Here is a 144,179-nt window from a genome sequence, read left to right as displayed (position 1 = left end):
ATAATCTATTATCACTTATGATAATCGATTATCTATGGCAGTTGTGACTTAACTTTTCATATTCTTAACCTAATTCCTAAATAGGCTTCTATAAATAGAGTGGTAGGCTTTCATTAAAAAAATACAGAAGTTAGAGAAGTCTGAGTACTTGAGAACTCTCTATGGGAAAGCTTTGAAAAACCTAGTGTGGGTAGAGCGATAACTTTCATCAAGTGGGATCTTGAGTGATTGAGTGATGTTGCTGTTGCTAGGAGAAGCCAATCATCCTTTGTGTGATTCAAAGGATGTGTTCATTCCTTGTGTGATTTAAGGAAGGTGTTTTCATCCCTTGTGGATTTCAAGGGAGGTGTCTTCCTGTCTTGTGTGATTCAAGAGAGGTTTTTTCTAAACCCTAATCTTTCTTCTCATTGATTGTAAGTTTGGTTTATTTTAGTGATTGAGTTAATCTCATTTTTGAGAGATTAACAACTGGACGTAGGGTCTTTTGATCCGAACCAGTATAAATACTTTGTACAATTTTCTCTTCTCTACTCTCTTTATTTTATTGTGTTTATTAAAATAAAGGAAATACTTTTAATTGATCTTTGGTATTAAAAGGGAGAATTTTAAAAGCACAATTTTTATTAAGAACCCAATTCACCCTCCTCTTGGTTATTGTCCAAACACTTAAACATTCCGCTGCGCGATACCAACAATTGGTATCAAAGCTTGCTTTGATAGTTATTCAATTTTTTTAAAATGGTTGGACAAAATCAAACTTTTGCTGAGGGTGCGTCTATTGACAGACCTCCACTTTTTACTGGTGAAAATTATCCTTTCTGGAAAGTCAGGATGCAAATCTTTTTGGAGTCTATTGATAGAGGTATTTGGGATGCTATTTTAAATGGTCCTTTTGTTCCTACTATTACTGTTAATAATTTGCAGGAACCTAAGCCCTTTTCCCAATGGACTACGGAAGAAAATAGAAGGGCTCAATATGATGTTAGGGCCAGAAATATAATATCATCTGCACTAATTCTTGATGAATTTTATAGAATTTCAGTTTGTACAAGTGCCCAGGAAATGTGGGAGATATTACGAGTAACCCATGAAGGAACAAATGATGTTAAGCGTGCAAGGAAGAACTCATTAATTCAAGAATATGAGATGTTCCGAATGCAACAAGGCGAAACCATCTATGATGTGCAAAAGCGTTTTACGCATATCGTCAATCATCTTTCTGGGTTAGGTAAAAATTTTGATATTGATGAGTTAAATATAAAAATTCTAAAATCTTTGAACAGGACGTGGTAGCCAAAGGTTACGGCGATCACTGAATCTCAAAATCTTGCAACAATGTCCATGGCGGCTCTTTTTGGTAAATTGAGAGAGCATGAACTTGAACTCGGGCGTTTAAATGAAGAAAAGGACCAAGGAGGGAAAAGAAACATAGCTTTCAAATCTGAGATCATCAAAAGCAAAAGCCCCAAAGAAGATGATGACTCTGATGGTGAGAATATGAGTCTAATGATAAAGAAGTGCACAAAGTTTATGAAGAGCAATGGCAAAGGTCATCACAAAAGGTATAAAAACGAAAACGAAAACTTTGTTTCAAATTTCAATTGTTATGAATGTGGTGAAACAGTCACGTAAAAACGGATAGCCCAAATGCTAAAAAGGGTAAAGAGAAGAACGACAAAAAGGTTTTCAAGAAAAAGAAATGGGAGGATAACGATTCAAGTTCTTCTTCAAGTTCTCCTTCAAGCTCATCTAACTCTAATGAATCTGATGAGGAAGCAAATCTATGTTTGATTGCTGACCATGACTCTTTTGACACTGAGGTAAGCTCTTGTAGTAATGAAAATGATTATGATTCTTTGTATGGTGCATTTCAACAACTACTTCATAAATCTAGTAAGTTAGATGCTGCTCATAAAAAATTAAAATCTGATTTTAAGGATTTACAAAGTAAGTTTGAAAAATCTCTTGAGGAAGAAGAAGTCTTGAAAAATAAAATTTCAATTTTAGAAAATAAAGAGACTAAAATTATTGAATGTACATCTTGTAAAAGCTATATGTTTGATTTAAATATTCTAGAAAAACAACTTGAAGATGCATTAGAAATTAAAAATGTTAAAAATCCTAATTTTAAGAAAAATGATTTAAGTAACAACAAGCAAGCTCCTAAGAATAAGAATAAAAGAGCCCATAGGGTATGGGTAGAAAAAGGTAAGCCTTATTCTAGGAATATTAATTGTGTAACATGTTTTTATTGTATGCAAAAGGGGCACACTTCAAATAAATGTAGAATCAAACATTTTGATGTCCCTAATGGAAGATATGCTTGGATTCCTATCATAAAGTAACATGTTTTTAACCTCAAAGGACCCAAAGTAAGTTTTTGGGGACCAAAATGTTATTGTTCTCTATCTCATAGGTTATTTCAAAATCAAGAAAGTCTTTTTGGAGGTTTAAGAGCTAGTTTATTCATCAAAATTTTGGTATCCTGGTAAGATTTATGACCTTAGATGGGCTTGGGAATATTATGTTTGTCTAAAGGTGTAAAAATCATTGATTTTAGTGTTTTCCGAAAAATTCTATTGTGATAATCAATTATCTCAGGTGATAATCGATTATCAGCAAATCTGAAAATTTTTGTTCGGGGTATGAAACAATAATCGATTATCTTAAGCTCATAATCGATTATCTTGCATAATTAGATGCATATTTTCAAATTTTTTACCGTTTGAGTGAGCTTTTCGAAAATTTAGACCATAAGCAACAACTAGGTACTTCATAAATACAAATTAGTACGTTGGAGTTCATTTTGTTAATATAACATTTCCTTCTTTAAACCCATACTTTTTTTAATCTTTAGAGTCTCTCTTTCATTTAGGGGGAGTCTTTGATTAAGAAGGAGTATTTGTTCTTGAAATGTTTGTATCAAAAAGGAGAAATATTACATGTAGGAGGAGTTTCATATCTTAAAAAAAATATTTTAAGGGGAACTTAAGTTATCTGATTTAGGGGGAGTTGTCTAAAGAATTCATTTTTGATTATGATAAAAAAGGGGGATATATTTTTGCGTTATTATCTTGTGATAAGTGGTACCTATTTAAGGGGAAGATATGTGTTTATTGATATCTTATGTTTTAAAAAGGAGAGAAAAATTAATTATCTTTTATTTTGATTAACTACTCTTTTCTCTTAAGTTATTTATTAAGAACAGGAGATATCACAAGTTTTCAGTAATTTTTCATCATCATCAAAAAGCGGGAGATTGTTGACAAAAAGAAGAAGATGAACATCTTCCTCCAAAAAAGGAGTTTTGATGATGATGACTTATGAAGAAGTATAGAAGACTTGATGATGATGCATGGAAAAATGTTGAAGACTTAAAAGAATGCTTTGATTCAAGAGATACATTGAAGACTTAGGGGTTTAGTTGTTTAGGTCTTGTAATTTGTGTATGTTATTCAAAATAATTAAAATTAGTATGTCAAGAGTCGAGAAGGCAAAACCCAAGTAGTAGAGCACCAAGAGAATTTTATTTATCTGCAAAACTTACTGGAACATCGATTATTCTTAGTGATAATCGATTATCTTAGTTAAAACTGATTTTTGAGAAAAGCCTCTGGAATAATCGATTATCACGGCTGATAATCGATTATCACCTGCTGATAATAGATTATCCTGACCGATAATAGATTATCCTGACTGATAATAGATTATCACAGCGAGAAAAATGTTTTTAGAAAAGTTTCTGTGATAATCGATTATCACTTATGATAATCGATTATCTATGGCAGTTGTGACTTAACTTTTCATATTCTTAACCTAATTCCTAAATAGGCTTCTATAAATAGAGTGGTAGGCTTTCATTAAAAAAATACAGTAGTTAGAGAAGTTTGAGTACTTAAGAACTGTCTGTGGGAAAGCTTTGAAAAACCTAGTGTGGGTACAGCGATAACTTTCATCAAGTGGGATCTTGAGTGATTGAGTGCTGCTGCTGTTGCTAGGAGAAGCCAATCATCCTTTGTGTGATTCAAAGGAGGTGTTCATTCCTTGTGTGATTCAAGGAAGGTGTTTTCATCCCTTGTGGATTTCAAGGGAGGTGTCTTCATCTCTTCTGTGATTCAAGAGAGGTTTTTTGTAAACCCTAATCTTTCTTCTCATTGATTGTAAGTTTGGTTTATTTTAGTGATTGAGTTAATCTCGTTTTTGAGAGATTAACAACTGAACGTAAGGTCTTTTGATCCAAACCAGGATAAATACTTTGTGCAATTTTCTCTTCTCTACTCTCTTTATTTTATTGTGTTTATTAAAATAAAGGAAATAATTTTAATTGATCTTTGATATTAAAAGGGAGAATTTTAAAAGCACAATTTTTATTAAGAACCCAATTCACCCTCCTATTGATTATTGTCCAAACGCTTAAACATTCCGCTGCGCGATACCAACAATAAACTCCATATTTCTGTACCTGTGAGGAATAGAAATTCCCCATAATTTGACCCACCAGATGGGTTGGACTGGGTCGGCCCGACGATTCGGACGGGTCGTGCTCGACGACTTATATAGACTGAGCAGGCCCGAGACCCTGATGGGCGGAGCTAGCTTGACGACCCGAACAGGCTGAGTTGTGTTGGCCTTAAGGGCACAAGTTTTAGAAAATTCAATTTAAATTTCTTTTATAAAAAATGGATTCTAGATTTTAAACTTGATTCAAATATTTGGACTAGATTTAAATCTTGATCCAAATATTTGAATTTGGATTTTAGTAAAATCCAAACTAGTTTTGCTAAAAAAATGGATTTGGGTCAAAAATCTAATCCAATTATTTGGATCTAAAATGGATGTGGATTGGATAATTAAAAATCCAATCCATGCCCACCCTTGTTATATGTATTTGTGGGTCCCGCACAAGCAACAAAGTAATATAAATATATATAATCACAACTTGAAAGCAAAACGTTGCACACCACCATGCTAAGTCAAATTACCATTACAAACCTAAGAAACCAAAATTGTATTATGCCTTTGGTGAAAAAGAAACGTGAATAAACACACTTTTACGGACCAAGGGTTTTTCTCTAAGATAGTATAATATTGAGGAAGAAACAAAACTACACCACCCATGGAATCCAAACAATGCAACTTACATAAAGAGAAACCCACAAGGACATGACCCCACAAAACCTTAGGTATCTCCTCACACATGAACATAAGCCACCACCAGAGTTTTGGCATAAGTAAAATAAACCACTCAAAGAAGCAAGCTTCAAGAAGATTTGGAAAGACAAAAGAAATCATATGCATTCAACCCATCGTAACATTCACAGTGGTCTTTTAACCAACCAAAGAACCCACTCACCACGAGCAGCAACATGTCCCAAAGCGAAACCAACACGACACTCATTCTCGTTTTATGTTTTATACAACAATCATCAAATGTAACAAAAGATAAACCAAGTTTAGTACGTGAAGATAAACATCCAAAGGTTGGATTCATTCATCAACCAACAAGAAAACAAGAGAATAAAGTAAGGTCAAGCTCCCTTACGTGGAAATCTCGCTAAAAGTTACTCCACTAACGCTCTTCTTTGCTCTAACTTTAATCTCCACCCTTGAGACCTTCTCCAAGCCTACTTTTCGGTTAACACTTTATTTTGTCCTTAAAGTCTAAGCCTCATAATTCCCTTGACTGCCAGATTCGTAGAACTCACCTCCAACTCTTCACCTAGTCAAATTCGTCACAAAGGCAAAATAAAATATTACTTCCAACTCTTCACCTACTCAAATTCGTCACCAAGGAAAAATAAAATATTATGATTTTGCTCTAGAAAAGGTCTGAACAAACAACCACACAATTACCAAGCCAATGTACAACAAATCAACCAATTCATGTTTCATGATAATTTTTATATATTTAGGATTATTTATCATTCATCACGATCAAACATATTATTAAAAATAATACGCAATTAAAATAACACACAAATTGCATACATAGGACTCAACCCCAAGTCCCCTCATAATAATCAAATACTCTCAACCATTTAAGCTAGTACTATTCCACATCATAAATCCCAACATTAAATGTCATAAAATTTTTCACTATCCACATTTATCAAATAATTATTTATTTAATTATTTAAATTTTTCGGATCTTACAAGGTTCATATCTAGAGAGTCGACAATGGTCAAGCTCGTGAGATATAAAATTTACCTTGTCGTGATCGGAGAGCGGCATGTGCACATTATAACTATAGTTCTTGTACGACAAGAGTGATAAAGCATAATCTTGTGCAGGGTCTCAGGGTGCTAGTCAATACACCAATCCTCCGAATGTTAATTGTGTTTATGGTATGTTATATGAATGGACTGTGAAAGTTTGTATGTTTGGATGCAGATTGTATGAATTGTGTGTAGTTATCTTCTTAATTTCTAGTATATTCTATATTTAAAACTTATAAGTTTTAAATTATCTCTAGCTTACCATTTTTTTTATGTGTTGGTGTTACATACCTATGATCGTTAATTCCACGAGAGAAAAAGATAACATAGGATTTGAAGAGAAGAAACATTGAGTCGTTAAAAGGTGTTGAATGTTGGGAACAAGTTTAAAATTTCATACCTATAGTTTATGATATTATGTATATGTCACTCCTAATAGGTTTCATTTGAATATTATTTGAATGTTTAAGTTTTGGTTACCAAATGAGACTCTATTTAATATTATGAACTATATTTTATGAATTTTGCTTTGATATAATCATGTAATTTTCATCAGATAATAAGCTTTGGACTGCTATTTATGTTAGAAAGTTATATTTTATTTTATTATAATTTTTAATAAGAATTTCTTCTTCTTTTTTACATAGTTTTTTATTTCTTTTTTCAAAAGTCAATTATAATCTTTTTATAAGAGTAAAATGGTAAAAAAAATAATAGTGAAAAATAATATCTAATGAAAATAAATAAATTTTTGGTATCAAAATATCATTATCCTTATCTATAAAAACATAATTGTTATTGTGAACAAGAATTCAATAAAGATATAAATGTTAATAAGAATGGAATTTTGTTTCATAAATTACAGAATAGTATAATCATATTTAATCTCTCATCATATTTTACCGGAAAATTTATCACTCCCTTCTATGTTCTCCTTCATCAAATAATAATATTGATTTATTCCTATCACTTTTGACAAACAATTGTCGTCTTATTTTATGTTCTGGATGTCCTAATTTCACAAGGTAATGGCGCTAAAAGAAAGAGAATGAGAGACAATTATCATTTAGAACAGGTTTCTATTACAAGTAAAAGTAGAATTTTGAGTTCCACTGAATTAGTATTATTTTCTAATCTACCATTTAGATATCTTTAAGTTCATGTTAATGTTTCTAATGTTAGGTTAACGAACATGAAATAGATTTCACTCAGGTCGTCGTCCAACAAGTAACCGACGTTAGTATTGATGGACCCAAAATAAAATTAATACTAAAGTAATACCATAATAGTAAAAAATGTCAATAACATAGCCAACATGGTATTATATTTTTTACTATTATAATTAGTATTGTAACTTCTATTTAAATTATTAGTTATATTATAGTATTTTGGCACCATCTAAGACTATAAAGAATGCTTATCTAATAATAACACAAAAAAAAAAAAAACTATTTCTAGTACAATCATTATATTCATGTATAACACAAATAAAATCATTATATTCATAATACACATATAAAATAGTACAAATATTTTGTCCCTCCTACTGGACATGCGAATTTATTTTACGAAAGAAAAATAGATTGTTAAGAAAAAAATGGCTAAAAATTTATTTTGTTTATCAACCGTCATTGTGAAAGGGTTAAGATATGAAGCACAAAGGATAAGAAAGAAGGAAGAAAAAGGAAAGAAGAACTGTGTTGGGCATTATGTATAACTAGAATGTAACACGTGCAGATCATTGGACAGTGATAATAAGCTAACAGAGGACACGTGTCGTGCATGCTGCATTCGCGTGGCATGGAGCAGTGCATGGTTCTTTATCTTTCTTTGCACCAAATTAGGATCATAAACTCATCCTTTGCTTCGTCTCTTTCATCGCCTACGGCAACGCTTCATCATTTTCAACCAAAATTTCTACTTCTTCCTCTTCCTCTCTCCAACACCTCTCTTCTTACACCATTTTCTCTTTTCTTTGCCCCCGTCACCTTCTCTTATCTTCTTCACCACCCTTCTTGTAAGTGTCTATCTCATCACTTGTCTGATATATTTCTCTTTCTCTGTTATCTAAACACCCAGCAACCACTTTAAATTTTATATATTTTGATTGAATGATTGCAAGCATTGTACAGAACATAAACCTATATAGATACAGTTTTATGTGTAATAATTCAAATCTACGACAAAAAGAACAATATACAAGGTTAATTGTTCTTCTTATGGTTATGATGATTGTCGGGGATGATGATGTGGTGTTGTGTGTGACAGATGTTTATGTAACGCCTTTGTTTAATTTTGTTTCTAGAGAAAGTGAATAAAGAAGAAGAAAATGTCTGGTGTGTCTGTAGCAATGTCTCGTCCACCAGCACCAACGGGAGAACAAAGGGTGTCTTCAGGCGGCTCAAAGTATAAACGGCGATCAGAAGAGGGAGCACAAGGTGGTGGCATGATGGGTTCACTACGCATGATAGAGCTTCAACTTGTGGCCTTCATTTTGGTGTTCTCAGCAAGTGGCCTTATCCCACTCCTTGACCTAGTTTTCCCTGTACTTGCCTCTGCTTACATCGTGGCACTCTCATATTTTGCCTTTCCGACAAAGTCCTCATCATCAGCTTCATCTGGGTCGGGGACTGAGCTCTTCAGAGGGAGCAGAATGTTCCGAATGTATGTGGTTGTTGGAACCACCGTGGGGTTGTTCTTGCCTCTGGCTTATGTTCTTGGAGGGTTTGCAAGAGGGGATGAGCATGCTGTGCGTTCAGCCACCCCTCACTTGTTCTTGTTGTCCTTTCAGATATTGACTGAGAACATCATCGGAGGGTTGTCTTTGTTTTCACCACCTGTGAGAGCCATGGTTCCCATGCTCTACACAATCAGAAGGATCTTTGTGGATATTGATTGGATTCATGATGTCTGGCTCAACAAGACTTTGCCTGTCAATGCCAGGTTTCAGGTACGATGTTAATCAGAAATGGTCCTTTTGAGTGGTGATTTGGTTTCTATGATTCATTGCATGTATATGTATGAAATGAATGAGTTTCAAGTGTTGCAATTAATGCATGCAGGACTCGGCGTGGCATATGTTCGGGAAGTTTTTGGCAGTGGCCAATCTGGTTTATTTCTCGATCAATCTATTCGTGTTCTTGATTCCGTGCTTCCTTCCAAGAGCTTTTGAGAGGTATTTCGAAGATAAGGAAGAGATCTTCTCTAAGTCAGCAGAGGAAAAGCGATCTATGGTTCACAACAAATCACAATTTCCAGAAAAGAAGACAGATTAAGACCCAATTTCACTTCACTTGCAATTTTCAACACTTCAGCAATATTTTTTTTGTTTTTTTCTCTTAGAAAATGTTTATGACTGTGTATGATGGATGATATGTGTGAGCCTGGACTTCAAATCTGGCTCCTTCTTTAGATTAAGAAACTATTTGGGTTTTTTGATAGATTTTATGTATCATACATGTTAATTGTCTTAATATTTTCTAGACTCTTTTCCCCTTTGTTTAATAATATATCAATAGCCATCTTAAAATCTCGACACTTTGAATGATATCTATATTTCTTTGATATATAATGGAGTTATAGAAAAGACCCTTTTAACACTTGTTTTTTGTTGGCTGAATTGCAATAAATTCTTAGCACAAAAAGAGCACAACTATTTGGTTTCTTCAAGCTCTCCCCGCCCCCGTCTTTTTTTGTGTCATATGTTTACACATATTTAGTGTCAGTGCCCTTTGTCTTACCAAACCTCAAAGTAATAGAACAATTTTTTCAGAAATAGAACGGTTTTTTTATAAAATTAAAATTAGTCTATACATGAATTAATTTATGAGAATACTTTTTCTAAAATTTATTTTTTAATTTTACATAAATTTATTTTAATCTATAAAGAATTTAATTAGTTTCTTTTCTATTTTTCTAAACATTTGTAGAGAAATTAATCAAAAAATAGGAAAATTCAACTGAAGAATCGGATTTGGTCAGAGTTTTATGAATGTACACAGAAAATGGCACATGGTAAGAAAAATATTGCATCCGCATTTTTATGATAAATATTAGAAAATGAAATTATATATAAAAAAGTGAGAAAAAATTATAATCAAATGTATATATTGTGAAAATATCTACTAGTCATTACTCTAACCAAATGTATATATGTGAAAATGTTTACAAATCGTTATATTCTAAAATTCTGAATTTGTTTTTTATTCTCATTGTGTAGAGGTTTCCTTCCATTTTGTTTGGTAAGAAACAGTTCTTCTGTCTTGCGGGAAACAATCCGTGTATAATTGATACAATATGCGGTATGCCTCGATAGTTAAGAAGACTAACTAAATAGTCCACATTATTTTTATTTGTTTTCAAATTACATAATGTCACTAATGAATTATTATTACAAATAAAATAATGCATAAGAGTTTATCTTGTAATAATTCAAATTTATTACAAATAATGCATAAAAGTTTATCTTGTAATAATTCAAATGAAAAGTAATTTTAGTGTATACATATGTATATAAGGCAGGCAAGTGTTGTAACGTTTCATTTTAATAGATAAATCTATCTAAATAAAATATCGTACATATTACAATATTCAAAGGGGCATCAAGGGACATGAGATTTAAAGTATAAGGGGTTCGCAGCCATCCAAATATTCAATAAAAAAAAACTAAGACACACCATTGTACCCTTAACAAAACAGAAACATTCGACAGATGACCAAAAGCTTACTCATAAGCAAGGGATTACAATATAATAATAACTCTTTAACATGGGCTCAACAACGAGTTCAACAGCAAATCCTGTCAAATTAAGCTGCAGCATTCCCGTCGTCATTGCGATTACTAAGAGTTTCCACATTTGCTCACATCAATAAATTGATGATCATCGTTAAAAGAGAAAACCACATACGAGACACACAAGCAAACAAAAAGGATAAGCTAGAGTAAAAAAATTTTATCATACAATTGAACATATGAATTTAAAAGTTGAGAACACATAAATCACTCAACCATGTGATAGCAACCAACAAGACTCTACGACACATTTATCTGGATACATATAATTAGTCAGATTCATTGGATGCTTGTACTTGTGGTGGCCTCTACTGCTATGTAGAGCCCTTGCTGTAACATCCCGACTGGATATTTACGGATTTAAATATTAAAATAGAGAAATATAATTAAACTACATTTACTGAAATATCATTTCCCTAAAACACGAGAAATTTTAAAACTTTTATTACCTCAACAATAATCCAAATATCCATGATAATAAATACTATTATAATTGTCCAAAAGTCTAGTAATATCCATGTTTACAATTTATTTGAAATCATAACAACAATATAAAACCCTAAGAAAATCCTTTTCCCTAGTCTAGTCCCGCTTCGGCTCTACGCTCCACTAGAACCACCTGCAACGTCATCTGCTCTCGTGTACTACGTACACGATCATCGCCAAACACAAACAGATAGGGTGAGCTAAAGGAATATAAACATATACAACAATTTATATAACAAAACACACACATTAAAGGAACTCCATCCTTTGGTCTCATCACACATGACCACCACCATGTAATCCATGTTCTACGTCTTTGGTTGATAATCTCAAGCTATCGTTGTTATCCAACCTACAAGCCACCACTTATAGAACACATCCGGGAACACTCACTATTCTGAGCCACAACTCAAAGAATGCTCATATTACCCTCCATTCTGAGCCACAACTCTAGGAATACACCAGCATCTGACCCTTGAGATATCGCCAAAGCCTTGTAGACCACGCACCTCCAAAGCAAGCAAAACCCAATGTTTGCTTCATCAAAAATCGCCTGGCACTCCACACGAGTCACCAGGAGCAAAAGGCTTCCAAACTGGCTGGCGGGGAACACGTGCTGCCAGGCGCCAAGCACCTCTGATGCTACTATTTCTACGAGTATCGCCTGGCGGGACAACCCTTATCGCCAAGCGCTACAGGCTTCAATTCTCTACTGGTTTTGTAGCTATCGCTTGGCGGTCAAACACCACCGCCAGGCGCTACACCAGTACTTGCGCAGTACTGGTTTTTAAGCACCTAGAACAAAATAAAAATCAATCCATTCACATTTCATATATATATATATTCCCCCTTTAAATCCATTCCATTCTAACTTATGAATAACGCATGCCCAAACAAATATAAGCAACAACACTCTAACAATTTAAGCACATGATCCTATACACCAATGCAAATTAATATTGACACACATGCATTCACCAATAACCAATTATCCTCATATGACTAACCCAAAGGACCATTCAAACTGTTAGAGACTTACCACATAACCCAATCATGCTTCATTAGAAATTACTTGAAATTATCAAGAGCTTAACCATGTATTTCAAAGACTCCAAAATCAGCAGTATTGAGTAACGTATATCTCTAGCTACTGTCCTCCAAATCAAATCTCCACTGTTCAAAGTGAAGAACTACATGTTATGGACCACCTGTCAAAATTTTACCTAAATTGGACGGTTAATGAACCGAAAAATGCAGTTTTATGAAAACTGCGCAAACCAGAAAAATGGTGGTGCCTAGTGCCCAAAAATGAGGAAGGTGGCGCCTGGGGGGAGTAAACTACCGCCTGGCGGTTCCTGTTGCACGAAAAGTACGAAAAACAGCGTCTTTCATGAACAGAACACCACGTACCTCTGGTGTGGCGCCTAGCGGCCAATTGGGTGCCTCCAGGCGGTTCCTACTATTCCAATCCACTATAATTCTTCTTCCACTCGATTTATGATCCAATAGGTGGCATTCACGTGTTTATATTCACTATTCCTTCATAAGACTTCTTCATATACGAAATTCCACTAACCTTACCACTTAATCTAGTGTGACTATGAAATCCCCAATTCATCAACCCAAAAATTTATATTCATGCAATTTTCACCCAATCGAACCTTCAATTTTATATACTTCAGCAAATTCGGGCTTCCAATCATTTCCAATCATCACTTGCTAGGCGGTTTCTGGAAAATTCCAGAAACACGAAAATTACATGATATAGGCAGGTTATATACATCTAATTTTTCATACATTTCATACGATTTAACAACACGAAATAAAAGTACGGTTCCAGCTCCCCTAACCTGGATTCCTCGCTTTGAAATTGATTACTCGCATTTTGCCTTGGTTCCACAATGATTTTCTCCCTTGCCTCCACTCAACCACACGTAGCAGCCTTCCCTTTCTCTCAATTAGCACAATGTATGCTCTGTTAATCCACCCATCACAGACCTCACAAAAACTAGTCAAGAAAACTCTTTCACTTTCCCTTAATGGTCTCTTTAAACATGGCATAATGGTGGTTAATGCTGGAAAACGAATTTCTATCATTAAGAGGTGTAATTGCCTTTCAAAAGCCATTACTTCATGAGTTTTCCAGCCCCTCTTGGCTTCTAGGATTTCCTTGTCCTTTCACATTCATGCCAAAAGAAATTTTGACAAAAAGAAAGTTTAGTGTGGATTCACCAAGGTTCAAACCCATAACCATGTCAATGTCAAACCAAAGCACAACCTTTTAGCTAATTCATGTTTAATGATAATTCCTATAAATATAGGATTAAATTATCACTCATTATAATCAAGCATATTATTAAAAATAATAATAAAATAAATGGTATATAATGGCATACATGGGACTTGAACCTAAGTCCTCTCAACACACTAAGTATTCTCAACCATTTGAGCTAGTACTTTTCCACATCATAAACCTTAACATTAAATATCATAAAGGCTTCCACTAACCACATTTATTAATGAATTATTTATTTAATTAATTAATTTCATGGGTCTTACACTTGCCAATGGGTTTCACCCTATCACACACAAGGTTAGCTTTCAAACATTTAAGGCCATTATCCTGCCAAAGACTAGGGTCTTCTGCTACTCTCACCACTTGAGTCAGTACGCTCTACGTGAGACTAACTGACTCTTTAGAGCTTCAGAATGCAATCCTTACTTGAATCCTTACTTAATTATATACTGAGACACCACCATGAAACCTTACTAAGAGGTTCGTGGAATTATGTCCATTACCTGAGGCACCACCATGAGCTCTCACTACGAAGGTCATGGAACTACGTCCTTACATGAGGCACCACCATTAACTTTCACTAAGAGGATCATGGAATTACGTCCTTTCATGAGGCACACCATGAACTCTCACCAAGAGGTTCATGGAATTACGTCCTAAACCATGAGGCACCACCATGAGATCTCATCAAGAGATTCATGGAATTACGTCCTAAACCATGAGGCACCACCACCATGGTTGTAAAAATCATGACCCGAAATGTAAGATCGTACGAGTCTACGATCTTTTGCATCCTCTTTGATCCTGCTCCACTTAAAATACGCGATCTTCAAGGATCGTGTTGGATCGCCGGTGTAAATTGCAACTCGACTGGGAGCGGCGATTCCAGCGATGCGGTCCCTTCCAATCGCAACGGTGCTAATCCCTTCCAGACAGTGAGGAAAAAATGAGCAAACCTTGTGGCGACAGTGACAACTGCAGCAGCAGTGCCTTCTATCACCAGCGTTGAGTCTCACGACAACGTTGACGACGACTTTCGCATCTCGCAGCAGCAGCTTCGCATCTCATAACAGTAGCACCAGCTTCGCATCTCACAGCAGCACCACCAGTTTTACATCTCGCAGCGGCAACAGCACCAGCTTCGCATTGCAGCGACAACAGCAATAACCAGCTTCACATCGCAGCGGCAGCAGCACTTTTTAATCTAATTTTGAAAAACCCTAAATTTCTAACCTAATTTTTTAGACTTTCAAAAAGCCCAATTTTAAAAGCCCACTCAGAAGTAAAACCTGCACAGTAAAACCATAGTTGCAGGTAAAAGTAACTTTTTTTAAAAAATTTACTATCTCCCTCTCTGTTACATTAGAATCAGTGACATGATTTAAAAATAAAATGTTAGAAACTATCGCCCTCTCTATCACACATCTAACGTTAAAAAAATCAATCAGCGGGATAATAACTCATTTATTTCCTTCCTCTTATTAAATTAAAAGATCTACTCTTCAAAAAGATTTAGAAAATATTTTATTAAAATTAAAAAATTTGCTCCTTAAAAATTAAGAAAATGTTTTATCAGATTAAAAAAATTTGCTCTTAAAGATTAAAAAAATATTTTATTAGGATTAAAAAATGTGCTCCTTAAATATTTAGAAAAAATTTTATTAAGATTAAAAAATTTGCTCCTTAAAAATTAAGAAAAATATTTTATCAGATAAAAAATTTTGCTCTTTAAAGATTAAAAAAAATTATTAGGATTAAAAAAGCTGCTCCTTAAAAATTAAGAAAATGTTTTATTCAGAATAAAAAATCTGCTTCTTAAAGATTAAGAAAAAAAAAATGGGACAACTTACCTTAAAAAAACTATTAATTCTCTCCTTGCCGCCACTTTTTACAATTAAAAATCACTAATTTCCAAAATTAAAAAGTGGGATAGTGATTGTTTACTTTAAAAAACTACTAATTCTCTCCTTGCTGCCACTTTTTACAATTAAAAATCACTAGTTCCCTCATTTTGCTAAGATTAAAAAAACTACTCCTTCTTCTTTATAAATAATAGAACTACAACGACACACATGACACAGACTACTGTACTACGCAGTAAAATTACCATTTCCTCTATTCTCTCTATTTTTTTTCACTACGTGTACCCAATCGTCCATTCCCTTTCTTCCACATCATCACTACACCAATTTTTCAACTTACACTATTCATGACATCCAAACTGTAGTCCACTTTTGCATTATTAAAATGACTTCAAAATCTTCTATACCCGTGGCTCCAAAAAATGCCCCAGGAAATAAGAGTGATATAGCATGGAAGCATTGTAATTCTGTTGGTGGGGATACTAGAAAGCTACAATGCAAATACTGTTAGAAGGTAGTAACAGGGGGAGTTTATCGATTGAAGCATCACTTAGCTGGTACTCAAAAGGATGTTGGTGCTTGCAAGGATGTTACTGATGAAGTGAAGAAAGAGATATGGGAAATTGTTGTTGGTTTGCAACAAAATTTAAACAAGAAATCAAGGCTGAATATGGAGGAGGAAACAATAGAAGCTAGTGAGAAAAGAAAAAATTAGTGAAGCTTCATGTCCTACAAATATTTTTAAGAAGAGAGTAGTTGGTACACAAACTACCATTAACAACATGTTTAAGAAAGGTATGAGAGAGGAAGCTTGTCAAGCAATTACTAAATTCTTTTATAACAATGTTATACATTTCAATGTGGCAAAAAGTGAAGAATTCATTGCTATGCTTGATTTGTTTTCAAGACATGGTCTTGGATTTAAGGCTCCATCTTATCATGAGATCAAAGTTAAATATTTGAAGGAGGAAGTTCAAAATACATCCCTTGCTTTGCAAGCACATAGGGATGAATGGAAAAAAATGGGATGTCCCGAATGCATTATCGTCCCGAATTAAAAGCAGATTTGGAAGTGAAACGAGGTTTGATGGAATGTATAACTAGGATGGTCGAGGATGAGGATGAACAAACTCTCATTTATGTTCAAATTGATGATTTTAGAAAACGAGCAAAATGTTTTTGTTGTCCTTTGGCTACTAGGTCAATTAATTTAAAGACTCCAGCAGATTGGTGGGAGTCTTATGGTGATGAATATCCTGAACTCCAAAAATTTGTGATTCATGTATTATGCTTGACATGTAGCTCCTCCAGATGTGAGCGTAATTGGAGTTCCTTTGAGATGGTAAGTTAATGTTAGAATATATCACTATAATAAATTACTAGTAGTGCTCGCTTATCATATTTGTCTTTGCATTTTTTTAGGTCCATACAAAGAGAAGAAATAGGCTAAAGCAAAGCACAATGAATGATGTTGTTTTTGTTATGGCCAATTCAAAATTAGCCAAGAAGAAACAAACAAGAAACCAGCTCGAATTAACATTGATGATTGTTCATCCGATGAAGAGTGGATTATGGAAGATGAGCATGAGCAAAATGAAGCATTGGATTTGGATGAGAACTTGATTCCAATTGAAATTCAGGAAGATGAAACTTTACATAGTCAAGACTTAGATATGGCTGATTTGAATGACGAAGGAGATAGGAATGTTGGAGCTGAAGATTGTGAATTTAACTTAGAAGACTATTTGGTTTAGAAGAATCATTATTTTGTTATTCCTATATACGTAGGATATTGATTTGCACCTAGTGATGTGCTCTTTTATTTCATATATTATAAAATTTACTTATGAATTTTGAGTGACAATAAATTTGTAGGATCTTACGATCCATGTTACGATCTTCCGATTTACGATTTATATTTTCCTTTACGATTTAACGTTAGATGTGTGATAGAGAGGGAGATAGTTTTTAACGTTTTATTTTTAAATCATGTCACTGTTTCTAATGTAACAGAGTGGGAGATAGTAACTTTTTTAAAAAAAGTTACTTTTACCTGCAGCTATGGTTTTACTATGCAAGTTTTACTTTTGAGTGGGCTTTTAAAATTGGGCTTTTTGAAAGTTTAAAAAAGTAGGTTAGAAATTTTGGGTTTTTGGAAATTAGGTTAAAAAATGTTGTTGCCGCTGCGATGCGAAGTTGGTGTCGTTGCCGCTACGAGATATAAAGTTGGTGTTGCCGCTGCGAGATGCAAAGTTGGTGTTGTTGTTGCGAGATGTGAAGCTGCTGCTGCGAGATGCAAAATTCGTCGTCAACGTTGTCGTGAGACTCGACATTGTGATAGAGGGCGTTGTTGCTGCAGTTGTCACTACCACCACAAGGTCTGCTCATTTTTTCCTCACTATTTGGAAGGGATTAGCACCGTCACGATTGGAAGGGACTGCATCGCTGAAATCGCCGCTCCCAACCGAGTTGTGATTTACAACAGCGATCCAACACGATCCTTGAAGATCGCGTATTTTAAGTGGAGCGGGATCGGAGAGGATGCAAAAGATTGTAGACTCGTACGATCTTACGTTTTAGGTCGCGATTTTGACAACGATTGGGTAAGGTTCTGGAAAGAACCCATTTTCGAACCAAAACAAAAGACGGGAAAAAGAAAGGTAAAAGTTGGAACTCAACTTACTTGGAGGGAAACGCACTACCGACTTGGAGGAAAAGAGGAGTTCACTAAAACCGTAGCAGAGCTCTTTGCCTCAGTAGTGGAAGGTGAAAGGGTTCCTGTTTTCTAAGAATGGGGTAGAGTGAGAGGGATTGGGACTAGGAAAGGGTTTTAGGGCACCCTATGGACTGACCTTAGACCCAATAGTTAAGGCTAGGTCCTTAGACATTTAGAACAGGAAAAAGTGGGTCTTATAATAAGAAATAATTTAGTGTTTTCCTTATTATATCATATAATATTCAAAATTTAAAATGATTTTACTTGTAAGATTAGACCCATTTATCTTTTATTTAAAAGTTTGATAGGTTTCTTACCCATTGTGATTATTTTTTGCAAGTTCATTTCGTTAGTTCGTAATAAGTTAAATTACAGTTAATTTATTTACGAAAGCAAGGAATATTACATGTCAGGATAATAATATGGAACCGTGCCTCAAAATGGGAAAAGACATTTGAGGCTTATAAGCGAAAGACCAACTCTAATTAATAATGTGCTTTCCTTTCGTAAAAATAGTAAAAGATAGAAAGTAGATATTGGAGTACTAGTTAGTTAGTTAGTGGAGTGTGATGCGTGCATTTTACGTTATAAGGATTGAGGGGCCCGGAGGAGTGGGTGATGTTTTTGGAGGATCATCGTGTCTGATACAACATATCAGTAAACCCTGTTGAGTTTCATATTATGCACATACTCACGCATCTGAGATGAATATCTTCTATTTATTAAAATAGAGAGTTCACTATTCAAAAATGGTAACTTAGATGTAGCAGCCTATATTAACGACCAAGTTATTGCATTAATCACAAACTTTTCCCAAAACAAACGGACCATTCCAGATGACAGAAATTTATCGTTATCAACATAACTCTTGCAGACAATGGAATGGCAACTTCCAAATATTAATCTTTCGAGTTATCAAGTCCTACATTAAATAAGCCGCTCAAACTGAGTTGGTGCACATATTCGTCAACCAGTGCTTTTTCTGTCTCCTTGCCCCAACAACTATGCTCTTGAACTTCATATCGACTCAACTACAGACAAAATCTCGTTTTGCACTATCCGTAGCATTGAACATTAAACGCTTCCCTCAACCAGAATTGTTAAATAACTGTTATAGTCCAGGCTTCTGCAACACGGACATTAGGTTGGCGTACAGTCACAACAGCTGGTGCGCGTGCCCTTAAAAACCAGAGGGGGCCAAGTTCAATATCGATCTTTTGGTTTGATGGCTCAATGAGTGCATTTTTTGAGCCAGAAGCTTGTCCCAGCAGGATAATCCTCTCGATGAAAGCATCTGATGAATAACGCTTATTGCTACCTGAAGCAGGTGCCAGGTCTATGGAAGTGAGTTTCCCATTCGAGAAAATAAAACGTCTATGGATATAGGCCCCTTGCAGAAATTTAAAGCTGCTGCCATCATCAATGTAGAGTTCACCTTCAGCTGATTGGGAACTATTCAGAGCTATAACCTGTCGATAAAAAATTTATAAAAATTATGAAGAAGTAAATTAGTTGTCTACTTTAGATTACTGTCCACAGTTATCCGGACAACACAGCATTTACCGACTTGCTGTCTCAACCTCATGTACGCAATTTTTTGGTTGAAATGCAAACAAATAAGCAATCACGTTACTCAAATAGTCAATATCCACATGGTTTTTACACACGTCAGCGGAAAAATGAGATTCAGATCTTTTCTTGGATGTTATTTATACACAAGCACACATGCAATTACTCTTGCAATGCATAAAGTCATTCAGTTTATTGGTGTTATACACATCCTCATAATAGAATAAATTAGACAAAAACACAAGTGCACACATACGCATTCAACATTTTTGTTTAAATCATAGAGAAGTGAGAAAAATGAATGTTAAAATGCATTATATTTGCTTAAGATGTGCCTCAATGTTCAAAGATGGCCTGATTCCAAGTACCATGTGGGGCTAACTAGCAATCGAATGTCAAAATGAGACAACACGACTCATTTTTTGACGAACTAGAAATTTTGAAATCTGACTCAACCCACCACAAATTGGTAGGTTAAATAAGTTGACTCATTTATGCATATTTTGCTCTCCCAAATGTTTTATATGAAATATAATCAAAGTGGATTGACTCGACCCGCCTTTGTATAGTAGTATACTTGGGGTATTCACTTGTTTCACTATTACCCACAATTAAGAAGTCAAATTATAAAGATATTAAGTAAAACTCAAAATATTAACTTACATAATTGGACAAATAAATAATTCAAATACTATTGAAAAACATTCTAGTAAACAAAAGTGTCAACCTACATAATCAAAAGTAATAAATAATTATAATTGAAAAAATTATAAAAGGTTGTTGAAGATGAGTTACAAGTCAATTCACCTCCAAACCAACTTAAAATTGTTTAACCTATAAGTTAAATGAGTTGAATCTAATTTATCCCACATTAAGAAAAACTATATTTTTTTCCAATCAAGCCAACTAGAACCCGTGGTGAGCCAAGTTGGCTCATGAGTTCGAGTCCATTTTGACACCCTAACTAGCATAAACTTTGTTGTGATATATGTATATATGTATGACAGCAAAGGGTTTTGAATAGAAAGACAATAAACCACGACCTAGTAAATAACAGAAAAGGTAAGAATTATGTCTCATGAGATATATCTGACAATAAGAATATTCACAAAAGAATTACAGTAGATCAACATGAATACATACCAGAGTGTAGGGATCATTTGCCATCTGAGTGGAACTTCGCCGAAACCGGTCTTTCCTTGCAACAATGGTCCCAGCTCTTTGAAAAGCTGGAATGCTCTCCTCAGTAACCTGCAGCTTGTGTGTCACCCCTCCCTTGTACACAGTTCCAGTTCTTAGGTCATACCAGGATTCTTTTCCAGGCAAATAGACCGAAGCATGCTTAGCTCGCTGCCAGCAACAAGCCATTCTCAAACTTAAGTCAAAGATCACAAAAGTAGAACGAAATAATATGCAAAGGAAAACATATATATATATATATATATATATATATATACACACACACACACACACACACACATGTGTGTGCGTGTTGTGTGCATGTTGTGTGCGTATATATGGAAATTGATTAAATCACCTCAGTATAGATCCCTTGCACTAAAAGGCTACTCCCAACCATGAAAGCTTCGTCATTGCTAAAAGTAGCTTCATCAGATGGGAATTCCATCCACAGTGGACGAACCACAGGAACACCAGTAGTGTTAGCTTCCCTGAATAATGTGTAGAAGTATGGGAGAAGCGCATAACGAACATGTATAGCATCTTTAATCAATTCTGTATTTCGTTCTCTGCAATATCATAAAGATAATCAATTTACAATGTTGACAAACAGATACCTATACAATGCCGGCCACATATGATAGTCAAGGCACACAATAGATACCTATAGTACATATGCATGAAATTCAACTTTTATAAATTCAAACATTAATGTCACTATTAACCATGTGCATGTGGGGGAGAGATGTAGCCACATGGAAGTTATTTGTCGATTTCAGTGATCATGTGCCCCTGTGATACGAATTAGCAATTACAATATTATAATATGGACATACAGTTCAGTTCCACTTCATTTACATCTAAGATTCGCATGGTATTTCATGGGACGGTTCATCCCTTGATAGATATTAGCCTGGTTTTTAATACATCCTTCTCTTGAAAGAATGTTTCACTGGTTTTTAGAGGCGTCAGCTCTTAAAACAAAGACATGAACAGTAAAAGAACTGCTTTTTAATTGTTGGGCTGAAAGGAGTACCCAAAAAACCTGTAATATCTTAAATTTGGGGCAAAGAAATCTTGAAGTAAAGCAATTGTACCCAAACAACCACGGTTCTCGTCTTTTTGTGTCATGATGTGCATGGGCCCTAAAGAAAGGATAGTAAGCTCCTAGCTGATACCAACGAACCAACAACTCAGGCTCAGGATTCCCAAAAAATCCACCAACATCAGCACCTGCGTTATGTACAAGAGATATGAATAAGATATATGAACAAAAGGGAGAATTTTTTCTAACTCATACAAATAAATATATTGAATTGCTATGAATATGCAAAGAAAAGAATAATGAAATAAAAATACATTGTGAGAAGGGCAATACCCACCAGAGAATGACATCCCAGTAAGACCAAGGGTCAAAATCATAGGAATAGAAACTCTTAGGTGATCCCATTCGGCAGTGTTATCCCCGGTCCAAACTGCTCCATACCTTTGACTTCCAGCAAATAATGCTCTCGATAAAACAAATGGCCTGTCATTCCCATCACCACGCTTCACTAGACCATCAGCTGTTGCCATGTGGAAGTAATATCCATAGGCATTATGCAACTCTCGATGTTCCACGCCTCCGTAGTGTAAAGCATCTCTAGGCATTGTCACCTATATACAATGTGTGTAATCATATCTTCAGTTTCACTATCTCTAGGTGAGCATTGGAAATTTAAACAAACAAAAAAAACTCCTTAAGGGGCTTAATAGCACAATGAAAATGTGGATCACTTGGAACCCATAAATCCTGACTCTGCTTCACATGTCACAAAAAACTTAAATGCATATAAATAAACATCATGAGAAACGAGGATTCATAAGTACAGACATAGGATAAAAGCAATGAGAAAGACGATTACTATACAATTGCGGCACGCTCACAGTATCTCCAACATGTTTGGACAGCTCTTCCCGCTTTTTTTTCAGAACTATTAACAATTTGGGTTTGGTTTGGTTTCACTCAGACTCAGCAAATTTTGGAATCTCCCTCATATCATGAGATTATACAGTGGTAGAATCTTATCTTAGTTGGGGATTTTTATTTGTATTCATCATACTCTCCTTTTCCTCTTTCTCCCGAAGTGAACTTTTATACAACAGCCAACCTATCATTGAGCACCACAACACACTCATGGACATTAACCATGATAGCGTGACTGATATGTTGGCTGATCGTGATATTAACCTCTACTAATCTACTACATAAACGTTTTTTCTTGTGTTAAAGATAATATTTAATTTATAATAACTAGTCCTAAATTGTGATTCCTGATTATTAGAAGTCAATATTGTGCTAAATTAATACAAACCTTGCATCATTTTAGAGGCTCATGAGATCATAATGCTGCTCATTCAAAATTAGAATGTAAACAGATGATGAGAGGGAATTCCTTCAAGCACACAATTTTTATTCAACCTCAAAAAACATTGAAAATGAATACTCTAAATTCCTTATCTTAAATCTAAACAAGTGAAAAAAGAGAAATGAATGTTGGAATGAATTAGCGTACCTCTGGACCATTGAAAACAGAAGGTTCATTCATGTCGTTCCATATGTATAGAGAAGGCGTAGAACCAACATAATTCTGGTATGAGAACTTATCAGCCCACCAGGACCTAATTTCCGGGTTCAAAGTATCAGGATACGACGAGGAACCCGGCCAGCACCAACCATCAAAGTCTTTGCCACCGGAATCCTTAACATAATACCCCTTCTTCGACGCCTCTTTGTGCAAATAAAAATCATCGTCCCGCTTAATGTGAGGATCAACAATGGTAACCATGTGCCTCCCTTTATCAGCCAACTTCTTCTGCATCTCCTCAGGGTGCGGGAAAAGAGTCCTGTCCCAAGTGAAATACCTCTTCCCATTAGTGTGCTCAATGTCAAGCCACAAAACATCATAAGGAATATCCAACTCATCAAACTTAGAATCCACATGCTCAACATCCTCCTCATCACGGTAATTCCACCGGCACTGATGATAGGCAATTGAAAACATCTGGGGCATCGCCGGAGTTCCGGTGACCGCCGTGTACTGTTGCAAAACATCCTTAGGGCTTGGACCAATGAAAAAAAAGGTATCCACAACACCAGCTTCACTCATCCACAACGTGTCAATTCTGTGAGAAGGAAGCGCGATATGAGACCCTGCAGACTCGGCTTCCCAGCCAGGGGCAAGAACGTCGATTTGCATCTCCGCAGCGTTGAGCCAGAAAAACCCAGAACTACCCCTGGTTTTTCCGTGAGAAACCATGAAGGGGATTGAACCGTAGAGGCCAAAAGGAGAATCGTGGATGTACTCGAAGACATCGAGGTTGAAGAGACGGTAGGGTTCCGATTCTTCAACGTTTGGGCCTCTGGTGGGCCTTAGGGCGAGAGTGGTGGCGCGTTCAGGGATGCCATATACGAAATCGGCGCCGTAGAAAGATACGTCGAAGGAGATTGATTGGGGACCGTAGGGTCTACGGTCGGTGTGGGAGCGGAAATTTTCTTCCCAATTGTCGTCTTCGGATTTTTCTTTCAGCTGCTCGAAGTCGAAGAGACCGTGGGAGTTGAGGGAGATGACGCGTTCGCCGGAGTTATCGTCGCGGACGAAGAGTTCGAAAGGGTCGTGTCGGATGATGGCGGAGTGGCCGTCGGAGAGGTATACGGAGGAGGCGAGGCCGTTATCTTCCTCCGAAAGGCGCGGAAGCCAGAGCTTGGAGGAGGTGAATTCCGGAACGACGACGTCGGGGACCTCGAAGCGTTTCTTGGGAGGGGAGAGGGAGGGGTCTTCATCGATCTTGAGACGGAGGATGCCGTGTTGGTGAACGGAGAGAGTGAGGATCAAGGGTTTGGCTTGGGGTTCGGATTTGGGGGTGAGTTTGGCGGTGAGGTCACCGTCGGAGATGGTGACATCGGTGGCGATGAGGGAGGAGGAGCCGGGGATGCGGGATCGAGCTCGCTTGCAGAATGGGGTTTGGTGGCAGGTTCGGAATTCCTCTTTCTTCCATGAGAGAACGCAGTTTAGGTGGGAGCAGAGAAAGAGGAGAAAGAGGAAACGCAGCGTTTTGATCCTCATCTTCTCACTGGTAAGAGTGACGAGTGAGAGTAAGTTGATGCAGAAATGGTTGTGGTTGTGGCAGTTTTCTTTAGCATGTCCCTCACGCTTGTCCAGTATGATCACTTGACTTTTTCGGCTTTTACTGCATCCCTACAATTTCTTTTCGCACCCGCTCGTCTTTGAATTTTTAAAAGGATAAATATGTAATTTTCATATAAAATTAAAAGGTTTAAATACATTTTTAGTCTTCATTTTCGTAAGGTTTGTTGCGGATAGTCCTCATTTTGACATAATGTTTAAAATGGTCATCATTTTACTGAATATTTAAAATGGTCTTCATTTTCGCAATTCGTGTTTTATTTTGTCCTTTTCTGTAACGTTGTTTAAATCATTAACGGAGCATTGTACAGGTGGCACGATTTGTATTAGGGTGTGTTACGTGTAATGTACAGGTGTTATAATTAGATATTTGGGGATAAATAAGTGAGCTAGGGTTTTGGTAAGAAATGTTTGGGCAGTTGGTGAGTTTTGCAATCTTGTTCCTCCATTCCCAATTGGTGTTGCTGCAATATTCTTCTTCCTACAATCCCATTATATAGGTATATTACGGTCCCAATCTTCTTTCTTTACCTCTGGTTGTAATCGTTGGAGGCAACCGTGTTGTATCACTTCGTGCACTGTTGGTGGTTCAACGAGAAATGGATTAACCCCGATTTGTTGCTGCGGAGAGATGGCAACTTTGAGGATGGCAAGAACTCCAAAGAATATTGGTAGAAAATAGTATTGATGAAAAGGATGTCATCATCATGACACAAATGAGGCAGATTAATGATTTGGAGAAGTTGCTGAGAAGAGATTGCAATTAGTAATAGGGTTCACTTGTGTTGTTATTGTATTATTTGTACTGTTATTGTGTGTAATCTTTTAAAGTCCAATCTGTTTTGCACTATTGTTAAATGAATAAATGAATTAGTTTGATTACGATGATATTAGTCCCAACATGTTCAAAATGACATCTTAATCTAAGCATTGAAGTAAGTGATGTTGATCTAAGCTTGGAAAAAAATTAAATTGATCTAAGTCTGGAAGAACTTAAATTCATAACATTAATTCATTCTCATCAAAATGCACTACATCAATAATTGGTATGAAGTCATCAGCATTGACATTGATGAAATTCATTGCTACAATAGCATGGCAGCAAGGGATAGTAGTCAGAAGCCATTTCCTACATATAGATGCCTCATGCAAAACCTGTGCTCAGCAGTGGGTAATAGGTCCTGAATGATAGGCACTCATCCCTTCATCCCTGTGCAATGATAAGATTAATAGTACTTACAACATTAAACAAAAATTAATAAATTGAACATATATTAAACATACCTTTTTTTGGTCAGACATAAAGGTCATTGTCTCACACACGTCAATACCTCCAAGATCACCATTAAAAAATTTCAAGAACCATGTCCAAGTTTCTTTGTTTTCAACTTCCACAACAACATACGCTAAGGGCAGTAATTGATCATTAGTCTCTCTACCCACAACACTCAACAACTCACCTCCGTATTTTCCTTTTAAAAAAAACCATCATGGAAGTAATTTAGAAACCATGCAGAACATCACAACAATCGAAAGACAAACAAACCCCAAAAAAGAATTACGAAAACCCTAACCCACGAGCAAACACAACCCATAAAACCCTAAACCCATTTACCTTATTGATGATGATTAATTGGAAAATTGAAATGAAGAGCGCAACTGTAATCCAATGATGAAATGACAAGTATTAGCTGCTTCCTTTGCAAATCCGAGCTCAAGAAAGACGAAGATGAAGAAATTTCTCTAATTGCAAAATTTCCCCTAAATTGAAAAATTAACGTTGATTAGCCATATGTACACATAACACCCTAATACAAACTGTGTCACATGTACAATGTTCCGTTAATGATTTAAACGGCGTTACAGAAAAGGACCAAATAAAACACGAATTGCGAAAATGAGGACCATTTTAAACATTCGGTAAAAATAAAGACCATTTTAAACATTTTGCCAAAATTAGGACCATCTGCAACAAATACTACGAAAATGAGGACCGAAAAGATATTTAAGCCAAATTAAAATTTATTTTTGTTCAAAATTTTCACATATTTTAGTTTTTAAATTTTAAAAATAATAATTATAATCTTTTTAATCTAATTAGTTAATTTTTTTAACGTGTTAAATGCGATTCATGCATACATTTAAGTTGTTTACACCGTTTGACATATTTTTGCTTAAATATTAATGAAAAATGTGTTTGACACATAGAAGGTATGGTATGACCACTACAAGAAAAAATATTTTTAACGGAGGTTTATTTTTACATTATCCTGAGTTAAAACCTTTATTAAGTTCTTTACTCGGGGTTTTGATTTCCCCCGCTAAACCATCCCTGGAGAATGTGTTAGCCAGGGTTTTTACGAACCCCAGTAAGCACCAATCAATAACGGAGGTTTTTTATCCTCTTGTATTTAACATAGGTTTTAAAACCTTAGTTAAGTTTTGTGGGTTTAAAACCCCCAGTTAATTACCATAAATTTTGAAACCTCCGTAAAATATCGTGGATTTTGAAACCTCCATACAATACTATGGGTTTTAGAACCTCCATAAAATAACATAGGTTTCAGAACCCCCATAAAATACCATGGGTTTCAAAACCCCCTAAAATACCCTAGGCTTCAAAACCTCCATAAAATACTATAGGTTTCAAAACCTCCGTAAAGTACCATAGATTTTTAAATTATTATTATTATATTTTTTTACTCATTTATCATTTATGTATTCATATATATATATATATATATATATATATATATATATATATATATATATATTTTCAATCACAATTATTTACATTTATTCTATTTTTTTAATCTATATTTAATGAAATTATACCTAAATAGATATAAACTCATCAAATTGACAAATTATTTATAGATGACTAAATGTATATCAAAGTATAACAAATATACGAATTCAAATTCAAATTCAAGTACAATATTAGTCAGCAAAAACTATCATGAAGTACTGCAATGGTTCTCAAAACATAAAATGATTCAATTAACTTCCACATTATATTATAATCTTCAACTATCACATATGATTTTCCTCATGTCCAGAACTTGTTGTATTAGTTGGCACACTTCCTTGATCAGAAACCTACAATATAAATGTGAATCATAATTACAAATGTAAACTCTGAAAAATAAAAGAAGTTATGCAGTCTTAAACATTACCGGTGCAAGATTGAACATAGTCAACTCAGGAGACAATTGACCTTGATAATTTTGAGAAAAGAAGTTCATGATTGCATCAAGTCTTTTGTCACGTTCTTCATTTCGTTTATTTTGTTCATCCAATTGTGACTTTAATGCAGTGACCTATATTAGAACACAATCTATTATTAAAATCGTAAAAAACACATAAACATTATAAAACACTCAATCTATCAACAAAAAATATACTACATTTCTTACTCCTACTTATAGAAAACAATCCAAAGAAACACAACAACAACATTAATAGTGTCCAATAATATTCAACACAACAACATTTACAACCTTGGCATGACAATCCAAAGCACACAACATCATATTGCTACACATGACAATCCAAATCAATAACCTGATTTTGCAATTCTGAATAAGAAGGACAAGATGAGGATGTCCCAAAATGAAAATTCTTAGTATATCCAAACACACGAGAAGGGCAAGGTCCCAATCCCATTCCTCGAACACGACCACAATGTTCTTTACTTCCTAGAACATGAGCCAGTGAATCTTCAATTGATATATCTTGTGAAAGGGAAGATGTATTTGTCTCATATGCTTTAATTTTTTTCTACAAATAATACAAAATGTTATCAATGAAGGTAACATTCAATTTGATTCAGTATTTGTCTTTAGAAAACTTATACTTACTCTAATCTCTCTTGCTCCATCATTCACAAATTCCCCATTAGCGTGTTTATGTGTTGCTATCCAAACTTCTCCCCTACTAACTTTGCGACCAAGCTCTTGCTCCTATAAAACTTAAGAAAATCATGAATCATATATGATATAACAAAAATGATTGATGAATAAAGTTACCATCTCATCCTTCTTCCGTGCAATGCTCTTCGATCCACCTGTGTGAGGAACTGTTTGCTTCTTTCTATTATCCTTATTTTTTTTGGGCAATTTCCTAAGCATATATGTAGAAAATTACTAAAAATAAGTAAAGTAACACTTAAAGGAATAGAAAAGATAGTTTTTATTACCTTAGTCCTTGAATTTAAACGATAGTCAACAAAAAAAGCCCATTGGTCTCTATTCATTCCTTCTCGACACATTGTAATAATTTCATCTATATTACGTGTTCCATCATCTCTTTGTTGCCATAGTTGTTGTCTATCATCACCAAATGGATTGAACCCATCAGTAGCCAAACCAAGTCTGACATTTCGAGGGTCTGAAGCAAATTAAGGATTCATTAGATCAAAGTTCTTCCATTATTTGCCGACAGAATGGCCTCCAAGAATGTGAGTGATTAGGCACGTTTAGAAGAACTCTTTAGCGTGTTCATATTATAGGGCTTTATTTTTGTGTTGTTTGTGGTTGGGATGTAACTGTGGATTCAAATATTCAACCACAAAGATATTTGGTTCAACAAATCAAGGGCCACGATTTTCAACTAAGAAGAAATTGAATAAAAAATAAAGAAGTATTTAACAACCCCAACCAAACCTCATTTCTTCAACCAAAGAAACAAACAAAATAATCCAACTTCATCCTCATCTTCATGTACAAGTTTTCCCGTCCTTCACCATACCATCACCGTGGATCTATTTTTAAAACTAGGCCACAAAAAAATCCCAACTATTATGACCTTCTGTCAGCTACTTCACTATACAGTGGCATTTTAACCAGTCAACTCCAAGATCATTGCAGGGTTTCAAAGGCCTTTTGGTGTATGAAAATGATCATTTAGATTTTCTTTAAATTTCATAGGAGCTTTTCCTTCCATCTCAATGCACTCAATACTATTATTCTTAGTAGCAGAATTTGGCTCTATAGCTGCCATGATAGAGAATATAAAACTCTTATATCCACTTACATGTAGTGATTGTTTACCAAACTATTAATTTGCTCTTAGTCTATTTGTCAAGTATTACCAAACAATCTGTGTTTTATTCTTTCAGAGGAGAAATAATTTAATTTTAGACAGTGAATTACTTGCAATGTTTTCCCCAATCACATTTCATCTGCTAAGAGTAACCAATAATTTAAATCTAACTCACTACATCAAGCATAAGAGTGGGAAATATCAAATTTTCATTATTCACTAGCAAGAAGACTTAAAGCACAAGGTTTTAATACCTCTTTAGAAGATACAATATGCTATATGGCCTTTTAGATGCTGAACTCTTACAACGCTTCAGATATGTACAATAACATCAGATTTTATAGTTCATGTACCTGTAAAACAAAATTTACCCATATAGCTCACTTTCACTGTGAAAAAACGAGATACACAATTCATCATTGTCACATATACATGCAGACTTATGTAACAGAAGAAGGATATCTATATGTGTAATAAAATGACTTGTACTTGAACTAGTTCTACAAGATAATGGTCCACGGGATGCAAGATGTGTAACGTCCCTATTTTTTTTTAATAAACTGTATTATTTATTTTAAATAAAACACTTAGAAAATATTCTATTTTTACTAACGTTTTGTATTTTATTATGATGTAGTTTAAACATTAAAAATATATTTTATCATGATGTAATTTTTACTTATTGAAAATAACAATAAGAACAAAACAAAACAAATATAATATATATATATATATATATTAGGTAAAAATATTTTAATTAAATATGTGTGTGTAAAAAAAATATATATGAAGAATTTTCTAAAAGAGATAAATATATATATATATATATATATATATATATATTAGAAAAAAAAACTATTTTTATTAAATAGGTGTGTAAAAAAAAGAGAATATTCTAAAAGAGATAAAAAAGAAAAAAGATAAGATAAGAAGATTATGAGAAAAGATAAGAAGGAAAAGAAAAAAAAAAAGAGATAAACCTTATCTTTTAAATTAATGAAAGTCATGATGACACATGACTTGGCTTGATATATATATATATATATATATATAGATGAAGGGGAAGTTACGGTGGTGAGAAAGTGAGAAAGTGAGAAAGAAAGAAAGAAAGAAGAGAGAGAAAGAGAGAAGAAAGAGGGAGAGAGAAAGAGAAAGAGAAATAAGAGAGAGAAAGAGAAAACAGGGAAAGAAAGTTTAGAGCAAAATTCGAAGAGATCATAGTCCTCTACAAATATTATTAGTGTGCTCTTCCATCAATAAGGTAAGGGGGAGTGAGGTTAAGCTTTTATATATTAATCTTGATAAGCTCATGGGTTTTATATTAATCTTTTATTTATTTGACTCATATTATTCTATTTACTTTCATTTAACTTATTTTCATTTATCATCCTCTTATATTGATTTTATTTCATCTCCAATTATACATTGATCCTGTTTATTTATTTATTTTATTTAATCTCCAAATATGTATTGATCTTGTTTATTTATTTTATTTAATCTTTAGTTACGCAGTGATCCTATTTATTTATTTATTTTATTTATCTCCAGTTACGCACTGGTCCTATTTATTTATTTATTTTATTTATTTCCAGTTACGCACTGGTCCTATTTATTTATTTTATTTTATTTACCTCCAGTTATGCATTGATCCTATTTATTTATTTTATTTTATTTATCTCCAGTTACTGGTTCTATTTATTTATTTGATTTTATTTATCTCCAGTTACGCACTGGTCCTATTTATTCATTTTATTTTATTTATCTCCAGTTACGCACTGGTCCTGTTTATTTATTTTATTTTATCTCCAGTTATGCACTGGTCCCATTTCTTTATTTCAATAAATATATCTCCAGTTACGCACGGGTCCCGTTTAATTTATATTTTTGTTATTTTATTTATTTATAATGTTATAATCCTTAACTAATTATTTATTTAAAGTTCTTGCTTTGATTCTTATTTTATCATTATTTTATGATTAAAAAAAATGTGAAGTGAAAGTAAATATTATTTTATTCAGTGAGCTTGAATATAAGAAAATTACATGTACATTTTATTTTATTTTATGTTCTTTGTGTATAGTTTATGCAATGACATGATTTGATAGTCATCACATTTTATGACCCTTGAAAATATCCAAGAGTATGTCAGTTGAGTGAGAGTTAAGTTTGGTTTCAATAAGTTGAGATTAAACTAGTGTCAAAGTGTTTGTATTTGGAAAGTCACAGTTTGGTACACTGCGGGATGAAAGGCAGGGACCATGGTGGGGTCTAAGGAAGTTTTACCAAGTAGGTGAATATTTGGATAGTTCAGAATAGCGCACTGGACTAGGATATTCATAGGCCAAACTTGGAACTATCCGATACTTGCTCGGCATCGCCAAGGTTAGGTAGTGAGTATATATCTCTTTTGTGAGCCGATAAATGGCTAATATTCTCGAGAAAGAAATAATTATGACTGTACCATGTTTTATGAGAAATACTCAACTACCTAATCACTTCCCAAAGTAACTTTCGATGTTCAGATTGGATCATCAAAAGTGAAATATGGATCTATATGTCTGGTAAAACAAGATCAAGTTTTGTGGTTATAGGTCCAAATCTAGGCCCCCGGTGTCTGCATTGTTTGTTGAGTTTATTAAGATTGATATTTAAGGCTTATAAAGACCTCACTCCTTTCATATTTTTCTTTCATATGTACCTGTTGCATGAGCAGAAGAGGAACCTGCTCAGTGAGAGTTGTTCGGGATATTATTGGTGGATCTTCTGAAGATTGACTCATGGATAATTTCTATTAATATCTTTAGGAGATGTTAAAAATATAGAAAATCTTCTATTCTGATGTAGGACTCTTAATATTTAACAAATATATATTTTTGTAATATTTCATGAACAATTACATAGATGCAAACTACATATATGAATATGAAGTTATGTTATTATTAATGTTTTCTCAAGGAAAATCTTATGGTAAAAAAAAAAATTGATTCCATATCTTTTTATCAAATAATAATTATTTAGTATAGTAGTCGGGGCGTCACAAAATGCACTTCCACGGAATGCAGGATCAAAAGCAAACAAAGTGCATCAGGTTACAATTCATCAATTTCATTATTCGCCCCCAAGTATTACATTTTTCAATTTGTAGTGGTCTGTCATTAATGTATATGCATTGCAAGTTTGACTAATACGTAGCTTGTGTTGTCAACAAGGACTTATGTGTTTAAGTTGGTAGATTCATCTTTTTATTTAATTGAAATTCGATCTACAATGTACTTATCAACTGAATGCCCAAATCATTTTAGACAAAGCTATTTAGCCAACTTTCACTACATAATTAAATCGCTGCTGTTTTGAAATTTTTTTTAGTGTTCAACTACCTAAATGCCCCTACGTCCAACCCATGGTTTTCTTTTCTCTAGCTAATTGAATTACAGTATCAGGGTATCACTTGGTCAAATATACAGGGTTGAATATGATCCAAAACAATACCTATTGGAAAAGGAATTCACCCTTACAGTAGTTTTATAATTACTAAATGTTACTTTGATAAGTTGGCAGATTATGCGATTTTGCCAAAGTTTCATGAGTGAGATGTATCGCTACCTAGGGCATGACAAGGTAACTGAAAGCATATTATTTTTCTACATCTTTTAACTGTGCCACATCCAAGTTCTATTTCATGTATATTCTTGTGATGAATCTCTATTAGGACCTTCCATCAGAGGAAATGGGTGTTCTAGCGGAAAGATATGCAAACCTCTGAAATGAAAAGGAGAACATAAGTTAAGCACAAGTTGGAGTTTAACAGGAAAAAATCACTAGTTATTGTTACGAAAAAGGAATATGCATACAACTTTTTATAAGTAATATTAATAAGAAATTTTGAGTAAGCAATGGAAATCAATTTAAATGCTTCATAGTTGATTAGGAAGGAGGCATGGTGAACATATAGTCTAACCAATTAAATGCTACATGTGTTTTGCTGGCACCCTTATGATAGATCTCATGGCATTGAATGTTTTAGAAAATCCTTGAGAAGCATGTAAAATAAGTACTTTTGATTAGAGAAACAATATTATTAATTTATCTATACAGTATTAGATATACTCATTAAAATATGTCTAAAAGAGGAACAAATATCTTCAATTAATTGGAGAGGAATAGTTCCTAGTTTAAATGGATTGAACAAAAGCAAAGCAAGAACTTGCTTAAACACAGATATTCATAGTCATGAATCAACTTTCAGCAGTATTACCTATCATGACAGTTTTGTTGTTTCCACCAAGTGAATCCTGCAACAAGGGCCAATGACTTTGGATCAAAAGTTTCTTAGAAATTGACATTAAGAAACTAAGAATTCTTAGTTCCTACCTTATCTGGAAAGGGTAAACTCAAAAGAATGTCAACACCCAAATTTAACTATTTAATACACTAAATACTTTGAATTTTGTATTCAGTAGTTAATTCCTTGAAAGCTTGAAAACCACAAATAAGTTGGAGTCCAGAAATATTTATACAGAACATAGAATCCTTAAATGGCTAAATTTTGAAATATATATAAAGTACATATATATATATATATATATATATATATATATATATATATATATATATATATATACCTCAAGTGGCCATATTTCTTCATACTTGGATGCCATGAGCATGGCACTGATGCCTACCAATTGTAGCTCCCTCCTTGGAATACCTCAAGTTTAATATATCTGCAATGTCAGTGACTTCCTCAAGCTAGAAATAAAGGGCTGAAATGTACAAAAGTTACCAAGAGGCTTCAAACGATTTTCCCTCTAAACAAGCACACATCCACGAGCTTCCATGAATTTTAGAATTTGTTGAGGAATCAGTGGCTCAAAGCATGCGTGCAACTTCGCTTTTGTTAAACTTTGACAAGCCAAAAGAAAAGCTACTAGACCATTACCCTCCACGTGAAAAATGGATATATACTGCAAGCAGCTTGTTCTAGCCAGTGCAATGAGCCCCACATCGGTCACCGAGCAATATGATAGCTTTATCTGAAATTCAAATAAATCAATGGTAGTTAGTTCTTAAATACACAACGGAGGATTTGAAGCCATAGAACATCATGTACTAATGATAATAACTTCATAAACACTAGCATACAAAAGAAACTCCAAATGTATTGGACAAGTTAGGAATAAGAACCTACCTGTTTTAGCCTTTGAGAATGTTGAGCCAATTGAATCATTCCAGTATCATTAATTTTGCGGCACTTCTTCAGGTCTAGAGTCTCAAAGTTCCTACAACCAACAACAATATTTGAGAGACCCTGTGGTGAAATATGAGGGCACCCTCGGATTTCTAGAGTTCTCAGTTTCTGACATTTTGAAAGAAATGCTAGTGAAGAATCTGTGATGTTGCTGTTGTAAGCAATGTTAACAACCGTAAGTGAAGGACAACCAAGGTCAATTGCAATAATTCCCTCATCAGTTATTCTTGAGCTCCTCTGAAATAAAACAGAGCAAACTTTAAAGAAAAACAAAAGAAGTTGTTAAAAAGTCGTAACCATTTATCAAGAATCACAATCTTTAGATGAGATCAGAATTGTCTAATGTCTATGAGCAATCAAAACTACATCTTTTGCAGTTTACATATGCTCTATAACGAAGTTTCATGAAGCTTTTTCACTCATCTCACTTAAAAAATGAGGTAAAAGGCTGCAAATTTTCTCCGAATAATGCTTAAGTTGGATTTAAATTTAACAAAGTTGAGATACAAGAACCTGTAAAGATCAAGATGTTTGAGCTCTGAACAACTGTTAGCAATATGCTTTAGTCCTTTATCAGTTATCATCAGACATATGCCCAACTTCAGACTAGAAAGTTTGGTACATCTTGAGATCGAACAAAGCCCTACACAAATCAAGATGAATAAATCACACACAGAAGGTAAAAAACATTTTATAATGTAAATGTAAGGTAAGAAATTCAACCTATGTCATCTATTTCAGTATCTGTGACATCTAATTCTTCCAACAGTTGACACTGTCCAATAAACAAGAAACCTTCTCTGTTGATCAAGCTACAAGATTCCATTCTAAGGGATGTAAGCCGTAAACATGAATTTGTTAGGTTGGGCATAAATTCAGGTGTTATTGTACGACATCATGTTATGTCTAACTTCTCCAGGTTTTTGTTTATTTTCACAAGGAAGGAGAGATTCTCATCAGTGACTCTAACACATTTACTTAATCTCAGATGTTACTAGATTCATGGAAAGAACTTACCGATCTTGAAATGATAGTTGGAGGGGATTCATTAAGCCAGAATACATATGCACTAAAAGCCTGTGGAAGAAATCACATCATTGACACATACATTGTACTGATTTAATTTGTTATTGGAATGAGTTATATATGCAAATAAATCACACACCTGATCCATAATACAGATAGCTTTGCTGAATAGGTATATCAACCTAGGAAAATTTTTAAAATAGCGAAATACTCTCCATTACACCCTTAGAAATATGTCAAGATATGAATAAAACTAAAATATAAGTGAGAAAATATATCAAAGAAGAAGCAAAGGATATAAGAAGAACCCGAGTCCATACCCACACTTCAATGGAAGAAAATGGGGATGGCTTCTCCATAGGCTCAACATCTATCAATTTTGTCTTCAGACCTTTCCTCACACCTATAACTGTCAAACCAGTGACACAAACTGTAGTTTGCTGATGAAGGATTGACCCCAACCAAGGATGGAGGCACATGCTTAAGAAGACTAAGCATGTTTAGAAAGGAAGTTCACTAATCCTTCATCCCTTTCATTTGTGTTTGTTATTTTTGATTCCCTAAGTTGACTTAGTTGAATCAACTTTAGTTGACTTGTTGACCTTTGACTAGGTTTGACTTGTTGACTATAGTTGACTTGACTTAAGCCAACATGCTAATCTATGTTTATTTGCTTTGTAGGTTAATTAGGAGTAAGAAAGCAATGCTAGGTGGCGCATGGTGATTGGGGAGCATAAATGATGTAGAGGAGAGAGTAAAGCAAAGGCATAAAGCATAAAGTAAAAGGCATGAAGCAAGTGTACCTATGTACCTTTGGTCTCCTTTGTTTTTAGCACACTTTGACCACTTTTTGGAGACATATGAGACACATTCTTTGTCTCCTTTTGTGCTAGAACGAAATTAGTCTTGCACACACCATACTTGGCTCTTTTGTCTCTCATTTTTGTAACCTTATTTGACCTAGTTTCTAGAAGCTAGGGTTAGGTTTTTGTAGAAACATCCTTAGGTATCTTTTATCTGCTTAGAGGCCCCTAAACTCTTCTATATAAGGGGTGCTCCTAGACATGTAAAAGGGTTGAACATTTTGAAGTAAAAACACTCTTGTGTCTCAACCATTTGTGAGAGTTTCCTCCCTAGGGAGTGAATACTTTTAAGCCTTATCTTGCATAGCAAGTGGCGGCACACATCCACTTATCTCCAAGGTTGCCATGGCTTCTAGCCTAGCCTTGTAGTGGCGTGCTTCTCACATTTTTACCATTTCTTTCCATTCCATTTTATGTTTTCTTCTTCCTTTAATTGTTCTTGGTTTTCTATGGTTTATGTGCCTTCCATTTCCTTTTTGTTTTGAATCAATCCATCATCTTCTTCTCTTGAGCTTTGTGAAAGGAACCTTCACATCTAGATAGCATGCTATCTTAATGTCCAGTGGGGATTTCACTTAGCTTTCTTAATCAACTCACACCATATTCAATAATCTTAAAAAGGAACAAGATAATCCTTCATCATTAGCCATCCTCCATCTGCACAAGTTCAACAAGTCTCATCTCCCATCATGGAATCGGAACATTTAGACTCTATTTACATAAACTTCTCCATAAAAATTTATAGGTGAAAATATTAATAAGACAAAATGAATTATGTTCAAGATCAACTTGAGGTGCAACCAGTCTGACAGACAATGCGGTGCAACCATCACAATTATTAATCGAATTTGGACTGTGTCTATGCATTTCTTCAATTCACTACATAACAGAGAAAAAAATGTTAGGTCAGATTACCTGAATATTCCCAAGTAGAAGACCTATAATCTCTTCGGTTTCAGTGGACAATGCACGAGTGAGGCAACTTAACCACACTTCTTCCGACATTTTCACGCTCATTAGAGAAATTTTCGACAATTGACTCTTTCTTCTCTTCAATACTCGTAGACCCGTCGATTAGATGAAGGAGAGATGCTTGGTGATGACAGGGGAAGCAGCGGCAATAGACAGATGGTGATGGCGAAGAGACGGAGTGTTACATAGACAGGGAGGCGATTGATGAAGGATTATCTTGTTCCTTTTTAAGATTATTGAATATGGTGTGAGTTGATTAAGAAAGCTAAGTGAAATCCCCACTGGACATTAAGATAGCATGCTATCTAGATGTGAAGGTTCCTTTCACAAAGCTCAAGAGAAGAAGATGATGGATTGATTCAAACAAAAAGGAAATGGAAAGCACATAAACCATAGAAAACCAAGAACAATTAAAGGAAGAAGAAAACATAAAATGGAAAGGAAAGAAATGGTAAAAAATGTGAGAAGCACGCCACTACAAGGCTAGGCTAGAAGCCATGGCAACCTTGAAGATGAGTGGATGTGTGCCGCCACTTGCTATGCAAGATAAGGCTTAAAAGTATTCACTCCCAAGGGAGGAAACTCTCACAAATGGTTGAGACACAAGAGTGTTTTTACTTCAAAATGTTCAACCCTTTTACATGTCTAGGAGCACCCCTTATATAGAAGAGTTTAGGGGCCTCTAAGCAAATAAAAGATACCTAAGGATGTCTCTACAAAAACCTAATCCTAGCTTCTAGAAACTAGGTCAAATAAGGTTACAAAAATGAGAGACAAAAGAGCCAACTATGGTGTGCGTAAGGCTAATTTCGTTCTAGCACAAAAGGAGACAAAGAATGTGTCTCATATGTCTCCAAAAAGTGGCCAAAGTGTGCTAAAAACAAAGGAGACCAAAGGTACATAGGTACACTTGTTTTATGCCTTTTACTTTATGCTTTATGCCTTTGCTTTACTCTCTCATCCACATCATTTATGCTCCCCAATCACCATGCGCCACCTAGCATTGCTTTCTTACTCCTAATTAACCTACAAAGAAAATAAACATAGATTAGCATGTTGGCTTAAGTCAAGTCAACTATAGTCAACAAGTCAAACCTAGTCAAAGGTCAACAAGTCAACTAAAGTTGATTCAACTAAGTCAACTTAGGGAATCAAAAATAACAAACACAAATGAAAGGGATGAAGGATTAATGAACTTCCTTTCTAAACATGCTTAGTCTTCTTAAGCATGCGCCTTCATTCTTGGTTGGGGTCAATCCTTCATCAGCGATGGTGGTGATGACGGAGGCGGTGGTGGTGATGACGGAAGCGGTGATGGTGACGACAAAGGTACCGAAGAAGGCATTGAGAATTTGAAAGTCTTAGGTCAAATTTCGTAAAAGAAAACCATTAAAAATTAATTCTTTTAGCAACTTTTAAAGAAAGAAAGAAATAAATATTAGCGGTTTATTTTTCCTGCCACAATCGTGTAAGTTTGTAACGTTTCTTCTAACTACTAAAAATTAACTGCCACTAATGGATTAATTTTTTGTAGTGCTAGACTATTTTCTAGAGGTTTAGAACTAAATCTTTGTAATTTAGCAAAGGTTTTAAAAACCTATACTACTTTTTAAAAGTTTAACATTAAACCTTTGTACTTTAAGGGAGGTTTTAAAAACCTATACTATTTTTTAGAAGTTTAAAGTTAAACCTTTGTAATTTAACGGAAGTTTTGAAAACCTACACTATTTTATAGAGGTTTAACATTAAACCTTTGGAATTTAACGGAGATTTTAAAAACCTCAGTTAAGTTAATCCATTGCTAAGGTTATATTAACCATCGCTAAATAACCCCCGTTAAATGCAATTTTTTTTATAGTGTCCCTGACATGAAATCCAGAGAGACCCATGGAAGAAGGTTCAACTATGAAGATCTTCCAAAATAGATAGAAGAAGGAGCCAAACAGTTAAGAAAGTTAAACGACTTTTCATATAATTTGATTGAACTTTTGTTTCTTACAAAACAAAAGAAATTCCTATTCTTATATAAGGTTTCTAAAAACAAGCTAAAGGGGAAAACGGGTTACAACCACAACCCATAAACCTAAACATCTTTCACATTATCCCCTCAAGCTGGATGGTGGATATTCACCGATCCAAGCATGGAAACGATACATCTGAACTGAACGCGATGAGGAGACTTGGAGAAGACGTCGGTAAGTTAGTCGTCAGAGCGTATGGGCAAAAGGCGAAGAAAGTTGGCTTGAATTTTCTCGCACACAACATGGCAGTCCAAGTCAATATGTTTTGTGCGCTCATGAAAACTCAAGTTATGAGCTATGTGACGAGCAGATTTGTTGCCACAATACAAAGTGGCGGTGGTGTTGGCCTTGATGTGAATATCATCTAGGAGGTATTGTAGCCATTGCACTTCACATACAATAGCGACTAGGGCACGATACTATGCTTCAATTAAGGAGCGAGAAATGGTGCTTTGTTTTTTTTCATTTCCACGATATGAGAGGAGATTCTATGAATATGAAAAATCTCGAAGTTGACCTTCTCGTTGAAAGCTTTTATGTGGATTTGAGTATTAGCAGCAAAGAAGAAACCTTGTGAGGGGTTGGATTTAATCTACCTAAGAATGTGTTGCATAGCCCGATAGTGATAATCAGTAGGAAATTGCATAAACTGACTTAACAAATGAATGAAGAAACATAAATCAGGTCTAGTGTTTGTGAGATATATTAACTTCCTTATTAATCTGCAACATGAATTAGGATTGTGTAGAAAATTCTCTGTTTTGTATAGAGATTTTGTATCACTCAGAAAAAGGGTAGAACATGGTTTGCACCCAAGCATTCATGTTTCATCTAGGATGTCTAGAGCATATTTTCTTTGACATAGGTGAATACCCTTCTTAGATTTGGCCGCTTCAAAACCTATGAAGTATTTGAGTTTCGCTAGTTCTTGATTTGAAATTTATTATTCAGTAGAGCCTTTATTCCTTCAATCTCGATGATAGAATTTCCTGTTAAAATTATATCAACTACATATACAAGAAGTGTTGTAAAATTTGTAGACGGATTCTTAACGAAAAGGGATTGATCAGACTTAAACTGAATAAAATCAATTGAAATAAGGAAAGAATATAATTTTGCAAACCATTGACTATTAGCCTGTTTTAAGCCATATAGAGACTTAGTTAACCTGTAAACTTGTCCTTTTTTTACTGACTGTCATGTCTAGAGGTGGTATCATATAAACCTCTTCATTTAGGTCTCCTTGCAAGAATGCATTGTCCACATTCAATTGATGTAGAAACCCATCCTCAGTGGCAACAAGAGCTAGGAGTAATCTGACAATAGTAAGCTTGGCCATTGGAGAAGTGTCTAGAAAGTTTATCCTTTCAATTTTTTATGTATCATTTTGCCACTAGGTGCGCTTTGTGTCGCTATATATTGCCATCAACTCTATGTTTAATCTTGTAAACCCATTTGCCGTCAATCAAAACCTTTCCTGGTAGGAGTTGGGTTAGGTACCAAGTCTTGCTATTGTGGCTCATTCCTAATAGATAAAGACAAGGTATACCTCAATTGTTTTTCAGATAAAGAGTCATAGCAAAGTACATTAGAAATAGGATATGAGATTTTTAAGTCATTTTACATACGTAGATAGTTAGATAGGGAGAGATTGACCTGATTAATCTCATGTATGCAGTCATTCAGATATTGTGGAGCCTTTATGATTCAGGTAGATCTTCTTCTATTCTGAAGTATATAAGTTTGATTATCCTCTAGAAAACTTAGATTATTGTTGTTGGCAGTGTTGTTAGCTTCAATATCTTAGATTCCCACATTGTTATGATTACATATAAAATCATCTAAGAAGTTAAGATCATTTATTTCACTCTCATTAATCTCATTATTAGCTTCTTAGTTTTTATAAGGAAAAATCACATTTCTACTTATGAAAAATTTGCTAGTTTTTATATCAAGGACCATATAACCCTTTACACCATTTTTATAACCAAGAAACATACCCTTTTTGGCTTTCGGATCAAGTTTGTTTCTATTATTTTCAAGGGTGGAAGCAAAACAGACACAACCAAATATTTTCAGATTCAGATATGTAGGAGAATTTTCGTATAGTAATTCAAAGGGAGTCATACCACTAAGAACAGTTGTTAGAAACCTATTCATCAAATATACAACATGAGAAATAGCATAGGACCAATATGCCTTAGGAACATTAGAATGGAAAAGTAAACTTCGTGTTATTTTTAATATATGCTAATGTTTTCGCTCAACAACAAAATTCGGTTAGGGAGTTTCAACACAACCTTTTTGGTGATTGATACCATGAGAATTATATAAAGCAACATATTCAAATTATGGTTTGTTATCTAATCTAATAGTCTTGATACTTTTACTAAATTGATTTTTAACATTTAGCACAAAGTTTTCTAAAATAGTTATGGTTTCACTTTTAGCATGCATAAGAAAAATACAAATATGCCTACTATAGTCATTTACAATAGTGAGAAAATATTTGTGCCCATGAACAAAGGGTATAGAACAAGTCCTTATATATTAACATAGATGATATCAAAACAATTAGAATTAGAAGTAGTGTTATGAGGAAAAAGTAAACTTTGTTGCTTGGCATAATGGCAAATGTCACATACAATTTTAGAACCAGTTTGAATATAAGGAAAACTTTTTGCTTATTTGTTCAATAATTTTGATTCCAAGGTGCCCTAATCTATAATGCCACAAGTTTATATCACATGCTTGTAAGCAAGAACAAATTTAGGAACAAAGTCTTTGTCAAAAACAGGAAAAGAATGTAGGTAGTATAGTCCTTCATAGACATTAGCACGCTCAATCATCTTCGATGTAGAATTATCCTGAATTTGAAACATCTGAGAAGAAAAGGTCAAAGTGCAATTCAGATCTTTAGTTAAGCTTTGAACATATATCAAATTAAAAGAAAAGTCAGGTATGTAAAGGACATTGAAAATAGTATAAACTTTTGAAAATTGGATAGTCCATTGCATACGAACTCACCTAGAATTGTGTTGATGTAGCCGTAAAGGAGGCGGTACGGACTTCTACTTCTGCTTCAACTTCTTCTACTAGGGGACCCTCCCTCCCAATCAGATTTACGGTCGGTTTGGTCAAATTGGTATTAATGCTTGGAAGATTGAACGAGAGTTCCCCTTCAGGGAAGATTGTGTTCGGCCCGGTCCTTCCAAATGTATTGCTTGAGTTGGCCAGCTCTAATGAGCTCTTCTATCTTGTCCTTTAGGGTATGACACTCCTCCGTAGTATACCCAATGTTGCGATGGAACAAACAATGCTTACTTTCATCGGTGTCAGCAGGCACCGACTTCTTCCTCAAAGGCGGTAGCGTATCGACACTGAAAGCCTCATGTAAAATCTTAGCACTTGAAACACTAAGGGGATGTAGTTGTTGAATTTTTTTCCTTTCGACTGCTCGACATCTCTACTAGTCGGGGACTTTCCGAACAATTTAACATTACTTTCCTCCACTATAATGGGTTCTACTCGGACATGCTTTCGAAAGTCCTTCATGTCCTACATATGCATGAACTGAGTTGGCCATTCTCTTAGCTTGTCCATGCTCTTAAGCGGCTTCTTGTTGATCTTATCAACGAAAGAGGCAGACTTTAGGCTCGTGGTGAAGTGGTGGTAGGTATTTCGTCACTCAAATTTGTAATCCTCACGGACGTCTTGTTAAACCAGTCCATGAAACTTCTCAAGGATTCGTCTTTCCCCTACCGGACGTTGACCAGGGACAATAGGATTAGAGCAACCAGGTTGAGAAAATTATAACATCTCGGTTAGACATTACTAATTTAAATAATTAGAATAGAAAAAAGTATGAAATCGCATTTATAATAATTCATTTTCCCAAAACGCAAGAAAATTTACAACATTTATTATACCGCAATAAATCAAAATCCACAAACTATGATTGTCGATTACAAACTCCGAGTTTGGTAAGATAAATGATTATAAAACATTTAAAATCCATAAAACAAGAAAAAATCATAAAGGTTTTTCCCCAAGCTAGCCCCTTCTAAATCTATACTTCACCAGCACCACCTAGGGGTGGCAATGCGGACCGGGCCGGCCCGTTTAGGCCCGACCCGCATAAGACCTGCACAACGCGGGCTGGCCTGCCCCGCCCCGCATACTTTATGCGGGCTGAAAATACTGGCCCGCCCCGCATACTCCTTGGCCCGCTTTTTTTTTAATTTTTTTTTAATTTTTATGATAAAACTTTCAATGTTTAAAAATTGGGAAACTTTAAGAAGTTCACAAAATTAAGTAAAGACTTTGGGGAATTAGATGATAAATTGATAATTCAACATTTTCATCATATTCATACTATGACATACACAATGTATTCTTTAAATTTTAGCACATTAAAAATTACATAATACTTGTCTTTTCCAGTTATACAAGAATTTGAAACGTTAATGCAAGAGTCCATAAAAGAAGTAATTAATATACACAAGTGCAAGTTTTTTTTTTTTAATTTTATGCGGGCTTGCTGGCTAGCCCGCGCGGGCCGCGGGCTTATGTGGGCCGAGCCCCTGCGGGCTTGCGGCTGGCCCGCCCCACGTTTTTTCTGCGGGGCTACAGGTTGGGCCCGCGGGCCAGGCTCTAATTGCCATCCCTAGTACCACCTGCAACATCATCCATCTGCTCCTGTGTAACGCATTACACAATCATCCCCAAACACAAGCAAATAAGGTGAGCTCAACAAAATAAAACTGCACTACACAATATAATAAATAACCATACATTATTCCAACAGTTTTAATACTCCCAAGTCTCATCACATAGTATATTATTCTCTCATAACCAACCAGTTTCTTTTCCTACGCCCCAACGCCTCTTGGGAAGAACAATCAATAACCCTTACATGTTCACCAAAACCCAATAAAAGCATTACTTTCCTTAGGACTTACAAGCAACCACTCTTGCCTGCTCACCGAAACTCGACAAGAGCACAACCCTTACCTGTTCACCAAAATCCAATAAGGGCGTTGCTTTTCCTAAGACTCACAAGCCATAATCCTTAATCCTCGACTTCCAAATCTTCCTCTGGACGCCTCTTGATTCTACACCCTTTGGTGATTACATTGATCGATCTTTGTTGCCACGAGTGTTTACTCGCCCTTCGACTATAGGTCACCACCTAATAGTCCACACACGGGAATAAATTTGTCACGGCCACAATCCGTAACACCAAGTGGAGTTCTCCAATACGAACTACAGTTCGTATTTGTCCCAATACTACTAAACTCGTCGGATAACACCGAGGAGGGCAATCTTTTGGAACCCATCCGTACGAGCCACGATCTCGTACATTCCACTAGACTTCCAAAACCACTAGGTTACAACCTCGAGTGACCACGTGTTACCCCATTACAAGTTGCACTCGTAATTGGGCCCCCAACAAAGTATCACATCAATACCTCCTCCAAAGCTATGTAGAATCCCTCGCGTAATCCATCACTGCATCCAAAATCGCCTAGCACAACATCCACGTCGCTAAGTTAACTCGCGTTCTAGACCACCTGGCAGAACATTTTGCGCCAACTCACTGAATTTTGGTCAAAGCCCAGTTCTACAACGCACCGCCTAGCGGGATCACTTTCGTCGCCAAGCGCCAACTATCGGGTTTTACTCTAGAGTTCACTTTGTGGCCTATCTCCTGACGGTTTAAACCGTTCTGCCAGACGCCACACCAGTTACTGGTAATTTACTAGTATTTGGCACTCTATAATAGGTTCCAATGAACCTATTTACACAAGACACTCAGTTCACGCAAAACATGCATCCATGACAAGTAAATACACTTTTATATTATTAAGTTGAACTAAACTACACAATATCACATGATCATACATCAAACATAACCATATTCTTGCTTTTATACATCCCGAGAATCATAATAAATCCACATAAAACCATCAAAACAAAGTGTTATTCCCACCACATAATCCTGGATAACCAAACAATATACAAACCAAGAACATAACCATTGTCCCAAAATGTCGTACGGGCAATAAAATAGTAATAATGATAATAATAAAAAAATAACAACAATAGCAATAATAATAATAATAATAATAATAATAAACGAAACAATAAAAATAAAAATAATAATAATGAAAATAATAATAAAATAAAATGAAATAATAATAAAACAAATACTAATAAGATAAAATAGTAATATAAAATAATTATTATTATTATAATAATAATAATAATACAATAAAGCAATAATCTATAACAATATATAAAGAGGGTTCTCTCTTTTATGTCCACATTTCATAATGTCAATTCTACCATTTACAATATAATTATTTATTAAATATTTTAAAATTAACGATTACTTTTACCTATTTTTTTATAAAATTGTTTATCTTTTTTTTCTTTATTTATTCATCAACAATTAATTTTTTTATTCATTTCACTTTATTTTTAATAAATATAAATTTATTTTATATATTAACTTAATAATATTACAATATTATCATTTACTAACATACTGTCATTCATATTTAAAGAATGTGTACACACAGACGCGGTAGCGCCTGTGTATGCTAGTAATAAATAATAATTATAATAAAATCATAAATAAAATAGAACAATGATAATAAAATAATAGTAAAATAAAAAAAAAATAATAAAGATAATTATAAAATAAAATGAAATGAAATGAAAATAATAATAAAAATAAAATAATAAAAATAAAAATAGTAATAATAATAATAATATAAATAATTATTATTATTATTACTATTATAATAATAATAATAATAAAACGAAATTTTAAAAATAAAAATAAAAATAAAAATAATAAAATAAAATAAAACAATAATAATAAAACAATAATATTAATAAAATAATAATAATGATAAAATAAAGCTATAATAATAAAACAACATTATATCAATAAAATAAAACGATGATAATAATAACAATAATAATAAAATAATAATAATATTAAATTAAATAATAATACTACTAAAAATAATTATAAAATGAAATTAATAATAATAAGAAGAAGAATCAGAATAATAATAATAGTAATAGTAATAATAATAATAACGTAAAATAATAATAATTATAATAATAATAATAAGGCTTAAATACCTTTTTTGTCCTTATTTTCGTAGTGTTTGTTGCGGATGGTCCTCATTTTGACAGAATGTTTAAAATAGTCCTCATTTTTATCGAATTTTTAAAATTGTCCTCATTTTCGTGTTTTATTTGATCATTTTCTGTATCCCGTTTAAATCATTAACGGAGCATTGTACAGGTGGCACGATTTGTTTAGGATGTGTTATGTGTACTATACATACAAACCATGTCACCTGTACAATGCTTCGTTAATAATTTAAACGGAGTTACAGAAAAGGATCAAATAAAACACGAATTGCGAAAATAAGGATCATTTTAAACATTCGGTAAAAATGAGGACCATTTTAAACATTTTGTCAAAATGAGGGTCATCCGCAACAAACACTACCAAAATGAGGACCAAAAAAGTATTTAAGCCTAATAATATAAAACGAAACTTTAAAAAATAAAAATAATAATAATAAAATAAAATGAAAAATAATAACAAAATAATAATATTAATAAGATAAAATAATAATAATAAAATAAATCAATAATAATAAACAATAATAATGATAATAAAATTAACGATAAAATAAAACAATGATATATGTTAATTATTTTGTATTATGAGACTCTGATTTACAATCACATATATGTTAATTCTTCAAACCTATCATGTAATATTATCTCTAAGATCGGTTTTAAGGCTAATGTCTCTTAAATAAATTAAAGGAGTTATTTTATTTCTGTTCCGATATATGTAGTAGTTCAATAATGTATTAAGAATTAAAGTCAATGAGAGTTAAAATACACTTTTCTTCTTCTTACTTCTTTTAAGTGCTTTTTAAGAGCAAAATTATAAAAAAAAATATATCATATTTCAAAATAAACAATACCTCCATAATAATTTCATATCATGTTATCATTGTCCAAGAGATTATTTAATAATAGCATAAAAAAATAAGTTTCTAGTTTTATTTTATTCCTTTGTTTAACCTGCTTATTTTGAAAATAAGCATTTTCTACTTAGTTTGATAAACAAATATTATTTCAAAATTAATAATTATTTCAAAAAGAAATTAAGTTTAAGGAAACCTATATTTAATCTTCAAAGCCTGACCGGAAAAGAAATTTATAATTTGTTTAAAAATAGTTATATCGAATTAAAACAACTTTAGGAATTATGTTCCAACAAAATTTTTATATTTTTCCTCTAATGAGGACATTTATTAAAAATTATCGTCTTATCTCCTTTGATTTATTATTTTTGTATTCATTTATAGATTACAATTACTATATTTTTAAAAGAAATCATTTAAATTTAAAAGTAATGTTGTGCCAACGTCAATTATTTATAATTCTAAAATATAATTTATATATTTAAAAATATTTAACTATTACAAATTTAATTACAATATATTTTTATATATTTAAAAATATATATTACTATAACATTTACCGCATATTAAGCACATATCTTTTTAACCAGAACTAATCATGGAATCGGACTTTCACCAAACTTTAGCTTTATTTTGGACACTTACATTAAATGGAAGTTTTTTTCCCATGCCGCAATAGACCACAATTCAAATGAAGACAAATAATCCATTTTGCCACCCAGAAAATAAAAAGTCAACTGTAAAAAAAATGAGAAGTCAAGAATATTTCAATTATGTTTACGTGGTTTGAAAATAAAAGAAAAAGCACAACAGCTCCACTACTACTTGCACTTAACTTTATATGCGCTTAACTATTAGAAGTACAATGTTGTAAACTTATAAATTGCTGTTCAATCATAATGGTCATGATAAAAAATTACATTTACAAATTAATATATCAAAATTAAACTTCAAATAATGAGGAACCATACATACAAAATTGATCAAGCAGACAAAGCCGGGACAATTCAGAGGAAAAATACTACCTGCATGTTTGTTTCATGTTGGATAACTTTTTTGATCCGGGTCAAGTTACGAGATAGCAGCTTCTTTCTTCAACATGCAAATGAACCCGCTAAAAGCAAAACATTGGTGGGAGTGTGGGACAGCTCTATTGCAGAAAGTAAATATGTGGTTATCTTTCACCCAACATTCCGTCAAGGAGCGCAGCTTCTTCCTCCTGCGTGTAAGACAACGCAAACCACGTAAATGAAGAGTCAAACTTAACCAAAAAGAATATCACTTTGAAAGAATAAAACCACACACCACCAAGGCATTAAACTCAGTCTCTTCATCTATAGCGCTGGTGACAGCAGGATCCTCAAGCAGTTCCTGTTCACAGAAGTTGAGATTAGCAACTTCTTGTGATCTTGAAATCAGAAATTTTATTTCCCTTCCCCTAAACTTGGGCACTAATATCGATAAATATAATGTGAGTGTATTAAGCATCCCTACATATGGAATACACCAGTGCAAAGCAAATAAGGACCGTTATACTAAAAGGACAGTCTGAAGTTGTAAGGAAGTTTTAATTGTTTGCGAAAACCAAATTGCCAAATTAACTGCGACACATGGGATCTGAGAAAGGAAATAGCGACCAAACTCTCTAGCAAGCGTCAAGTGTCAACTTACATCGTCAGCAATTTGCAAAATTCCATTCTGATCCTGCAGTGAAAGGTTAAATTAATTATGTATGGCTTTTGAATATTGGTTTCACAAACAATCAGATATACTGTGGGAACCAAGAGTACTTTGATACTAAGTTCACATTGGTGTTTTGGAACAGTTTCCACTCAAATCAACTATATAATTAGTTTGATCCGAGAAAAAACGTGACTGGAAAATGAAATGTGGCAATCGTTCAACAGAGGAAATAGTTGGTTTTAAGAAGCTTCACAGGGAAGCTTACCTTCACAGCTACAAAAAGAAGTGGATCAGATGGTGTATATATCATGTAATATGCTTCTTCCTGCAGCAAATTGATGTAAATAAGCATGCCTGGTGTATACATCATGTTAGCTTTTTGATACCCATACTTTCTACATTAGGTCAGTGCCAGAGCCTAGAGGTTACTTCAGTAGAATATAAAGAAGCACTTTAACTATAGATGTATAATAAAAATAAAAGTCATAAACAATATGCATTAATAGCAGAAAGAAAAGCTAAGGTGACTAAACCGCACAACCATCCACTCACTGGCTGTAAGATGATTTATAATTTCTCACGGCTGTCAAGTGCCAACTATACTAAGGCATCAATTTGAGGGTACCACAGAAATAGTTGACAACAATATTATTGGGTGCGGCAAAGATACCATGCAACAAGTTTATCACCAACATTATCATCAAGACAACAATCAAAAATAAATATTAGTGCTATAGGAAAGTATCCCCTAATTGGCGCCTATATGTTGGCTATTAAAATTAGGAATTCATGTGAAAATTTTCTGATTTATTTTCATCATTTTCCTGAAATTAGAGACGTTAATTCATGTTAAACTCATTCAAGCTAAGAATTTCCCAAGCAATTCAGAAATATTTTATTCCTATTCGATTATTACAATATTAGAAAGAAAATCATTTGAAACATGAGATTGAAACCGTATCTCCTATTTGAGATTTAAATTTTTCTTCCCACCATATCATTTTATTTGTAACTTTTAAATAACTCTGCCTCAAATTATTTGCCACTTTCTAACATCAGGAAGGAAGTACTATTTAATTGCTTTTTCTCAATACCACCATCAAGAAATAAATACAATATGAGATGTATAGTTAGACTCCCTTCATTCCTATTACCTAATTCATTAGTAGTTAAGAAATCAGTTAGTTTACAGCAATAAATTTTCCATAAATTTATTTTTTTTCAAACTACTTATTCTTCTCTTTTCAACTCTATTCGTTCCATTCTGTGACAAACTGAGGTTTTGACACAGGTATTAGGGAATTCAATTAATATTATGAATTTGATAGAAACATCGCGTAACTTACCAATACACCCTTTACCCTAAAACTACCTACTCATTTACTTTTATTACACAATAATTCTATTACCTTATTTCTCGTTTAGGCTTAATAGGTTTTTTCTCCAAATATTTGAGGGATTTATTCAATGTTATCCCTCAATTTTTTATCCTCAATTTAGTCATCATTTTATTTAAAAGGAATCAATGTTGTATTTTTCATTAAATTAGTGTTGACACTACTTGAGAAGTGATTACATGTCAGTGACTCTGGGCTTCTCCAACACTTCAATCTCTCTGTTTTTATTTACCGCACCTCTACGGCCACTTTTGGAAAGTCAAAACAGGTGCATTGAGTAGAAGGGTGAAAGGTTAGAGAAGTCCAGAATTATTGACACCTGGTCACCTTACGGACAGTGTCAATGTCAATTTAATAGAATAGACCACATTGACTCCTTTTAAATAAAATGAGGACTGAACTTAGGGAAAAAAAATTGAGGGATCACATTAAATAAATCACCCAAATATTGGAACTAATAAACCTATTAAGCCTTCTGTTTATAAGGGGAATAATTTGATAGAAAACTATGTAACTTCCCGATAAACCCTCTATATTATAATTACTTACTCATTTACTCTTATTGCACAATAATCCTATTACCTTAGTTCTCGTTTATAATGGGATTAAACTAACTTCACATAGAGCAAGGAAATCAGTTATCTACGTCAAATTTTACTATCTAATTTTCCTAAAATATTCTTCTCATAAAAGAAAGAGTACATATTATGATAGTGTAACCAAAGGTCAAACATTAATAAAAAGTATTTTAGGGAAAGTACCACTAAATGAAATAAAGGTAGTTAACGTTTGCTTATATTTGAAAACCAAAAAAGTGTGATTTTTATGCTTATTGATGATAATTGAGATAGTACTGTAGATATTGATTAAAGACGGTCCTGAGAAAAAAAAAAAAAAACTAATGTCTCATTGATTTAGTAAAATAACAACTAAAGATAAAAAAGATTTTTCTCTCTAAAATGTCATATAGGGTGGAAGGAGGAAGCAATTATTAGTGAATACCGAAAATAAGGCAAGGTACAAACAAACTTCAACGAGAGGCATTTTTCTTTTCAACCAAGAAGCTTTATGGTGAGGCCTTTTAACAAACTAACACGTTTGTTTGTTCATCTTCATTACTATGTTCGCATTTATTATTTTCAAGTGTTAGTTAGCAAGACTCTGATTACAAAATGAGATATTTAAAGTATACAACATTCATTAAGAAAGTTAGTCAATAATATATGTGTACCAGAGAAGAATAAAAGTCTCAACATGTCAAATAGATTAAAAATGTCAAAACATCCTAATTCCAGAAAATAAAAAAATAACAGGGAAGTTTTTCTTCTGTTAAAGATAAACATATTTGTGCAATTGAAGGTAGATAAAATTACCACACTGAAGTTTACAATTTCTACACCTTCAGTAGGCAAGCTGTCTCCTTTATCGTCTGCAAAATAGGAATCATCGTCCATTAATTTTAGACATGCAATTCAAATGTTTTGCATCATGTTATCACTTTATCATTCTCGGATTATCATAAGTTGATCTTCATTCCAGCTTACTACAGTGAAGAAACAAAAGTTGGGCAATAAATTGACATCTGCCAAGATATTACCTTTTTATTTAATCTATTTGATAAGATTAAAGATGGCAATAGGGGAAATGGAAAATGGGAGTGGTGCATGTAAAGCATGTTTCTTCTCCATATCAAAATCAGAAACACAATAGTAGACAAAGTGAAAGAATGACTGTACAAGATAAGCCATAATTCTTATGGATAAAAAGGTACGTAAGAAAGACATCGTTTTACCAAACAAAAGTTCTTGACCCAACTTACACATGAAGACTGAATTCGAGACATAAACAAGTAATCTTCAAAAGCTTAAAATTGTCAGTTTTGCAATGTATTGCGAATTTAGTGTTGGTCAGACAACTGCGGAAGTAACGGGTAGATAGAACTAACAAACTGCCAATATCTAAATGCCGAGCAACTCCATTTATTATTTATGCTTGTATGCTAGAAAATTCACTTTTATATAAAGGGAAGATTAACTTCCCTGAAAACAATTAACCAAAAATTGTGATGGGTTTATGAAAGGAATACAACAAAGAGAAAGGTGTCTTTTAAACCAAAGAGAAATGTACAAACAGCAAGACCAAACTACAACATGGACGTATTTCTCACATAAATTCCAAAGTTTTAAGATTAGAGAACACATCCTTCTGAGGAATCCTATAAAGCCAGAGAGACTAAAGAGATCTTAGCAAGCACTATTATGCATAACTCAGCGCATGAAAATGTGTGTATATGGTACCACACCTATTTATGCTGTGTGCTCTCTAACAGCTGCAGTAACCGCTCCCTATGTGTTACAGATGTCAGTGCTTATTATACACCTCCACAACTGTGAATTCATCACTGTGACTATTGCACCTTATTCATCTATTAGAAGACTCTAGAACACCATTAGTTAGGCCAGGATCCCTTAGGTTTATGGGCCTTATTTCATGACCACAAGGCACCATGGCATGATAGTTAACTTTCCTTCAACCATTCTTATGCTTTTGGCCTACACTAATAGCACCCTATAAGCAAGCTATGTAGAATCTTTGTGACATTAACAGCCATGTTGTGCTAGAATATTTCTCGATTATCTAACTATAAGACATTACTATTGTCGTAAAAACAAAAAACAAAAGAATTTCTTGCCTGTATGAAAGTCAAATATGTCCTCTTCCGAATAACAAAATCCACCACGGGCCGTATAACAGTATCTAATATGGACAGACAAAAAATGTAGTGATCAAACAAAAATCTATGACATTTTGAATCAAAATAAAAGACAGACATACCCACTATTAACCAGATACAAATGTATCTTGGCAAGTGCATAAGCTGCGGCGGGCAGAATAGATTCAAGCTCCTCATCACTGACCTAAAGCACAGATAAAGTAAGAATTGGAATGAAGCATTCAAATACAAAGAAAACCTTTTCTCACCAAGCAGGGTCAGTTACATGGATGGACCAAATAAAAGGATGCCGTGGTGTTTTCTCAAAAAAAGTTCAAAACCCAATTCAATGAACTACTAATTTCATAAAGATTTGAGAAAGCTTTAGGTTAGATGTCAATTGCCTAATTTAGCCCTCACTACTACAAATTCTAATATTACATGGGAATCTTTTTGCAAATTTGTTAAAAAAATTTACAAGAAAAGGCTTTTTCCTGCTACTTTTTCTAAGAATTTTAATTGGCACGTAATTCCTTCGTGGGTAATTATTTCCTACAAAATTATAAAATTTGCAAGTATTTCCTACAAAATTTGTTGCGAAAAGTGTTTTATACAAAATATTTTGCAAAAAAAATGGTAACAATTTCCTGCAAATTTTTTTTTTCATAACAAAATTTATAAATATTTCCTACAAAAAAAATTCAAAACAAAATTGACAGGAAATATGAGTTTTTTTAGTAGTGCCTCCCCATTTATCTAGGTGTGAGACTATATATAATGTAATGGTTGGCAATAACACAGAGGCTGAGTTAGAATTGATGATTCATCAAGAAATAAAAACAAAATATATTTTCCCTTGATAACAAGCAATAAGGTTTTATTATTGAAGAAGGGCGAATATTTTAAATTAGTTCAAGAGTTTGATAAAGAGACCATATCAACATCAAAACTAATTGTTAACCTCATTTTTAAGCTTCTGTGAACAGGTGAGGAATACATAAACGAAGTGGGACACGGAATGCAGAATGGAAACTTACATCCGACCATCCATTAGGTGTGTGCTTCACTATCTGGACAGGCCTGCAGTTAAAATTCCACAATCTATAGTCAATAAATATTTAAAAGACTGGTCAACAAAATTCCAGCTTATCAGCAGAGTGATGATTAAAGGGCAGGGATTCAATATTTAGAAACCTTTAACTTACATGTCAGCAGGGCAGAGCAACAAACAGTCATCTCCTTGAGAACTCGTGAACTCTCTCCTTACAACGCATTCTAAGGAAAGGTTATTAGCCGGGTCAACCTGTCACCAAGTCATTCACAATTTGTCACACTCCCAAAACCCAAGAACGTTGGATTGCATATTCTATTAATAAGTTATGTTATTCCATATTCTTTTGAGAAATGTGAATATTTAGAATGTATAATATATATCCGTAAGCTCACATTTCTCATATTTTTGTTTGACATATAATTAGACAATAATTGTCGTTCTAGTTCTAATAATTTTTTTTAAAACTTTAACGACATATAAATAGCATTTCAACTATTGATTAATATTAACATATTAATATTATTAAAATCTTACCACTTGATGAAATAACAAAGAATTAACCCTAACATTCCAATTTATAACAATGTCAACAGCCTTCCTATCAAATCTCAGCGACCAAAATTGCACAATGACAGGAAATAATTGTCCATAACCACAACAACAGATATTTTGATGCAAAACCACGTGTTCTATACAAATTACATTTTAATTGAATCCAAAAGGAACTCACTAGAGTGGCAAGTCGATCCATGGAAGCGCTAAGAACTTTGCCTCGTTCGTCGACGACGAATCCCGCCGGTGGTTTGGGAAGTGACGTCGGAAGTGGAGGCAATGGAGCAAGATTGTAAACGGAGTTGGAATCGGTAGTTATAGGTTTGCTCTTACTATTCTTTTTCTTTTTGTTGTTGTTTTTTGAGTTTCTGTTGTTAGAAGAACGCTTCTTCGGTGGAACGGTGGAAGACTCCGAGGCTCTGCAGATAACAGGACGGAGCGTAGGGTTGGGAAGCGAAAACGAGGGAAAACGCGCTTTGTTGAGCTTCGATGGAAGAAGAAAGGGCAATTCAAGCCTTAGCGAGGAAGGAAGAGCGTTGAAGGTTGTTGTCGCCATTTCTTCTGTAAATATCTGCAAGCGAAGGTGTTAGGAGGCAAAACGAGAGATAAAGGAAACACCGTAACAAAGAAAATAAGATGAGTAAATTAATAATATATAAGCGAAATAAGTTATTTCTTATAAATAAAATAGATATATGATTTGTAGTATAAATTTTTTATTTTAATTCGTAAATGATCTCAAGTTCATTTTTTCTGTATCCGTTCATTTATACTTTTATTTTTCATGTTTAATATTTTATACATTCGAAATAAATTTTGATAAAAAAACATTATAATGGTAAAATATGAAATTAAAATAATGTTAAAATTAAGCTTCAACTCATTTATAAAATACTATAATATACACCAAATTGCTTTGTTATCTATATATGAAAAAAAAAAATACTTTTATCCGATTCATTTTCAAAGTGTGAGGCCCACTTTCTTTGCTATAAGTTAATGGGTCCAGCACTATTCAGTAAAAGTTCATAACCAGCCTTTGTTCCTGGGAGCTAGACATGTCAAAGTGAATCAACCTCGCTTATACGGGTTGGCTCATCACGAGTCGGGTTGAAAATGAGTGAATCCAACCCGGCTCATTTTATGGTGAGCCATAAATTTTGCAATTCAGCTCAACCCACCACGAGTTGGTGAGTTAAGTGGATTCGCTCACCAACCCACATAAAAAAAAGTATTTATGTATTTATTTTTAAGTATTCAAATATTTAAATAATTTTTTAAACAATCCATGAGATAACAATCAGAATAAAATCAAGAATCAATGTTTTCATCATGCTCACCACCAATATATGATGAATTATTTCCAAGAAAGTGTCCATATAGTCTAAAAAAACATGGCTAATATTACACATTTTCTGTCATGTTATTCAATAAAATATAAATAAAAAACCTACACATGTTTGTCATACTAATTTAGAAAAAATTGTTTATAAAACGGTTGCTTGAGTAATTTACTATAAAGATTATAGGTAAAGATGAAAGTATCAACGTACATAACTTGATAATCAAATTGATTAAACATTCAAACTATTCAAATATTATTGAGCAACATTTTAACATTTAAAAATATGAAATTGTGAACCTATATAATTAGAAGTAGTAAATAATTATTAAAAAAATTAAAAAAACATTGTAAAAAAATGTTGGTGGGTTAAGTGAGTCAACCCACCCTCAACCCGGCTCAAACCCGTTTAACCCGTGGGTTAAGTGAGCCGGGTTGAGTTCAACCCACTTTTTAAAAAGTTGAATTTTTCTCAACCCAACCCGACTCGAACTCGTGGTGAGCCGGGTTGGCTCATGGGTTGAAACCCATTTTGACATCTCTACTAGGAGTCTGTCCAGTTGTCTTCATTTCCCATTTTGCTACCTTTCCACAGACATCTCACTTACCCTCTCTCTTTTTCTCCAACAAAACTCTGTTAGGGCTTGAACAAGCTTCCCCTACGAGCTAGTCAAAAGTTTTCTCCAAGTAAGTAACCTCTCAACCTCTGCTCCTTTTCCGTTTTCAGCTTCGAAACTCTGGTTATACCTTAAGCCTTGTCTTGGTCTCATTTTTGTCCCCTTGTGTTTCTGTTTCAGCTCTTTAAGCTTCCTAGTACTGGTGCTTCTCCCACTATGTGATTTTCTCCTTAAGCTTAGTTTCACTCAAAGGTAAGGGAAGTTAAGGTTTTGCATGTTTTAAGTTATTTTGCTGAGTTTTGGTTCTATTTCGTGCTCTTGATGATTGTGTGGTGCTTTTGATGTATGAGAATAAACTGTGTGTTGTTCTGAGTGAATTTCTGATTTTGCATGCGTGAACAGTGGAGAAAACCTGGTGTTTTTGCCTAAGCAAGCAAGTCTCGCCCAAGTGAGAATCTTAGAAACTCTTCCAGGTTACTGCTCGAGCTGTCGCTCAGGCGATGTGCTCCAGTTTTGAGTGAAAAGTAATCTTGCTCAAGCGAGGAGGTCTCGCCTAAGCGAGAAATTGTAGAAACCTCATTATTCCACTGCTCGAGCTCTCGCCTAGGTAGAGATGGCAAATAAACCCGTCCCCGTGGGTATTACTCGAACCTGTCCTCGTTTTGGCGGGGAATCCCCGCATTGACTGGGTATGGGTATGGGTATGGGGAATCCCCGACTTTTTCAATTGGGTATGGGGATGGGTATGGGGATGTACATATCTCCGCCATAATACCCGTCCCCGTTTAAATTATTAAAATATTCTCAATTAATTAAATAACCATACATATATATATATATATATATTATTTTTTATTTCTTCTAATTGTTTGGTTTGTCATGAAAGTCATTCGCATCTCAATTATATTTTTTATCTTATCATAACCTTTATGTAATTATGTTAAAAAGATGTATGTCAATTAAAATTTTTTATGTCTCACATTTGAATATTTCTATTATTTTTTAATATTTTTATTTATTGTATATTTTTCTTTCACATGAGAATGTTTAATACTCTCAATTTAAGTATTTAATAGCAAAACCTTTTGTTACTAGGTAATATAAAAAAAAATCATTTACTTATTCTTATTATTAATTTTTTTTTCATTTGAAGAACTCTTTTGTTTCACTAAAATAATTTTTGTTATTTCTCAACCACCTCAGTATATATGTTGATATTTGAAAAATTTTATTAGACCTCTAAGATATTTTTCAACTTATCATATCCTTAATTATACATTTGTTTTCCTTTGTGCGATTTCTTTCAATAGTCTCTCAAATTGTTTGTAAAAATTTGTTAATTTTTTAATCTTTTATTTCTTGTTTATTTTCATTATGTAGACTACTATTTCGATATATTTTATCTAATTATTTTTTATTTTCTAACTCATTATCAATCATATTCTAATTTTTTTACTATAATTGTATAAATAACTTTTATTTACTACAATATAAAAATTTAATGTAATTGTCATGAATATTTTTTTATCACCATCCAACATAATTGAAGTTCAAAAGATATCAGATCTATATTAAAAGTTTATTATTATGATTATTATTTGTTCTTTGTATCATTTTGATCAAGTAATGTATTATAACTTTTATTAGTGTATAAAAAAGAGATTCATTATAATTTAAAAGATTGAAGTAAACAAACATTTAAAATATATTTTAATTTGAATTTTTGTTTTCCTTTTATATTTTTTAAAAAAAATTTAAATTTTATCAACTAGGTTTTATTAATGTTTGCAAATTTAATAAATGTGTTGGTTCTCATGAAATCTTATTTGGTATTATAATCTAAAATGTAAACAATTATAATTTATTTTAAACTTTTATTATGATTATTATTTGTTCTTTGTATCATTTTGATCAAATGATATATTATAACTTTTATTAGTGTATAAAAAAGAGATTCCTTAGAATTTAAAAGATTGAGGTAAACAAACATTTAAAATGTATTTTAATTTGAATATTTGTTTTCCTTCTATATTTTTTAAAAAATATTTTAAAATATTATCAACTAGGTTTCATTAATGTTTGTAAATTTAATAAATGTGTTGGTTCTCATGAAATTTTATTTGGTATTATAATCTAAAATGTAAACAATTATAATTTATTTTAAACTTTTATTATGATTATTATTTATTGTTTGTATCATTTTGATCAAATGATGTATTATAACTTTTATTTGTGTATAAAAAACAGATTTATTAGAATTTAAAAGATTGAAGTAAACAAACATTTAAAATATATTTTAATTTGAATATTTGTTTTTCTTTTATATTTTAAAAAAAAATATTTTTAAATTTTATCAACTATGTTTCATTAATATTTGCAAATTTAATAATTATTTTGATTCTCATGAAATTTTATTTGGTATTATAATCTAAAATGTAAACAATTATAATTTATTTTAAAGTATTTGATATCGAAGAAACAACCATCCTTCTAGTATTGAATATTTGATAATATTATGTTTCCTTTATCATAATTTTTTATTATTTTATAAAAATTAATTAAAATTAATAATGATGTAGTAAGACAATGGGTATGTGTATGGGTACGAGATTATACCTATTATCCGGTGGGGATGAGACAAAAGTTTGATACTCGTTGGGTTTGGGTATGGGGATGAAATTTTTTTACGGGGATGGGTACGGGATAGCGAAACTCGTGTCTGCCCTGCCCTGTTGCCATCCCTACGCCTAGGCGAAAATGGCTCACTTGAGCGAAAGAACCTCTATCGCCTGAGCGAGTACTTCCAGCTTAAGCGAGACTGTGTAGGGACGTGCTCTAGCATTGTTCTCTTCTATGTTTTGGTTGTTGGTTGCATGATTGAGTGATTTACCTTAAATGCATGAAGTATGATGTTGTGTATGGTTTATGAGATTAAATGAGGCTGAGACTTTGTTGTAGTGTATATGGAATGAATCATGGATTGATTGGTTGGTTGAGCATTGGCTTTAAATTATAATGCTTTAAATAAAATTGTGGTTCTGGTGTGAGAAACATAAATGTGGTGTGAGATAGACGTAATTCCATGAAACTCTTGGTGAGATTCCATGGTGGTGTTGTGTATATAATTAGATAAGGATTCAAGTAAGGATGCATCTTGAAACTCTAAAAAATCAGTTAGTCTCACATAGAACGAACTGATTCAAGTGGTGAGAGTAGCATGAGACCCTAGTCTTTGGCAGGATAATGACCCTATATGATTGAAGACTAACCTTGTGCGTGGTAGGGTGAAACTCATTGGCAATGGCTCTACAGAGCAGTAGACACCACCACCAAGTGCATGCATCTAGTGAATTCGATCTTATTATATGTATTTGGATAATTGAGTCATAATGTCATGTTTGTTTGCTATCACATTATTGTATGCCTACTATTTTCCATGTTTATGATCTGTTTCAATTTCTGCTTGCTATAACATGTTCAAAATTTCCTTTTACTCTAGGTTACCCTTTTGCTTGTGTTTATTTTCTTGAGTGGTTTTTCCTTTTGCAATGATCATCAATTTATTGGCGTGAGCATATGTGGAAATCGGTCATCAGGATGGTGGAAATGCGGCAATGTAGTATACAAGGTTGGATTTGGCTCTATAGAGCATCTTTAGGGGCATGGTTGCCTGTGTAATCTTTTGCTTTATGAGCAAGCTTTTTGGACAACTGTCAAACTCTTAAATTCCGATTTGTTCATGACATCATGGTGTGTCTTAGTCTTTCTTTTTAAATATATTTATGGATAACTATAATTGTTGATACATATATACTCTTTATCTTGTGCTCGATTTCATATTATATTATGTGATGTTTTATTTAATAGAATTATTCTATTTAAATAGGATGTCACACAAAGTATCAGAACAATTAGCCAAATTTTTTTCTCGAGAGAAAATTAATTTTCTTTTAAATATCAATAAAAAAGAAAAATAAGTTATAAAATTCTGCATGTGTAAAATATTTTTATATTATTTTTTTCCAAAAATAAAGTTTTCGTTATAGATTATTTACTTCTCTTATAAAATACTTTTAAATAAAGGTATCCAAATAAGTTTTCTTTTAAAAAAAAGTATTTAGTAGGAACTAATTCTGAGTATAATATTTTATATATGTAACTTCCACATGATAAAGTCCAAACGAAAGTGATTCATGACTAGAATTTTAAATTAAATTAAAGGTTTAGAATAATACACTTTTAAGGTTAAGCAAAAACTTTACAGTGAATGGTTTATTTTTAGGTTAAATATATTTTTTGTCTTATTTTTTAGTGAAAAGTGGAATTATTCCATTTTTCAAACTTGGACTAATTCGGTTTCTGATAACTGTTGTTGACGCGATCAAATTAATACTACTTGTCTATAACAACTTCAGTATTATTGTAATACTCCATTTAAGTAATATCCTTAATTTAAATAAAATGTCATATAGATAGGTAGAAGAAACAAATCCGGGAGTTTAACCACTACTCCTTACAATATACAAAAAAATAAAACTAGAAGAAATCAAGGCACACCACGATGCCAGATACAAAGTATAATACAAGAACTTGACAGTAGTTATTAAAGTACTAAAGGACAAAACAGTACATGGGCCATAACCCTATGAGAAAGCCCAAGACAGTAGAATCCAGCCCAGATGGGCTACGCAGCGGAACCATCACCTCCCTGTTGCCCCCGGGTGTTCCTCGCATCTGCTCACATCAATAAATTGATGATTATCGCAAAAGGAGAAGAACCACACACAATCAATCAAACAAGCAAAAGGGTAAGCTAGAGTATAAAACAGTTTATCATATAGTTACATGCTATTTCACATTCCAATCAGTATATCTCATCCAAACATGTTATGACCTTTCAAACAATACACTATGACTCATACTCGACTAATCCGGATACATATAATTTAGTAGGATTCAGCGGATGCTTGCACTTGTGGTGGACTTCTCTGCTCACCCCCGAGCTAAGTGTTACAATGTTACAATGTCTCAACCCCCACACACAAGGTTAGCCCTTGATGAATTTCAAGCCTCCTGCTACTCTCACCACAAGAGTCAGTCCGCTCTATGTGAGACTAACTGACTCCTTAGAGCGTCAGGATGCAACCTTACCTTGAGTCCTTACTAAATTATATAGATGGGGCACCACCATGAACTCCCACTAACAAGGGTCATGGAATTACGTCCCGACCACTGAAGCACCACCATAAGGTCTTACCTAGAGTCTCATGGAATTACGTCCTGACAACATACCAATCATATTCAAACAATCATGTAATATTTATCATGCTTATAAATCTCATGCCAACCTTTATAATCCATCCTCATACATGTTCCATGTTGAATCCATTCCAAATCATCCTTCCCAATCCATGAATATAGAAGTGTAATTCATACCGACACCATGGCACTTTGACTATCAACCATCTCATACAAGTCACATGCCAAGGTCATGTTAAACTTATCAATCACAGACCATAAACCATTCAACTCATACCCATTCGCCCAATTCATGCTTTTAAAAGTAATTGAATCAATCCACAAGTTCAAGTTAAAGTAAGGAATTAAAATTCTGCACCAATTCTCGCTTAAGCTAGACTAATCTCACTTAAGCTAGACTGGTCTCGCTTAAGCTAGAAATTCTCGCTTAAACTAGACTGATCTCGCTTAAGCTAAAATCTCTCGCTTAAGCTAAACTAACAGATTTTCAATGGTTTCAACATGTAAAAACACAAAATCCCATACAACAAAAATTTAAGAAAATACAAGCAAATTGTATAAAACGTTGGCATCATATTTCATGCTTTAAAAGGGTGAACAAATCAATCACGGGAGCATACAAACATTTAAACAAATGTGTTGTCAATCTCGCTCAAGCTAAGGAGCTCTCGCTCAAGCTAAGGAGCTCTCGCTCAGGCGACAGGGTCTCTCGCTCAAGCAAAAAGCTTTTGCTTAAGCGAGATTGAAAACAGAGAGTACTTCGAGTTCTCGCTCAAGCTAGCCCATCTCGCTCAAGCGAGAGGCCTTCACTCAGGTGAGCACTCGAAACTAAAGGGGGCGAGTTACTGTCATTCTCGCTTAAGTGAGAGCTCCTCGCTTAGGCGAGAGCTTCCCATTTGGGCGAGAAACAACTCACTTAGGCGAGCATAGCATATCTCACCTGCTCTCACACATGCAAAGCCAAAAATCCATCCAGAAACAATAACCGATTATTTTCACACCATCAAAAGCACATCAAATTATCAAGAGCACCCAACGGAACCAAAACAAGCACATTATTTATAAAAGCATGAAAAATCCTAACTTCCCTCACCTAGACAGATGCTAGTGGAAAGCACAGGCACCTACGACAAAGAACCCAATAGCTCCAGGAGCATACTCAAGAGCTGAGAACAATGGCACAGAATGAAAACAGGATTACTACGGTGAACCCTAACAGGAACCGCGAAAACAAGCTGGAGAAGAAAGAGCATGAGTGGAAGAATAACTTACATGGGCAGAACATGAGAGGGTTAGGTTGGTTTAGGGGTTTTGGGATGCCCTATGGGCTAGCCTTAGGCCCAACTGACTAAGAGAGGCCCTTAAATTTTAGGACATAATTAAAGTGAGTCTTACAATTATTAAGAAAGTAGTCAACAAAACAGAAATGATAAAGTAATCCAAAGTCGTCTCTCAACGAACACATAATTGTTTTTTAACAAATTAGTTCTTATAAAAACTATCCAAAAGAGTTAGTCAAATAAAATTTAAAATGTAAGAGGATTAAGATAAAGAAAGAAATAAAATTTAAAAAGATAAAAAAATAAAAAAATAAAATCAATAGTAAAGAAAACAAGTTGATTCCACTGTTTTTCCAACGTAGGATTCATCATTGGTTTCCTAAAAATTATTGGTATTGATTGCTTGTTTAAGACTTCAAATTAATCAATATAACTTCTCAATTAATTTGTTGGCATCCTTACTTTTAACCAAAGTAATTTTCCAATCAAAAGCAAGAACCTTGTAGATTAATCATAGTAAATTTAACCAAAGTAACTTCTCAATTAAATATTACTAATCCTAATCATGTTCATTCTTTTACCTCTTATATCTAGTAAAAAACTAATTAACCAAAGTAACTTCTTGATTAATTTTAATCTAAGTTTTCACCTCTAATCAAAGTAACTTCTCAATTATTAGCAAAAAGTCATTCAATCATATGAAAGTTTCTAAAGTTTAATCAAAGTAACTTCTCAATTAAAACTTAAAAACCATTGGACTCATACAATTGTTATGTTATGTAGATTTAACACTATACTAACTTGCTACAATGTAAAAATAATTACTTTTACTAAATTAGGAACCAAAAGACATAGATGAAAATAAATCTCAACAAGAATCAAAAGAACAAACAAATTTATTCAAATCTTAGAATCCAATTAAGAAATTACAGTAGAACTAACCCTTGAAGCTTAGCCTTCCATCTTCCATGGATTGCAAAAGAAAAATAAAAAAATAGAAGAAGAAAGTAGAGATGGAGAATGGAATTAACCCCCTAAAGGATTTCTAAACTTAGAAGTGTCGAGCTTGTCCTTTATGCTTCCCCCTTGGTCTCCTTATATAAGACTTGGATTGGACTTTTCTCTTGCTAAAATCTCTCAAATATAGTTTAAGATAAAGATAAAGATAAATATTATTTATCTTTATAGTGATTATGAATATTTAACAATATTTGGAGAGATAGTCAGTTTAAAAATATTTAGAAAATATAGTTGGTTAATAATTTATGATATAATTAAATAAATTAATTATTTAAAGATATCTCATAAATTATCACCAAATAATATTTGCATTAATTTTCTAAATAAGCCATTTTCAATCCTATAGTCCAAATTTGTTGGGAAATCCAAAAAGATGAATAACTTAAACCTCTCTCGTTTGACCAGTCTTTGACTAGATTTGAACATTTGATCAGAGTTTGACTAGTTGACCATTTGACTGTCCATTGACAAGATGACGCATGGAAGCTCCTCTCTCTCCAGGGTTTCTTGCTGCTAGGTTCTTGCTGTGTTAGGGTCTCCGGTTTGTGGGGGAGAGAAGAAGATGATGACATGACATCATTTGGTTGGTTGAATTTTGAGTGCTTGGATACCGCCACATGTAATTCTCTGATTGGTTAGTTTAATAAATGGAGGATTGCCATATGGCATGATCTGAGTGCATTTAGTTTATGAGTGGAAAAGGGGGTGAAAATAGACAAAGGCAAGAGTGTAGAAGTAGGTTTTCTGAGACCTATTTGGAAAGAAGGGAGTGTATAAGTAGTGTATGGGATGCAAAAGTGATTTTTCCAGAACTTGCTGATTTTAGCCTTATTTAATGGTGTTTTGTAATTTCAATCAATTTATTTGCACACCTTAAATGATCTTAATATTAAGTTCAGCTGCATCAACAAACGTTAAAATATCCAAAAATAATTTATGCAACTAAAAATCACTTTTTAAGACATTTTTATCACACAAACTCAAATAACCTAATTATCAGACCTATCAATTAAATCACTTTTTAGACATACAAATCCAATTAAATATCCAGAATTAAACATTAAATGAGGACAAAAATATGAACTCATCATCCAAATACAATAATTAAATCATTTTAAACAAATTAACAAATTTTAGATTTTGTGAAGTTTATTTAACGTTTCAAATGTTTTTCATGATTATATTTGAGTTGTTTACACCATTTTACACATTTATGTTTCAGTGTTAACTTGTAAGTGCATTTAAAACGTTAAATAAACTTAACAAATTTTGGTTAAAATAACAAAATACATAATACATACATTTCTAAAGATGAGGGACTAGATTGGTATGAAGTTTTGAAGAGTGAGTAATTTCAATTTTAACTAAAAGTTAATAACAAAACAATTATTTAATCCTTAATTTTATTTATTTGATTAACCTATATAAGAAGTCGTTAAATCATCTTCTTTTAAGTTTTGACTTTGTGTTCTAGTGGAAAATTTTGTAATTCACCAAAAGTAGATTGAAAAATGTATGATGTAGATATGATGTTTCATTATTTTTTTAATTCCATAAAGAAGTTAAGATAATGAAAGGTTATTTTTAAAGGAAAAAGGAGTCAATGATTTTTATTAAGCGTTAAAAACATCATGTTTTATTTGAAATATGGTGTTTTAAATAAATAATGAATCATATAAGATATAAATGTTTCATTTGACAAATGTTACAATTCTATGCAATATTATTTTTATGTTTGGTATAGCATAGACATACTAAAATGAAAAATGGATAGAAGGGTGCTAACCCATACTTGAAGCATCAAAGAGTTAAAGTGGTTTTTCCTTGACAAATTCCTTGAACCATGTATTATTAGTTCTACAAGAACTATCTACTTCATACAACATTTCAATTATACAAATCAAGGAAATGCACATTGTTTAAGAAGATGAGTACATCCAAATACATTCATCAATATCAAACTCTTCACATGAAAGGAAGACGTACAAAAAGAGCTAAAGTTGCTCGATAGCTACAAATAATATCACAATGGCTACTTTCCTCAAAATATTTAGACCAATAAAAGCTTCGTGTTTGTCTTAGCAAGCTAGAAGAAGGTATCAATATTTCATGCATCAATTGATAATCAACCTCTCTAGTGAGCAAGACTCGTGATCATTGATCAGTCTAGGTACAAACTATTTATTTAGTGATAATTGGCATTATAGTGTGTAAGGTGACATAAAAACTCCTTTTTTAAAATGTAAGGTCGACTTTTGTCCCTGCTTGACGGGTGGGTCTTGCAGTCAAGCTCCCTTTTGTCTTTGCACTCGAGGGCCAATTTCTGTCTGCCCGAGGAAACCTTTACACATCTTCATTACCTTTGGGGAGGCCTACACCCCATAAAAACTGTCTACCTAAGACTATCCCCCGGTCCGTAGGTTCTGGCACAAGGTTAAAATTCTAGCTCTTCCATAATGGTATCTCACTTATTTTATTTATTTTTACATTTAATTATCATTTCATTTTTTGGATTTTATTTTATATTTAAGGTTTTATTCAATAAAAGTCTATATGACATGTTTTGTTTAATGATTTTATACTATTAAATAAGATGTTACAATGTCAATAAATATTGCCTTAGTAAATTAATTAATAAATCTATTATTTAATTTATTTATGAAGATTTTATCATACTCCAACAAATAAGTCAAATAATTAATATTAATAATCAAATGTAATTTATCTGTTATATTTTGACTTGAATAATAGCACTAATATATAACATGGAAAACTTAATTTTTAATAAGTTATGAAAAAATCAAATAAGTATTTAATTATGACTTAAATAAGTATATATATATATATATATATATATATATATATATATATATATATATATATATATATATATATATATATAACGTAACAAATTTACATGATTAATAGAACAAGAATCCATAATAGACATATTTTGTTGGTTAATTTAAAAGTAAACATTTTCATAAACTTTACAATAACTTAAAATTTAATTAATAATAGTTTGTTCTTATATAATTTAATTCCGATTGTATTTATTTTATTTAAACTTATGAAATGTTTGGTAAAACTCATTTTCTTTTGAAAATTATAAGTGTCCAGTTAAATAAATAGGATTAGCCAGCTCACTTGTCCACTTTTTCAAATGTCCTATCAACTTTCTCACCACCTTTTCTCTAAACCTTTCTCCATTTGTTAGCTACTATTCCTTTCCTTTCTCACTCAGTTCTCATTCGTTTCTTGAGCAGAGGCAGTGTTTGGAAGTGTTGAGGAGATTCCAAGCTTGTCCACTGATCAAAATCGTGGATAGGGTAAACTACTCTCATCTTTAACTCAAAAGGGGGAAAAATTGAGTTGTTTCTGTTCCCCATTTTCCTGTGTACATAAGAATTTTGTTACTCTCATGAACTCCTAGAGTTGTGGTGCAAACATTCATGCTCTTGAGTCGCTGTTCTGATAACCTATTGGTTTTCTGCTACTCTTAGGTCGTTTGTGAGGTTTGTGGCGTTTGTTCCTTTTAGGGCTTTTTCTTCGCAAGTTTGATTTCAGTTATGAGGTAAGGGGAGCTAGGTTATTCTTTTAGATTTCGAAATAAATTATTTATCCCAGTATTTGATTGCATTTTGATGTGTTGGCTTGATGAATGTACTGAATTGGAGTGGTTGTGTTGTTTTTGGTTAGGGGATTTTTGGTTTTGCATGCAACAATCAATGAAAATCTACTATTCTAGCTTAAGCGAGAATTTCTTGCTTAAGCGAGATCAGTCTCGTCCAAGCGAGAGAAATCTAGCTTAAGCGAGAACCTCCTAGCTCAAGTGAGAGAAATTTAGCTTAAGCGAGAATAACAAAATTCCATTTTGCTCTCTATTCGAGTTTTAACTTAAGCAAACATTTCTAGCTTAAGCAAGCTCGCCCAAGTGTGTGAAATCTAACTTAAGTGAGAACTGTAACATCCCTAAGGAATATTACTAATATTTAATAAATAAAATCCGAAATAAAAATAAATACCTCATTTAATATACAACCCTTTCCCAAAAACACGTGAAATTTAAAACTTTAATATACATGTCATAAAACTAGGAGTCCCTAATTTATAAAACTAAAACAATATTCACATGGCTCCCAAAGGGTTACATATTTATCTCAAAATCAAAATAATAACATATAAACAAAATTCCCAGCTATCCCTTGCTCTGAGTCTATGTATCTCCTGGCCCACCTGTCAAATCATCTGCTCCCGGATAATGAGTCATCTGATCATCGCCACACATACACAGAAAGGTTGAGCTATGCACAATATAAACAGATACATGAAATAAATATGCCACCCATCCAAAAATAACATAACTAAATTTCATGATTTTCAAATTACCCAACCATGACCTCATAGTCCTTCATGAGTCATATACATGAACTAGGTCTTGGAACTTCATTGTGCTCCCACGAAACTAACTCATTCGTGGTCCAACCCTATGAGCCTATCCCGCTCATAGTCCTGCCCTACAAACTCCTCGTCTGTAGTAAATCATCCAAGCCTCCTCAACTTGGACCCTGACATGAACGCAATCACCATACTATGGACTCCTCGCCCAATAGTAGTCGACGGGAACATAACAGTTCCTTGCCTATCGTGCGCCCGACACATGTAATCACCGTACCAAGGACTTCTCGCCTATTAGTAGCCGATGGGAACTCAACCAGTTTCATGCCCATCATGTGTCCAACCATCAAGCACATCCCAAACCCCTATTGGACTTAGTCCTTCAAGCCCAAACACCACACCACATGCATATACTTCCTATACATAGGAAAAAGTAGCCAAATCACACACACAAGCACACACAAATTTGGAATTTCGCATAAGCTCGCTTAAGCCAGGGACTCTCGCCCAAGCTAAGCCCTCAGCCTCGCTTAGGCTAGTTCGCCTCGCCTGAGCGAGCTTAAAACAGTGGTCGCATCACGTTATCTCGCTTAGGCGAGATCTGTTCGTCTAGGCGAGATCATCTCTCGCCCAAACACCAACTTCAATCTCGCCTGAGCTACAATGCCAGCAACACATCCAACTTGATCACGACATCTTGCTTAGGCGAGACCGTCTCGCCTGAGCAAGACCTTGGTTCGCTCAAAACCATGGTAGTTGAATCGTGAATCGTATCGTGTATCAGAGAGCTTAAATTTTGAATCGTGAATCATATCGTATCGTGAATCGTACGATTCATAAACATTAAAAAAATGTAACATATACTTAAATATATAAGATAGATAAATATGCAAAGAGACAATTAATAACAAAACAACCTCATAGTCAAATAAAGTGGTTGTATATGTGTATATTTACCACATAGATTCACAATTTCAGCAACTCAGCCTTCAAAAAACATTGTGGTTGGTGCCTAAGATTTCTTTAACTATGGCTATATGCTACTAAACAAGTATTGCATTATAGCCATCCAAAAAATAAGTGTTGTTGTTGCTTGGATCCTAAAGAACCTCAAAAAAACATTCTAGTCTAAATCATTCATATTTCATCATCATCATCTCCAAGATCTACATCACTTATGTCATCTTCATCTTCTAGTGAAAGTTCTTCCCCTTCATTAATGTCTTCAAATTCCTCCTCATCTCCTACTATGGATTTTCCTTTTTTATTGGTCTTGGCATTTAAGTTTCTTGGCCCTATATTAGCAAAAGAAAAAGAAATAAAGTTTAGTTTTAGTTTGTTGACATTCAAATTTCAACTTGTGAATAGAAATAATTACCTTTCTTCCTTTTTTTATTTGGAGCTCCCTCTTCATCATCAAAGCACTCATGTATATTCATCCATGACGAATCAATAGGCAAACAAGGATTTTCTTTTTCTGTAATCCATTCATCATCTGATTCAATATCCGACAAACATATGGGATCATAAGTTTCCTCCTTCTTTTCTCTACTCTTTTGTCTCAACTCAAGTTGGAGATTGTACTTGATATAGACAAGAGCATTTAGTCTTTGTTGTTCCAATCTATTTCTTCTCTTAGTATGGACTTGGTCAAAGGTGCTCCAATTCCTTTCACACCCTGTTGCACTACATGTGAGACTTAAAATTTTCATGGCTATCTTTTGTAACTCTTTACCTTCTCCTCCATAACTCTCCCACCAAAGAGCTATCAAAATAAAGAAGTATTAAATTATAATTTAATGTAATTAAAAATTATAAATCATATAAAAGTGGTAATGAGAGTAATTTCATTACCAAGTTGTTTCTTGTTTCTAGTAGCTATTGCCATGTGCATTCCAAAAAGCCCCTTAGCTCCCTTGAACTTTTCAAGTTGTTGATCAATTGTAACTCTTATGCTAACATCCAAAACCATTTTTTCAAATGTTTCATATAAACCAATCAAGACCTCCCTATCCGGATTGAAATTTTTGTCATAGTGATATCTAACACAACAAAAATAAATTGATGACATGAGAAGAACGAAAGTAGAGGTACTTGGTAGGAAACATTTAGGTGAAATATGCATTACCTAGGATTGAGATAATAGGTTGTTGCATGGAGAGGCCTATGTAGTTGCAAATTCCACCTAGTGTCAATAATCTTCCACACTTTTTTATACCTTGTTTCTATCTTTTGGAAATTTTTAGCAATTTGCTCCTTTGCTCTATCCATTACTTCATAAATGTATGGCATAGCTGGTTTTGCATCACCATCTACAAGCCTCAACACTTTTACAAGTGGAATCACACATTTTAAGCAATAGGTGATTGATCTCCAAAATCTACCATCACTCAACACCAAAATAATTTGGTTCTTTTTTCCATTAACATTCTTCCCGCTGCCACAAGGTTAGAAGCTCCATCAGTAACTACTTGGATAACATGGTCCTCTCCAATTTCCTCCACCATGTTGTCCAACAACTCAAACATTTTCTTCCCATCTTTAATGACATCACTAGTATCAATAGATTTCAAAAAAACAGTCCCACTTGGACTGTTAACAAGAAAATTAGTCAATGATCTTCCTTTACCATTCGTTCATCCACCACACATCAATGTACATCCCCATTTTTCCCAATCAGTTTTATACTTTTCTAGACCTTGTTTAACATTATCCACAACTTTTTTCAGATATGAAACCCTTACCTCATGATAAGAATGAGGTTTTAATCCTTTGCCATATTCTCCAACAGCCTTCAACATTTTGTATAAAAAGAGGGCTCCTTACAAGGTTAAATGGCAATGCATTGCCATAAATACAGCTGCAAATTTCTTTGATTACATCTTCTCTATTTTTATATGTTGCATTGATTGTCATTTGTTGAAGATCATTTTTTCCCTTTGTAACCTCTCTTGATAAGTCTCCTCCACAATCAAAGTTGCCATCCTCTGTCTTTTTTTCTTTACCTTTTAGCATCTTCACAAATATTTCTTTCACATCGTCAGGGACACTACAACATGGAATAACATCTTTTTTTGTTCCAGCAAGGTGTTGTTTCATTCTTGCTATACCACCCCAACAAGTGTGAGAACAAAACTTGCATTTAACCTGTAGCCTATTTGGTGGAACACTGTCACAGTAATTCCAAGTAATGTCGACCTCCCTTTTCGACTTACTCATGTTTGAAGTTTAGCAGCTGCACAGATGAAAAATCCCCTACCCAGAAATGTGAAAACAACCTCCCTACCCAGAACCACCGCACCACCACAGAACCACCACGTAACCACCACAAAACCACTGCACACACGAACAGAAGATGAACAGAGTAGTTCGCGAGACAAAAACGCAACCACCGCGCGACCACCGTGCAACCACCACCGAACCATTGCGCGACCACCACAGAACCACCGCACACACGAACAGAAGACGGAAAGAGGCGTTCGCGAGACGAAATGCAACCACCACCGCGCGACGACGACACGACCACCGTGCAACCACTATGTGACAACCGTGCGACCACCGCGCGACCACCACATAACCACTGCGCGACACCACAAAACCACCACACACACGAACAGAAGACGAAAAGAGGCGTTCGCGAGACGAAACACAACCACCACCGCTCGATGACGACACGACCACCGCGCGACCACCACAGCACCACCTCGTGACCACCACAGTGCAAGCAAAAGTTGAAAGTCGAGGTCAAGAACGAAAGTCGAGAGGTCGAGTTCGTTAATGTTAATATGTTTCAAAGAGAGAGAGAGAGAGTTTCAACGTGAATAAAATAAAGGGGGGGAAATTTAGGGTTTTAAATTGGGGGTAAATTGGTAGGGGGAAAAATTTAGGATTTTAATTTGGGGGTAATTTTGTATCGCGAATTGAACCATGATTCTTACGATTTGCACTTGTATCGTACGATACGTTTACGATTCGGGAATAAAAACGATACATCGAACAATTCATATCGCGGAGGGGCTGTATCGTATCGTATTGTATGATTCGTATCGTGAATCGTACGATACTTACTACACTGCTCAAAACCACAAAACTCCTCGCCTGGACGAGGTTTCGCGCTCAAAACAATTCAGTCTCATCGTAATCTCGCTTAGGCGAGCCACTCTCGCCTAAGCGAGAGTATCACTCGCTCAACATTGCAACAACTCGCCTAAACGAGCAGCAAGACCCAAAAACCAGAAACGTAGTTCTGCAATTATCGCTTAGGCGAGATGCATTCGCTTGGGCAATACTTGCAGTGTTTTGTCTCTGTTTGCGCCCTCAGTTCACCAAATCCAATACCAAAACACTACTAAAACATGATCGGCACAATGTAATGGCCAATCAACTCCAGAAGCATGCTTTATATTCATTTAATCTACACAAAATACAAAACTTAGGTATCCACATCCATTCATTACCAAAAACCCTTATTCCCAACAATATAATGCGTTACAGGATTATGCTCACAACATCAATCAATTAAACTTTCAATCACCACACATAATACACGAATTTCATGCCAAACAGAAATCAATTGAAACAGCACTGACCCAAAACCATAACACATGTCAATCAATTTAAGCGCATAAGGACAACTCCCCTAACCTGTGATTTTGGAATGAAATTGGGAAGAAGATGAGTCCTTATTCCAATACTTTGCTTCAGCCCATTTGCACACCTAAACTCTCCTCTCTCTCTCTCAATTCGTGCTCTTCTCCAAAAGCCAAATCAACAACTCCAGAAACCCTCATTCTCTCCTAAAAATTGCTTTTATAGGTGCCTTAATAATGGGTTTAAAAACTGAAACAACAAATGTGCTTAATTATGTTTTTAAATTCCTATTCATTATTAATGATGGTTTTTCAGCCCTTTGGCTGCTCCTCCCTCTGATTTTTACCTTTGCCCTTTCAACTACACTCCAAGCTAGAATTAGCAAAAATAAAGCCTACTTTATGCCCAACAAGGTTTGAACCCGTGACCCTTCACTCACAAGGCCAAAGCACTACCACTATGCCAATTCACATTTAGTGATACACTCCGATCATACACTCCGATCAATGTAAGTTTACAATACCAATTTCATACTCATACATATCATTAAAATCAATAAATAACAACAACACATAATTGGCATACATAGGACTCGAACCCAAGTCCTTTCATACAATAACAATAAAGTACTCTTAACCATTTGAGCTAGTACTTTTCCACATTAAATCAAACAATAGTTAATGCCATAAAGGCGCTTTCTACCCGCAGTTATTAATTAATTAATTTTCACGGTGTTGGTATCGTGCAACGAAATATTTAATCTTTGGTCAAAAACCAAGAGGGGTGGTGAATTGGATTTTTATAAGTCTTAACAAGTTTTAAAATTTTTCTCAAAATTTAAATGATTAACTTAAAATCACAGTTACTTTAAATGCAAGTGCAGATAAATAAAGAGGTTAAGGGAGGAAGATACACACTGATATTTATACTGGTTCAGATCAAAAGACCCTACGTCTAGTTGTTAATCTCTTAAACAAAGAGATTAACTCAATCACTATAATAATCAGATTACAATAGATTATAAAAGAGTAAGGATTAGAAAACACCTCTCTTGAACAACCACAAGAGATGAACAAAAAGCTCCCCCTGAATCACACAGAGGATGACCAGCTTTCCTAGCAACAGCGCAACACTCAATCTTCTAAGAACTCACTTAGAAAAAGTTATCACTCACTCACACTAGGCTTTTCAAAGCTATTTTTTAAGAATCTCACAGAGCAACACTTTGCAGTCACAATACAAGAACTCTGAATCTTAAAAAGGTAGTTGTAAGTTTGGAAACTGAGTTCTATTTAAAGAGGTTTTCACAGGCTGAGTTAGAAATGAAGAGTTTAGCTGAAACTGCCAAGGATAATCGATTACCCAAAATGGTAATCGATTACCAGAAATGGTAATCGATTATTTCAAGTCGTTTTTCAAGAGCCAAGTTATAACTGCCAGTGATAATCGATTATCATTTGTGGTAATCGATTATCTTAAGTGGGTTTTGAAAAATAGAATTTTTTGAGTTGGTAATCGATTATTATAAGTTGGTAATCGATTATCATACTGATTTTTGCAAAAAAAATGAGTTTCTCTCAGAGGAGTTGCGAGCTGGCTGTTGTTCTAACAATTTTGCACCTAACTAGAAAAAGCACCTAACTAGAAAAAAATTAAGTGTATTACAATAAGAATATTTAAACATAAACTATATTGTCTTCAATATCTTCAAGTGTTTTCTTCAGCATCTTTATCATCATCAAAATCTTTTAATCAATCTTTGTCAACACACGGGTCTTACAAGAAACTCCTAGCTCAAGCGAGAGAAATCTGGCTTAAGCGAGAATCGTTGCATAATTTTAATTCTTCATTTTAACTTGTAATTGACTAAGTTAATGTTAAAAATATGATGTATGAAGTTATGCATGAATGATGTGCCATTTTTAGATCTGTACTTGATGTGTGTAGCATGAAATGATAATTATTCTGAGATAACATGTGGAATGTTGATGATAAAAGAGTTTCAAGGGAAATTCTTGTTGATGATGTGATTAGTTTAGCCTTCATATAGAAGATGTCTAGACAGGGAAGGTATTTTGACATCTAATAATCACTCACACTCACGTAGAGTAGAGTGATTATATGGTGAGAGTGGCAGGAGGTCCTAGTCTCAAGATGTGTCCGAGCTTGAGATGCATTGGGACTAACCTTGTGATTGATTGGGTGATAACTCCTTGCGGCTAAACTCTATAGAGTTTAGAAATCAACTTAGGTGTATACTTCCTTAGAATTTTATATCAAATGCATAATCCGGATATTGAGTCAAGAGTCAATTGGGTGTTTAATTGAGTGAAATTTTTTATGAGTTAATTTGCTCTATGTTTTGTTTCTTGGGTGATGTACTTATGTATTATATTTACGCGTGAATGCTTAAATACACTAGTTTACCCTTCTTTCTATTTGTGTTTGTTTCCTTGTTGTGTTTTCTTTTTTGCAATGATCATCAAATGTTGGTGTGAGCAAATTGAAGACACTTTGGTGATCATCAGGATGGAGGTGATGCTGCTACCTAGATTAGATGTTAGATCTTGCTCTTTATGAGCATCTCTTGAAGAACTATTTTCCTTTATATTTCATGCTCTGTTGATCAATCTTTTGCAAATCTATTTTATGTTTTAAGCGTTGTTTATGGTATTGTTATATGTCCAATATACTTTTGTTCCGATATATTTTGAAATGACTGTAATGGTTAATTCTAATATACTTTCTATTATTTGTTCTATATCATATTATAATATGTGATATTTTATTTATTAGAAATTCTATATCAAATGGGATGTGATATATATATATATATATATATATATATATATATATATATATATATATATATATATATATATAAGACTAAAATTATCATCTATGAAAAAGAAAAGAAGTTAAATTTGTAATGTTATTATTATGTTAAAGAATTTATATACAGTATAACATATGGAGATATGTAACCAAAGAAATTTTTTAGAAAAGAAACGTCATAACGGATACATCTTTTAGAAAAAGAAACGTCATAACATAAAAATTTACTAGGTTACTTTTTTGTATTTTTTAACAATTAATATACACTGATAGCTAGTAAAAATTTTCATCAATACTTACATTACTGCTAATGATAATAATAAATAAAACTGTTCATTTCATTAAATTTAAACTATAGTTTATAAATTTCGCATTGGATATATGTTAAAAAAATTGAAGACAAAATAAAAAGGTTGTAAATGAAATTGGATTATCAGACGTAACTTTTATTTAAAGGAAAAATGCCAAAGATAGTGATAAAGTTGGCATATCAATTATTAAGAATTTGTCCCATTCTTTGAAAATAGTGTATGAGAGTATGACCACTCATGTAGCAGAGAAAGATGGGGCTATTGGATTTGAATTTGCAAGTTGGAGAATTACAAACTCACATGGTGCATAGTTACTTGCACCCATTTTTTTTTAACATGCAAACAGGTGCAGAATGAATAAAAATTTTAATTCTGTATCACATTTTTAGTAAATTGAAGAAGATTTTACAGTGTTCGTGTTTTGTCTTGTTTATATTTATATATATGCTTTGGTTGATATACTTATATATTTTGAATACAATTATGAAATAATTAATTAAATTATAGAGAATTAAATTATGTCATACTTCTCATAACAGTAAATTTTGATCTGTTTTATTATTATTATTAATTAAATTTTTAAAAAATATTAAAAAATAAATTAGTAAATAAAAAAAATTATCCCATCTATACGTATATATATATATATATATATATATTATTAATTAATATTAATATTAATATTACGGTGTAAGTAAAAAGTTAAATAAAAAACGTTGAGATAATAAATAGAGTTATGTTGATAAACAGAGGTATTTGATTGAGCAAGATAGGAGGACGTGTGGCCTCATTGGACAGACTTCACGGCAGAGAGAAAGGGGAAGAGAGGAACTGCAAATTTGCATTTCTCTCTCCCTCTCCCCATAACACTACAGAGTCTTTCCTGGTAAACTATTCTTAATCTCTTTTCTCTTTGTTCTTTTGATTTCTTCTCAACTTCATGATCATGCGTTGTGTGTTGTGTTCTTCTGTTACCGATTCCGTTGCACGATATGAATGCTTTTAGGGATAATTTATATTATTTCGTTTTCATGGTTTTGATTCAACTTCTTCGATTGGATTGACCTTAATCATGTGTTTGTGTTCTCAATCATTGCCATATAAGCAATTATTATATCCACAGTCGCCCTCTGTGAAATCCAATCCAACCGAAGCCCTTTTCTCTCCGCCGTGAACTGCCGGAAAGCGACGAGACGACCGACATTCTAGGTCAGACCCTCTTCGTTGTTTTTTCCGGTTTTTTTTGGGTTTATGTTTTTGAATTGTGTTCTGTAAACTTATGTTAATATACACTTTAGAGAATAAAATAGATTGAAGATTCGCCGTTATAAAGTAAAAAAAATATTAAATAAATTAATTATGATCTCAATGGTTGATTTATTATTTAATAGTTATCATTATTCTTTTTTTAGTAGTAGATTTAGAGAAATCCATTTTTTTTTAATCATTTATTTGGGGCATTCCAAGTCTATTACTTTCAATTTGGTAGCATCACGTGGTTTTAAACGCCGCCCATTTGCGTGCGGGGCACTTTCTCTACCTTGTTCTTACTTTCAAAAGGTTGATTTCTTACTTTCAAAAGGTTAATTGCAGTGATAGCTTTTAAAAGGCTTTGTTTGAATAATTTAAAATAATTTGATTTTATTACCAGCAAATTTTTAAGTTAATTTGTGAAAGACACTTATTTTCTCTTTTTATAAGCGATTATGCTCAAAACGTGGTCGTAATCAGACTTGGACATGCTACTAGTGAGGTTAAGCTTAGGATTTTTTGAGCTAGATTTCTCTTTATCCTAGGGTTGAACTGTGAAAGACTTTTGACTTGTTATTTTTGTTAGTGGGTTGAAATTACAAGAATATTTAGTGGGTGAGGTTATTTTTTCTCCCACTAGTATTTTCCGTTAGTGGGTTGCTTTTTTAACGGGGATTTTGTGAAGTGGGTTGGTCAATATATATAATACATATAAGAATGATTAAGGAAAATAAAGCTGTTTTTATTAAGAAAATAAAAACAATAATTATTGATTTAGTATTTGGATTAAGTAGAAGGAATAACACATTCAGGAATATACCAAAAAGGAAAAAGAGAAAGAAAAGTAAAGGCTAAAAATATGCTGACTCTATTAGATGGGTTATTTACTTGCTATTCATTAGGTTGGTTGGTTTTTGAATTGAAGGACTAGTTTTTTTTTTTTTTTAAGTAAAACTAAAATTTTATAACTCCTTATTTTAAACAAATTAAAATAAATATTTATGGTTATTTTACACAATTGAATTAATAATCACTTTTTGAAAAAAGAAGAAGAAGATAATTTGTTATGATATTAAATACTTCACTTATAATTTTATTCTTAAATATAACCTCATCTATAATAACTACTTTTTTGTATAAATTTTCTGTTGTGACATTATTTCACTTTTAGTTACATTTTAAATTTAACCTCATTTATATATATATATATATATATATATATTTTTTTTTTTTTCTTTTTAAGTTTGTGATGCTTTTTTTTTTAATTTTTCATTATTCTTTCATGATCCTGCGACAATTATATATCATTGTTCAACTGGTTTTCAAATATCATTTACCCCTGAATTTGTTGTTGTATTAAATTTATTCTATCATTTAACCCTAAATTAAAACTAGTCTATATGTTTTGTCAATGATACTATTATTTTTTATTTTAGTTTTGGCATTTCAATCACTTTCAATTTCATTTACTTATTTTTAATTTTTTTTATATTGCATTGCATGATAATATGATTTTGCACTGAATAATTTTGTTAAATGATTTTTGTAATTATTTTGAATCAATTCTTCTGAAATGTTAAATTAACGAGCTCAATTAGTTAATTATTATTAATAATATCTATTTATAAATAATTTGTATATACATATTCACCTAATTTCATAAATTTGCATAGCGACTCATTAAAGTATCTGAACAAATAATAAAGATAAATTATTTAGAATAATTAAACTTATAATAGAATTTGCGTTGTTTTCTCGTTCTCACATGTAGTATTTTGAATAAAATGATAAAAAAAAAAAATTGAAATCCAACATTTCAAGTTATAAATAATTACTAACTATTGGTTTTGTACTTTTCAAATATTTTATAATGTTCTAATTTTGAAATCCATACATGATAAGAAAATAATTTAAAAGCTAAAAGGAATTAAGTAGTACTCCGATGATAAATTTTTGTGAAGAGCAATAAAAATTGTTAAGTAATACTCAATTTTTTCAAAATATAATTAGTGTATCATATTCCTCTTAATAATCACGGTTAATCTGTACTTAATAGAATTGTGTGTTATTTTTCTTACCTGCTATACCATATTACTTACAACAAGAAAGGATCTAAAATATTGTAGTGGTTACTCTAACTGGGACAGAACAATTGGCAACCTCCCTGTTCCTAACAGAATAGCAGGATATAAGAGGCCCAATAGTCAATGCAACGTTGAAATAGAATATATAACAGGAACAGATAAGAGGGAAATATGTCTAACTACTGCAGCAAAGGTTAAGTAGAGTTAAATAACTTGATAGTATTGTAACTTAGGTGTGGATGTGACTCATAACGAGTTACTTGTGTGGCGCATATTCTCTGTGAGTAACTCTATAACTTGGATGCTTTTAGATGTAGTGTAGGATTTATATTCATAAATTAGAGAATCCGGCCTGTATTTTTAAATGTTTCGTTCATATTCTTGAATGTTTTTGCTGTAAGACAGACTTGGGATTCCTTCATACATGGAGTGCTAAAGTTAGGTTATTTTCTATAAATGGTGTGTTTACGCTTCAAACATTTTCCGTTTTTTGAGAGTAAAGTTGTCTAATGTGGTTTTCGTAAGAACCTCTAATCCTCTGTCATAGTAATAGCAAAATTTTGGCTCAGACTTTTATATTTCCTTCTAAAATTTTGCATGGTAATTCCATTCCTTAAAATTTAATTATGCTCCTACAGATATCCTATCTTTTCATTCCACAACGGATCTATACCATTATTACTTAAGTTACCCGATAACCTGAGGCATATAGTTGTATTATAGCTGTCTCTCTTATTGGTTGCATGCTTTTATAGTCTGTCTGTGATTTGTGAATGCAGCTATTTATGAAGTATTGGACAAACAAAATAAAATTGATAAATTAGTTTCTCAATTCTATTTGTTTCGCTTTAGATGTCGTCAAAGATGGTAGAAAATGATTCAGTGACAAACGTTAGTTACCGGCGAGGTCGAGGTTATGACATCGAGGAAGACTCCATAGATGGGGCTACTTTAAAAAATGACCCTGAATATTACGATGATGATGGTCGTCTTAAACGAACAGGTACACACATTAATTACCATTTTTTATATACTATCATTGTTTCTTTGATTTAAAGAATGATTATATTTGATGCCTTACCATGAGCCAGGGAATGTTTGGACTACAAGCTCCCACATTATTACAGCTGTGGTAGGATCTGGGGTGCTGTCCTTAGCTTGGGCAATAGCTCAGATGGGTTGGATTGCTGGTCCTTCAGTGATGATCTTATTCAGCATTGTCACTTTGTATACTTCATCCTTTCTAGCTGATTGTTATCGAACTGGTGACCCCATGTTCGGGAAGAGAAATTATACTTTCATGGACGCAGTTAGCACCATTCTAGGTACGATATGTTTCGGAATTCGAGCATACATGATGTGGTTTTCTACTTTGCTAACAAAAGTACTTCCTTTTGACAAAATTAGCATGCGCCGTTCGTTCTAATTTTCTGATTTGCAAGTTTGTATTTGACGTTACTAAATAACTTTCCTGTGAATTAACATTTCTGTGTATATATACATCGCCAATCACATTCATTTTGAAATTGAACTATGATGTTTCATTACATGCGTTTATGTTGATTTTGCAGGTGGGCGCAGCGTTACGCTTTGCGGGATTGTTCAATACTTGAATCTTTTCGGAAGTGCAGTAGGATACACAATCGCGGCTTCACTTAGCATGATGTGAGTTGTATGCCTTTGAAATCATCATATTTAGAAATTGATCTTTTTAATAATTAATATAGAGAAGTAATACAAATAAAATATTTAAAATAATCTTTAGTTTAATTGTGTGTTTCAGATTTGAATGGTTTTTAATCAACTTCATTTTAATTATTTAAATTTTAAAAAAATTCTGCTTGGTTTAGCCATTTTTAAAATTAAGTGAAGATGCCAAAATAATTAAAAAAAATAAAATAAAATGATTTTTTACATGTGTATACTTTGTTCCAAATATGGACATCCATCTTGAAATAAATGTTGTTAGCAATGCTTAAGTAAATTTCAATCCATCAAGTTAACTTACATTAGTTCTGTTCATGACACTAACATATTATTAGGGTGTATTAAAATGGTTTCACACAGCTGAATCGTGCAGCATGATAGTTCGTTCACTTCATTGCCACTTTACAGTATTTCTTTTTACTGATAGGATTATATAGTTTGGTCGGTTTATTTCAAGTTTTCTGGTTTTGATTAACAGGGCACTTAAAAGGTCTCACTGTCTTCATTTCTCTGATGAAGAAAACTCGTGTCATATTTCAAGTAACCCATACATGATCGGTTTTGGGGCAATGCAAATTATCTTTTCCCAGATTCCAGATTTTCATAACATGTGGTGGCTCTCAATAGTGGCTGCAATCATGTCTTTCACCTATTCCATAATTGGTCTCCTTCTTGGAATTGTCAAAATTACGGGTTGGTTATATATATATATATACTTCACTTTGATAGTAATTTTTTTTTTTTCAATTCTTGGACGACAATTTTTAGTACATAACCCCTCAATTATAGGTTTATTGCAGAAAACATTTTATGGTTCCAACACTTGCCTCTCGTGAACTTATCAAAGCATATAGTTGTGCAATTTAAGCTCATGTAGATATGCCAAAGAAACTATGTAGGGAGTAAATGTGCACAGTTTATCAATTCTAGGAGCTATAGTTGACGAATAATTTAGAATCATGATTTATCTTTGTATAATTGACCTATAAGTAAAATGGGTTCTTACATTTAGCATCTTTTGCATAACTGGTTTTCATATAGAAACGGGGACTATCAAGGGAAGCCTCACTGGAATAGGCATTGAAGCTGTGACTGAAGCCCAAAAAGTATGGGGTGTTTTCCAAGCTCTTGGTAACATAGCCTTCGCCTATTCATATTCTTTCGTACTCCTTGAAATTCAGGTACATAAATTTTTTGGTGCTTGTAAGAAAAACAGAATAGAATGTTGTCATGTAAAATAATTCATTAATGTGATATATATATATATATATATATATATATATATATATATATATATATATATATATATATATATATATATATATATATATATATATATATATATATATATAACATCACATGTACCCCCATATAACATTACAATTAGGCAATTTTTTCTTTTAGCTGATTCACTTCATCTTCTGCTCTCCTATTTCACCTCTTGTCACAACTAATTTATGAATATACATGGTGTGCAAGGAGCTTTATCCAAACTAATTAATGCATTATGTTTTGACTACACAGGATACCATCAAAGCTGTGCCATCGGAAGTAAAAACAATGAAAAAGGCTACAAAGTTAAGCATTGCAGTGACGACAACATTTTATATGCTTTGTGGCTGCACGGGATATGCTGCTTTTGGAGATTTAGCACCTGGGAATCTGCTTGCTGGATTTGGTTACCATAAATTATTTTGGCTTATAGATATGGCTAATGCTGCTATCGTAATTCACCTTGTGGGGGCATACCAAGTGTATGCCCAACCCCTCTTTGCCTTTGTCGAGAAGGAGACAGCAAAAAGATGGCCCAAAATTGACAAGGAATTCAAAATTTCAGTTCCTGGTTTGCGGCCCTACAAGCAGAACATATTTAGCCTAGTCTGGAGGACAGTTTTTGTGATCATAACAACTGTTATATCAATGTTGCTTCCATTCTTCAACGACGTTTTGGGAGTGATTGGTGCATTGGGGTTTTGGCCTTTAACTGTCTACTTTCCCGTGGAGATGTATATATTGCAAAAGAGGATTCCAAAATGGAGCATGACATGGATTTCGCTGCAGTTGATGAGTGTGGTCTGCCTCATCGTATCAATTCTGGCTGGTCTTGGCTCGGTGGTGGGTGTCTTGCTTGACCTCAAGAGGTACAAGCCATTCAGTTCAGATTATTAGGGATCTCAGAAACTGAAGGTGCTGATAGTTGTGATAGCTATTCCAAGAAGAAAGGTACTTCAAATCATTTTTATTTTAGTTACTTTTAGTGCGCATTTTTCATTATTTGGTACCAATAAAAGTGGTACTCATAATGATTAAAAAAATTGTTGACTTAATGTGTTGTCTTACTTATGAAACATTTACTTTTATTTGAGATTGTAATGTAATGTAAATATTAAATTTATTACTTGCTTGATTAAATTTTGAGTCTGAGGTAAATTTGAGTAAATATTTACATTTTGTTGAGTATTTTAAATTTTTATATTTTCTGTCATTTGATTTTATTACTGTGGTGATATCATTCTTATTTTGCAGTGTAATTATTTACATGAAAAAAAAAACTTAATCAAATTTTAAGTGGTTCGTAAAATTGAGTATTTTTAACTGAATTTTTATTAAAAATTGTAGTTCTTTTGAGTATCTAAAATTATGTTTTTTAATTAAGTTTTTATTGTCAATTAACATGACATGTCTTTAATATCAATTATCTTTATAAATAAAGATGTTCTTTAATTCAACCATATGTGGAAACATAAAATAATGATATTTAACAAGATAATTAATGTTTTAGAATTTTAATTTTTATTATTGTTCAAGTTTTGCAAAAGTAAAGAGTTACGTTATCCTATTTCACATAAAAAAAAACTCAATTGAAAAATATACAGATTTTGGATACTTAATGATTTAAAAAAAAAAATAATAATTAAAAATATCTAAATTTATAAGACTTTAAAATTAATTATGTCATTTTTTATATATAAAAGCATGTAAACAACAAAATTGACAATAAATTGAATGCCAAAAAATCAATTGAAAAATATTATGAATCATAGATTAAATATTTTAATAATAACTCAATTGAAATGAAATTGAAATTTAACTAATTCATTTTTTATATATGTGTATGTTAATTTTATTGAGATAAACAGTGTCTTGTTTTGTCTGTATCCCTCCTGCTTCCAATGCTACAACTTCCTGTCGTAAAAGTTGATTAATAATTACATGTCCAATTCGAGAGGAACAATTTTGGAAATGCCATGCTTTTTTCGAGTTATAGAATGTGATAAAAGTGTACTAGAGAAAGTACACCTCTTCTACACGAGTTAAATTGCACTTTATGCTTTCTGAAGAGTTAAAATTGACATGATGTATATTGTTGTTCAGATATCTTGTTTAAACGAATATATAAAGTAAATATAGACAAATATAAAAGTGACTATCTTTTGTTTGGAATAACATATGTGTGATATTGTAATTGTCAGTATAGTGTTTATGATGGCAAAATATGAGAAGGAAAATATATGTGAGATTTTGTGAGAGTTCATTTCTTGGTGTTTTTTCTTTCTCATAAGTAGCACTCATGGAAGATGTTAAACAAATTATTCCATTTAGAATAAAAAAAAGTTATTGAGTCTGGCAACATAGTTAATGGACATAAGTTGTTCTAACAATATTTTGTTGATTCTTACATTGCGAACGAGGCGCATCGTGTAAATAATTAAATAAAAGATTTAAATAATATGTTGATTCTCGTTTTTGGTTAAAAATCTCAATTTGGTTCTTAGTTTTGATTTGTCTCGATCTTTAATTTTGAAAATAAATAAGTAGATTCTTTCCATTAATGATGTTCTAATAACGTTAAATATGTACCACTTGTTAATTCGTGATTTTTTTGTTGTTTTTAATCTTTAAAAATTTATTATTGTTTATTTTTAATGTTTTTTAGTCTTCAAAAAATTGTCACTTGTCTAATAAGTATTGTGTCACATGACAGTGTCACTTGTTAGTGACATTGTCACATTATTGACTTAATCTCATTTTGATTCCTATATTTGTTATTTTATTTTTAATTTAGTCCATATATTTGTTATTCACTTCATTTTGATTTAGTCCCAATTTTTGTTAAAATGAATCAATTTCGTTTTCCTCTAAATTGATAACAAATTTAAGTTTTATATAAATGTTATACTGATATTGAAATAAACTTGATAGTTTTTATATAAATATTATACTAATATTTTTGAAATTATTTATAAACTAACTCTATTTAAAAGTATTTTTAAAAATATTAAGTTTAGTTAAATTTATATTTTACATTTAACTTTATTTAAATTTTGTTTTAAAATTATAAATTTAAGTTTATTTCAACTACATTTGAAATTTATATTTCAAAAAATTTATAGTTCAAATAATTTTATAAATAATTATTTGAAATATAAATTCAAATAAAAAAAATATTAAAGTATGATGTAATAAATTTATTTGAAATATAATTTTTTAAATATAAATTTCAAATAAATTTAAATTTGTAGTTGGTAGTTTGATGATTGTCATGGTGTGTACAAGGTCAGTCATTAGTCATTTTTCATGTTGTTCGTGTTGTGAGTTGTTTTCTTACTAATCCTGGAAAGGAGCATTATCAAGTTGTGAAGTGGATACTTAGGTATTTTAAAGGTACTTCTAAAGTTTTTTTATTCATTGAAAATGGTAAGTTTATGTTGAATGGTTACACACATGCAAACATAGTTGGTGATGTGGATCTTAGGAAGTCTACTTCAGATTATAAGATGACTTTTGCAGGAAGAACAATGTCAAGGCAATCCAAACTATACAAGTGTGTTGCTTTATCTTTTATTGAGGCGAAATATATTGATGTTACAAAAGTCATTAAGGAGCTTTTGTAGATGCAAAAATTCCTACAAAATTTGGGATTATCGCAAGAAAAATATTTATTGTATTGTGATAGTCAAAGTGTAATCCATCCCAACAAGAACTCGACTTTTTATTCAAGGTTAAAGTATACTGAAGCCTGATATCATTGGATACAAGATGCATTAGAGATGAAACAATTATCATTAGAGAAAATCTATACTAAAGATAATGGCCTAGATATGATGACAAAGATCTTACTTGGAGAATATTTACTATATATAAGGAGAAAGCCAATTTAGTTCATTATGGCTCCAATTAATTGGTGACGGGGAGATTTGTCAAGTGGGTCACCAATTTATTGGGTTCTCTCTGACTTAATTATGAAAAAGAAAAGGGAGTTTCTTCCTACACCTCCAATCATTTCTCCTCCACCCTCAAAACATTTTAAAATTCCCACTTTGCCCCTTAGTTAAAATAAAAACATTTTTTCTCTCTCCTATTTAATGCACAAGAACTAAGTCCTACCCCTAAATTTTTAACCTAGTTGTGTTGTAAGTTTCCTTCACTCCACATCCACAAGTCTCCTTTTATCTTCTCCCTACATCTGGCCAACATTTCCTTTTCTCTTCTCCCCACATTCGCAAGTGGAAGCTCTTTTCTCCACATCCACAAGTGGAAGCTCTTCTCCCCCCACATCTGCAAGCTTAACCAGCCCCTCCTTCAGGTAAGTATTTTTTTTTAATTTGTACCGTATTATCTTTTAGTATAACTTAAGGACAACTTAGATGCTTGTACCCATTAATTTGCTCTACACTGCCTTTGCTAGTATACATGAAGAACCACACTACCAAAATAGCACCCAAAAGTTCCTCTAGATCATACCATATAAAAAATTTCTCCATGGAAAAATATTACATAACTATTTTAATGATTTTAATTAAAACTATGTTGATTAAGAATGTTGTAAATATGCATATTTATTTTTTTCAATTGGTACTAAACGTTGACATCTGGTTTACGCAAAATTTTTATATCGTATGGATGTCGACATCCAATTTGTTGTTTTGGTTTATGGATGTCAATATCTGGCGCCTTTATTCTCATTAACGGATGTTGATATTGTCTCTTACAAATGTCAACATCCAGTTTGTTGTTTTGGTTTAGGATGTCGACATTCAACGTCCTTTTTTCTCATTAACGGATGTCGATATTGTCTCTTACAAATGTCGTCATCTAGTTTGTTGATATATATTATGAATGTCTACATCTGGTACCCTTTTTCTTCTCCTTAACGAGTGTTGACATTTGGTTCATGGTTCAACAGATATCGACATCCAGTATTTGTAAGTTTTAATTATTTGTTTATATTTTTATAGATATGCCTAGGACACGAGGTGGCACCACACATCGTGCTGGTTCCTCTGCATAGGATGAGGGTACACAGACCGAGAGTTCTGCACATGGTGCAACTAGATAGAGGAGACCCACAACTTATGCTTGTAGAAGGGCTCGTGATGCTATGCCTAAAGAAAGTGCATCTTAGCTCATCAAGAGGATGACGATGACGATGTAGCTAAGAAGCACATGGATGGGAATGATGGAGGTGGATTTCCTAGAGGTCCGATAACAATAAGATATAAAAATAAATTAAATAAAAACATGATAATGTCAATTATCAAGGTCCATCTGACACTTCTCTATTGTCTACTTACACTAATCATGTAGCACATGTGATATGGGAGGGCCAGGTTAGTAAAGTGTGTTTATAAATGTTTTTTATGCTTGATGACTTGTGCAAATTTGTTATACAATTTTCTTTTTAAGATTGAGTAATGAAATTGGTCTCCCATGGTAAAAAAGTAAGAGGCTTTTTTGTATTTTGGGGTTGATTTTGTTGACAAAAAGAAGAAGATTCCAATAAGGAGTTTTGATGATAATGATGACTTATGAAAAAGTATGGAAGACTTGATGATGATGCATGGAAAAATGTTGAAGACTTAAAAGAATGCATTGATTCAAGAGATGCATTGAAGACTTAAGGGTTTAGTTGTTTAAGTCTTGTAATTTGTGTTTGTTATTTAAAATGGTTAAATTAGCTTGTCAAGAGTTAAAAGGCAAAACCCAAGTAGTAGAGCACCAAGAGAATTTTATTTATTTGCAAAACTCACTGGAATAATCGATTATTCTTAGTGATAATCGATTATCTATGGCAGTTGTGACTTAACTTTTCATATTCTTAACCTAATTTCTAAATAGGCTTCTATAAATAGAGTGACAGGCTTTCATTATCAAATACAGAAGTTAGATAAGTTTGAGTATTTGAGAACTCTCTGTGGGAAGGCTTTGAAAAACCTAGTATGGGTAGAGCGATAACTTTCATCAAGTGGGATCTTGAGTGATTGAGTGTTGCTGCTGTTGCTAGGAGAAGCCGATCATCCTTTGTGTGATTCAAAGGAGGTTTTCATTCATTGTGTGATTCAAGGAAGGTGTTTTAATCCCTTATGGATTTCAAGGGAGGTGTCTTCATCTCTTGTGTGATTCAAGAGAGGTTTTTTCTAAACCCTAATCTTTCTCATCATTGATTGTAAGTTTTGTTTATTTTAATGATTGAGTTAATCTCATTTTTGAGAGATTAACAACTGGACGTAGGGTATTTTGATCCGAACCAGTATAAATACTTTGTGCAATTTTCTCTTCTCTACTCTCTTTATTTTATTGTGTTTATTAAAATAAAGGAAAGAATTTTAATTGATCTTTGATATTAAAAGGGAAAATTTTAAAAGCACAATTTTTATTAAGAACCCAATTCACCCTCCCTCTTGGTTTTTGTCTAAATGCCAAACATTCCGTTGCACGATACCAACAGATTTAAACTCAAATTTGTAAAAATGGGTTCGTTAATTTTTTTTTTTTGCAAATTAGGGTCAAGTCGTTAGGGTGGAGGATGACATTACAAGTGAAGTCGTCCTCCACCCTACTGGTTTGTTTTTTTTTTTCCAAAAAACAAAATTGTACTTTAGGAGTCCGATTTCTATTTATATCAAAAGTGCAGTCGTCCTTGTACATGACGACTTCACTTTTTAATTTTTTTTAACAAATGTTGTTCTCCACTTTCTCACAAACGTCACAGCATCGTATTTTTGAGATTCCTTTGAAGAAGGTGCTACAAATTTTCTGAAATTATTAATTAATTAATTCTCACCTGGTTGATCGAAAAAAAAGGAAGTAGAAAATGTGTTAAGCAACCAAAAGTGTTCAAGGACTAGAAAATGTGAAAAGTGAATTTGGATTCTGATATTTAATTCAAACAGATTGTAATGGAACATTTGCGTAATTACCTCTATTTTGGTTTTGCTTGATTTCAATTCCTAACACATTGTTTCTAGTTTAGGAGAAAATTGAAACAAGACAAGTGGAGAAGGAAATTTGAAGCGGACTCAAGCATGCCAGCAAGTAATGAATGAAGTAGAGAAGGAATACAAAAAAGGTTTCTAAACGAATAACGAAAAGAAGAGATGCAATTACAAAAATATATAAAACTGCAATGTTAAAGAAAAAAGAAAACTGAAAAGTGAAGTCGTCATGTATGAGGATGACATAAATAGAAACTGGCCTCCTAGAGCACGACTTTGGTTTTTTTGACAAAAAAAGGAAACCGACAGGGTGGATGACGATTTTTGTAAGACCAGAGAAATTTAAATAATTAATTAAATAATTATTTAATAAATGCGGGTTGTTGGTATCGCGCAGCAAAATGTTTAAGCGTTTGGACAAAAAACCAAGAGGGGGGGTGAATTGGTTTTAAGTAATAAAATTAATACTTTAAAATTTTTCCAAAATTTATCAATTAAATCAAGTATTAATTTCTTTAAACACAATAATAGATGAAATAAAGAGATAGAGAAAAAGATTGAACACAAGTATTTATACTGGTTCGGATGAAAAGACCCTACGTCCAGTTGTTAATCTCTAAAAAACGAGATTAACTAAATCACTAACAAATAACAGATTTACAATCAGATAATAAAAGAGTAAGGAAAGAAAACACCTCTCTTGAACACACAAGAGATGAACACCTTTCTCTGAATCACACAGAGAACCTTGACCTTAGCTTTCCTAGCAACAACAACAACACTCAATCTCCTAGAACACCTCTCAGGAAAAGTTATCGCTCTACCCACACTAGGTTTTTCAAAGCTTCTTTTGAGAACACTCAGAGAACTCTCTTACAGTCACAACACTAGCACTCTAACTTCTCAAAAAGGTAAGTGAGAAGTAACTCTGATGTTCCTTAAATAGGGGTTCAAGAAATTAGGTCAAAAAGCTGAACAGTCGCGCCCAACTGACTAGGATAATCGATTATCAAGTGATAATTGATTATTCTAGTGTGTTTTATGAAAAACAAATTTTTGAGCAGATAATCGATTATTCTAGTGCTTTCTTGAAAAAAAATGGTTCAGCTCAGGATAATCGATTATCCTAAGTGATAATCGATTATCACTTTGATTTTTCGAGAAATACCAGAATTTTCTTGTACAATATTGATTCTAACTAATCTAATTACACTTTATAAGATAGCTTTAAACACAACAATACATGTTCTTCATATTGACTTCCAGATGGCTTTCAGGCTTCTTTTATCATCATCAAAATCTTGCTTCAGCATTTACACTTATATTGCTTTTGCCAACAATTTCCCCCTTTTTGATGATGATCAAAACAATATGTTTAAAGTATCTACAATCAAAATATCTTACAAGTAGATTTGTTAGTAGCACTGTTTGGTTTAAACTCTTAAAATTTTTCTCCCCCTGTTTTGATCATATGAAAAAAAGTTTTAATATAGAAGCTCCCCTTCAATTAGACAATTAAGAATAACAATAAAAATAGAATTTTATTAAGAAATAATAAAACTGGAAATTTTTTTTACAATAGCAATAAGAAACAACTATGATGTAGATCTTTAAAAGTCTTGACTCATGTCATCATCTTCATCATATTTATCAAACTTACGTTCTAAATTAGAAATCCTAGAATCTAGTCCTCTAATTAAGCCAGTGACTTCTTCATGTCTGTGAGTGGAGAGAAGAAAGAATTCTTCAAGTCTCTGGTTTAGGTTTAAAATGTGATCCTCTAAAGAAGAGGATGAGCCACCAACACCACTGGATGATCCAATATTTGTGTCAACAAAAGGAATAAGAGCAGTGGGAGGATTCTCTTCTTCTTCATTGTCCGAGGAAGGCATATCATCCTTGTGAATGTAGGTATTCCCAAAAGGAATAAATTTCATTTGCTTCAAGGAGTTTTTTGCAATTTTGTTTGCCTTAGTGGTTTTATGAGATTGTTCATCAAAGACATTTACCCCTTTGTACTCACAAATACGAGAGATGAGCAAGGAATACGGGAGTGGATATTGAGGCAATCTCTTGGCTTTGAGCATGGTGTCAAGAATGATGCTTGGCCAATGGATAGGAATATGGTTGAGCATAGCATAGATGATCATAAGATCTGCTTCACTGCACTGTGCGTGATTTGTACCACGTGGACATAAAATCCAAACAATGAGATAGTGAAGTAGACGCTCATCAACTTTGAGAAGTCCTGCTAGCAATTGGTAGCCTATTTCTTGATCCGGGCGTCGCATAAAGGATCTATAAGCGAATATTCTATTGAACCCTTCAATGCCAGCAGTGAGGATTGAAGATGTGCCATCATGAATGGGAAATTATGCAACATTTTCCCAAATATCATCATCCAGAATAATGTTAACACCTTTCACCTTTGGAAAACCCACTCCATCTCTGAATTTGTAATTAAAGTAGAAGGCTCGTACCAAATCTGGGTAGTAGGTGCCTCGCATCTCTGTGAAGAATTTGACCCCTTGTTCAGCAAGAAAAATAGGAATTGTGAAATGGCGATTGACAAACCATTGAGATTGGATGAATTTCAGAGTGATGAAGGGCTTGTCTTTCAATAATGTGATGAATTCAGATCTTCTATCTTCATCCGAAATCCATCCTTCAATGGAGGCAGTCCTAGGTGCAGTTGAGGGTTGAGGGGCACGAGATGCAGTCCTTCTGCGGGTAGGAATCTTTCTACGAGAGGGTTCAACCATTGTTGAGGTAAAGGAGAGGGAAGCTTTGAGAGTTTTTGAGAATTTTGAGAAAATGAGAGGTTCTTGAGTGTTGATGGAGAGAAAATAGTGTTATGGCGACCAAAATGGCTGATATTTATAGAGAAGTGTCTCCAACGGCCATATACACGCCTTTTAATGCAAATCTAGCCGTTGCAACGACTAGTTTTTGAATTTATTTGGTCCAATGACGTGTAATAATCAATTATCAGAAGGTGATAATCGATTATTGGTTCATGAACTGGGCAAAATATGAATCCTGACGAACTGATAATCGATTATCCTAAGTGATAATCGATTATTCCAGAAAGTTTTGATTTTTGGCTCAGAATTAAGGATAATCGATTATTGCCCCAAATAATCGATTATTCCAGAATTTTTTGGGATTTTTAAGGGTGGCTGATAATCGATTATTGATACTTATAATCAATTATTGACGCTATTTTTTGGATTTTTAAGGAAATTAAGTTTTTGGCAATTTTAAGAGATCTCTAATATGCCTAAGTCTCTTCTTAGTTCATAAAATCTATCTTTAGTTAAAGGTTTGGTAAAGATATCAGCTAATTGATGCTTTGTATCTACGTATTCTATCTCACAATTCCCTTTATTTATGTGATCTCTTAGGAAATGATGCCTTATTTCAATGTGCTTTGTCCTATAGTGCATTATGGGATTTTTGGTTAAGTTAATAGCACTAGTATTATGACATTTCAGAGGTATATGGTTTAGAAAGATATTATAGTCTTCTAATTGTTGTTTCATCCAAAGAATTTGAGCACAACAGTTTCCAACTGCTATGTATTCAGCCTTTGTAATTGATAAAGCCACACAAGCTTGTTTCTTAGAGTGCCAAGAGACTAATGAACTTTATAAGAGGTGACAAGTACCATTAGTACTTTTTCTATCTATTTTACAACCACCATAATCAGCATCTGAATAGCCTATCAAATTAGGAGATGCTCTTGAAGGATACCAAAGTCCAAAACATGTTCCTTTTAAGTATTTTAAAATTCTTTTCACAGCATTAAGATGTGATTCTTTTGGATTGGCTTGAAAACGAGCACACACACACATACAGATTGCATAATGTCAGGCCTACTTGCAGTAAGATACAACAAAGAACCTATCATGCCTCTAAACATAGTTTGATTTGCCTCTATTCCTGATTCATCTTTGTCTAAGTAGTAGGAGGTTCCCATAGGAGTACTTGCTTCCTTAGCAGTATCCATTCCAAATTTTTTAAGTACTTATTTACAGTAATTAGATTGAGAAATGAAAGTTCCATTTCCCATTTTCTTAATTTGTAGACCCAAAAAGAATGTCAATTCTCCCATCATTGACATTTCAAATTCTCCCTGCATTATGCTTGCAAAGCCTTTACATAATGAACTAACAGTAGACCGAAATATTATGTCGTCTACATAAATCTGAAATAGCAAAATATGCTCATTTACTCTTTCAATAAATAGAGTTAAATCAATTTTACCTCTTTCAAAATAATTTTCTAACAAAAATGTACTTAATCGTTCATACCAAGATCTAGGTGCTTGTTTTAATCCATACAATGCTTTCTTTAATTTATAAATGTGATTAGGAAACTTATAGTCTTCAAATCCAGGTGGTTGTTCAACATACACATTTTCTTTTATAAATTCATTTAAGAAAGCACTTTTGACATCCATCTGATATAGTTTAAATTTCATGAGAGAAGCATAGGCAAGAAGTAAACGTATAGCTTCTAACCTGGCAACTGGAGCATATGTCTCATCATAGTCTATACCTTCTTCTTGTTTGTATCCCTTTGCTATAAGTCTGGCTTTGTTTTTAGTGATGTTTCCATCTTCATCCAGCTTGTTTCTGAACACCCATTTTGTTCCTATGACTTAGTGTGAATCATCCCTAGGAATGAGTTCCCAAACTTCATTTCTTTCAAATTGATTCAGCTCTTCTTGCATTGCTATACACCATTGATCATCTTGAAGAGCTTCTTCTACACTTTTTGGTTCTATCTGTGAAACAAAAGCAACAGTCATACAAAAATTTGACATATTTCTAGTAACTACTCCCTTTGATATATCTCTAATGACATTTTCCAAAGACAGTCCTTTAGGTGATTTCCAGCTTTTGGCAAGATCTTCAGGTTCAATCAATGGGTTCTTATTTAGGTACATCTCATCAAGAGCTTCTTTAAAATATTCTTCATCACCTGCATTTGTTTTATTTGACTCAAGAGGGTTCTCCTCAAGGTCCACCATTTCATCAAAAACAACATGCACAGATTCTTCCACATTCAAGGTTCTTCTATTGAAAATTCTGTAGGCTTTACTAGTTAATGAATATCCTAAGAAAATAGCTTCATCGGCTTTAGAATCAAATTTACCCAAATTTTCTTTTCCGTTATTTAGAACAAAGCATTTGCATCCAAATATTTTTAAACGTGCTACATTAGGCTTTCTTCCTTTAAATAATTCATAGGGGGTAATTTTTAAAATTGGTCTAATGAGCATTCTATTTAATACATAACATGTTGTGCTCACAGCATCAGTCCAAAAATATTTAGGCACATCATATTCGTTCAACATTGTGCGAGCTAATTCTTCTAAAGATCTATTTTTCCTTTCTACAACTCCATTTTGTTGAGGAGTTCTAGGTGCAGAAAAATTATGCATAATTATGTTTTCTTCACAAAAGTTTTCAAACAATTCATTTTGAAATTCTCCACCATGATCACTTCTCAAAACTTTAATTTTCAAATCTTTTTCATTTTGAACTACTTTTGCAAATTTCTTAAAAGCTTTAAAAGCTTCACTTTTTAGTGTGAGAAAGAAGGTCCATGTATATCTTGAGTAATCATCAACAATAACAAGAGCATAATAATTTCCTCCAAAACTTTTTGTCCTTGAAGGACCAAACAAATCCATAAGCAAAAGTTCTAAAGATTTTGATGTAGAAATCACATTTTTTGAATGAAATGAAGATTTTACTTGTTTTCCTTTTTGACATGCATCACATAGTTTATCTTTCTCAAACTTTATTTTTGGCAATCCAATTACTAATTCTTTGGAAATCAGTTTGTTTAATTGTTGCATGTTAATATGAGCAGCTCGTTTATGCCATAACCAAGGATTTTCTTCTTTAACAACCAAACAAGTTATATCACTAGATGATGCAGTATCAAGATCAATCAAGTAAATGTTATTGTGTCTCATACCTTTTAAGGTTACTTCTTTTGAGTCCTTTTGATGAATAATGCAGTAGTCACTCTCAAATATTACTTTGAGTCCTTTATCACATGATTGTGCTTTAGTCCTTCCACATACAGTACATCCTTGATCTTCAAAGTATTTCCTCCACCTACATCACCTGTTCCAAGTATTTTTCCCTTGTTGTTATCCCCATAAGTGACAAATCATTGTTCCTTTCTTTTAAAGTTCTTAAACTTCTTTTTGTCTCCAGTAATGTGTCTTGAACAACCACTATCAAGATACTACATTGATCTCCTGGATTTAGAAGTCATCTGCAAAATAAGGAAACAATTCATTTAGGTCCCCAACAACTTGTTTGGGTCCTTAGGGTTAGAATAAAAATATCTACTTATGAACAGGCACTCAATGATACTTCCCATTAGGAACACCAAAATGTTTAATATTGCATTTGTTTGAAGTATGACCCTTTTTCATGCAATAAAAACATGTAGCAGTACATGCATATGTATTCATAAAACGAGATGTTCCTTTTTCTACCCAAACTCTACGAGTTCTCTAAGTTTTATTTTTAAAATTATGATTATGAGCATGCTTGGTCTTATTTGGATTTTTCTTGAGATTAACCTTTTCACAGTTTTTCTTTTCTAAGGCATCTTCAAGATTTTTTTTCAAAATACATATATCAAACATGTAACTTTTTCATGAAGCACATTCAGCAGTTTCTTTTTCTTTATTTTCTAATATTGAAATTTTATTTTTCAAAAATTCTTCTTTTTCAAGAGATTTTTCAAATTTACTTTGCAAATCTTTAAAATCAGTTTTTAACTTTTTATGAGCAGTATCCAATTTACTGGATTTAACGAGTAATTGTTGAAAAGCATTATACAAGTCATCATAGTCATTTTCATTGCAAGTAGAATTTACCTCACTATCAGAATCATCATGATTAGCCATCAAACATAGATTTGCTTTTTCATTTTCAGAATCGCTAGAATTTGATGTGCTTGAGGCATTGTCTTCCCATGCTATGTACGCCTTCTTTTTAAAGAATTTTCTACCCTTCTTTTCTTCACCTTTCTTTGAATTTGGGCAATCAGCCTTGACGTGTCCAGATTCTCCACATCCGTAGCATTTGAAATATGGATGATCCTTGATTATCCTTCTTGTTGTTCTTGAATTGATTTTTACCTTTGGCCTTCACAAATTTTGTAAACTTCTTAATCATAAGACTAAGATTTTCATCGTCATCCAAATCTTCTTCTTCCTTTTGCTTTTTGCCTTTAACCACTTCAGTTTTAAAGGCTATGTTCTTCTTTCGTCCAATATCTTCTTCTTCATTTAGTCTGCCCAGTTCAAGCTCATGTTCTCTCAGCTTTCCAAATAGAGCCGCCATCGTCATTGTCACAAGATTTTGCGACTCCTTGATGGTTGTCACCTTTGGCTGTCAAGTCCTGTTCAAGGATTTAAGAATTTTTATATTTAATTCATCAGTGTCAAAAGTTTTAACTAGACCTGTGAGATGATTGACGATATGTGTGAATTGTTTCTACACATCGTAGATAGTTTCTCCTTGTTGCATCCGAAACATTTCGTATTCTTGAATCAAAGAGTTCTTGCGTGCCCTTTTGACATCGTTTGTTCTTTGATGGGTCACACGCAATATTTCCCACATCTCTTGTGCACTGGTGCAAACTGAGATCCTGTAAAACTCATCTAGGGTTAAGGCAGATGAAATTATATTTCTAGCTTTTACATCATACTGGACTCGTCTATTTTCGTCTGCTGTCCATTGCGATGATGGCTTTGGTTCCTGCACATCATTTACAATATTAACAGGAACAAATGGACCATTTAAAACAACATCCCATATACCTCTATCAATAGATTCCAGAAAAATTTGCATCCTAACTTTCCAGAAAGGATAGTTTTCACCAATAAATAGAGGAGGTCTGTTGATAGACGCACCTTCAGCAAAGATTTGATTTTGTCCAACTATTTTCAAAAATTTGAATAACTATCAAAGCAAGCTCTGATACCAATTGTTGGTATCGTGCAGCGGAATGTTTAAGCATTTGGACAAAAAACCAAGATGGGGGATCAATTGGTTTTAAGTAATAAAATTAATATTTTAAAATTTTTCCAAAATTTATCAATTAAATCAAGTATTAATTTCTTTAAACACAATAATAGATGAAATAAAGAGATAGAGAAGAAGATTGAACACAAGTATTTATACTGGTTCGGATCAAAAGACCCTACGTCCAGTTGTTAATATCTCAAAAATGAGATTAAATAAATCACTAACAAATAACAGATTTACAATCAGATAGTAAAAGAGTAAGGAAAGAAAACACCTCTCTTGAACACACAAGAGATGAACACCTTTCTCTGAATCACACAGAGAACCTTGACCGTAGCTTTCCTAGCAACAGTAGCAACACTCAATCTCCTAGAACAGGAAAAGTTATCGCTCTACCCACACTAGGTTTTTCAAAGCTTCTTTTGAGAACACTCAGAGAACTCTCTTGCAGTCACAACACTAGCACTCTAGCTTCTCAAAAAGGTAAGTGAGAAGTAACTCTAATGTTCCTTAAATAGGGGTTCAAGAAATTAGGTCAAAAAGCTGAACAGTCGCGCCCAACTGACCAGGATAATCGATTATCACTAGTGATAATCGATTATTCCAGTGTGTTTTATGAAAAACAAATTTTTGAGCAGATAATCGATTATTCTAGTGCTTTCTTGAAAAAAAATGGTTCAACTCAGGATAATCGATTATCCTAAGTGATAATCGATTATCACTTTGATTTTTCGAGAAATACCAAAATTTTCTGGTACAATATTGATTCTAACTAATCTAATTACACTTTACAAGATAGCTTTAAACACAACAACACATGTTCTTCATATTGACTTCCATATGGCTTTCAGGCTTCTTTTATCATCATCAAAATCTTGCTTCAGCATTTAGACTTGTATTGCTTTTGCCAACATAATAGAAGCCTTTAAGGCATTTAATGCAGTGTGCTATGATGTGGAAAAGTACTAGCTTAAGTGGTTGAGAGTACTTGATTTTGTGAGAGGACTTGTGTTCTAGTCCTATGTATGCCAATTGTGTGTTATTTAATTTATTATTTTAATGATATATTTGAATGTAAGTCATGATAATGTAATCCTAAAATTACAGGAGTTATCACGAAATATGCTTGGTTGAATTGGTTGTGCATTGATGTGGTAATTGAATGGTTGTGGGTTCAAACCTTGCGAAGAACAAAACTATATTTCCTTTTTGGCTAAATTTTTCTTTTTGCATGGTAATGAAGGGGCATAGAAACCCTAGCTGCAAAAGTGGCAGCCAAGAAAGGTAGAGAATGGCCATAATTGACTTTGAATAGCAATTAACCTTAGGATTAAAATTGATTTTCGTTTTTGGACCATTAACAGTCATTAAGGAGTAATTAAGAGTTAGTAAAATTGGCCAGAGTGAGGGAAAATAGGAATGCAGTTGAGAGTACTGGCAATAATGGATTGCAGATAAGTCATTGGCGTTTTGGGAGAGGTAGAGTGGTGTTTTTTGTGAAGAAGAAAAGGGAAACTCTTGGACATCATAAGGACAAGAGCTAGAGGACCAATTGGAGCGCGAATTCTAGGTAAGGGGAGTTGTTTATGGATGTTTTTAATCGTGTTCAATATATTGTATGAACCCTTTTTCTGGTTGCGATGTTTTTTGCATAATTTTGGGTTTTTGCCCAGAAACCGCCTGGCGGGCATGGATATGCCGCCAGGCGACACACCAGTTTTACCCAATGCTGGGCTCTACAATGAACTGCCTGGCGGCGAGACTGAACCGCCAAGCGATGCGTGTTGTTTTGTCACTGTTCGATTGCAATTTTGGGTAATTCCTGTTGTACTGATTATTATTAACTCCTATATCTGTGGGGATTGTAAAAGACCATGATATTTTTGCTGTTAATGTGGTTTTGAATTACCGTTGGGAATGGAAATGAAATGGATTATGAATCAAATGTGGGAATGCAACGAATGTTTTGTCTTGGCATATAATGAGGTATGTGAGAATCTTATGGTACATAATGGGTAATAAGATCAGGAGAGAGTCAAATAGATCATGTAAGAAGTGTGGTATTCTGTTAAAAATTGGATGGTGGATTGAATTCTGGGAATTTAATGTTATTCGCAGGTTCAGAAATATAGGATTTGTACCCATGATCTGATGCACCGCCTGACGACTTCTTATTGGCCGCCAGGCGATAACGAGAAACAATGAGTGTTTTGGAAGTTTGTGAGATGGATGAGAGGGAGCAGTTGTTGTGGAAATTGAGTTGAAAGGAAGTTAGGTACAACCAAGAGATTACAATACTTGAATGGGGGTCATGATAAACAAGGAAATGCATGGAGTGAGGTGAAGTGCTTATGGCAAAGTGAATTAGAATTGGTAAGGAATTATTTGTAAGGGTCTAAGAGCTGGAATAGAGAATTGAGAAGAAGGAAGGATAACTAAGTTGGAAATATGGGTTCTGGTGCGTGGGGAGTAGGTGAAATTAGGCATAGTAGTTGAGTGATCAAAGGGTGTATAAACAATTGGCTAAGTACATGATTGCTTGCTAATGAGCTAAATTGAGTATAAGAATTGAGTAAGGGTTGTTTTTGATAAAATTTGATTAAGACATGGTACAATTATGAAATGGTGAGTGAATTACATAGATTGGAATGCTTAAATGGTGAATGTGAGGTATAGGAAATCAAATTAGGTTTAGTGGAGGGATAATTAGAATCCGCTTTTGATATAATCAGTGCCTTTTATTTTGGAGATAATTTCGTATTGGGGAACAAAACATTTTTTTGGGGGGCCAAAACCAGCAGGATGCACTACTGTCATGGAACCTGGTGGCTCGAGCAGGTGCGCCAGGCGATAGACTTAGCATGAGAGACCCCTGCAACGCGTGGCGCCTAGCAGCTGGGGATGTCTCGCCAGGCGACAGACCCTGAAACAGTGGGTCTGTCTAGAGCGTGGCGCCTGGCGACGAGGCATGTACCGCCAGGCGGTCTGGGCAGATTTCGTCTGGCGGCGCCTAGGATGCGTCAGACGATAATTCTGTTGTCAATGGACTGTGTGTGTGTGTGTTATTTTAAGCAATGATGCTATACTTGGATCAGGGGATGCTGTGCCATAAGCGGGTAGGTTCATGGATGGTGGTGAACATGTGATGATATGAGCGGGTAGGTTCATATGCATTTACTCTCGTGTGGGGATACGAGCAAGATAGGTTTGTATGTTCCGTGCTCACACTTGAGAGATGCTGCGTGCGTGGAGGTTTATAGAGCAGGACTACAAGCGGGAAGGTTCGTAGAGGCAGGACCACGAGCGGGCAGGTTCGTGTGAGCATCATATTCCTGAGTCCAAGGCTAACTATTTGTGTGACTAAAGGTTGAAAAACCTTGGGGATTACGGTCTTGGCCAAGAACTAATTAGGAAGATTAAGATGGGTGTATTACTTATCTTTTGTTATTGTAATTGTTATTTCTAATTTTTATCAGCTCACCCTTTCTGTTTGTGATTGGCGATGATCGTGTGATTCGTTACACGAGAGCACATGATGATACATGTGATGCTGTGGATGCGCAGACGATGAAGTGATGGCTAGCTTAGGATTAGAGCTAGGGGATTTTACTTTGCTTTTATTTATGTTAATGGAATTTGGAAATTGTAATGATGTTACTACTACTATTTTATAAATTTTGGCGCGTTGTTTAAACATTTTAAATTTTCCCACGTTTGGAAATAATAATATTTCGTCGATTGAATTTCTTTTTATATTTTTATTTATTTTAATTAAGTAAAATTCTTTAGGGATGTTACAACTTCACCTGTAATGTCGTCCTCCACCATAACGACTTGGCCTTAATTTGCAAAAAAAAATAAAAAATCAACAGACTCATTTTTAAAAATTTGAGTTCAAATGGACCTCAAAATACAAAAAAGGCAAAGTAAGAAGATTTGAACGATGTCACGTCTCTATTCATCCTTACATGATGAATTCTGGTTAATTGTCTCTGTGCGATATTTTGTACAATTACCCCGATACTAGATTGATATTGGGGTTTGTTGAGAGATGACACCCTAAGACAAACATTTTTCATCTCCTTATTGGTGAGCTAACCATCTCTCTAGATGACGTGTAGTCGTTGTTACATCTTCCTATTATAGGAGAGTTTTTCCCAAATGGATCACTTGATTTTGAAGATGCAATAGAGACTCTCATGAGACTTTTAGGTGTACCGACCTATGGCTATAGAAGAGCTGCAACATTGTCGTGGTTCTCAGGTTAGACTTAGTTGAATGAGAGACTTGTATGTATTACAACTGTTGTGAAAACCAGCTGTGGGAGTTTGTTGCGCGAGCGTATCTATTGCACCTTATTTGATGCACTACTTTTGCTGATAAAAGCGTCACATTCGTCCGTTTGTCGTACCTGGAGTTGTTTAGAGATGTTTAGAGATCTGCCTTCATGTGGTAGATACGCTTAGGGAGTTGATGCTCTTGTCCACCTGTACGAGCAGCTTGGAGATGCTAGCTTTGCAATAACAAAGCAATTATTTGGATATCTACCTCTTTTACAAGTACCAATATATCTTTCAATTTTATTTCTTTTGTTGTTCTATTACTAAAATTCTATTAACTTTTTTGTACAGTTGGATATATGAGTGCTTCCCTAATTTGGGAAGGAAGCAATTCCTAGGTATGTACGATGAGATTGAACCTCGTGCTACACATTTTGTGACTAGACAAGTGACTTCCAGCCTACATGAGGTTAGAGCCTAGTTAGATGCCCTAACATATGATGGAATGATTTGGTGCCCATATGGATCACATAGAACTACTCGACCCCATATGACAGTTTCTATGTTTTCTGGCTTCATTAGGGTCGGTAACACGGTGCCAGAACATGTGTTGCACCAATTTTGGATATATGCAGCCTATCCCACAATCGCCACATGCACTTCCTGATGTTGACTTGTCCACAATTGTGAAGATATATGAAGCCATTGCATTGGGACATAATAAAGTTATGTTAAATTGATGAAGATATGAAGACTTGAAGGTTCATATGTTGATCAAACTTGGAGTGTGTGTTGAATCTAAGTTTCACATGAAGAACATAAAGCTTGAAGATTGGTGCTCATAGTGTAGACCATTTCACATTGTATAGGGTCTTATTGGTGTCTTTTAACCTGTTAAATGTGTTTTTAACAAGTTAAATAGTTTACTACAGTATTTTTATTTGATACATATTCAATCAGTTGAATTATTTTTTAATCGGTTGATTTCACTTAAGTTAAGTGAAATCAACAGATTGAATGTTCAATATGCTAATTGTAAGACCCGTAGAATTTAATTAATTAAATAATTAATTAATTAATAAATACGGGAGGGGTAATAATTATGACATTAAATTATGGTTGGTATGACATGGAAAAGTGCTAGCTCATGTGGTTGAGAGCACTTTGAGAGGACTTGGGTTCGAGTTGTATGTATGCTAACTTTTGATGTTATGGTTTTGTTATTTAAATTTATGAAAACATGTTCTTGTATATTATGATAATTGAATTGTGATTCCTAGCAAGAAATATGAATTGGTTAAATGGTTTGATATAGACTTGGTGATTACATGGTTGTGGGTTCAAGCCTTGGAGAGCTTACATTAAACTTTATATTTTTGGCATTTTTGGTTTTGACGTGAATATGGAAAGGTGGGAAGGAAACCTAAGTGAGTGGGCAGCCAAAGGAGGCTGGAAGGGCAGCCATAGGGAAGGATTGAATGGCACATTATGTCTTATTCAATGCCATTTTCGTTTTGGTAATTAATCACTTAGTCTAGGCACACTTTAAAAAGGAAAATTAGGTTAAAGGCTAAGGTTTGACAAGCTGGGAAACTATACCTAAAGAGAGAGCGAAAATCTGAGAGAGTGTGAGAGGTTCTGGTGTGATTTTGAGTTGCTGAATAGTGAGGAAGCAAGGAAGGTGGGTGATCAAGGGAAAATCTTACAAATTGTCAAGCTTAAGCGAAGGAGAACCAGGTTAGGGGAGCTGAACCTCGTCTTGTATTGTTTATTGCATAATTATATGATTGGAAGTATGTGTGTTTTGCTTAATTTGTATTATCGGATTGAAAATGTTGAGTTCTGGAAATTTTCCAGAAACCGCCTGGCGGGCTGTTCATAACCGCCTGGCGGTACATACCCGACCGCCAGGCGACGCATGTTAATTTCCCTAATTCTGGAATTCTAGTATGAACTGCCTGGCGGTGATGAACAAACGCCAGGCGACGCAAGTAAATGTTAGCGGTTTTGGGATATTCGGGGTTCAAGGGTGAGTATAACTGAATGAAAATGTAGTGGTAAGTGTTAGGGGGTGATACGGCAGGTGTTTTAATGATTTGTAGTGTAATTGAAGTTAGTAATTGATGGAACAGTGTACATGAACTCTAGGGTTGAACGTTGGGATACCAATAGTTATAATTCAAAATTGGATACTGGTGAATTGCATGGGATTAATTGATCATTATATTTGAGTCTGAATTGTCCTGAATGTGTTGGAATATGAGCGGAGATTGAGGGAGATTTGCATAGAAGGCAAATGGTGAAGTTAGAGGTGCTGCGAAGAATCTGGAGATACCCAGATGGTATGCACCGCCTGGCGGCACGGGGTTTGCCGCCAGGCGTCGACGCAAACATTATAACCAGGTTTGATGAAACAAATGTTGAAGAGCTGGGGGTTTGTTCTGGAAGGAATTGGTTCAGTATGGTGAAATTAGGGTTGGGAAATCCATGGGTCATGAGTTGTTTTCTACCCTGAATGTGGTCAAGTATGTTGGGTAGGTTTTATGAATTAACGAGCTCAAGAAAGGCTTGAGATGTTGAACTAATTTTTCTGATATGGGTATTAGTAATTTGGTTAGCTTGGGTTCATGATACTGCTTGAAATAAAGTCTTAGAATAGGGACAGTTGGAATTGATAACATAATTGGTTGTTGTGGTTGGCCTGAGTCTTAGGAAATAATGGGTTATGGGTGTATGTTGTATATTTGGTACCAGAAATCTAGTAGTGTTGAGGAAGAAATTTGAGATAGAGAACATAAACCAGAAGGGATGACTGTACTGTTACGGCGCCTGGTGGGAGGGAACGATTCCGCCAGGCGATAGAAGGAAGACAGTGAGTGCCTGTTATTGTAGCACCTGGCGAAAGGGCCTGTGGCGCCAGGCGATGTTCAACCAATAGGAAGCCACTGTTACGGAGGTGCCTGCCGGTGGGAGTAATACCACCAGGCGGTACCTGGAGCGAGTTGAGTATTTGAGGCGTTGTGCGCCTGGCGGTACGCGACACCCGCCGGCGGTCTGGGAGCTGGTAGCACCTGGCGGCACGTGTCCCCCGCCAGGCGATTTATATTGCTGCAGCTTTAAGTTTTATTTATGAAATTGTGATCTACAGTGCGTCTAGTGATACTTTAAGGGTGAGATTGCTGGTGTTCCTTGAGTTGTGGCTCGGAACGTATCCCTTGAGTTGTGGCTCGGGATAGGGGTTAAGCACGTGGTATTCCTTGAGTTGTGGCTCGGAATAACATCTCTTGAGTTGTGGCTCGGGATGGCGGATGGACACGAGGAACCCTTGAGTTGTGGCTCGGGTTGGCGAGTGTTGCCGGTGTGAGTGTGCTGGTTGTGGCCAGTACGTATGGGTCCAGATAGATTGCCCTCCTCAGTTGTTGGCTGATGAGTTTGGTAGTCTTTGGACGATACGGACTATGTTCGTATATGGGAACTCTACCTGGCGTTGCGGTGTATGATCCGTAGCATGTTTTCCTGCACGTGCTCTATCGGTTGTGGGCGATAGGTATGGCAGCAAGTCACCTTGAAGTAATCCTTAGGCGATGTAGAACACGAATAAACGTATTGGGGATCGGATTAAGGGAATAAAAATATAGGGCAATGTGGAAAGTTAAAGTGAAGTGCTGTGATATATATGCATTTTGATATATATATATATATATATATATATATATATATATATATATATATATATATATATATGTGATTTATCTGCTAAGCTCACCCTATCTGCGTGTGTGTGGCGATGATCGTGTACGCGGTACACGGGAGCAGATGTTGGTGATGCAGGTGGCTCTGGTGCAGCTTAGTCGCGGAGAGGGGATTGACTTGGGAATCTCTTATATGTATCTAGTGTTTTTGAAAACATTTGTAAACCCTGATGGGTGACTTGATAACATTGTGGTTTTAGTTTTGTAATGGACGTTCTAAAAATTTATCCGCTCATTTAATAAAGCTTTGAATGTTCCCGCGTTTTGGGAAAATGAGGTATTATTAACCGCGCTGTTTTATTTATTCCATTTATTTATTTATAAATTTGTAATATCCTGACGGGATGTTACACTAATAGATTGGCTATAAGTTTTGATTTTTTAGAGAGAGACGTAACACTTGCCATTTTGAGCGCAAAATCATTCAATATTCTGGGAAAAATTGTCTCTCTTTGGAACATACAAAAGTTCAACTATTGGTGATTGGTGATTGATCTTTGATCTTTCTTGGAGCAATTTTGTTTGGTTTAGGAACTTGGAGAAAGAGGTTTGGTTGCCTAGATAGAGCCTTCATTTAGGTTTGATCTTTCTCAGGTTTTTAGGTGTTGCTTGGTGGTTTTCCAAATCTGCAAGTGTGATCTTGTTGTGCTTGTTGAGATTCTTGTGAGATTCATGAGTCTTGGTTGTGTTTTTGCTTATTTTGAAAGTGTAATCTTGTGAGTTTTGTAAATCTTTTGAAATAGTGCAAATCAGGCTTGGGTTGCCTTGACAAAGTAGATGTAGCTCGGATTTGAGGGAACCAGTATAAAAACTTTGTGTCCTTGTGATTTACTATATCCATTCTCTCTTATGTTTTAAAGTTTCAAGAAATTTGAATCATCCAATCTTTAACTGTTCTTGAGTGTTTTGGCTCAACCTAAGGCTTGGCTCATATCTCTAGTGCTTATTTGAATCAATCTTGATAAGTCTTTCAAGTTGTTTTTGAGTTAAGCTGCAATTTAGAAATTCTGCAGAATTTCCAGTATTTCAATTGACTGTTTTAATATTTTGATCTGTTGATTTATACTGCACTGTTAACTATCTAAAGAAATCAACATGTTATCCCTATTTTTAATCGATTAAAAGTGTGTGATCCAGTAATTGCATTTTCATCTCGTGGTTGATCTGATTCAATTTAAAGAATTTTGAAGTTTTCAAAAGTAACCAAAGTTTTATAAAGCCAGTTCAACCCCCATTTTTGGCAAATTACTCATTTCAATACTTACAGATGGTATCTAGAACAAGGTTCTTGAAAATTACTCAAGTTGATCCTAAAACTATTTTGAACTATTTTGAAATGGCTAAAAACAAGCTTCCTTTTACAAAATGTGCCTCTATACATAGGCTATGTTTAGTGGTGTTAATTACCAGTTTTGGAAAATTTCAATAAAAATTATCATTGAATCAATTGACCAAGGTATTTGGGATGCAATTTTGAATGGACCTTACACTCCTAAACATGTTGTTAATATAAGCAAGTTGATAAGCAAGTTGATAAGCCTTGGAATGAATGGACAGAGGAGGAAAAAGGCGTGCTCAATATGATTGTACAACAAAGAACATTCTCACATCTTCATTGAGGTGTTTTAAGTTTTGAAAAGTAACCAAAGTTTTATAAAGTCAATTCAACCTCTTTTTTGGAAAATTACCCATTTCAATACTTACAAGCAATATATTTGCAAGTTTCAATTGACTTTTAGTCATATCAACATGCAACGATTGTTCGTTGGACTTTAACCAACTAATAAAAGGGTGACCAACTATAGTATGTGACAAATCATGATTATGGTAACCAAATATTACCTCCAACACCCAACCCTCCCTTTTAGAAATGGATTTTCCTATCAATTTTAAAGGACAATCACATTTTCTTTTGCTAGATATACTAAGCTCCGCATCATATTTGTATTTCCTGTATTTTCCATCCCTTTCACATCCTAATAATACATACGCATTTCTTTCAGGTTGCTCATTATATTTATCAGATATTAGAATAACAATGAAACCAAGATCATAAGCAACCCCTTGAACCACTTAATTAAATCTTCACGTGTGGGGAAAATCTCATCAGTTGTAAAGTTAAGTGTATAATCTCCTTCGCACATATCATTAATAAAAGAAGATAAGTCTGACACAAAACTCGAATTTACTTGTGAATCCAAAAAACTCAAATGAAAATCTTCCATAATTATAATCACCTACCAAAATACAATAATCACACAAAACTTTAATTAACAAAAAGCACAAAATATATAAAAACTAAATTCATAAATTTTAAAAATTAGTAATGTTTTTAAGAAAATTAAAAAAAAATTAATAAGTCAATGTTTTTAATACCAAGAAAAACATATTTCAAATGTAAAAAAAAAGTTAAATAAATAGATAAAATAATTACCAAAAATGCACTTCCTCAACAATAAATTTAAAAAACAATTTAAAAAAAATTAACTAAATACCGAATGTCGACATCTGATCCACAACTAAAATGACATATGTTTCCATAGTGCAGCGGATGTCGACATCTGGTTAATATGCGTACTGGATGTCAACATTCATAATTTAGTTAATTAGTTTTTTATTTAAAATACCCTAAATCCTAATTAACCATTTACTAACACTTTTAAATAATCATAATAAAATTATAAAAATATTAAATAAATAAAAATATAATTACGAAAAAAATAAGACTATAAATTAAATAAACAATTTTAAAAAATGAAAAGTTGCATATCAGAAATCGACATCTGATTCATGTCTAAACTGGATGTCGACATTCGATACACTACCCTAGCTAGTACATTGTTTTATACCGAAAATCAAGTGCCGGTGTTTATTCTATTATCAAACGAATGTCGATGTCCATTTTAGGGGAATACCAAATGTATATATTTATGATCGGGTGTATCTGGTTGTCCAAATCCCTTTATTATGTAAACCGGATGTTGACATTTGGTGTTGAGTGAAATATTTTATGAATGAAATCCCTATGTATCAGAATTCAACAAAGAATATAATGATCAACAAAGCGCAACAAACAAATAACACAATATAAAATACGTGTGCAATCAAAATCAAACTTGTTACCTGTAAAGATGCGAATGATGCATAACAATGAGAAATAGAAAATTAAGAGTGAGAATGGGGGACCACAACTTCCAACAAAGAGAGAGAGGACAACCTCTCTCTCTTTGCAATTGTTTCGGCGACACTCCACCACCACGCGAGCCCCTCTTCTTCTTCCACCAACGTTGTGCTGCCACCGTCGTGTTTTGCCTCCGGCCACGCTGCACCTCCATTTCGTGCACGACCATTTGCCCGTTTTCCCGCAACTGTCGCGCTGTGGTTCCTCCAAGGTAAATTTCCAACGCGTTTTTGTTTGGTTTTCCGTTTTGTATATGTTAATTTTCAATTTTAGTTATTGTGAGTTTTAATTTGCATTGAAATTGAAATTGTTTGGAGTGTGTTGATTAATTTTGTGAGAGAATTGAGTCTCAATTTAAGAGCACTGTGTCTTGAAATGTAGAGCATTAAGTCTGAATTTAAGAGAATTTTAAGAACACTAAAATTAAATAGGTAATATATTATGTTAAGAAAATTGTGTTTTTTGCTTTTATTTGTTAGTTATTACTTTTTCTTGTGTTTTTTGTTATCTCTTGTAGCTCTCGAACGCGTTGAATTGCATCATCTTCCATTGTCATATGCTTTTTACGCTCTCAGATTCCTAATTCTAATATTTTCCTATGATGCCAATATGTTGTTTGCTTTATATATGTGATTAATTATTTGTTAAAATATGTTGTTTGCTTTTCTTATATGTGAGTTAACCTTAGTTTTCCATTTGAGATTCAATACGAAAATTATATATTGTCCCCAAGTTTTCATTTTGAAGAAGTTATATATTTTTTAAAATTAATATAAGCGGATACAATACTAAAATTTAAATGTATTGAATCTTGAATTGTCCGATTAGACAGTTTAAGAAGATTAATCACTTTCTAATAGTTTATTAGTGCATATATATATATATATATATATATATATATATATATATATATATATATATATATATATATATATATATATATTAAAATACATATCTTAAAATTCATGAATATTTGTCAATTGTTTTTTGTATTGATCTTCGGGTGCATATTTGATTGTGGTTTATAATCACTTTCATTTCGTGTATCCTGAAGGCCAATGCGAAATGCTGGCAAAATTTTGTGAAATTGAAGATATGTATTTTAAAAGTAATATGTACCAATAAAATAAAGAAAGTGAATCTTCTTAAATGGGATAGGGTCACACCTTGATTACGACATGAACATTGATTCAAAGATTACTGAAATTGTTCACGCAATTTCAGTATGGATCGAGATTGGATTAATTTACCATGTATCAGCGTTGAGTATGAGAATGGAGTAGAAGAATTTATTAAATTTGTGCAATGTTATGAGGGGAGAAGTGATGATGAGGTGAAGTTCAAATGTCCTTGTGTCAACTGTTTGAATGGGAGAAAATTGAATGCAACTCAAGTTAGGGAACATCTTATTTGTGATGGTTTCCTGAGAAGTTATACAATATAGACATGGCATGGCGAATTAATAAACATTACAACTATTTCTCGAACTGAACATGTTGTGCATTCCACCATGAAAGAGCGACGACAAAAGCGATGTGAAGAGCGAGTAGAAGAAGACAATATAGAGGACATGATACGGGATGTTGGCATAGAAGCTTTTGCACAAGCGCATGTGTATGAGACATTGTCTGTTGATGCAGAAACTCTGTTGTATGTCGGTTCAACTAAGTTCACGGGATTATCAGCGATTTTAAGACTTATGAATTTGAAAGCAACTAATGGTTGGACAGATAAAAGCTTCACAGAATTACTCGTGGTCTTGAATGAAATGCTTCCCGAGGGAAATACTCTACCCACTCAAAACTATGACGCCAAGAAAATTCTTTGTCCGATGGGTATGAAGTATAAAAGGATACACGCATGTCCTAATGATTGCATATTATACAGAAAAGAATTTGAAGATTTGAAAAAATGTCCAAAGTGTGGGTCATCACGGTACAAGCAGAAAAGAAATAGTGAAGATAGTGGTCAAACAGACAAGGAAGGATTTGCTTTGAAAGTAGTCTGGTACCTTCCAATCATGCCCAAACTTAAGCATTTGTTTGCAAATCCTAAAGACGCTAAAAACCTTTGATGGCATGCAATTGAGAGAAGATGTGACAGACTCCTTCGTCATCCAGTTGATTCAATTCAATGGAAAAATATTGATTAGGAGTTTTCCAAGTTCGATGAAGAATGTAGAAATATTCGTTTTGGCTTAGCTACCGATGGAATGAATCCATTTGGTAATTTAAGTACAAACCACAGTTGTTGGCCTGTTATATTATTCATTTACAACTTATCTCCTGGAAATGACATAGATGTATATCTCAATCCTCTAGTTGAAGACTTGAAGTTGTTGTGGATTGATAGTGTTGAGGTATTTGATGTTGTTGCTTCTGAAACTTTCATGATGCATGCAATGTTATTTTGCACCATTAATGACTTTCCAGCTTATGGTAATTTGTCGGGGTACAATGTCAAGGGTCATAAATCATATCCTATATGTGAAGAAAACACTGCATCTCATCAGTTGAAAAATGGAAGGAAGACCATGTATTTGCGCCATCGAAGGTTTTTACAAGTTAATCATCCTTATTGAAGGTTAAAGAAAGCATTCAATGGACATCAAGAGAATGACAATGCACCAACTCCATTAACTATCATTCAAATTCATGAAAAAGTTAATAAAGTACATCATGTATTTGGTAAAACATCCAAGAAGTCATCTGCATCGAGCCCTTGGAAGAAAAAATCAATATTCTTTGACCTTCCATATTGGTCGAAGTTACAAGTTAGGCATTGCATAGATGTCATGCATGTAGAGAAGAATGTGTGTGATAGCTTGATTGGTACATTACTTAAAATTCAGGGAAAGACAAAAGATGGAGTAAATGCTCGTTTGTATTTGGTTGAAATGAAGATCTGAGAAGACTTGGCACCAAGGGAGGTTGGTAGGCGTACTTATTTGCCTCATGCATGTTACACTATGTCTAGACAAGAGAATATAAGTTTTTGCTTATGTTTAAAGAGTGTCAAGGTACCTCAAGGATACTCTTCAAATATTCAGAGTTTAGTGTTCATGCAAGATTTGAAGTTTGTTGGCTTAAAGTCTCACGATTGCCACATCTTAATGCAATAATTGTTACCTGTAGCTATTCGTGGAATTTTACCCAAAAATGTTAGACAAACTATAACGCGTTTGTGTGCATTCTTCTCTTCAATTTGTAACAAAGTCATTGATCCTTTAAAGTTAGATAAACTTCAAGCCGAGATTGTTATCATCTTGTGTCAGCTAGAGATGTTTTTCCCTCCATCATCTTTTGACATCATGGTACACTTACTTGTTCATCTGGTGAGAGAAATCAAGTTTTGTGGATCAGTATACTTAAGATGGATGTATCTCATTGAACGTTACATGAAGATTTTGAAAGGGTATGTGAAAAATCAATATCGTCCAGAAGTTTCAATGATTGAAAGGTATATTGCTGAAGAAAGTGTCGAGTTTTGTTCAGATTACATGGCAAAAGCAAAACCGATAGGAGTTCCTCATAGATCATGGTTGAATAGGTGTTCTATAAGTAACAGCATCCGAGGTGTGAGTGTGGTTACCAAAGATCGCAAAGAGTTGATGCAAGCACACCTATACATATTGAACAACACAGATGAGGTAATGCCTTACTTATCTGCACACAAAGTCATTGTGAAAGAGAACTATCCAAGACAATCAGAGAAATGACATTTGATGGAGCATAATAGAACATTCATGCCTTGGTTTAAATCCGAGGTTTTGAAAGATTCGCAATGTTCTGAGACTTTGATGTGGTTAGCGAATGGGTTGAAATTTGATGTCATCTATTGTACAGGTTATGAGATCAATAATTACACATTCTATATGAAGTCTCTGGATGATAAAAACACAGTACAAAATAGTGGAGTCAGTCTTGAAGTTGAGTCGCTACAATTTTCTACATATAAAGATCAAAATCTCGTAGTAGGATCAATGACATACTATGGTGTAATACAAGAGATATGGGAGGTTGATTATACCATGTTTATTATTCCACTGTTCAAATGTAAGTGGATTGACAATAAGAGTGGTGTCAAAATAGATGAATCAGGAATGACTCTAGTTGATTTTCGAAAGGTGGGTTATCGAGACGAGCCATTTATCATGGCACAACAAGCATCTCAGGTTTTCTATGTTAAAGATCTTGCGTCTGAACATTGGTTTGTCGCTCTTCATGGAAAAAAAAACATGTTCATCCTAATGAAGAGAATATGAGTGATCTTAATATTGTTGTCACCCACCCATTTAGAAGAATGATAAATGTTGATGAAATCCATCTAGTTGATGATGTACATGTAATTCGAGAAGATCACGATGAAGGAATATACATATGACCAATCAATAACTTTATGTATGAATTTGCAACTACACTTCTGAATCTGCACGGGAAATCTCTGAGAAAATTGTAAGATACAATTCTTGTCTAAATAGCTCGTTCATGTTTTATATTGTATTTTTTTTATAAATATTTTTGTTACATTGCAGGATTCTTTGGTTGAGCAGAGCTCCCAAGGAGGATTTATTCCAGAAGGTCGTCATGACATACTTGCTGCAGCAATTGGACGGCCTGAGCATCCTGGACGTGTGCATGGTGTTGGATCAGGAGTTGGTATACGCCAATTTTTTGGTTCCTCCTCTCATCAGTCTTCATGCAGTCATGATGCTGATTATGAAGAAAGAATGAAGGAAATGATCACTACGCAGGTGAGACAAGAACTTATGCGCCAATTTGAGCATTATGACATTCGTTCGCCAGTGGATCCTCTGCCAGAACTAGACCCATTTGTGCCTCCCACGGGTAAATTTGTTTTTTATAAGTTGTGAATTGAATAAATGATATTTAATAAAGTAATTGAATAACATCAATAAATCGTTGACTCTAACAGGTAGAAGCGGAAAGGGGCCCTTTTTGACTGTACAAGAATATGTGGAGTTCAAGAGTTGTTCAACTCCACCTAGGGATGACATGGATGACACTCATCCATGTCAGCTATATATTTGGGATGGTACAAAGAAGACACTAGTGGCTCGTGGAAAAGTATTTGAGGCAGCCACAATTCTTCATGGCATGGAGTTATTAAAGGATGATGTTAAGGTCACAGTAGAGGAGGTTCTTGTGCCGTTTGCTTTAGTTCTTGTGCCAACAGATGAGGTATATACTGTGGCTTTTGCATTCCAATGTTTCCTCGCCTGGCCTAGAGATTTGGTTGTTTCTGACCCCCCGGTACAGACTGTTAAATCCACCAATATACTAAATTTTTAAGTTTACATGTTTATTATATTCAAATTTAAATTATATTTCATTTCATCTGAAATTGCATCAATATAGGAAAATCCTCAACCAAAGAAAGATTCCTCTCTCTTTGGAAGATCCTCTTGGTGCATTACTACAACTTGCTCACATCATAGATGATAAGCCGATGCAGGTTCCTCGGGATTCTAACATTTTTGGGAGAGACCTTGAAATCCCACTTTACTTGCATTTCCAATATGTCTTGGAGCTTGCACAGGGACAAGAGGAACTCAATATTACCATTATTCAGTTATGGATTATGTAAGTCTTTTAGTCATTATATATAGTTATTTGATATATTTATCTATTTACTTATATCAAATCAATTTTATGTTTAGGTATCTGTTTGGTGTCACTGAAACTATGGGGTTGAATGATATATATGGGTTTATAGACCTCCAACTCACTCATGAAGGCAACAAGTTTGATGACATCCAAGCATATGTGACCAAATGCTTTCAACGCAGAAAAGAAATTTATTTTGTCCCTTATGTTGCTGGGTAAGTCATTTTTGTTAACTTATGAATATAATCAGACATTTTAATGCATAACAACGAATTTATTTTCTTATCAGGCGTCATTGGCATTTACTTGTGGTTTCCCTAAGGGAGAACCTTGCTGTGTGGTTTTGCTCTTTGCATCGCCCTCCCCCCAACCATCTTAGACAAGTGATAGATTGGTAAGAACCTCAATATAAATCTTATGAATATGACATGTTATATAAAAATATCCTAACTTATTCCTTATATCATAGTTCAATTGTTGCACATAACATGTTGTTAGGGAGATCAACGGCTAAGGCAAAATGTCTTGTATGGTGTTCCCTCTTGGTTTGATATTTCTATCCATATCTTTATAATTGTTTGCTTGATTTTCTTCCTTAATTAATTGTAATGTTGTTGATACAATGTAGTGTAATAGACAAACTGACTCATATGAGTGCGGTTATTATATAATGCAATGGATGACAACCGTTGTGTGCGCTCGTATTACAACAATTGGGAAACGATAATATATATTTGAATTAAAACGAATACTTTGCAATATTGCCTTTTTATATACTAACTTAACTTAATCTATTATTTTGTAGACATTCAAGAGTCCTACCGCAATTCCCACAAAATCCATAAAGTTTGGTAGGATAACATGTGCCAAATATATAATTGAAATGTACAATACTATTGATTAGGACATGTATTTGGATTGTAAATGATTTGTAATTGTCTTTTAAATGAATTTGAATTGTGGATGTGTTATAAAGTATTATGTTATGGTATGTGCTCGGTGCTGAACAAAATTTGCAGGTTTAAATGTGGGAATAACACCAAAACAGAAACTGTATTTTAAAAGAAAAATACTATATTAGGCCTCGATTCTTACCAGAACTGAGGCAAAAAGGCTATATATGGCCTCAGGTGAAACCAAAACCGAGGCCAAAAGATGGTCAAATTTTTTAACAAATTAAAAATTAATGGCACATATGGCTTCGGTTGCAAGTAACCCGAAGCAGAAGGCTAGATATATGGCTTCGGGTAGGCTTGAACCGAAGCAGAAAGGTGAAGATATATGGCTTCAGGTGCTTTCGAACCGAAGCAGAAGGGTGCTCTACGGCTTCGGTTCAAAATCGAGGCCAAAAGAGTTCTCCTTTTGGCCTCGTCCCAATATGTTTCGGTCTGGGAACCGGTGCAGAATATTAAAAACAACCGCTGCCAAAGTCCCTCCCTGCACTGGTGGTGGTGTAATTATAATTTGACACGTGACATTTTTTTAATTTAAAAAAAATTTAAAAAAAACTACAAGGTGACACGTGGCAAAACCCTATTTTGGTACGTGTCAGCTGTTTTATTAAGAAAAGAAATTAAAAATTAAAAAAAATCAAAAAAACTACGAGCTGACACGTAATACACATTTAACATCGTCAATGATACCCTAACGGAAAGTATCAAATTGGAACAAATTTTAAAAAAATAGGACCTAATTGAGATAATTTAGAAGTTGATGACCCAATTGAGATTTTGTAACGAAAACAGGGACTTTCCGTGTGATTAAACAAAAAAAAAATGTATCATGTGTATATCTATACAAAGAAGCTAGCTTGAAGAAAATGTTTATACCACAACTCATATACTAAGGTTCTTTTTTTTGCTTAGTTAAGTATCCACTGAAATATTCTTTTATTGTTGTCCATCTTATTGGTGAAGATAATATTTTTTTGTTGATTCATAGAAACTCAAAGAGAATTTATAATGTATTCAGTAATTATTATTAGAAGTTTTTATTGAACCACAACCCAGGGGTTTCTTCTTCATACCGATGTTGTTTTATGTTAAAATGTTTTTGGTGTCTCTAATGTCTTCCTTGTGTGTTTTTGTGCATCCCATATCTATATAGAAAAAATTTAATTTGAATTTTGCTTCCGTTGTTATTTGTTATTTTTTGTTATCTTCAACATTTCTGATTTAAATATATCTCATAATTTTTATAATCTTTAAGATATAATTAAAACTATATTTTAGTAATAATGAATAAAACTCTAAAGAAAAACCTGCACGATCCACAGGTAAAAATACTAGTTTGATTAAAAAAAAAAAAGAGAGATTGAGACTTCATGCTTTCATTTTCAATTCCATGATTAAAACTGTTGAATTGAACAGGAGCCTCTGAACATTGGATAGCACACTCATTTGGCAAGCAATTAGAGTAACACAGGTAAGAAAGAGGGGTGGCAGGTGCTGCAGAAGGAAACAAAAATATAAGAAATGGTGTGCGAAACAACTCACGCGGTTTACACAAGAATGGCACACGTGACCTGAACGAAGGTAAGAGTTGTGACTAATAGAATAATAGAGAAGCAGAGGGTGGTCCCAAAATTGAATAGAATAAGACATTGTTTACAATGAATAGAGAAAGGAAAGGCCAAACTTAAACCTGGTCAGAACATGTGCTGTAATTGTATGTTGTAAAAAAACAGAAATGGTGAATGCATGAATATCCCAAACAAACAGAAATGGTAAAAAAACATTGGTTTGTTAGCTTGACAAGGTATGGCATCTTGCTGGGGGTGTCTGCAAATGATGTCATGTTTTTCTTCAATAATGATCATGTAAGGTACACCCTCCAAAGCACTTTTTCTTAGGTTCAAAATAAGTAACATTAGGATCAAAATAAATTACCCCTCGTCAATTTAATTATTTATATCTTTTTTTTAAAAATGATTTTTTAACAACATAATTTTTTTATTTGAGATTTGACAATATATATATATATATATATATATATATATATATTTATTATATGTTACGACTTACATAATAATTTAAATATAACTTTAACCAATAATTATACTAATTTAATCAACAAAGTCTATTATTTAAACTAAAGTATTATGGTTTTGAAAAAGAAAAAAAATTGTAATGTATGTCCCCATCGTCTCCACTTATTCTTTTAGAATTGCACCTCAGCAAATGATTTTCGTTTAACCAAAAATTTGAATTATTTAATTTACTATTTCAACTTGATTAACTAGTCAATTTTCGATAAATTCACTATTTAATTTATGGTTAAATTAGTCTTTTGATCCCTTTATTTGTCATGAAATTTCAGTTTGATCCTCAAACTTTTCGTTGTCTCAATTTGGTCCTTATTTTTTAAAAAATGACTCAATTTAGTCTTCACCGTTAACTTTGACCAAATAATGTTAAAGTCAACGTCACGTGTCAATTTCTAGTTTTTTTTATTTTTTAAATATTTTTTAAATATTTTTTTTTTGACACGTGTCACTTCACAGTTGTGTCACGTGTCAAAGTGACTTAATTTGGTCCCTATATTTGTTTTTAGTTTCAATTTAGTCCCAATTTTTGTAAAAATAAAGCAATATTGTTCGTCCTAGAATTGACACTAAATTTACTTTTTTTATAAATTTTATGGTGATATTCTTACTAAAATTAATGTTTTTATTAAATATTTTTATAAATATTTTAAATTAACTTTAAATTCTACACAAAATATTAGACTTTGATTTTGTTTTGAACTTGAAATTTAGTTCCTAAACTTATGTGTGACAAGTTATTTGATTTTTAATTTTTACTAAGTTTGTATAATATGATACACTTGATGCCTTTATATATGATGACAAAATTATTAACTTTTGAAATTAAGTTTGGGGTTTAACTTTGTTTAATAATAAAACTAAAAAAAAAACTTATTTAAAAATATTTCTACAAATATTTAATAAAAACATCAATTTTATTAAGAATATCTTAAGTTGTATACAAATATTAAATTGAGTCTCAATCTAAGGAGGATAATATTGCTTCATTTTTACAAAAATTGAGACTAAATTGAAACTAAAAATAAATATAAGGATCAAATTGTATTACTTTGACACGTGGCACAATTGTAAAGTGACACGTGTCAAAAATAAAAAATAAAAAAAAAATTCATAAAAACCAGAAATTGACACATGGCGTTGACTTAACACCGTTTGGTCAAAGTTAACGGTGAAGACCAAATTGAGTCATTTTTAAGAAAATGAGAACCAAATTGAGACAACAAAAAACTTGAGGATCAAACTGAAATTTTATAATAGAGGGACAAAAAAGTAATTTAACCTTAATTTATTTAATAATATTTATAGAGTTTTCGCTACATTTTTGTAATGTTTGGATGTATTCCAATTAACACTTTGGTTCAAACACAAATTTAGGGAACATATATACTAATTTAGTCAAAATGTTACACTAATTTTCAATGTGTTGTGGTCCACAAAAATAAATAAATGTAAGGTGAAAGTGTATAACATGCACCACATAAAATGTCCCTTTATTGTTTTTATTTTTGCAAAACCAATTAATTAATTAACATTTTTTCTATAATTTTCCTTGACTTTATTGTGATGTGTATGGGAAAAGTCAGAGCAAGTAATGCTTACCAGAGTTAGACAGTCAAAGAATTTAAGACATTAGTACATTTCATTTTGTAGTAATATTCATTGAACTCAGAAAAATAACTCATAACTAATTAATTTTTGTAAAAGAAAATTAATGTGTAAATTGGTTTTGGGACTAGACATAACTTTTATTTTAGGTCCCACAGAAATAATAAAAAGTTGCTGTAATTTAAATCAATAGTAAATGTATTTTATTTATTTTTCAAAAATTCAATTATTTAAAAAGGTCTGACAAAAAAAGAAACAAATATAGCTTAAAAATAACTATTGTAAACGTATCTTTCAAGTATACCATACTTTAAAAATTACAAATTTATATTGGTTTCACGTCTTAATGAACTTTCAGTAGCCTTTGCGCTAGTTTCGAGACCACAGCTTCCTGGTTGATATTGAAACTCTATGTCAAACCAACTTTAATTTTAATGAAAATAAAAAAAAATGATTAATTCAATTAATAATATTAAATATATTATAAAATTGTCCCTATTAATCATGGAATAGTTGCTAATGTATAAAGTTAATAATTCATAAATTATCAATTCAACTAAGAAAATGACTTTGTTTAAAGATTTGTTTCGCAAAAAATAATGTAAGATATTTTAGATTAATTCTTAATAAAATGACTGTGCACCGCTTGAGAAATAGGTGCAAAATTAGATCGATCATTTTCAACACAATTGAAAAAGTGGATTGGAACTTAGTTAATGTGTATTATTATTGTAAAAGGTTTCACACAATTTCCTAATTAAAAATCATTATTATATGACTTTTAAAATCCTAAGTATTAAAACTCAATTTTTTTTTATCGTTAGGGACTTATTAACTGGTAATACATTCATTTTACAGTGAGTTAATACACTATTTTACTCAAAGAAATAAGTGAAAAGCTAAAAATAGAAAACTTTTGGTAATGCATAGTTATTAAAATGGTTTAGTATTATTTATAACAAATTTTAATTAATGTTAAATTATTTATCATTAAAATTTGTTGGTTAGAGAAAATATTTAAATTTAAAAAAAGATAGGAAATAAAATTCCATTTTCCTCTATTAGAGATGCTCTGTTATCCTGCACTATCTTTTTTTCTTATTTCTTTCACAGACTAAACGGGAATATTTTAGGATATGATTGTTCATACTTCCCTTCTGTTTATTTCTTATTATATTTCATGTTTTAATGGTTTCATACAAATATTTGAAAACAAAAAGTAAATTAAAAAAATACAAACAGACCCTCATGTTTCTAACTTTTTTCTTTCTTTCTATTCTCATAGTAATTTAATATCCCTAAAATAAAAATGAAGCTTTCTGCTGAAAAAAAGAAGAAAAAAAACAGAGGGTATTGAAATAGAACCAACAAACACTTTTGTCTGATTCCCACATCAAATAGCTCAACCCCACGTTTTTATTTTGAAAAACGCGTAAAATGCTAGAAGCTGCTTTATGCTAATTCCTATGAATAAATTTTTGTTCAATCTTATCCTTCATTCCATACAGATTTTAAGTTCAATCAATTCATCACGAGTACTTCATAAACTTTTGCCACGCGTTTCAATCTTTTTATTTAACCAAATAGTAATTTATTAAAAACTGATTTTTTTTTTCATCGATTCAAATAAGTTTATGATAAACATCATTGCAATTACATAGAAATTTTATTAAACCCTAAACTTCTTTTAATCTTGTAAAAAAAATCCATGATTTAAAATCATTCCATGAATCTTCTTTCAATATATACTTAATTTGGACACTGAAATTATTATTATCGGAAAACTTCCTCTTGAATTTCAAATTCAATTAATTAATATCATATTTAATACAACACATTTTTTTAATAATGATGGAAACATTCACTATTATCTTTAATGGATTTGTTTTATACAATTGCTTAAATTTTGAAAGCGTTAATGTAATTGACAAAACAACTGCCATAGTTAAGCATTACTACCAAGTATAAAGATTAAATAATAATTTGTATGATTAATTATCAATGATGTTTAATTAATAAAATAATTAAGATACAGTGTACGTCTATTTTTTATTTTTTTGTAAGAAAATGTATATACGGTTGTGCACAGTGAACGGTCACTGTCCCACACGTAGAAATTGAACCGAATACAAAGTTGAGCTATAAGTATAAGAAATAGCTTCTAAATGGATTTGCATTTGTGTTCAAATTTTGACCAAAAAAATTCTCACTCACTCCTCACACCAAGAGCAGCAACAAACCCTCTCTTTTGGTTCCTCAATCAAGTAATGTTAACTGCTTCCGATTCTTTTTCATTTTGGCGCTTGCAATTGAATTTGATGCATTTTACTTTTGCCATCGGTGATTTCGTTTCTACTATCTGTGCTCTTAATTTGAACAAATGCCTTTGTTTCTGTTCGCGTTTCGGATTTAGCTGAATCTGAATATTTATTTGCTCAATACTGATAGAAATATCTATGCAGTATGCTTAAATGATAGTACCCCTAAATTTAAGATAGGGTCTGTTTGGTTCAGAAACAAGAACTTTTTGAGAGTGTTTTATACTGTGGAAACGAGTGTTGGGAAATTGATGGCGAGTACGTCGATTCAATATTCCACAATCTGTGTTCTGTTTGGAAAAATCTGCCAGGCAAACGAGTGTTGAAGGAGAAAATGAATTGTTGGGACAACTTGTTATGAACAGCGAATAAAACCAATAACCACAACCATCCAATGTTAGAAGAATATTCAAAGATTCATTTCTCTTTGAATTAGAATAATGCGTTTGTTATCGGTGGTGCTGTGTTTATTCCCCTTATTTTTCTAATATATTTTAAGAAGATAATGTTGAAAGATGTGTGTATTTTTTGTGTGTTCAAAGCTTGAAAAGCATTCAGCAATTATAACTAAAGAGTATGGGATTATGCTGCACACACCGGGAAAAGGGGTTAGTTTCGGCCACATAAGTTTTAGGAATATATTGATTCTGTAGTCTACTTGAAAATCAACTTGTTTTTTCCCCCTATGGTATATTGACCAAAATACATTGAAAAACCACCAGAAACTGGGAAAATTTAATGATTCTTCTTCACTAATTGAGTGTGGAACAGAAAACTTTACTTTAATGTGTTGTGCTTATTTCAGTTAATCGCTTTCGAAAAAACACTTTTTGTTAAAAGATATTTAAAAAAGATAAAAGCTTTCTCAAATGATACTTTTCCTACTATTATTTAAACTAGTACCCGATTCGAATGTCTCTGTATGCTTTTACATAATTAAATATATGCAGTATTAGTTATTCTACAGAATTTCACAATAATTAATTTCCTTACTTTTTAATTAAATATTATTCTTTAATATATTTTCAAACTAACTGTTGACTCGTTCCAAGTCAAAGTAATGTATATTTTGAAGAGGTGATATTATTTTCATAAAATTATTTAAAATTAATATGTTTATAGTTATTTTTAATACGTTGTAATAATGTTTTGTTTTAACGTTTACCTGTTTTAGTAATATTTTCTGGATTTGAATTAAGAAAATATTTGGCTTTACAAAATTGATTTTATTGGAAAATAAGTTTAAGTCTTATTTTTACAAAATAGAATATATATATATATATATATATATATATATATATATTATAAATTAAACTTTTTCTTTTTTTTATGTGAAAATTTTAATACCATCTTCACAGACTTAATAGGTAAAACTTATTTCTTGATCTAAGATTTGTAGCACTCTTTGAGGCATGTATATATTATATGTAAAAATAGACATTTTTAAGTAGTTTAATAGTAATTTGATAGCAACTACAATTCTTGTTAGAATAAATTTATTTTATATTAAAGGATGAACTTGAGCGTTCATCCTAAAAAAAGAAGATTGCCGTCACTTATATAATAATTAAATAATAATTAAACTTAATAGCTTAAAAGCTGTAAGTTTTTAAATTAAATAAACCCAGCAAATAGAATCAAATCCATCGTTACAATTCACGTTTTTTTAATTTGAAAAATGAGGAAGACAACTGTAGATATACTTATTTCTTTCGGTAGATTTAATTATTATTTCTTCTGATAACATATACCTTTGAATGAATGGTGGTGAGTAATTGAATTTTGTAAGAATTATATTAAACCTTATAAATACTCCCCATTTTGAAGGCAAACACGCTACGAATATATCACTGATTTGATTTGTGTCGATTTGGATCGCTCCTAAACAGTGGTGGTGCACACAATAGTGTTTGTACCTTCCTCTTTCTTTGGGCACGCGTGTTGTTTTTGATTCGTGAACCCAAACTCCATTATTGTTGTCACGAACAAAACACGACCACTATATCTTCAATTCTATCAGCAACACCCTCACAGTTTTATTATATACTATATTTTATTTTCTCTCTGGTCCATAACACATGGTTGAATACGCTTCCAGAAACAACCTTAGCCACCATCATCAAGGTTTTGGCATGGAGGCTCACTCCATAGATGGTGTTTCTTCACAAACTGACTCCAAATTCTACGATGATGATGGTCATGTTAAACGAACAGGTACCCGTTTGATTTAATCAATTTGGACTTTGTTTTATTTGATTGTGGTGATAATTTACATATTGTATGATATAATATTTGATGGGTTGGTTATTTTGATTATGAGATAGGGACCGTTTGGACTACAAGCTCCCACATAATAACAGCAGTGGTGGGTTCGGGAGTGTTGTCTTTAGCATGGGCCATGGCTCAAATGGGTTGGGTTGTTGGGCCTGCCGTTATGATCTTCTTCAGTGTTGTTACGCTTTATACGTCGGCGCTTCTCGCTGATTGTTATCGCAGTGGTGATCCCGTTTCTGGGAAGAGAAACTATACTTTCATGGATGCGGTTCAAACCATTCTTGGTAACAAAAGTTCACATTTATTATGAGTAATTGTACCATTATTATCATATGCCTTCTTTTTCAAAATATTTAAATATGAAAAGACAAATCGTGTTGTACTTTCTACTCCCCTAACCATTAATTTATGATCGTATTCTTATAAACATTTTTATTTTTCAAATTTTTAAAAAATATGATTTTTTTTTTGTATGTGACATGATGTTTTACTGTACTGAGTAATGATATTTGAACATTTTATATCACTGTTGGCACTTATAATCCTTTTTATTTCTTTTCTGTCATAATATTACTTATATTTTTCTCATCTTTTCTCAATAAGTCCTGACTGAAAATTGGTTTCACATATATTTTCTTTCTTTGGTAATCATGACCCTTCCTTTCTGACTATACCAGCATGATTGATTGCTTGTTGACTTGAAGTTTCAAAGGCACACGTTTGTTGGTTGAATTTGTTGAAATATTTTATGTGGACGAAGATTTTTCTATATCAATTTCGTAATTTGACTGATTGTCTCATTATATATTATTCTATCTTTTTTTCTTGTTTTAGTATACACTCTGTCACACACAAACATGAAATTAGAACATACACCTTAAAGTCGAAAGGAGAACCTTGTGCTGTCATTATTGACTTGTAGTAGTTCAAATAATATTTGACTTTTCAAAATGCCAAAAATAAGGTGAATTGTTATCATCGATTTTGCAGGCCGGCGCCATGATCTGTTTTGTGGGATAGTTCAGTACGCAAATCTTTACGGCACCGCTGTAGGATACACAATTGCAGCTTCTATTAGCATGATGTGAGTCAGCACTTACATTATCTTCAAATCATAAATCATTGAAATTTATCTTTTCACCAAAGGTATCTACTAAAGAATTTTATTTTCAAATGATCTCGAGATTCAAGTTTTCACAGATTTAACAAAAATAAAAGCTAAATTTATAGACACGTTCGAATTTTCATATACAAATTGACCATTTTCTTCATGCTATCTAATGAGGCTATTCAGAGAGTCAATTTTCATGTTGTCATTGATAGATTTCAAATATGAATATTGAATTACAAATAACTTTTAAATAAGATTTGAACAAATATATATTTTAATTTAATTCTACTTTGGTTGAATATTTTAAATTAATTCACAAAGGCTAAAGTTACATTTTTTTTATTATATGTATTTAAAACATTATGATTTATTAATTAATATACATGCGTTTATTAATAAAGTATTTTTGTGCAAAAGTATGATAGATATAAAAGAAGATAGGATTGAATTATGAGTCGAAATTTTTTGTAATTTTTGCAAAGTTATATATGATAGAGTGATAACAGATACAATAAACACAATTTTTAATGTGACAGTCTATGAAAATTATTTATAAAAATTCATCTTTTTAAAAACTTCTTTCCTTGTTATGGGTAGATTTAGTAACATACAATTTAAACGAGTTTAAGGTAAAGAAATAATTTATATTTTAGATTATTTATTACACTTATATGTTTATAAATGCAGTTCTTGATCAAATTCTATTAGTTAGACTAACATTTTGAAGTTAAAAAAAATATTAATTAAAAATTCAATCACTTCTAACTAGATAACCTAAATATTGTTTGAATATACACCTTTTAAAAATCTAGAGTATCTTTTGAGAATGCAACCATTATTAATTAAAAAAACTTTAATATTGTTTGAAATATAGTCACTCTTAACTAATACTTAAGTTTTTTTTTTTTTAAATGCCTATACTTCTAGCTAAGGGATTTTAAAAAGAAAGGAATGATCTTAATTATCATAGGATTTAGCCTACTAAAACGAGAATTAACGTTAAAAAGAAAGGAATGATCTTAATTATCATAGGATTTAGCCTGCTAAAACGAGAATTAACGTTATTTCACGAATACAACATTAAAACTCTCTTCTATGTTAAAGATCACAAACAGTGTTTTAGTGAAACTTGTGGAAGAGAAAGCTTTGAGCAACAATATTAACAACATCTTGAGAACTCCTTATCACTTGTTCTTTTTTGTCAATTTAGAAGTCTCTTTATAGAGAGTTGAGAAAAGAGTTCTTCTTGTCGAGAAGTTTCACTTCAAAGATGTAGCTAAGCATTAAAGTTATTTCATGCATCATTAATATTTTTAAAGGGCGGATAAAAAATTTAAATTTTAAGATCCAATCGATATAAAATCCAAATTTATAGCTTTAAGTCCATTTAAATGGATTTATCCCAAATTCAAATATATATTTTTGGATTTTAAATATCATCAACTTAATTAGGTTTGAATTGGATTTAAATTGAATTAATTTATGGATTTTGAAAATCTAAAATAAAAGTACGTCTAAGTTGAGCTAATGTAGTTGAGGACCAAGTCAACCTAAATTAGCCTAGGTCTAAGGTCGAGTGAAGTCAACTTGGGGACAAGCGTTGAGTTGAACCCACCCAAAATGAAGATCAAGCCAAATCAACCTAGGTAGAGTTAAGTTTGCATATGCTGAAGCTCAAGCTGAGTTGGTTTCGATCAAAGGTTGAGTTGAGTCACTTTTGACTGAAGGTCAAGCTGAAGGTCAAGTTGAAGGTCAAGTTAAGTCGACTCCAGCCAAAGGGCGAAGGTTGAATAGAGTTAGCCTTAATTGAATGTCAATTCAAGTTGATCCTAGTCGACTGTCAAGTCTAGCTGACCCTAGTTAAAGTCAAGTCGAGTTAAACCACCCAATAGAAGGTCAAGTCGCGTTGGTCCTGACCGAAGATCATGCCGAGTCAACCCTGGTTGAAGGTCATGTCAAGTTAGTCCCAATCAAAGGTCAAGCCAACTCAGCCCCAACCAAAAGTTGAGCTGAATCAACCCCGACTGAAAGTTGACCTAAGTTGGCCAACTCCAATCAGAGGTTGAGTTGAGTCAACCCCAACTGAATGTCGCGATCAAAGGTCAACCTAAGTTAGTTAGTTTTAACAGAAGGTCTAATTATGTTGACTCTAGTCAAAGGTTGAGTCAAGTCTGCCCGAGTCAAAAGTTGAATCGAGGACTTAATAGTTAAGTATATCATATCGATCGCATTAGGTTTAATATCTTTAGCAAAGTGAATTTAATCCATTTTAATTTCTATTAAAAAAAATCCAAATTTAATTTATCTACTTATAATGGATCTGAATTATAGATCCAATCTATTTTATTAGACTGGATTTTAATCAATCCATACTCAACCTTAGATTAAAGAGATTTTATCCAAATTGGAGTAAAACATAAGACTGCACATGACATATAGTCTTTTCAAAAATTATATAAGACATGTCAAGATGTATGTTAACACAAAAACAACTTTAGCATATTCTAATATCATTTATGTTGCCAAAAGTTTTACCAAATCTTTTTCGTAGACATGAAGACGAAAACATTTTTTACAACAATAAGTTTATGAAAAATTTCATAACATATAACGTTAACTTACCTTTGTGCATTAAGATTTTGTTTATCAGACCAAACGAAGAGAACACAGTGTATTATATCTTTTGTTAAACAAAACACTTACATCTTTCATCCTACATACAAATTTATGATTTATACTTTATTATTTAATAATTAACACTTATTGAAAATCATAAATGTATGATTAAGTATATTAACCTGAGTATTTGTGATCATTAAACAATGTTTTATTTTTTTTTCTCATGTACGAAACAAATAATATTGACATGCTAAGTAATCTTTATATGATACTATCATCCAAACTGTATTTGTACCAAAAAGAAGCTTGTAACCTATATAATTTTCCCTTTTTTTTTCTACAATTTTAACAAGAATAACTTTTAGTCATTATTAAAATGTTTTATTAGCTTCTTTAATGATGTAAAACTTGCTTCTCAAAACAATCAATACTAATAGTAATATTTATAGCCTTTTAAAGTAATTTTATTTCGAAAAAATGTGCAATATGTAGATTTCTGATGCTATTACTTACTCATTAGCAATATTAATTCTAACCAGAGTTGTCTAATTATGGGTTTGTTTCCATTTACCTGCTATGATTTTGACAGGGCGATAAAAAGGTCCAACTGTTTCCATTACACGGATAGAAAAGATAAATGCCTCGTTTCGAGCAATCCATTCATGATCGGTTTTGGCATAATCCAAATTGTGTTCTCCCAAATTCCAGATTTTCATAAGACATGGTGGCTATCCATAGTTGCAGCAATCATGTCCTTTGCCTATTCCATAATTGGCCTCGCTCTTGGAATTGCCAAAGTTGCAGGTTATATTACTACTTTTATTCGTTTAATAGAAGCAGTGTTAAAAAAAGAAGTTAAATGTTCTTCTATTTTAGTTATTGATTTAATAATCTTTAAACTTTTAAAAGAAATATGAATTTCATTATTTCATTAATTTTATAACGATAAATGTAAAATTTAAATATAAAAAAAAACTAATATCACATATTATATTAAGTTTAAATAAAAAGGTGAAAAAATACATGCTTTCAAAAACTGGAAGACTGGATTTATCAGTTTAAAAGTACAAGAGTCAAAGGTAATTTTGACAAAGAAAAAGGAAATTATCAAAAGCATACTTTTCCAGGAAAAAAGGAAAAAGGAAAAAAGAAACTAATATTTCTTGTTTAATTGGTTCTTGAACAGAAACGGGTACTTTCAAGGGTAGTCTCACAGGAATAAGGATCGGAGCTGTTTCAGAGACTGATAAAGTATGGGGGGTTCTCCAAGGTCTTGGTGACATAGCCTTTGCATATTCATATTCTCAAATCCTCATTGAAATTCAGGTTCACCCTTAATTTTTTATATTCCCTGATTGAATGAAGTGTAAGAAGAAAATAAATTTTATTGGAAAGTAATTAAATGCAATATTATTGTTGATTACACAGGACACTATAAAATCTCCACCATCTGAGGCAAAGACAATGAAGAAAGCCGCTAAGATAAGTATTGGTGTAACCACAACATTTTATATGCTTTGTGGTTTCATGGGTTACGCTGCTTTTGGGGACGACGCACCTGGGAACCTGCTAACTGGTTTTGGTTTCTACGACCCATATTGGCTTGTAGATATTGCTAATGCTGCTATCGTAATTCACCTTGTTGGAGCATACCAAGTCTATGCTCAGCCACTATTTGCCTTTGTCGAGAAATGGGCTTCAAAAAGATGGCCCAAAGTTGATAAAGAATACAAAGTTCCAATTCCTGGCTTTGCACATTACAATCTAAGCCCATTTAGATTAGTTTGGAGAACAGTATTTGTTATCATAACCACTATTGTGGCAATGTTGCTTCCATTCTTCAATGACATCTTGGGACTTCTTGGAGCACTGGGGTTTTGGCCTTTAAGTGTTTTCTTCCCAGTAGAGATGAGTATCAAACAAAAGAAGATCCCAAAATGGAGTCAGAGATGGATAGGTATGCAAATATTAAGCTTTGTCTGCCTAGTAGTATCAGTTGCAGCTGCTATTGGCTCAATTGCCAGCATCGTCGTTGATCTAAAGAAATACAAACCTTTCCATGTAGATTATTAATTAAACCCTTGCCAATGCTAGAAACTGTTCAAGGCAATGGTAGTTGTTTAATATCTTTTATCTTATCAGCAATGCTATTTCAATGTCATCCTGGCTGCACATCTATAAAGCAAAAGTTCGACACATTTTCTAATCCCCTCTTCCTTTCATCAAACATAGTAAGAACTTGCTGAAATACGAAAATTATACGAAACTCTACAACAACTGACAACAAACATAAACCTTAAACTTAGACCTTACGGGGAGGTTTTGAAATCAAAACTGCTATTGCAAAATAAACAAGCTTCTGCGAGCGAAGGAGTGCATGAACTTTACCACATTCTGATGTCAATCCACAACTGGAATTATATTATATTCAGGAAACTATATACTATATCACAAGTAATAAAATTCAAAAAATTAACTAAAAACAGACTGCTCGTGAGATCTCCTCACTCGACCGAAATAATGAATTGAATTGACAAACGCCCACGAAAAGATTTTACAACAGAACATATTGCATAAGCATCGGTATAGTAAACCCGACAACCCCCTGGAAATTACATCGATTACAAATTACTTCCCCGTGTATCCTTTGGACATCCTGATGCCACACGATAAATTGATTTTTTTATCATCGATGCCATAGAACTTTAATCGAAAGAAATAAGCAGTGGGAGAGGCAGCTGAAACGGGGGTGTGGTTACCTTTCATCAGAGTGGCCAGAACAAAACTGCCTTGAAGTTGTTCAGTTCGTCTAAAGATTAGAAAAGCTCCTCTGAATTGAACTTATTCCATGCTTCCTGTAATAAATTGCCAAACTTTTCAGCAAAAAAAATTAAGGCATGTAGTAGTATTTATTTTTATTTAGATTACACACAAGTATAAACTGAAAAAGAAAGTACCCCTAACACTAATACATGTACATCAGAAGCATCATGAGACTAAAACCTTTTGTTTTAGTACAGTTAATTGACAATTATACATTACTTCAACGTTGTCTATGTAGATGAAAATCCTAGATGTGCAAGCAACACATGACGCAACACCCACCGGCTGGACTAACAGCAACATCTAGCAATGCAATGGTAGACGCCTAACATTTTTTTTAAGAGTAATTGCATCCATTACAACATTCCCTCTATTATTATTAGGTGAATTTCTTGAATATCCACTCAATATTAGAGTGTGTTAAGCAATGCGTAACATTGCTTTCCAAAATCTCTATTCAACTTCGAGTTGTCAACAATGATGTCATTAACAAATATCATTGAAACAAATCTCCCAGATAACTGTTGTAGAACAAAATAGAAATTCCGTTATATCATGTTTTTCTACTGGCTTAATTATATTTAGTCTCTAAAATTTAAAATAAATATTGAAAAATTCATTTTATACTCCACAACTTCGTAAAATATGCCTAGTCTCTATAGAAAGACAAATTTAACATATGTGGTGATGTGACACAACATCTGTCACGTGTACACTTCTGATTGCCACATCACTTCTAATAATATTTTGTGAAATTGTAAGGACTAAACATTTTTTCAATTTAGGAGAAAAAACAGATTTATCTCAAATTTCTCGTTCAAAAACATAATTAATGCTTTAATATTTTTATAGAATTTTCTAAGCAGACATGACAGAAAATACCTGAGATGCCTATGTATAAAATAAATAAATTAATTCAATCATTATTTCAGAATGCACACCATCATATATGACATGATATAGTGCTAATCTTTATTAACAGTAGCCTATATATACGCATCTCATTGGACCAAAAAATGTTAAATGGAAACCCACATTTGGAACTCACTTGAAGTAAAGCAGCCTAATTTTTATTTGCCATTGGCCTCTCTTAATGAAGCATAGATTATTCTGTACGTATGAATGATATAAAAGGGCCTGAAATACCTTGAGTAGATCAAAAACCTTCTCAGCAATACATTTTTGTTGTATAGTGGCACCCTTCTGTTGCACTTTATCAGGATGAATGCACAATGTAGCTTTCCTGTAAACCTTTCGGACAGCTGCCGCTGTAATCAAATCAGTCAAAGAAACTGGCTGCCAACCACATTCAGGCCACAGAACCTGATCATCATTCGTAAAGAAAACAAGTTAACACAACAAAACACAAATATAGATAAAAATATTGATGCCTGCAAAAAAATAAAAAGTAAGAGACCATTAGTATAGTCTGCTAAGATTTAGAAGTGGGAACTTTTCAGTGTTAAACTTTGGAAATATTGTTTTTCATGTATTAGATAGTAATTACAAGAACATCATTCGAATGTGGTACAAAATCAACCACTTTTGTTAAAATATGTCCCATATTAATAACGATCTGATTGGAAATGCTAATATGAATAGTATTAAACAAGGAAATTGAAATACTGGGTGATCCTGTAATGAGCAGTACTTACGAAACCAATAAAATCAGTGCCGAAATATAGAATGGGTGCATGCTTGGTTCAACTTGCCTTAAAGAAAAAATTGCTTATTTTTGCCAACTTATAATGAAATTTCTTAAAAAAACATTTTCTGAAAATAATCTGTTACCAAATATCCACCACTCTTCTAACCATAGGAGGTATACTGGATCATATGAGACCCAGCATGCCATATCTTAAAAGTTGAGCTCATAAGTTAATATAGTAAATAAAGTTATAGCATAAACTACCAAACTTCCAGATGTTCATATAACAGAGAAATTCAGAGACTTTTCCAAGGTGTGTGTAGAAAGTACATACATATTGTAAGGTGGAAAGCAAAGCACGTAAGTTCCCCTCTTTTCCTGCAGCCCAGCGCTTAATTTCGAAATCCAATGTTTCACCGAGCCTCTGAAATCAACGTAGAGATAAGATTAGATGATAATATACAAACATGTCACCATAAAAACTCTGCAAAATCAACAAGAAGTAAATTCCGACTAACCACTGTCACCTACATAAAAAGATCCGCTTCATTGTATGTTAAATTATATAAAGGTGAGAAAAAAGAGAAGATATCCCATCTCAATTGTCCCAATTGATAAAACAAGTTTTGGATGGAAAATAGGCATAGGTTTATGGAAATTTTTAAAGGGAAAAATAGACCAAACATGCTGTCAGCTTTAATGTAAACTAGAATCCAACAAACAAGATAACACAATTTAATAGGAAATCAGAATGTTGGATAATCAATTGACTCTTGTATTTTGCATCACTGATATAAAGAAGCCAACAAGAATGAAGGGATATATATTGTGCATGAGCAGTGAGTGCAATGTAAGTGTTTCTCAAAGGAAAACAAGAAAAGAAACTGCTTACATGTTTCTCAGCTTGCTCTCTTTGAGTTTGTAGGTCCCGTTGATTCTTCTCAGCCAATGCTTTAGCCTGGTATAAAATGACCATGATGAGTAGCAACAAAGACAGACAATCAAAAGTATTTCTCAGGAATGCACATACTTAGCTATAAATTCAATGTCAAGTTGATTTTAAAATAGTACATTGATCAGCTATTCTTTCACAAAAATGAAAAAGAAATCAATTCAAGGCAGAAAATACAGTATGGCATACCGCACGCTCCTGAGCCCTCTGCTGGCGTTCCAACCTGGCTTTTCGTCTTTCTTCACTTTCCCCATCAACTTCCTGAAATGCTCCAGATGATGATGGAGCAGCTTCAAACCATAGAAAAAAGGGACAAAAGGAGCATCCGTAAGTACAGTGACCCAAAAATTCCAGAGAATTTTGAATATATATTCACACATAAACCAACCTCCAAAAATTGAGGAGAGATCATCAGCAATATTAGTAGATGACGATGCTTTCTTCATGCTTGAAGACACACCTGCAGTTTTCGCCTGAAATTGGGCATCAAATACAGGTTCCTGAAAGCAAAGATGCCCGCTACACTAGTTAAAAGAAAAAAAATAATACAATGCTAGGATTACGATCATGCATGTTGGTTCACTCTGTTTTTATTTGCAACATGGAAATTTTTTAATACTTGTCATTTTTTTATAATTCTTTTTTATTTGAAATGGAAAGGAAAAGAACAAAAAATAACAAACCAATAAACAAGACATCCGACCTTGAGGATAAATTTTCTATGATAGAAAAGGAAAGAATACCAAAGCCAGGAGCTGGCCACTACATACTAGTATAAAAGATGTTTAGCACAAATAGGTACTCACTGAAGCGCTGGACCTAGGAGGCCTGGGAGCACTGTTAGCTCGTGCACCTGTGCTGAAGAATGATTCAAGATCATTGTCATTTTGTTGTTGGTTCATCCTTGCAGCAGCAGCAGCTCTTTCTCGAGCCTGTACAGCAGCTCTTTCTCGAGCCTCTGCAGCAGCCCTTTCGACCGCAGCACGTTCTTGTTTACCTCTTGCTTCAGATTCAGCTCTTGCAGCTGCAGCTCGTTCCCGCACTTCCCTTTCCTTTGCCTCAGCAGCAGCCTTTTCAGCCCTTTCCTTTGCCTCAGCAGCAGCCCTTTCACGGGCTTCAGCTTGTGCCCTCTGAACTGCAGCCCTTTCAGCACGCTTCCTAGCTTCTGCATTAGCTTTCTCAACAGCAGCCCTCTCAGCTCTTTGGCGAGCTTCAACAGCTGCTCTTTCACGGGCTTCTCTTGTAGCTCTTTCTACAGCCTGTCTAGCCATTTCTCTTTCTCTCTCAAGTCTCTGTTGCTCTCTTTCTTTCTCTTCTATTTCCTTCTCACGTCTTCTTTGCTCTCTCTCCTCTCTCTCCTTTTGCTGCCGTTCATGATCTAACCTTTCCTGTTTTCCTCCATCCTCTGTCACAGTTCTGCCATCTTTTTCCAATTGCACAGGTTCCTTGCTTTTAACAGCTTTCGTATTTTCCCTCTCCCTAACTTCCTTTGCGTGCCTAAATTTAGCTTCAGCTTTATCCATAGCCACTTTCATCGCTGCAGCAGCTGAGTTCATCTCTAATTCTTTATCAGCAAGACCATTTCCATGTTCATTGTCATTACCAAGACTCCTGCCCATGGCAAATTCTTCAAGTTCATCAAACTGAAATGCAGAAGATAATTTGGCTGCAGCAGGAGTAGATTTAGGACCCTGATAAAATTGAGTGGAACTTGGAAAAGAAGAAAATTCACTATCCTTCTTTCTGACATTGGCAGAAGCAGATGAACCTCCTCCTGACTTGGGGATATGTACTGGTCGGGGAGGAGGAGGTCTTGAAGGTGGTGGAGCAGCAGTTGGCTGAGTGAAAAGAGGAATCTCTGATACCGTCAGCCATATATCATCATTTGATTCAAACTCCTCTTCATATTTCGGAGTCATATCCGCTTGGGTATTAGCAGGTTTAAAACCATCATTATCATGCGAAGGGGAAGTAGACCTTTCGCCAAATGGTTTGTAGGAATTGGAGGAATATGTTGGCATGTTAAATGCAGCCTGATGAAATTCCTGATCATTATCAACAGGAATCTTGTTTTGTGTTTGTCTCTCAGGACTCCTCACAGATGATTCGCCATTTGATTCTTTATCACTGGTTGTATTCGAGGAGCTGCTACCCTTTGTGCTATTTCTCTCTGCTGAGAATGAAGGCACAGAATTTCCAAGTCCACCAAAGGGATCAATATCATCATATACTTCACCATTAGAATTTGACAAACTACCATTTTTTGTGCTTCTAGAACTACTAAATTTACTAATTTCTTCCAATGGGTCTGTAAAGTATTTTGAGGATGAATCCATTGGGGCTGAAGTTGGATCAAACACTTTGAAAGGGTCATCTGTTTCACCGGAAGCCATTTTAGAAGAACTGATAGTAGGTTGTGATGACAAATCAATATTAGGGACGGTCCTGTGAATAAAACAATATGCAAAAACGATTACAATGCATCAAGGATATGTGAAGAAGATAAGGGATTGTGTTGTCCCTTCTATTATGTTCATTTCCTTCACTTTTATTTATCCAAATGAGATGCTAAGCAAGTAACAATAAATTCATAACATCTATGCTCCCTCCTTCATTAGACCTGATCCCATCATGAGCCAGATAAAATGAAGGATCAACTTCAAAGATAAAAATGCACAGCATAGGAAACTTATAACCAGATATCCAAGTTTACTATTGAAATCGTCACCCTTGAGAAATAAGAAAAGGAAACTGAGCCTTTTAGGAGAGAGGGGAAGGGGCAGTTACTTAGGACAGTTAGATTGCCAAAATATATGGAAATATTTTACCGTATCTTAGAATAACTATAGATTATCTTCTAGAATAGTAACCTTATTTTTTTATCTTATCATGGTTTGGTTCCCTAATTAGATAGGATTATATTAATAATTAGTGAAATAATGGCTAGAGGAAACCAGTTAACTCTGAACTTGAGCTTTGCAGATAGACTTCACTTCAGAAACAAAGGGCTGTCACTAAGTCATCGTAAGACAGAGTATGATAGCAATTTTAGCCAGATTGAGAGAAAATGACTTGGTCTTATAATAAATGGGAAAAAATATCATACCACGGTTGGGTTCGAAACTTACAAAATGATGGAGAACATAATGAAGATGTCACACATAAGAAACAGACAAAGGTGGCTAACATGGGCAAAGGCATTGAGGGTTATTGCAAGGAACCAACCAAGCTCAAAGTCTTGTTATACTGCTATATGTTTGGCTATCTATACTTTAATATTGAATCGCAGGATTTGTAAAATTGAATATGTTTTAAATAGACGAGTAGTCACACAATAAAGGACATTAAGTGAAATAATTGTATACAGGTAAAGAGGAGACACTGGTCATACTGCTGACTTAAAAAATAACGAAATCATTTGAGGTGGTTTGGAGTACTTTTGTTCCCAGATTGTGTTCAATCCTTTCAATCAGTCTCCAGGTTCCTTCTTAAATCCTAACAGAACTTAATCCTCCCAGAGTGTAAGGGTTCTAATAGAGATTTGGATGTTATGGGATGCTGAGTCCAATCACCTAGTATGGATGCTCAGATAAGTATTTAAGTATTTGGTTCTCCCCACTTAATACCTAATTTTTGAGGGGAGGTTCCCTCAGTGTTTGGATGCTTAGCAGGTTCGTAAACTTTTGCATTAATTTAAGTAAACGATTTTATAGAATCACTAATGCTCTATGTATGAAAATGTTTTCACACAACCCAATTTGAAAATGTCACAAAAATAAACCACGGAATAAAATAAGTTCATTGGTACATCTCGTACCTTTTCCAAACTAATTTTTGAGCTTCATTCAACTGTCTACTTTAATGAATGAAATCAGCAAGTACAACTAACTACACCTTACCTTTCAAACTATGTCATGCACCCTTAAATGACAACTTGATAGATTACCGCAAAAAGTTGACATCATTCAAACAAATAACCTCAGCCTAATATTTCAAAATACACAAGACATATAAAGTGCATTTAAGAGATTAATGCACAACCTACAATCGTCAGCTCCTATAAACAATACACCTGAATCCTCATTGTCAAACAGATAGTCTGTGCAAATATAGAAGAAAAATACATAATCAGAGGAAAAAAAAGCAACCCGTTCCCCTCCAAATCAGTCCAGTAGCATAGGCATACTTCTATCAACTTCAAGCTCCAACAATCAAAATCAATTTCAGGCAGTCAAAACGAAATGATAGCAATATAGGCTTGAGAACTACGAGTCTAAGTTCATTTGCAATGAAGACCAGCAAGCAAATAATTTTTTTCTAGCATATTCAGTATATCATTGGAAACAAACTTTTATACTCAAGGGGGTGATCCGTAAGTTACGGAATAATTCTAAACGATGGCCTATGAAAAGACACTAGATGATATTCGGATATTCCACATATATACAAACAATCCAAAATCCATACCCAATTGTTTGTCTTCACTACATAAGTTAATTTAAAGCAATCCTCAGACATTATTAATGTTCTTAAATTACTTAATTCACTACCGGAGCAAGCTAAGAACCAATATTTTGCAAAAAAACTTTAGACCCCTCGGCATGTTATATTCAACTATACAAGGAAGAAGAACTTGAATTGAATTGAAACTCCCTCCCTATAATTCTTCTGGCCCTCTCTATAGTTTTTCTGGTATTTTATTTCAAGTGGTCCATAAATTATACAGTTTTTAACAAAAGCTTCTTTCTCTCCTCAATTGCATTACCGTCACAACCGCAGTTCTCCAAGCCTTTTCAGCACACAAATAGATTGTTTCAAAGATCAATAAATAAACCTGAATTCTTTACTACACAACATTCACTGACTCAAATTAAATAGATTCCATTACAGACACGTAACATACCTGTCAGTGGAAGCCTTGCTGCTCCCGAATCCAGGGATCAAGTCATCAAAATCCGCGACACCTCGCTCTTCCTTGTCCGAAGGCTTCGATTTACCTAGCCCGCCGAGAAGATCATCGAACGCGGCCGGAGCGAAAACGTCGCCGTAGGAGAACTTGGAGGAGCTCTTGAGGCCGGGAACGCCGTCAAAAATGTCGTCGTCGTCATACATCGGTTTGTCGTAGACCGGTTTGTCATGCGCCGGGAGGTTAACGGACTTGGAGAGGAAATCAGCGGAGCCGCGAAACACGGAGTCGAAGTCGTAGGACGCGTCTGACTTGCCACCGCCGCCGAAGAGATCGTCAAAGGAAGCGGCGTTGACGGAGTCGTGGCCGGCCAAGGAATTGGAAGCTCGAGCGGATCGCGAACCTAAATCGAAGTTGAGAGAAGATGAATTGTTGGAAGAAGCTTTAGATGCTGCCATTGGCGCCGATTTTCCTTGGGGTTTGAACCCGAAATCGGTAGTTAAGAGACCATCGAAATCGTTCATCTCGAGAGACAGAGAAAGATCTGGTGTACGATGGTATCCTCCGTGTACGGTGGTGGATCCGCGGGAGAGTTCGGTGAAGAGAGAACGTCACAGAGGATACAAAAAATGGTACAAATTAACCTGCGTTTCACTTTAACGCTCTTTTTTTAAATTCATTTTTTATTTATTTATTCTCCTTTCTTCTTCTGCTTCTTGTTGGCTACTACTGGCTCACTTAGGTCGTCTTCTTCTTGCTTTGTCTCTTCACTTGTTCTGCTTTTCCCACTTTGTGTTAAAGAATTTGCATCAGAGTATTCCTCAAATTCTGTTTCGTACTATTTTGGGATCGAATCATGTATGTTGTGGATTCTTGCCTGGGCTTGTGATAAACAAATTTCTCTGCTTTGTCAGTGGGAAATGAAAGAAAGAAAGCATGACACGTTCTTCGGATTTCAAATTTTATATTATTTCGGTCAATTTTTTTAAAATTGAACTCTTCTTCTACATTGATTTTAGAATGACAAATTGGTAGGGTTAAGAAAAAAAAAAGGAAACAGAGAGAAAAATCTGTCTTATTATGTGTGTTCTTTCATGTTTATCTTTTAAAAAAAATGCACTAGCTTGCTGTATAACACATTTGTTTCTTCTAACCTCTTTGCCAAATATTTTAGTTAAGGGGATTATTTTTCTTACAAAGAATTATGTTTTGTAGAATAATAAGTTATATTTTTTTTTTTTAAAGAAAGGAACAAGTTTTAGCAGAAAAAACTAGCACTCGATTAAGTTCTAGTTTATTGTTATAGAGAATAACAAGTTTTAGTGGAAGACAATAATACTTAATAAAGTCATGCAGGAGAGGAATACATTAATTCAACTCATTAATTTAAAGTAAGTTTGGAAAATTTATAAAAAAATTGAAAAAAAAAATACAAATTAAAATAATTGTTTACATAAACCGTGTAAAAAGACTTGTGTTTTGGGTTTAAACAATTGCGTAAAATAAATAATTTAAAGGTAATTATTGAATTTAAATTTTATTTGATGTTTAATATCGATCAAGGTATGTTCTTCGAGGTCAAAGTTAATTCAATCCAGATACACAATTATTAAATATGTAATTAATGAATGTAACCTACCATCTTTTATAGACTTTGTAATGAACTTTTTTTATTAGGATCATGGTACAATTTATAAAATCTTTTTTTCTCCTAAAATTTAAAGGTGTCTAGCCCTATCTGTTGGGCCTAAAGACTGGTCCATAGGATGTCCAAAGCCCTTAAGACAGCCTAACCTCTCTCATTTCTGCCATTCTTGCGAAAGCAGTACCTTACTCTTTCCCTTTCCCTATCAACAGAAGCTCTGCTAGGTGATTCCCTCTTGTTCGTGCTAGCTCAAAAGCTCACCTCGTCTCACGTAAGTTGGTCCTTGAACCGTACTCCCTCCTTTCTAAGTTTGTTTTTGTGGTTTCTGTTAGGGTTCACCGTAGTAACCCTGTTATTCTCTCTGTGTCGCTGTTCGAGTTCGTAAACCTGCTCTTGGAGCTGTTGGGTTCATTGGCTTAAGGGTCACAGTCTGTTATTAGCCTCTTTCTAGGTAAGAGAAGTTATACCCTTTTGTTTGTATTTGAAGTTTGTGGTTTGTTCCATCTGTTTCGTGCATAAAATAATATGGGATGTGTATGTAATCGTGTCTAAATGATCTGTATGGGAGTATGTTGTTTCTGGGTTGTAAGCATCGAATAGTGGGAGGAAACTGTTATTTTCACCCAGGCGAGCTCATCTCGTCTAAGCGAGAGTAGCAGTACCTCGCCCAGGAGTTTTGCTCGAATACTCGCTTAGGCGAACGAGTTGTGTTTTGAGCGAAAGACCATCTCACTCAGGCGAGATGGCCTCACCTAAGCGAGCCTTCGCAAAACTTCTCAGGCCCTCTGTCGCAGTCTTGCCTAAGCGAGAGCCTGCAGCTTGAGCGAGGGCACTCCCTTCGCCTGAGCGAAGGCCTCTGGCTTAAGCGAGACCCGTTGCAGGCCGCGCTGTTTTTCTCTGTTTGGTGGTTATGAACTGTTTGATGTATGGATCTACTCTATTTAAAGTATGAGGCTTGTGAAATGCATGGAAATCTGTGGTTACTAAATTAAATGAATGGTTTTGGTATGAAATGGGCATGAGATTTAAATGAGATGGTTGGTATCAAAGAGACATGGTTATCATATGGGAATACAAATTTGTATTCGTGCTTCGGGAAGGATGAGTTGGTATTGATTCTACATTTGAATATGAATGAGTATGGTTTATAAAGGTTGGCCTGAGATTATCTGCATGATAAATATTATTTGATTGTTTGAGCATGTTTGGTCGATGGTCAGTGTGTAATTCCTTGAAATCTCTAGGTGGGATTTCAAGGTCGTGCTTCAGTGGTCAGGACGTAATTTCATGGCCCTTGTTAGTGGGTGTCCATGGTGGTGCCCCATCTATATGGTATAGTAAGGATTCAAGGTAAGGTTGCATCCTGACACTCTAAGGAGTCAGTTAGTCTCACCTAGAGTAGACTGACTCTTGTGGTGAGAGTAGTAGGAGGCCTGAAATTCATTAAGGACTAACCTTGTGTGTGAGGGATTGATTCATTGTAACATTTGTAACACATAGCTCGGGGGTGAGCAACTCGGGGGTGAGCAGAGGTATCCACCATAAGTGCAAGCATCCGCTGAATTCGACCAGATTATATGTATCCAGATGAGTCGAGTCGAGTCTTAGTATATTGATTTGAAGGTCATAACATGCTTGGATGATATACGTATATTGGACTGTTAAAGTATATCTGATTGTATGATAAAATCTTTTTGGCTCTAGCTTACCCTTTGCTTGTTTGATTGCTCTGTATGTTGTTCTTCTACTCTTGCGATGATCATCAATTTATTGATGAGAGCAGATGCGAGAGGTACTCGTGGTCAACAGGGGGAGATGATTCCGCTGCATAGTCTACTTGGGTCGGACTTCATGTTCTTGTTAGGCTCTTCTTTAGGGATACGACCCATGTACTAGTTTGTCTTTTAGATTTCTATATGATCCTATTAAACTTTAGAACTTGTTTCTTTTTGGGCATCTTGGTGTGCCTTGGGTTGTAAGGAGTGGTGTTTAAACTCTGAGACTGCGCTAAGATATTATTTAGTGTGACGCTTCCTTTAATTTCGTTTATTAAATTAAATGGAGTGTTACACAATTTCCTTAATTATGATGAGAAATTTTAATTGAAAACTTGCTTATTCCGAGTTATTCCGTTGGCACCAATTGGTCAATTAAGTTTAGAAATCTCAAATGTTGTAGCAATTGTGCAGTCTTCTTTAAGACTGTACAACCTATATCGTACACCCTCTATAAATAGGAGTGAGGCTAGTCTATTATTTTTACCTTTTTTTTTTCTTCATGCTTTTCACCTTGATGTTCGTTCTAACTTTCAAGGTAATAATGTTATTCGTTCATCTTTTTTGTCTAAGGAGTCTTTTGGTCGAGATGATCGAGGATATGCTCATATAAGATGTGTAAAACAACAAGCTCAAAGAGACATAAAAATGCTAGACATGGAGTTTATGACATATATGAATTATACACGACTTTAGATAATATGGAAGGATGTAAAAATAAAATGACTCAAAACAATATATATGACTAAAACATAAAATGAAAGAAGACTCAATAAAATGAAAAAGCACAAAGCAGACCATGGTACAGTTTCTTAAGCCATATGGCCTAATAAGAACTATGATGGTGAAAATCAAGACAAGAAAACACTTAAAATGGACAATGCGGAAATGGTAAAATGGAGGAACCAAAGAACTTAGCTCTTGAAGACTAAGATGACCAAAACTCTTAATACCAAATGATGACTCCCTCCTCAAGTTAGGTGCATTCAAAGCATGAAAAAGATATCCATTGAGATGAGCAAGGATGATGTAGGTTGGAGGCTCTTAGTTTCATGGTGAGAATGGGTAAAATGGTGTGCTTAGGTGCTCTCAAGTGAGGCAAGGCCAACACTCAGGGAAGGGTGGCTAGAGGAGACTACATGGGATGCTTTAACCAAGACTTTGCAGATAAGTAAGTGTGTAAGCACAAAAATAATTTGGCAGCATAACTCTACTAATCTCAAAGTGGATTTACAAGGGGAGAGACACCTCTATTTATAGCTTAAGGTGTCTCCAAATTTGGAAATGCAAAACCCTAAAAACTCTAACTTGGCTAGCTTGGAGGCTAAGGCATAAATCCTTTCCAATAGAAGGAGGACATGTGACCACTCAAGAAGGTGGAAAATACTCTCTATTCCTAGAGTATCATGCGGCCACTCAAGAAGGTGAAAAAATATTCTTCATTCCTACCTTGTCATCTGGCCACTCAAGAAGGTTGAAAAATACTCTCTATTTCTAGAGTGTCATGTGATCACTCAAGAAGGAGAAAAAATATTCTCTATTCCTAGAACATCATGTGGCCACTACGAGAAAACTGTCCAATGAATGCATGTCACACGACCACTCTCTCCCAAAGATGATAAGTCTCTTCCTTACCTTCTAAGCTACCAAGTTGGCATCATTGACTTCAAAAGTCAAACAAATATGCGCTTCACTCATGGGCTTTCTTAAGCCTAAAAATCCTATGCTACTTGAACCATAAT

The 144,179-nt window shown here is 33.5% G+C and overlaps 9 protein-coding genes and 2 pseudogenes across 18 annotated transcripts; 5 read left to right on the top strand and 6 right to left on the bottom strand.

Annotated features, from left to right (window-relative positions):
* The first annotated feature begins 738 nt into the window (after window positions 1–738).
* On the top strand, window positions 739–1,293 carry LOC146883862 (uncharacterized). The gene has a single exon (XM_085666746.1). The coding sequence runs from the start codon at window positions 739–741 to the stop codon at window positions 1,291–1,293; it is 555 nt and encodes a 184-aa protein (XP_085522872.1).
* Window positions 1,294–8,063: 6,770 nt separating this feature from the next.
* On the top strand, window positions 8,064–9,745 carry LOC114162838 (uncharacterized). Of its 2 annotated transcripts, none has more exons than XM_028046816.2 (3): window positions 8,064–8,233; window positions 8,522–9,166; window positions 9,279–9,745. In XM_028046816.2, the coding sequence occupies exons 2-3, from the start codon at window positions 8,546–8,548 to the stop codon at window positions 9,489–9,491; spliced, it is 834 nt and encodes a 277-aa protein (XP_027902617.1). In that variant the 5' UTR covers window positions 8,064–8,233; window positions 8,522–8,545; the 3' UTR covers window positions 9,492–9,745. The 2 variants fall into 2 exon arrangements, with proteins under 2 accessions (XP_027902617.1, XP_027902618.1); XM_028046817.2 differs by lacking the exon at window positions 8,064–8,233 and adding an exon at window positions 8,255–8,419.
* Window positions 9,746–16,688: 6,943 nt separating this feature from the next.
* On the top strand, window positions 16,689–18,127 carry LOC114163605 (uncharacterized; annotated as a pseudogene).
* Window positions 18,128–19,068: 941 nt separating this feature from the next.
* RSW3 (Glycosyl hydrolases family 31 protein) lies at window positions 19,069–25,309 on the bottom strand. Its single transcript, XM_028046682.2, has 6 exons — window positions 23,672–25,309; window positions 22,499–22,772; window positions 22,214–22,349; window positions 21,475–21,685; window positions 21,081–21,287; window positions 19,069–19,837 (listed from the first exon to the last, which is right to left on the bottom strand). The coding sequence occupies exons 1-6, from the start codon at window positions 25,220–25,222 to the stop codon at window positions 19,469–19,471; spliced, it is 2,748 nt and encodes a 915-aa protein (XP_027902483.2). The 5' UTR covers window positions 25,223–25,309; the 3' UTR covers window positions 19,069–19,468.
* Window positions 25,310–28,149: 2,840 nt separating this feature from the next.
* Window positions 28,150–29,573, bottom strand: LOC114169421 (uncharacterized). The gene is made up of 6 exons (XM_085666100.1): window positions 29,501–29,573; window positions 29,332–29,423; window positions 29,164–29,265; window positions 28,868–29,083; window positions 28,480–28,623; window positions 28,150–28,402 (listed from the first exon to the last, which is right to left on the bottom strand). Exons 1-6 carry the CDS (start codon window positions 29,571–29,573, stop codon window positions 28,337–28,339), a joined length of 693 nt encoding a protein of 230 aa, XP_085522226.1. The 3' UTR covers window positions 28,150–28,336.
* Window positions 29,574–49,240: 19,667 nt separating this feature from the next.
* On the bottom strand, window positions 49,241–56,525 carry LOC114164732 (BTB/POZ domain protein TNFAIP protein). 2 transcript variants are annotated; one of them, XM_028049484.2, is made up of 10 exons: window positions 56,078–56,524; window positions 55,499–55,596; window positions 55,331–55,373; window positions 54,416–54,498; window positions 54,273–54,337; window positions 52,954–53,009; window positions 50,449–50,508; window positions 50,172–50,204; window positions 49,806–49,871; window positions 49,241–49,719 (listed from the first exon to the last, which is right to left on the bottom strand). In XM_028049484.2, exons 1-10 carry the CDS (start codon window positions 56,453–56,455, stop codon window positions 49,675–49,677), a joined length of 927 nt encoding a protein of 308 aa, XP_027905285.1. In that variant the 5' UTR covers window positions 56,456–56,524; the 3' UTR covers window positions 49,241–49,674. The 2 variants fall into 2 exon arrangements, with proteins under 2 accessions (XP_027905285.1, XP_027905286.1); XM_028049485.2 differs by lacking the exon at window positions 50,449–50,508 and having other exon boundaries at window positions 56,078–56,525.
* A 14,149-nt stretch (window positions 56,526–70,674) lies between these two features.
* LOC146883861 (uncharacterized) lies at window positions 70,675–72,206 on the bottom strand (the record flags this gene model as incomplete). The annotated part of the gene is made up of 4 exons (XM_085666744.1): window positions 70,675–71,110; window positions 71,194–71,580; window positions 71,670–71,857; window positions 71,944–72,206. Coding segments are annotated over 4 exons (996 nt in total), but the record flags the coding sequence as incomplete, so codon positions are not given.
* LOC146883860 (uncharacterized) lies at window positions 72,206–73,092 on the bottom strand (annotated as a pseudogene).
* Window positions 73,093–78,298: 5,206 nt separating this feature from the next.
* LOC114163965 (amino acid permease 4-like) lies at window positions 78,299–85,005 on the top strand. 5 transcript variants are annotated; one of them, XM_028048382.2, is made up of 8 exons: window positions 78,299–78,437; window positions 78,675–78,760; window positions 81,739–81,889; window positions 81,978–82,211; window positions 82,458–82,551; window positions 83,072–83,286; window positions 83,635–83,774; window positions 84,118–85,005. In XM_028048382.2, the coding sequence occupies exons 3-8, from the start codon at window positions 81,739–81,741 to the stop codon at window positions 84,760–84,762; spliced, it is 1,479 nt and encodes a 492-aa protein (XP_027904183.2). In that variant the 5' UTR covers window positions 78,299–78,437; window positions 78,675–78,760; the 3' UTR covers window positions 84,763–85,005. The 5 variants fall into 5 exon arrangements, with proteins under 5 accessions (XP_027904183.2, XP_027904184.2, XP_027904180.2 ...); XM_028048383.2 differs by having other exon boundaries at window positions 81,711–81,889; XM_028048379.2 differs by having other exon boundaries at window positions 78,657–78,760.
* A 37,480-nt stretch (window positions 85,006–122,485) lies between these two features.
* LOC114163349 (amino acid permease 3-like) lies at window positions 122,486–130,894 on the top strand. Of its 2 annotated transcripts, XM_028047608.2 has the most exons (7): window positions 122,486–122,630; window positions 124,783–124,898; window positions 125,009–125,242; window positions 125,949–126,042; window positions 129,278–129,492; window positions 129,875–130,014; window positions 130,117–130,894. In XM_028047608.2, exons 2-7 carry the CDS (start codon window positions 124,817–124,819, stop codon window positions 130,759–130,761), a joined length of 1,410 nt encoding a protein of 469 aa, XP_027903409.1. In that variant the 5' UTR covers window positions 122,486–122,630; window positions 124,783–124,816; the 3' UTR covers window positions 130,762–130,894. The 2 variants fall into 2 exon arrangements, with proteins under 2 accessions (XP_027903409.1, XP_027903408.1); XM_028047607.2 differs by lacking the exon at window positions 122,486–122,630 and having other exon boundaries at window positions 124,358–124,898.
* Window positions 130,895–131,080: 186 nt separating this feature from the next.
* On the bottom strand, window positions 131,081–139,894 carry LOC114163348 (auxilin-related protein 1-like). 3 transcript variants are annotated; one of them, XR_003599405.2, is made up of 9 exons: window positions 139,015–139,892; window positions 134,918–136,556; window positions 134,500–134,611; window positions 134,301–134,401; window positions 134,052–134,117; window positions 133,494–133,583; window positions 132,658–132,834; window positions 131,448–131,543; window positions 131,081–131,344 (listed from the first exon to the last, which is right to left on the bottom strand). XR_003599405.2 is itself a non-coding variant. In XM_085666859.1 (8 exons), exons 1-8 carry the CDS (start codon window positions 139,539–139,541, stop codon window positions 131,505–131,507), a joined length of 2,724 nt encoding a protein of 907 aa, XP_085522985.1. In that variant the 5' UTR covers window positions 139,542–139,894; the 3' UTR covers window positions 131,081–131,504. The 3 variants fall into 3 exon arrangements, 2 of the variants coding, with proteins under 2 accessions (XP_085522985.1, XP_027903407.2); XM_085666859.1 differs by having other exon boundaries at window positions 131,081–131,543; window positions 134,500–134,584; window positions 139,015–139,894; XM_028047606.2 differs by having other exon boundaries at window positions 131,081–131,543; window positions 139,015–139,889.
* Between the last annotated feature and the right edge of the window lie 4,285 nt (window positions 139,895–144,179).

Source organism: Vigna unguiculata, chromosome 9 (genome assembly GCF_037176805.1).
Source record: "Vigna unguiculata cultivar grain cowpea cultivar isolate G323 ecotype 2 chromosome 9, ASM3717680v1, whole genome shotgun sequence".
NCBI lineage: Eukaryota > Viridiplantae > Streptophyta > Magnoliopsida > Fabales > Fabaceae > Vigna > Vigna unguiculata.
This window is presented reverse-complemented; position numbering and strand designations above follow the sequence as displayed.

Bases quoted from the DNA above. Each gene is read 5' to 3' on its own strand.
- LOC114169421 (XM_085666100.1), bottom strand. From the start codon at position 29,573: ATGTGTCGAGAAGGAATGAATAGAGACCAATGGGCTTTTTTTGTTGAC. The intron at 28,624-28,867 runs GTTATTGATTTG...GTTCTAATATAG, and splicing joins ATTCAGAATTGCAAAATCAG to GTCACTGCATTAAAGTCACA. The intron at 28,403-28,479 runs GTAATGTTTAAG...TTTATATTGTAG, and splicing joins CTATGTTCAATCTTGCACCG to GTTTCTGATCAAGGAAGTGT.
- LOC114163348 (XM_028047606.2), bottom strand. From the start codon at position 139,541: ATGAACGATTTCGATGGTCTCTTAACTACCGATTTCGGGTTCAAACCC. The intron at 134,118-134,300 runs GTATGCCATACT...ATTTTATACCAG, and splicing joins AGAGGGCTCAGGAGCGTGCG to GCTAAAGCATTGGCTGAGAA. The intron at 131,544-132,657 runs GTATTTCAGGCC...AATTTATTACAG, and splicing joins AGGTTTTTGATCTACTCAAG to GAAGCATGGAATAAGTTCAA.
- LOC146883862 (XM_085666746.1), top strand. From the start codon at position 739: ATGGTTGGACAAAATCAAACTTTTGCTGAGGGTGCGTCTATTGACAGA.
- LOC114163965 (XM_028048382.2), top strand. From the start codon at position 81,739: ATGTCGTCAAAGATGGTAGAAAATGATTCAGTGACAAACGTTAGTTAC. The intron at 82,212-82,457 runs GTACGATATGTT...TTGATTTTGCAG, and splicing joins CGCAGTTAGCACCATTCTAG to GTGGGCGCAGCGTTACGCTT. The intron at 83,287-83,634 runs GTTGGTTATATA...GTTTTCATATAG, and splicing joins TGGAATTGTCAAAATTACGG to AAACGGGGACTATCAAGGGA.
- RSW3 (XM_028046682.2), bottom strand. From the start codon at position 25,222: ATGAGGATCAAAACGCTGCGTTTCCTCTTTCTCCTCTTTCTCTGCTCC. The intron at 22,350-22,498 runs GTGGGTATTGCC...TACATAACGCAG, and splicing joins TACTGGGATGTCATTCTCTG to GTGCTGATGTTGGTGGATTT. The intron at 21,686-22,213 runs GTACAATTGCTT...ATGATATTGCAG, and splicing joins CGAGAACCGTGGTTGTTTGG to AGAACGAAATACAGAATTGA.
- LOC114163349 (XM_028047607.2), top strand. From the start codon at position 124,763: ATGGTTGAATACGCTTCCAGAAACAACCTTAGCCACCATCATCAAGGT. The intron at 125,243-125,948 runs GTAACAAAAGTT...TCGATTTTGCAG, and splicing joins TGCGGTTCAAACCATTCTTG to GCCGGCGCCATGATCTGTTT. The intron at 130,015-130,116 runs GTTCACCCTTAA...TTGATTACACAG, and splicing joins AAATCCTCATTGAAATTCAG to GACACTATAAAATCTCCACC.
- LOC114162838 (XM_028046816.2), top strand. From the start codon at position 8,546: ATGTCTGGTGTGTCTGTAGCAATGTCTCGTCCACCAGCACCAACGGGA. The intron at 9,167-9,278 runs GTACGATGTTAA...TAATGCATGCAG, and splicing joins CTGTCAATGCCAGGTTTCAG to GACTCGGCGTGGCATATGTT.
- LOC114164732 (XM_028049484.2), bottom strand. From the start codon at position 56,455: ATGGCGACAACAACCTTCAACGCTCTTCCTTCCTCGCTAAGGCTTGAA. The intron at 50,509-52,953 runs GTAATTTTATCT...AATTTGCTGCAG, and splicing joins AAATTGTAAACTTCAGTGTG to GAAGAAGCATATTACATGAT. The intron at 50,205-50,448 runs GTAAGCTTCCCT...CTTTCACTGCAG, and splicing joins TTCTTTTTGTAGCTGTGAAG to GATCAGAATGGAATTTTGCA.